Source organism: Chiloscyllium punctatum, chromosome 33 (genome assembly GCF_047496795.1).
Source record: "Chiloscyllium punctatum isolate Juve2018m chromosome 33, sChiPun1.3, whole genome shotgun sequence".
In the NCBI taxonomy this organism is placed as follows: domain Eukaryota; kingdom Metazoa; phylum Chordata; class Chondrichthyes; order Orectolobiformes; family Hemiscylliidae; genus Chiloscyllium; species Chiloscyllium punctatum.
In genome coordinates this window covers 20800986-20945164 of record NC_092771.1, presented here as the reverse complement: position 1 = coordinate 20945164, position 144179 = coordinate 20800986, and the positions used below count along the sequence as shown (strand labels likewise).

The 144179-nt window shown below is 48.3% G+C and overlaps 1 protein-coding gene across 1 annotated transcript; it reads left to right on the top strand.

The window, feature by feature from the left end:
• The first annotated feature begins 43028 nt into the window (after window positions 1-43028).
• On the top strand, window positions 43029-111846 carry LOC140458473 (ras-related protein Rab-8B). Its single transcript, XM_072553100.1, has 8 exons — window positions 43029-43209; window positions 92915-92975; window positions 99715-99775; window positions 99995-100072; window positions 102978-103067; window positions 103192-103257; window positions 106080-106130; window positions 108984-111846. The coding sequence occupies exons 1-8, from the start codon at window positions 43086-43088 to the stop codon at window positions 109077-109079; spliced, it is 627 nt and encodes a 208-aa protein (XP_072409201.1). The 5' UTR covers window positions 43029-43085; the 3' UTR covers window positions 109080-111846.
• Window positions 111847-144179: the final 32333 nt, after the last annotated feature.

Below are 144179 nucleotides of genomic sequence, written 5' to 3'. Positions count from 1 at the left end.
CGGCCTCAGTGTGGGCTCAAACTCCCGGCCTCAGTGCAGACTCAAATGTCCGGCCGCAGTGTGGACTCAAACTACCGGCCTCAGTGTGGACGCAGACTCATTGCCTCAGTGTGGACTCAGACTCACGGCCTCAGTGTGAACTCAAACTCCTGGCCTCAGTGTGAACTCAAACTCCTGTCCTCAGTGTGGACTCAAACTCCCAGCCTCAGTGTGGACTCGGACTCCCGGCCTCAGTGTGGACTCGGACCCCCGGCCTCAGTGTGGACTCAAACTCCCGGCCTCGGTGTGGACTCAAACTCCTGGCCTCAGAGTGGACTCCAGCCCCCGGCCTCAGAGTGGACTGAAACCCTTGGACTCAGCATGGACTCAAACCCCTGGCCTCAGTGTGGACTCGAACTCCCAGCCTCAGTGTGGACTCGGACTCCCGGCCTCAGTGCAGACTTAAACTCTGGGCCTCAGGGTAGATTCAAACTTCCGGCCTCAGTGTGGACTCAAACTCCAGGCCTCAGTGTGGACTCGGACTCCCGGCTTCAGTGTGGACTCAGACTCACGGCCTCAGTGTGGACTCAGCCTCCCGGCCTCAGTGTGGACTTAAACTCCAAGCCTCAGTGCCGACTCAAAATCCCGGCCTCAGTGTGGACTCAGACTCCCGGCCTCAGTGTGGACTCGGACTCCCGGCCTCAGTGTGAACTCAAACTCCAGGCCTCAGTGTGAACTCAAACTCCCGGCCTCAGTGTGGACTCAAACTCCCAGCCTCAGTGTGGGCTTAAACTCCCAGCCTCAGTGTGGACTCAAACTCCCAGCCTCAGTGTGGACTCAAACTCCCAGCCTCAGTGTGGACGCAGACTCATGGCCTCAGTGTGGACTCAAACCCCCCAGCCTCAGTGTGGACTTAAACTCCCAGCCTCAGTGTGGACTCAAACTCCCAGCCTTAGTGTGGACTTAAACTCCCAGCCTCAGTGCGGACTCAAACTCCGGGCCTCAGTGTGGACTCAAACTCCCAGCCTCAGTATGGACTAGGACTCCCAGCCTCAGTGTGGAGTTAATCTCCCGGCCTCAGTGTGGACTTAAACCTCCAGCCTCAGTGTGGACTTAAACCTCCGGCCTCAGTGTGGACTCGGACTCCCGGCCTCAGTGTGGACTTAAACTCCCAGGCTCAGTGCAGACTTAAACTCTGGGCCTCAGGGTAGATTCAAACTTCCGGCCTCAGTGTGGACTCAAACTCCAGGCCTCAGTGTGGACTCGGACTCCCAGCTTCAGTGTGGACGCAGACTCATGGCCTCAGTGTGGACTCAGCCTCCCGGCCTCAGTGTGGACTCGGACTCCCGGCCTCAGTGTGGACGCAGACTCACGGCCTCAGTGTGGACTCAAACTCCCAGCCTCAGTGCGGACTCAAACTCCCTGCCTCAGTGAGGACTCGGACTCCCGGCCTCAGTGTGGACGCAGACTCCTGGCCTCAGTGTGAACTCAAACTCCTGGGCCTCAGTGTGGACTCGGACTCCCGGCCTCAGTGTGGACTCGAACTCCTAACCTCAGTGGGGACTCAAACTCCCAGCCTCAGTGTGGACTCAAACTCCCAGCCTCCGTGTGGACTCAAACTCTTAGCCGCAGTTTGGACTTGGACTCCCGGCCTCAGTGTGGACTTAAACTCCCAGCCTCAGTGTGGACTCAAACTCCCGGCCTCAGTGTGGACGCAGACTCATGGCCTCAGTGTGGACTCCAGCCCCCGGCTTCAGAGTGGACTGAAACCCCCAGACTCAGCATGGACTCAAACCCCTGGCCTCAGTGTGGACTCGAACTCCCGGCCTCAGTGTGGACTCGGACTCCCGGCCTCAGTGCAGACTTAAACTCTGGGCCTCAGGGTAGATTCAAACTTCCGGCCTCAGTGTGGACTCAAACTCCAGGCCTCAGTGTGGACTCGGACTCCCGGCTTCAGTGTGGACTCAGACTCATGGCCTCAGTGTGGACTCGGCCTCCCGGCCTCAGTGTGAACTCAAACTCCCGGCCTCAGTGTGGACTCGAACCCCCGCCCTCAGTGTAAACTTGGACTCCTGGCCTCAGTGTGGACTCAAACTCCCAGCCTCAGTGTGGGCTTAAACTCCCAGCCTCAGTGTGGACACAAACTCCCAGCCTCAGTGTGGACTCGGACTCCCGGCCTCAGTGTGGACTTGGTCTCCCGGCCTCAGTGTGGACTCGGACTCCCGGCCTCAGTGTGGACGCAGACTCACGGCCTCAGTGTGAACTCAAACTCCAGGCCTCAGTGTGAACTCAAACTCCCAGCCTCAGTGCGGACTCAAAATCTGGGCCTCAGTGAGGACTCGAACTCCTAACCTCAGTGGGGACTCAAACTCCCAGCCTCAGTGTGGACTCAAACTCCCAGCCTCCGTGTGGACTCAAACTCTTAGCCGCAGTTTGGACTTGGACTCCCAGCCTCAGTGTGGACGTAAACTCCCAGCCTCAGTGTGGACTCAAACTCCCGGCCTCAGTGTAGACGCAGACTCATGGCCTCAGTGTGGACTCAGACTCACGGCCTCAGTGTGAACTCAAACTCCTGGCCTCAGTGTGAACTCAAACTCCTGTCCTCAGTGTGGACTCCAGCCCCCGGCCTCAGAGTGGACTGAAACCCCCAGACTCAGCATGGACTCAAACCCTGGCCTCAGTGTGGACTCGAACTCCCAGCCTCAGTGCGGACTCAAACTCCCGGCCTCAGTGTGGACGCAGACTCATGGCCTCAGTGTGGACTCAGACTCACGGCCTCAGTGTGAACTCAAACTCCTGGCCTCAGTGTGAACTCAAACTCCTGTCCTCAGTGTGGACTCAAACTCCCAGCCTCAGTGTGGACTCGTACTCCCGGCCTCAGTGTGGACCCGGACCCCCGGCCTCAGTGTGAACTCAAACTCCCGGCATCGGAGTGGACTCAAACTCCTGGCCTCAGAGTGGACTCCAGCCCCCGGCCTCAGAGTGGACTGAAACCCCCAGACTCAGCATGGACTCAAACCCCTGGCCTCAGTGTGGACTCGAACTCCCGGCCTCAGTGTGGACTCGGACTCCCGGCCTCAGTGCAGACTTAAACTCTGGGCCTCAGGGTAGATTCAAACTTCCGGCCTCAGTGTGGACTCAAACTCCAGGCCTCAGTGTGGACTCGGACTCCCGGCTTCAGTGTGGACTCAGACTCACGGCCTCAGTGTGGACTTAAACTCCAAGCCTCAGTGCGGACTCAAACTCCAGGCCTCAGTGTGGACTTAAACTCCCGGCCTCAGTGTGGACTCAAACTCCAGGCCTCAGTGTGAACTCAAACTCTCGGCCTCAGTGTGAACTCAAACTCCCAGCCTCAGTGTGGGCTTAAACTCCCAGCCTCAGTGTGGACACAAACTCCCAGCCTCAGTGTGGACTCGGACTCCCGGCCTCAGTGTGGACTTGGTCTCCCGGCCTCAGTGTGGACTCGGACTCCCGGCCTCAGTGTGGACGCAGACTCACGGCCTCAGTGTGAACTCAAACTCCAGGCCTCAGTGTGAACTCAAACTCCCAGCCTCAGTGCGGACTCAAAATCTGGGCCTCAGTGAGGACTCGGACTCCCGGCCTCAGTGTGGACGCAGACTCATGGCCTCAGTGTGCACTCGGACTCCCGGTCTCAGTGTGGACTCAAACTCCTGGCCTCAGTGTGGAGTCGGACTCCCGGCCTCAGTGTGGACTCGAACTCCTAACCTCAGTGGGGACTCAAACTCCCAGCCTCAGTGTGGACTCAAACTCCCAGCCTCCGTGTGGACTCAAACTCTTAGCCGCAGTTTGGACTTGGACTCCCGGCCTCAGTGTGGACGTAAACTCCCAGCCTCAGTGTGGACTCAAACTCCCGGCCTCAGTGTAGACGCAGACTCATGGCCTCAGTGTGGACTCAGACTCACGGCCTCAGTGTGAACTCAAACTCCTGGCCTCAGTGTGAACTCAAACTCCTGTCCTCAGTGTGGACTCCAGCCCCCGGCCTCAGAGTGGACTGAAACCCCCAGACTCAGCATGGACTCAAACCCTGGCCTCAGTGTGGACTCGAACTCCCAGCCTCAGTGTGGACTCGGACTCCCGGCCTCAGTGCAGACTTAAACTCTGGGCCTCAGGGTAGATTCAAACTTCCGGCGTCAGTGTGGACTTGGACTCCCGGCCTCAGTGTGGACTTAAACTCCCAGCCTCAGTGTGGACTTAAACTCCCGGCCTCAGTGTGGACTCAAACTCCAGGCCTCAGTGTGAACTCAAACTCCCGGCCTCAGTGTGAACTCAAACTCCCAGCCTCAGTGTGGGCTTAAACTCCCAGCCTCAGTGTGCACTCGGACTCCCGGCCTCAGTGTGAACTCAAACTCCTGGCCTCAGTGTGAACTCAAACTCCTGGCCTCAGTGTGCACTCGGACCCCCGGCCTCAGTATGGACTCAGACTCATGGCCTCAGTGTGGACTCGGCCTCCCGGCCTCAGTGTGAACTCAAACTCCCGGCCTCAGTGTGGACGCAGACTCATGGCCTCAGTGTGCACTCGGACTCCCGGTCTCAGTGTGGACTCAAAATCCTGGCCTCAGTGTGGAGTCGGACTCCCGGCCTCAGTGTGGACTCGAACTCCTAACCTCAGTGGGGACTCAAACTCCCAGCCTCAGTGTGGACTCAAACTCCCAGCCTCCGTGTGGACTCAAACTCTTAGCCGCAGTTTGGACTTGGACTCCCGGCCTCAGTGTGGACGTAAACTCCCAGCCTCAGTGTGGACTCAAACTCCCGGCCTCAGTGTAGACGCAGACTCATGGCCTCAGTGTGGACTCAGACTCACGGCCTCAGTGTGAACTCAAACTCCTGGCCTCAGTGTGAACTCAAACTCCTGTCCTCAGTGTGGACTCCAGCCCCCGGCCTCAGAGTGGACTGAAACCCCCAGACTCAGCATGGACTCAAACCCTGGCCTCAGTGTGGACTCGAACTCCCAGCCTCAGTGTGGACTCGGACTCCCGGCCTCAGTGCAGACTTAAACTCTGGGCCTCAGGGTAGATTCAAACTTCCGGCGTCAGTGTGGACTTGGACTCCCGGCCTCAGTGTGGACTTAAACTCCCAGCCTCAGTGTGGACTTAAACTCCCGGCCTCAGTGTGGACTCAAACTCCAGGCCTCAGTGTGAACTCAAACTCCCGGCCTCAGTGTGAACTCAAACTCCCAGCCTCAGTGTGGGCTTAAACTCCCAGCCTCAGTGTGCACTCGGACTCCCGGCCTCAGTGTGAACTCAAACTCCTGGCCTCAGTGTGAACTCAAACTCCTGGCCTCAGTGTGCACTCGGACCCCCGGCCTCAGTATGGACTCAGACTCATGGCCTCAGTGTGGACTCGGCCTCCCGGCCTCAGTGTGAACTCAAACTCCCGGCCTCAGTGTGGACTCGAACCCCCGGCCTCAGTGTAAACTTGGACTCCTGGCCTCAGTGTGGACTCGGACTCCCGGCCTCAGTGTGGACTTAAACTCCCAGCCTCAGTGTGGACTCAAACTCCCAGCCTTAGTGTGGACTTAAACTCCCAGCCTCAGTGTGAACTCAAACTCCCGGCCTCAGTGTGGGCTCAAACTCCCGGCCTCAGTGCGGACTCAAATGTCCGGCCGCAGTGTGGACTCAAACTACCGGCCTCAGTGTGGACGCAGACTCATGGCCTCAGTGTGGACTCAGACTCACGGCCTCAGTGTGAACTCAAACTCCTGGCCTCAGTGTGAACTCAAACTCCTGTCCTCAGTGTGGACTCAAACTCCCAGCCTCAGTGTGGACTCAAACTCCCAGCCTCAGTGTGGACTCGGACTCCCGGCCTCAGTGTGGACTCGGACCCCCGGCCTCAGTGTGGACTCAAACTCCCGGCCTCGGTGTGGACTCAAACTCCTGGCCTCAGAGTGGACTCCAGCCCCCGTCCTCAGAGTGGACTGAAACCCTCGGACTCAGCATGGACTCAAACCCCTGGCCTCAGTGTGGACTCGAACTCCCAGCCTCAGTGTGGACTCGGACTCCCGGCCTCAGTGCAGACTTAAACTCTGGGCCTCAGGGTAGATTCAAACTTCCGGCCTCAGTGTGGACTCAAACTCCAGGCCTCAGTGTGGACTCGGACTCCCGGCTTCAGTGTGGACTCAGACTCACGGCCTCAGTGTGGACTCAGCCTCCCGGCCTCAGTGTGGACTTAAACTCCAAGCCTCAGTGCCGACTCAAAATCCCGGCCTCAGTGTGGACTTGGACTCCCAGCCTCAGTGTGGACTCAAACTCCCGGCCTCAGTGTGGACTCGGACTCCCGGCCTCAGTGTGAACTCAAACTCCAGGCCTCAGTGTGAACTCAAACTCCCGGCCTCAGTGTGGACTCAAACTCCCAGCCTCAGTGTGGGCTTAAACTCCCAGCCTCAGTGTGGACTCAAACTCCCAGCCTCAGTGTGGACTCAAACTCCCAGCCTCAGTGTGGACGCAGACTCATGGCCTCAGTGTGGACTCAAACCCCCCAGCCTCAGTGTGGACTCAAACTCCCAGCCTTAGTGTGGACTTAAACTCCCAGCCTCAGTGCGGACTCAAACTCCGGGCCTCAGTGTGGACTCAAACTCCCAGCCTCAGTATGGACTAGGACTCCCAGCCTCAGTGTGGAGTTAATCTCCCGGCCTCAGTGTGGACTTAAACCTCCAGCCTCAGTGTGGACTTAAACCTCCGGCCTCAGTGTGGACTCGGACTCCCGGCCTCAGTGTGGACTTAAACTCCCAGGCTCAGTGCAGACTTAAACTCTGGGCCTCAGGGTAGATTCAAACTTCCGGCCTCAGTGTGGACTCAAACTCCAGGCCTCAGTGTGGACTCGGACTCCCAGCTTCAGTGTGGACGCAGACTCATGGCCTCAGTGTGGACTCAGCCTCCCGGCCTCAGTGTGGACTCGGACTCCCGGCCTCAGTGTGGACGCAGACTCACGGCCTCAGTGTGGACTCAAACTCCCAGCCTCAGTGCGGACTCAAACTCCCTGCCTCAGTGAGGACTCGGACTCCCGGCCTCAGTGTGGACGCAGACTCCTGGCCTCAGTGTGAACTCAAACTCCTGGCCTCAGTGTGGACTCGGACTCCCGGCCTCAGTGTGGACTCGGACTCCCGGCCTCAGTGTGGACTCGAACTCCTAACCTCAGTGGGGACTCAAACTCCCAGCCTCAGTGTGGACTCAAACTCCCAGCCTCCGTGTGGACTCAAACTCTTAGCCGCAGTTTGGACTTGGACTCCCGGCCTCAGTGTGGACTTAAACTCCCAGCCTCAGTGTGGACTCAAACTCCCGGCCTCAGTGTGGACGCAGACTCATGGCCTCAGTGTGAACTCAAACTCCTGTCCTCAGTGTGGACTCCAGCCCCCGGCCTCAGAGTGGACTGAAACCCCCAGACTCAGCATGGACTCAAACCCCTGGCCTCAGTGTGGACTCAAACTCCCAGCCTCAGTGTGGACTCAAACTCCCAGCCTCAGTGTGGACGCAGACTCATGGCCTCAGTGTGGACTCAAACCCCCCAGCCTCAGTGTGGACTTAAACTCCCAGCCTCAGTGTGGACTCAAACTCCCAGCCTTAGTGTGGACTTAAACTCCCAGCCTCAGTGCGGACTCAAACTCCGGGCCTCAGTGTGGACTCAAACTCCCAGCCTCAGTATGGACTAGGACTCCCAGCCTCAGTGTGGAGTTAATCTCCCGGCCTCAGTGTGGACTTAAACCTCCAGCCTCAGTGTGGACTTAAACCTCCGGCCTCAGTGTGGACTCGGACTCCCGGCCTCAGTGTGGACTTAAACTCCCAGGCTCAGTGCAGACTTAAACTCTGGGCCTCAGGGTAGATTCAAACTTCCGGCCTCAGTGTGGACTCAAACTCCAGGCCTCAGTGTGGACTCGGACTCCCAGCTTCAGTGTGGACGCAGACTCATGGCCTCAGTGTGGACTCAGCCTCCCGGCCTCAGTGTGGACTCGGACTCCCGGCCTCAGTGTGGACGCAGACTCACGGCCTCAGTGTGGACTCAAACTCCCAGCCTCAGTGCGGACTCAAACTCCCTGCCTCAGTGAGGACTCGGACTCCCGGCCTCAGTGTGGACGCAGACTCCTGGCCTCAGTGTGAACTCAAACTCCTGGGCCTCAGTGTGGACTCGGACTCCCGGCCTCAGTGTGGACTCGAACTCCTAACCTCAGTGGGGACTCAAACTCCCAGCCTCAGTGTGGACTCAAACTCCCAGCCTCCGTGTGGACTCAAACTCTTAGCCGCAGTTTGGACTTGGACTCCCGGCCTCAGTGTGGACTTAAACTCCCAGCCTCAGTGTGGACTCAAACTCCCGGCCTCAGTGTGGACGCAGACTCATGGCCTCAGTGTGGACTCCAGCCCCCGGCTTCAGAGTGGACTGAAACCCCCAGACTCAGCATGGACTCAAACCCCTGGCCTCAGTGTGGACTCGAACTCCCGGCCTCAGTGTGGACTCGGACTCCCGGCCTCAGTGCAGACTTAAACTCTGGGCCTCAGGGTAGATTCAAACTTCCGGCCTCAGTGTGGACTCAAACTCCAGGCCTCAGTGTGGACTCGGACTCCCGGCTTCAGTGTGGACTCAGACTCATGGCCTCAGTGTGGACTCGGCCTCCCGGCCTCAGTGTGAACTCAAACTCCCGGCCTCAGTGTGGACTCGAACCCCCGCCCTCAGTGTAAACTTGGACTCCTGGCCTCAGTGTGGACTCAAACTCCCAGCCTCAGTGTGGGCTTAAACTCCCAGCCTCAGTGTGGACACAAACTCCCAGCCTCAGTGTGGACTCGGACTCCCGGCCTCAGTGTGGACTTGGTCTCCCGGCCTCAGTGTGGACTCGGACTCCCGGCCTCAGTGTGGACGCAGACTCACGGCCTCAGTGTGAACTCAAACTCCAGGCCTCAGTGTGAACTCAAACTCCCAGCCTCAGTGCGGACTCAAAATCTGGGCCTCAGTGAGGACTCGAACTCCTAACCTCAGTGGGGACTCAAACTCCCAGCCTCAGTGTGGACTCAAACTCCCAGCCTCCGTGTGGACTCAAACTCTTAGCCGCAGTTTGGACTTGGACTCCCAGCCTCAGTGTGGACGTAAACTCCCAGCCTCAGTGTGGACTCAAACTCCCGGCCTCAGTGTAGACGCAGACTCATGGCCTCAGTGTGGACTCAGACTCACGGCCTCAGTGTGAACTCAAACTCCTGGCCTCAGTGTGAACTCAAACTCCTGTCCTCAGTGTGGACTCCAGCCCCCGGCCTCAGAGTGGACTGAAACCCCCAGACTCAGCATGGACTCAAACCCTGGCCTCAGTGTGGACTCGAACTCCCAGCCTCAGTGTGGACTCGGACTCCCGGCCTCAGTGCAGACTTAAACTCTGGGCCTCAGGGTAGATTCAAACTTCCGGCGTCAGTGTGGACTTGGACTCCCGGCCTCAGTGTGGACTTAAACTCCCAGCCTCAGTGTGGACTTAAACTCCCGGCCTCAGTGTGGACTCAAACTCCAGGCCTCAGTGTGAACTCAAACTCCCGGCCTCAGTGTGAACTCAAACTCCCAGCCTCAGTGTGGGCTTAAACTCCCAGCCTCAGTGTGCACTCGGACTCCCGGCCTCAGTGTGAACTCAAACTCCTGGCCTCAGTGTGAACTCAAACTCCTGGCCTCAGTGTGCACTCGGACCCCCGGCCTCAGTATGGACTCAGACTCATGGCCTCAGTGTGGACTCGGCCTCCCGGCCTCAGTGTGAACTCAAACTCCCGGCCTCAGTGTGGACTCGAACCCCCGGCCTCAGTGTAAACTTGGACTCCTGGCCTCAGTGTGGACTCGGACTCCCGGCCTCAGTGTGGACTTAAACTCCCAGCCTCAGTGTGGACTCAAACTCCCAGCCTTAGTGTGGACTTAAACTCCCAGCCTCAGTGTGAACTCAAACTCCCGGCCTCAGTGTGGGCTCAAACTCCCGGCCTCAGTGCGGACTCAAATGTCCGGCCGCAGTGTGGACTCAAACTACCGGCCTCAGTGTGGACGCAGACTCATGGCCTCAGTGTGGACTCAGACTCACGGCCTCAGTGTGAACTCAAACTCCTGGCCTCAGTGTGAACTCAAACTCCTGTCCTCAGTGTGGACTCAAACTCCCAGCCTCAGTGTGGACTCAAACTCCCAGCCTCAGTGTGGACTCGGACTCCCGGCCTCAGTGTGGACTCGGACCCCCGGCCTCAGTGTGGACTCAAACTCCCGGCCTCGGTGTGGACTCAAACTCCTGGCCTCAGAGTGGACTCCAGCCCCCGGCCTCAGAGTGGACTGAAACCCTCGGACTCAGCATGGACTCAAACCCCTGGCCTCAGTGTGGACTCGAACTCCCAGCCTCAGTGTGGACTCGGACTCCCGGCCTCAGTGCAGACTTAAACTCTGGGCCTCAGGGTAGATTCAAACTTCCGGCCTCAGTGTGGACTCAAACTCCAGGCCTCAGTGTGGACTCGGACTCCCGGCTTCAGTGTGGACTCAGACTCACGGCCTCAGTGTGGACTCAGCCTCCCGGCCTCAGTGTGGACTTAAACTCCAAGCCTCAGTGCCGACTCAAAATCCCGGCCTCAGTGTGGACTTGGACTCCCAGCCTCAGTGTGGACTCAAACTCCCGGCCTCAGTGTGGACTCGGACTCCCGGCCTCAGTGTGAACTCAAACTCCAGGCCTCAGTGTGAACTCAAACTCCCGGCCTCAGTGTGGACTCAAACTCCCAGCCTCAGTGTGGGCTTAAACTCCCAGCCTCAGTGTGGACTCAAACTCCCAGCCTCAGTGTGGACTCAAACTCCCAGCCTCAGTGTGGACGCAGACTCATGGCCTCAGTGTGGACTCAAACCCCCCAGCCTCAGTGTGGACTCAAACTCCCAGCCTTAGTGTGGACTTAAACTCCCAGCCTCAGTGCGGACTCAAACTCCGGGCCTCAGTGTGGACTCAAACTCCCAGCCTCAGTATGGACTAGGACTCCCAGCCTCAGTGTGGAGTTAATCTCCCGGCCTCAGTGTGGACTTAAACCTCCAGCCTCAGTGTGGACTTAAACCTCCGGCCTCAGTGTGGACTCGGACTCCCGGCCTCAGTGTGGACTTAAACTCCCAGGCTCAGTGCAGACTTAAACTCTGGGCCTCAGGGTAGATTCAAACTTCCGGCCTCAGTGTGGACTCAAACTCCAGGCCTCAGTGTGGACTCGGACTCCCAGCTTCAGTGTGGACGCAGACTCATGGCCTCAGTGTGGACTCAGCCTCCGGGCCTCAGTGTGGACTCGGACTCCCGGCCTCAGTGTGGACGCAGACTCACGGCCTCAGTGTGGACTCAAACTCCCAGCCTCAGTGCGGACTCAAACTCCCTGCCTCAGTGAGGACTCGGACTCCCGGCCTCAGTGTGGACGCAGACTCCTGGCCTCAGTGTGAACTCAAACTCCTGGCCTCAGTGTGGACTCGGACTCCCGGCCTCAGTGTGGACTCGGACTCCCGGCCTCAGTGTGGACTCGAACTCCTAACCTCAGTGGGGACTCAAACTCCCAGCCTCAGTGTGGACTCAAACTCCCAGCCTCCGTGTGGACTCAAACTCTTAGCCGCAGTTTGGACTTGGACTCCCGGCCTCAGTGTGGACTTAAACTCCCAGCCTCAGTGTGGACTCAAACTCCCGGCCTCAGTGTGGACGCAGACTCATGGCCTCAGTGTGAACTCAAACTCCTGTCCTCAGTGTGGACTCCAGCCCCCGGCCTCAGAGTGGACTGAAACCCCCAGACTCAGCATGGACTCAAACCCCTGGCCTCAGTGTGGACTCAAACTCCCAGCCTCAGTGTGGACTCAAACTCCCAGCCTCAGTGTGGACGCAGACTCATGGCCTCAGTGTGGACTCAAACCCCCCAGCCTCAGTGTGGACTTAAACTCCCAGCCTCAGTGTGGACTCAAACTCCCAGCCTTAGTGTGGACTTAAACTCCCAGCCTCAGTGCGGACTCAAACTCCGGGCCTCAGTGTGGACTCAAACTCCCAGCCTCAGTATGGACTAGGACTCCCAGCCTCAGTGTGGAGTTAATCTCCCGGCCTCAGTGTGGACTTAAACCTCCAGCCTCAGTGTGGACTTAAACCTCCGGCCTCAGTGTGGACTCGGACTCCCGGCCTCAGTGTGGACTTAAACTCCCAGGCTCAGTGCAGACTTAAACTCTGGGCCTCAGGGTAGATTCAAACTTCCGGCCTCAGTGTGGACTCAAACTCCAGGCCTCAGTGTGGACTCGGACTCCCAGCTTCAGTGTGGACGCAGACTCATGGCCTCAGTGTGGACTCAGCCTCCCGGCCTCAGTGTGGACTCGGACTCCCGGCCTCAGTGTGGACGCAGACTCACGGCCTCAGTGTGGACTCAAACTCCCAGCCTCAGTGCGGACTCAAACTCCCTGCCTCAGTGAGGACTCGGACTCCCGGCCTCAGTGTGGACGCAGACTCCTGGCCTCAGTGTGAACTCAAACTCCTGGGCCTCAGTGTGGACTCGGACTCCCGGCCTCAGTGTGGACTCGAACTCCTAACCTCAGTGGGGACTCAAACTCCCAGCCTCAGTGTGGACTCAAACTCCCAGCCTCCGTGTGGACTCAAACTCTTAGCCGCAGTTTGGACTTGGACTCCCGGCCTCAGTGTGGACTTAAACTCCCAGCCTCAGTGTGGACTCAAACTCCCGGCCTCAGTGTGGACGCAGACTCATGGCCTCAGTGTGGACTCCAGCCCCCGGCTTCAGAGTGGACTGAAACCCCCAGACTCAGCATGGACTCAAACCCCTGGCCTCAGTGTGGACTCGAACTCCCGGCCTCAGTGTGGACTCGGACTCCCGGCCTCAGTGCAGACTGAAACTCTGGGCCTCAGGGTAGATTCAAACTTCCGGCCTCAGTGTGGACTCAAACTCCAGGCCTCAGTGTGGACTCGGACTCCCGGCTTCAGTGTGGACTCAGACTCATGGCCTCAGTGTGGACTCGGCCTCCCGGCCTCAGTGTGAACTCAAACTCCCGGCCTCAGTGTGGACTCGAACCCCCGCCCTCAGTGTAAACTTGGACTCCTGGCCTCAGTGTGGACTCGGACTCCCGGCCTCAGTGTGGACTCGAACTCCTAACCTCAGTGGGGACTCGAACTCCCAGTCTCAGTGTGGGCTCAAACTCCCGGCCTCAGTGCGGACTCAAACTCCCGGCCTCAGTGTGGACGCAGACTCATGGCCTCAGTGTGGACTCAGACTCACGGCCTCAGTGTGAACTCAAACTCCTGGCCTCAGTGTGAACTCAAACTCCTGTCCTCAGTGTGGACTCGTACTCCCGGCCTCAGTGTGGACCCGGACCCCCGGCCTCAGTGTGAACTCAAACTCCCGGCATCGGAGTGGACTCAAACTCCTGGCCTCAGAGTGGACTCCAGCCCCCGGCCTCAGAGTGGACTGAAACCCCCAGACTCAGCATGGACTCAAACCCCTGGCCTCAGTGTGGACTCGAACCCCCGGCCTCAGTGTGGACTCGGACTCCCGGCCTCAGTGCAGACTTAAACTCTGGGCCTCAGGGTAGATTCAAACTTCCGGCCTCAGTGTGGACTCAAACTCCAGGCCTCAGTGTGGACTCGGACTCCCGGCTTCAGTGTGGACTCAGACTCACGGCCTCAGTGTGGACTTAAACTCCAAGCCTCAGTGCGGACTCAAACTCCCGGCCTCAGTGTGGACTTAAACTCCCGGCCTCAGTGTGGACTCAAACTCCAGGCCTCAGTGTGAACTCAAACTCTCGGCCTCAGTGTGAACTCAAACTCCCAGCCTCAGTGTGGGCTTAAACTCCCAGCCTCAGTGTGGACACAAACTCCCAGCCTCAGTGTGGACTCGGACTCCCGGCCTCAGTGTGGACTTGGTCTCCCGGCCTCAGTGTGGACTCGGACTCCCGGCCTCAGTGTGGACGCAGACTCACGGCCTCAGTGTGAACTCAAACTCCAGGCCTCAGTGTGAACTCAAACTCCCAGCCTCAGTGCGGACTCAAAATCTGGGCCTCAGTGAGGACTCGGACTCCCGGCCTCAGTGTGGACGCAGACTCATGGCCTCAGTGTGCACTCGGACTCCCGGTCTCAGTGTGGACTCAAACTCCTGGCCTCAGTGTGGAGTCGGACTCCCGGCCTCAGTGTGGACTCGAACTCCTAACCTCAGTGGGGACTCAAACTCCCAGCCTCAGTGTGGACTCAAACTCCCAGCCTCCGTGTGGACTCAAACTCTTAGCCGCAGTTTGGACTTGGACTCCCGGCCTCAGTGTGGACGTAAACTCCCAGCCTCAGTGTGGACTCAAACTCCCGGCCTCAGTGTAGACGCAGACTCATGGCCTCAGTGTGGACTCAGACTCATGGCCTCAGTGTGAACTCAAACTCCTGTCCTCAGTGTGGACTCCAGCCCCCGGCCTCAGAGTGGACTGAAACCCCCAGACTCAGCATGGACTCAAACCCTGGCCTCAGTGTGGACTCGAACTCCCAGCCTCAGTGTGGACTCGGACTCCCGGCCTCAGTGCAGACTTAAACTCTGGGCCTCAGGGTAGATTCAAACTTCCGGCGTCAGTGTGGACTTGGACTCCCGGCCTCAGTGTGGACTTAAACTCCCAGCCTCAGTGTGGACTTAAACTCCCGGCCTCAGTGTGGACTCAAACTCCAGGCCTCAGTGTGAACTCAAACTCCCGGCCTCAGTGTGAACTCAAACTCCCAGCCTCAGTGTGGGCTTAAACTCCCAGCCTCAGTGTGCACTCGGACTCCCGGCCTCAGTGTGAACTCAAACTCCTGGCCTCAGTGTGAACTCAAACTCCTGGCCTCAGTGTGCACTCGGACCCCCGGCCTCAGTATGGACTCAGACTCATGGCCTCAGTGTGGACTCGGCCTCCCGGCCTCAGTGTGAACTCAAACTCCCGGCCTCAGTGTGGACGCAGACTCATGGCCTCAGTGTGCACTCGGACTCCCGGTCTCAGTGTGGACTCAAACTCCTGGCCTCAGTGTGGAGTCGGACTCCCGGCCTCAGTGTGGACTCGAACTCCCAGCCTTAGTGTGGACTTAAACTCCCAGCCTCAGTGTGAACTCAAACTCCCGACCTCAGTGTGGGCTCAAACTCCCGGCCTCAGTGCGGACTCAAATGTCCGGCCGCAGTGTGGACTCAAACTCCTGTCCTCAGTGTGAACTCAAGCTCCCAGCCTCAGTGTGGACTCGGACTCCCGGCCTCAGTGTGGACTCGGACCCCCGGCCTCAGTGTGGACTCAAACTCCCGGCCTCGGTGTGGACTCAAACTCCTGGCCTCAGAGTGGACTCCAGCCCCCGGCCTCAGAGTGGACTGAAACCCTCGGACTCAGCATGGACTCAAACCCCTGGCCTCAGTGTGGACTCGAACTCCCAGCCTCAGTGTGGACTCGGACTCCCGGCCTCAGTGCAGACTTAAACTCTGGGCCTCAGGGTAGATTCAAACTTCCGGCCTCAGTGTGGACTCAAACTCCAGGCCTCAGTGTGGACTCGGACTCCCGGCTTCAGTGTGGACTCAGACTCACGGCCTCAGTGTGGACTCAGCCTCCCGGCCTCAGTGTGGACTTAAACTCCAAGCCTCAGTGCCGACTCAAAATCCCGGCCTCAGTGTGGACTTGGACTCCCAGCCTCAGTGTGGACTCAAACTCCCGGCCTCAGTGTGGACTCGGACTCCCGGCCTCAGTGTGAACTCAAACTCCAGGCCTCAGTGTGAACTCAAACTCCCGGCCTCAGTGTGGACTCAAACTCCCAGCCTCAGTGTGGGCTTAAACTCCCAGCCTCAGTGTGGACTCAAACTCCCAGCCTCAGTGTGGACTCAAACTCCCAGCCTCAGTGTGGACGCAGACTCATGGCCTCAGTGTGGACTCAAACCCCCCAGCCTCAGTGTGGACTCAAACTCCCAGCCTTAGTGTGGACTTAAACTCCCAGCCTCAGTGCGGACTCAAACTCCGGGCCTCAGTGTGGACTCAAACTCCCAGCCTCAGTATGGACTAGGACTCCCAGCCTCAGTGTGGAGTTAATCTCCCGGCCTCAGTGTGGACTTAAACCTCCAGCCTCAGTGTGGACTTAAACCTCCGGCCTCAGTGTGGACTCGGACTCCCGGCCTCAGTGTGGACTTAAACTCCCAGGCTCAGTGCAGACTTAAACTCTGGGCCTCAGGGTAGATTCAAACTTCCGGCCTCAGTGTGGACTCAAACTCCAGGCCTCAGTGTGGACTCGGACTCCCAGCTTCAGTGTGGACGCAGACTCATGGCCTCAGTGTGGACTCAGCCTCCCGGCCTCAGTGTGGACTCGGACTCCCGGCCTCAGTGTGGACGCAGACTCACGGCCTCAGTGTGGACTCAAACTCCCAGCCTCAGTGCGGACTCAAACTCCCTGCCTCAGTGAGGACTCGGACTCCCGGCCTCAGTGTGGACGCAGACTCCTGGCCTCAGTGTGAACTCAAACTCCTGGCCTCAGTGTGGACTCGGACTCCCGGCCTCAGTGTGGACTCGGACTCCCGGCCTCAGTGTGGACTCGAACTCCTAACCTCAGTGGGGACTCAAACTCCCAGCCTCAGTGTGGACTCAAACTCCCAGCCTCCGTGTGGACTCAAACTCTTAGCCGCAGTTTGGACTTGGACTCCCGGCCTCAGTGTGGACTTAAACTCCCAGCCTCAGTGTGGACTCAAACTCCCGGCCTCAGTGTGGACGCAGACTCATGGCCTCAGTGTGAACTCAAACTCCTGTCCTCAGTGTGGACTCCAGCCCCCGGCCTCAGAGTGGACTGAAACCCCCAGACTCAGCATGGACTCAAACCCCTGGCCTCAGTGTGGACTCGAACTCCCAGCCTCAGTGTGGACTCGGACTCCCGGCCTCAGTGCAGACTTAAACTCTGGGCCTCAGGGTAGATTCAAACTTCCGGCGTCAGTGTGGACTTGGACTCCCGGCCTCAGTGTGGACTTAAACTCCCAGCCTTAGTGTGGACTTAAACTCCCAGCCTCAGTGTGCACTCGGACTCCCGGCCTCAGTGTGAACTCAAACTCCTGGCCTCAGTGTGAACTCAAACTCCTGGCCTCAGTGTGCACTCGGACCCCCGGCCTCAGTATGGACTCAGACTCATGGCCTCAGTGTGGACTCGGCCTCCCGGCCTCAGTGTGGACTCGGTCTCCCGGCCTCAGTGTGGACGCAGACTCCCGGCCTCAGTGTGGGCTTAAACTCCCAGCCTCAGTGTGGACTCAAACTCTGGGCCTCAGTGAGGACTTGGACTCCCGGCCTCAGTGTGGACTCAGACTCATGGCCTCAGTGTGGACTCGGCCTCCCGGCCTCAGTGTGAACTCAAACTCCCGGCCTCAGTGTGGACTCGAACCCCCGCCCTCAGTGTAAACTTGGACTCCTGGCCTCAGTGTGGACTCGGACTCCCGGCCTCAGTGTGGACTCGAACTCCTAACCTCAGTGGGGACTCGAACTCCCAGTCTCAGTGTGGGCTCAAACTCCCGGCCTCAGTGCGGACTCAAACTCCCGGCCTCAGTGTGGACGCAGACTCATGGCCTCAGTGTGGACTCAGACTCACGGCCTCAGTGTGAACTCAAACTCCTGGCCTCAGTGTGAACTCAAACTCCTGTCCTCAGTGTGGACTCAAACTCCCAGCCTCAGTGTGGACTCGTACTCCCGGCCTCAGTGTGGACCCGGACCCCCGGCCTCAGTGTGAACTCAAACTCCCGGCATCGGAGTGGACTCAAACTCCTGGCCTCAGAGTGGACTCCAGCCCCCGGCCTCAGAGTGGACTGAAACCCCCAGACTCAGCATGGACTCAAACCCCTGGCCTCAGTGTGGACTCGAACTCCCGGCCTCAGTGTGGACTCGGACTCCCGGCCTCAGTGCAGACTTAAACTCTGGGCCTCAGGGTAGATTCAAACTTCCGGCCTCAGTGTGGACTCAAACTCCAGGCCTCAGTGTGGACTCGGACTCCCGGCTTCAGTGTGGACTCAGACTCACGGCCTCAGTGTGGACTTAAACTCCAAGCCTCAGTGCGGACTCAAACTCCCGGCCTCAGTGTGGACTTAAACTCCCGGCCTCAGTGTGGACTCAAACTCCAGGCCTCAGTGTGAACTCAAACTCTCGGCCTCAGTGTGAACTCAAACTCCCAGCCTCAGTGTGGGCTTAAACTCCCAGCCTCAGTGTGGACACAAACTCCCAGCCTCAGTGTGGACTCGGACTCCCGGCCTCAGTGTGGACTTGGTCTCCCGGCCTCAGTGTGGACTCGGACTCCCGGCCTCAGTGTGGACGCAGACTCACGGCCTCAGTGTGAACTCAAACTCCAGGCCTCAGTGTGAACTCAAACTCCCAGCCTCAGTGCGGACTCAAAATCTGGGCCTCAGTGAGGACTCGGACTCCCGGCCTCAGTGTGGACGCAGACTCATGGCCTCAGTGTGCACTCGGACTCCCGGTCTCAGTGTGGACTCAAACTCCTGGCCTCAGTGTGGAGTCGGACTCCCGGCCTCAGTGTGGACTCGAACTCCTAACCTCAGTGGGGACTCAAACTCCCAGCCTCAGTGTGGACTCAAACTCCCAGCCTCCGTGTGGACTCAAACTCTTAGCCGCAGTTTGGACTTGGACTCCCGGCCTCAGTGTGGACGTAAACTCCCAGCCTCAGTGTGGACTCAAACTCCCGGCCTCAGTGTAGACGCAGACTCATGGCCTCAGTGTGGACTCAGACTCACGGCCTCAGTGTGAACTCAAACTCCTGGCCTCAGTGTGAACTCAAACTCCTGTCCTCAGTGTGGACTCCAGCCCCCGGCCTCAGAGTGGACTGAAACCCCCAGACTCAGCATGGACTCAAACCCTGGCCTCAGTGTGGACTCGAACTCCCAGCCTCAGTGTGGACTCGGACTCCCGGCCTCAGTGCAGACTTAAACTCTGGGCCTCAGGGTAGATTCAAACTTCCGGCGTCAGTGTGGACTTGGACTCCCGGCCTCAGTGTGGACTTAAACTCCCAGCCTCAGTGTGGACTTAAACTCCCGGCCTCAGTGTGGACTCAAACTCCAGGCCTCAGTGTGAACTCAAACTCCCGGCCTCAGTGTGAACTCAAACTCCCAGCCTCAGTGTGGGCTTAAACTCCCAGCCTCAGTGTGCACTCGGACTCCCGGCCTCAGTGTGAACTCAAACTCCTGGCCTCAGTGTGAACTCAAACTCCTGGCCTCAGTGTGCACTCGGACCCCCGGCCTCAGTATGGACTCAGACTCATGGCCTCAGTGTGGACTCGGCCTCCCGGCCTCAGTGTGAACTCAAACTCCCGGCCTCAGTGTGGACTCGAACCCCCGGCCTCAGTGTAAACTTGGACTCCTGGCCTCAGTGTGGACTCGGACTCCCGGCCTCAGTGTGGACTTAAACTCCCAGCCTCAGTGTGGACTCAAACTCCCAGCCTTAGTGTGGACTTAAACTCCCAGCCTCAGTGTGAACTCAAACTCCCGGCCTCAGTGTGGGCTCAAACTCCCGGCCTCAGTGCGGACTCAAATGTCCGGCCGCAGTGTGGACTCAAACTACCGGCCTCAGTGTGGACGCAGACTCATGGCCTCAGTGTGGACTCAGACTCACGGCCTCAGTGTGAACTCAAACTCCTGGCCTCAGTGTGAACTCAAACTCCTGTCCTCAGTGTGGACTCAAACTCCCAGCCTCAGTGTGGACTCGGACTCCCGGCCTCAGTGTGGACTCGGACCCCCGGCCTCAGTGTGGACTCAAACTCCCGGCCTCGGTGTGGACTCAAACTCCTGGCCTCAGAGTGGACTCCAGCCCCCGGCCTCAGAGTGGACTGAAACCCTCGGACTCAGCATGGACTCAAACCCCTGGCCTCAGTGTGGACTCGAACTCCCAGCCTCAGTGTGGACTCAGACTCCCGGCCTCAGTGCAGACTTAAACTCTGGGCCTCAGGGTAGATTCAAACTTCCGGCCTCAGTGTGGACTCAAACTCCAGGCCTCAGTGTGGACTCGGACTCCCGGCTTCAGTGTGGACTCAGACTCACGGCCTCAGTGTGGACTTAAACTCCAAGCCTCAGTGCCGACTCAAAATCCCGGCCTCAGTGTGGACTTGGACTCCCAGCCTCAGTGTGGACTCAAACTCCCGGCCTCAGTGTGGACTCGGACTCCCGGCCTCAGTGTGAACTCAAACTCCAGGCCTCAGTGTGAACTCAAACTCCCGGCCTCAGTGTGGACTCAAACTCCCAGCCTCAGTGTGGGCTTAAACTCCCAGCCTCAGTGTGGACTCAAACTCCCAGCCTCAGTGTGGACTCAAACTCCCAGCCTCAGTGTGGACGCAGACTCATGGCCTCAGTGTGGACTCAAACCCCCCAGCCTCAGTGTGGACTCAAACTCCCAGCCTTAGTGTGGACTTAAACTCCCAGCCTCAGTGCGGACTCAAACTCCGGGCCTCAGTGTGGACTCAAACTCCCAGCCTCAGTATGGACTAGGACTCCCAGCCTCAGTGTGGAGTTAATCTCCCGGCCTCAGTGTGGACTTAAACCTCCAGCCTCAGTGTGGACTTAAACCTCCGGCCTCAGTGTGGACTCGGACTCCCGGCCTCAGTGTGGACTTAAACTCCCAGGCTCAGTGCAGACTTAAACTCTGGGCCTCAGGGTAGATTCAAACTTCCGGCCTCAGTGTGGACTCAAACTCCAGGCCTCAGTGTGGACTCGGACTCCCAGCTTCAGTGTGGACGCAGACTCATGGCCTCAGTGTGGACTCAGCCTCCCGGCCTCAGTGTGGACTCGGACTCCCGGCCTCAGTGTGGACGCAGACTCACGGCCTCAGTGTGGACTCAAACTCCCAGCCTCAGTGCGGACTCAAACTCCCTGCCTCAGTGAGGACTCGGACTCCCGGCCTCAGTGTGGACGCAGACTCCTGGCCTCAGTGTGAACTCAAACTCCTGGCCTCAGTGTGGACTCGGACTCCCGGCCTCAGTGTGGACTCGGACTCCCGGCCTCAGTGTGGACTCGAACTCCTAACCTCAGTGGGGACTCAGACTCACGGCCTCAGTGTGGACTTAAACTCCAAGCCTCAGTGCGGACTCAAACTCCCGGCCTCAGTGTGGACTTAAACTCCCGGCCTCAGTGTGGACTCAAACTCCAGGCCTCAGTGTGAACTCAAACTCCCGGCCTCAGTGTGAACTCAAACTCCCAGCCTCAGTGTGGGCTTAAACTCCCAGCCTCAGTGTGGACACAAACTCCCAGCCTCAGTGTGGACTCGGACTCCCGGCCTCAGTGTGGACTTGGTCTCCCGGCCTCAGTGTGGACTCGGACTCCCGGCCTCAGTGTGGACGCAGACTCACGGCCTCAGTGTGAACTCAAACTCCAGGCCTCAGTGTGAACTCAAACTCCCAGCCTCAGTGCGGACTCAAAATCTGGGCCTCAGTGAGGACTCGGACTCCCGGCCTCAGTGTGGACGCAGACCCATGGCCTCAGTGTGAACTCAAACTCCTGGCCTCAGTGTGCACTCGGACTCCCGGTCTCAGTGTGGACTCAAAGTCCTGGCCTCAGTGTGGAGTCGGACTCCCGGCCTCAGTGTGGACTCGAACTCCTAACCTCAGTGGGGACTCAAACTCCCAGCCTCCGTGTGGACTCAAACTCTTAGCCGCAGTTTGGACTTGGACTCCCGGCCTCAGTGTGGACGTAAACTCCCAGCCTCAGTGTGGACTCAAACTCCCGGCCTCAGTGTAGACGCAGACTCATGGCCTCAGTGTGGACTCAGACTCACGGCCTCAGTGTGAACTCAAACTCCTGGCCTCAGTGTGAACTCAAACTCCTGTCCTCAGTGTGGACTCCAGCCCCCGGCCTCAGAGTGGACTGAAACCCCCAGACTCAGCATGGACTCAAACCCCTGGCCTCAGTGTGAACTCGGACTCCCGGTCTCAGTGTGGACTCAGACTCATGGCCTCAGTGTGGACTCAGACTCATGGCCTCAGTGTGGACTCGGCCTCCCGGCCTCAGTGTGAACTCAAACCCCTGGCCTCAGTGTGCACTCGGCCTCCCGGCCTCAGTGTAAACTTGGACTCCTGGCCTCAGTGGGGACTCAAACTCCCAGCCTCAGTGTGGACTCAAACTCCCAGCCTCAGTGTGGGCTCAAACTCCCGGCCTCAGTGCGGACTCAAACGTCCGGCCTCAGTGTGGACGCAGACTCATGGCCTCAGAGTGGACTCAGACTCACGGCTTCAGTGTGAACTCAAACTCACGGCTTCAGTGTGAACTCAAACTCCTGTCCTCAGTGTGGACTCAAACTCCCAGCCTCAGTGTGGACTCGGCCTCCCGGCCTCAGTGTGAACTCAAACTCCCGGCCTCGGTGTGGACTCAAACTCCTGGCCTCAGAGTGGACTCCAGCCCCCGGCCTCAGAGTGGACTGAAACCCCCAGACTCAGCATGGACTCAAATCCCTGGCCTCACTGTGGACTCGAACTCCCAGCCTCAGTGTGGACTCGGACTCCCGGCCTCAGTGCAGACTTAAACTCTGGGCCTCAGGGTAGATTCAAACTTCCGGCCTCCGTGTGGACTCAAACTCCAGGCCTCAGTGTGGACTCGGACTCCCGGCTTCAGTGTGGACTCAGACTCACGGCCTCAGTGTGGACTCAGACTCACGGCCTCAGTGTGGACTTGGACTCCCGGCCTCAGTGTGGACTTGGACTCCCGGCCTCAGTGTGGACTTAAACTCCCGGCCTCAGTGTGGACTCAGACTCCCGGCCTCAGTGTGGACTCGGACTCCCGACCTCAGTGTGGACTCGGACACCCGGCCTCAGTGTGGACTCGGTCTCCCGGCCTCAGTGTGGACGCAGACTCCCGGCCTCAGTGTGGGCTTAAACTCCCAGCCTCAGTGTGGACTCAAACTCTGGGCCTCAGTGAGGACTTGGACTCCCGGCCTCAGTGTGGACTCAGACTCATGGCCTCAGTGTGGACTCGGCCTCCCGGCCTCAGTGTGAACTCAAACTCCCGGCCTCAGTGTGGACTCGAACCCCCGCCCTCAGTGTAAACTTGGACTCCTGGCCTCAGTGTGGACTCGGACTCCCGGCCTCAGTGTGGACTCGAACTCCTAACCTCAGTGGGGACTCGAACTCCCAGTCTCAGTGTGGGCTCAAACTCCCGGCCTCAGTGCGGACTCAAACTCCCGGCCTCAGTGTGGACGCAGACTCATGGCCTCAGTGTGGACTCAGACTCACGGCCTCAGTGTGAACTCAAACTCCTGGCCTCAGTGTGAACTCAAACTCCTGTCCTCAGTGTGGACTCAAACTCCCAGCCTCAGTGTGGACTCGTACTCCCGGCCTCAGTGTGGACCCGGACCCCCGGCCTCAGTGTGAACTCAAACTCCCGGCATCGGAGTGGACTCAAACTCCTGGCCTCAGAGTGGACTCCAGCCCCCGGCCTCAGAGTGGACTGAAACCCCCAGACTCAGCATGGACTCAAACCCCTGGCCTCAGTGTGGACTCGAACTCCCGGCCTCAGTGTGGACTCGGACTCCCGGCCTCAGTGCAGACTTAAACTCTGGGCCTCAGGGTAGATTCAAACTTCCGGCCTCAGTGTGGACTCAAACTCCAGGCCTCAGTGTGGACTCGGACTCCCGGCTTCAGTGTGGACTCAGACTCACGGCCTCAGTGTGGACTTAAACTCCAAGCCTCAGTGTGGACTCAAACTCCCGGCCTCAGTGTGAACTCAAACTCCCAGCCTCAGTGTGGGCTTAAACTCCCAGCCTCAGTGTGGACACAAACTCCCAGCCTCAGTGTGGACTCGGACTCCCGGCCTCAGTGTGGACTTGGTCTCCCGGCCTCAGTGTGGACTCGGACTCCCGGCCTCAGTGTGGACGCAGACTCACGGCCTCAGTGTGAACTCAAACTCCAGGCCTCAGTGTGAACTCAAACTCCCAGCCTCAGTGCGGACTCAAAATCTGGGCCTCAGTGAGGACTCGGACTCCCGGCCTCAGTGTGGACGCAGACTCATGGCCTCAGTGTGCACTCGGACTCCCGGTCTCAGTGTGGACTCAAACTCCTGGCCTCAGTGTGGAGTCGGACTCCCGGCCTCAGTGTGGACTCGAACTCCTAACCTCAGTGGGGACTCAAACTCCCAGCCTCAGTGTGGACTCAAACTCCCAGCCTCCGTGTGGACTCAAACTCTTAGCCGCAGTTTGGACTTGGACTCCCGGCCTCAGTGTGGACGTAAACTCCCAGCCTCAGTGTGGACTCAAACTCCCGGCCTCAGTGTAGACGCAGACTCATGGCCTCAGTGTGGACTCAGACTCACGGCCTCAGTGTGAACTCAAACTCCTGGCCTCAGTGTGAACTCAAACTCCTGTCCTCAGTGTGGACTCCAGCCCCCGGCCTCAGAGTGGACTGAAACCCCCAGACTCAGCATGGACTCAAACCCTGGCCTCAGTGTGGACTCGAACTCCCAGCCTCAGTGTGGACTCGGACTCCCGGCCTCAGTGCAGACTTAAACTCTGGGCCTCAGGGTAGATTCAAACTTCCGGCGTCAGTGTGGACTTGGACTCCCGGCCTCAGTGTGGACTTAAACTCCCAGCCTCAGTGTGGACTTAAACTCCCGGCCTCAGTGTGGACTCAAACTCCAGGCCTCAGTGTGAACTCAAACTCCCGGCCTCAGTGTGAACTCAAACTCCCAGCCTCAGTGTGGGCTTAAACTCCCAGCCTCAGTGTGCACTCGGACTCCCGGCCTCAGTGTGAACTCAAACTCCTGGCCTCAGTGTGAACTCAAACTCCTGGCCTCAGTGTGCACTCGGACCCCCGGCCTCAGTATGGACTCAGACTCATGGCCTCAGTGTGGACTCGGCCTCCCGGCCTCAGTGTGAACTCAAACTCCCGGCCTCAGTGTGGACTCGAACCCCCGGCCTCAGTGTAAACTTGGACTCCTGGCCTCAGTGTGGACTCGGACTCCCGGCCTCAGTGTGGACTCAAACTCCCAGCCTTAGTGTGGACTTAAACTCCCAGCCTCAGTGTGAACTCAAACTCCCGGCCTCAGTGTGGGCTCAAACTCCCGGCCTCAGTGCGGACTCAAATGTCCGGCCGCAGTGTGGACTCAAACTACCGGCCTCAGTGTGGACGCAGACTCATGGCCTCAGTGTGGACTCAGACTCATGGCCTCAGTGTGGACTCAGACTCACGGCCTCAGTGTGAACTCAAACTCCTGGCCTCAGTGTGAACTCAAACTCCTGTCCTCAGTGTGGACTCAAACTCCCAGCCTCAGTGTGGACTCGGACTCCCGGCCTCAGTGTGGACTCGGACCCCCGGCCTCAGTGTGGACTCAAACTCCCGGCCTCGGTGTGGACTCAAACTCCTGGCCTCAGAGTGGACTCCAGCCCCCGGCCTCAGAGTGGACTGAAACCCTCGGACTCAGCATGGACTCAAACCCCTGGCCTCAGTGTGGACTCGAACTCCCAGCCTCAGTGTGGACTCGGACTCCCGGCCTCAGTGCAGACTTAAACTCTGGGCCTCAGGGTAGATTCAAACTTCCGGCCTCAGTGTGGACTCAAACTCCAGGCCTCAGTGTGGACTTGGACTCCCAGCCTCAGTGTGGACTCAAACTCCCGGCCTCAGTGTGGACTCGGACTCCCGGCCTCAGTGTGAACTCAAACTCCAGGCCTCAGTGTGAACTCAAACTCCCGGCCTCAGTGTGGACTCAAACTCCCAGCCTCAGTGTGGGCTTAAACTCCCAGCCTCAGTGTGGACTCAAACTCCCAGCCTCAGTGTGGACTCAAACTCCCAGCCTCAGTGTGGACGCAGACTCATGGCCTCAGTGTGGACTCAAACCCCCCAGCCTCAGTGTGGACTCAAACTCCCAGCCTTAGTGTGGACTTAAACTCCCAGCCTCAGTGCGGACTCAAACTCCGGGCCTCAGTGTGGACTCAAACTCCCAGCCTCAGTATGGACTAGGACTCCCAGCCTCAGTGTGGAGTTAATCTCCCGGCCTCAGTGTGGACTTAAACCTCCAGCCTCAGTGTGGACTTAAACCTCCGGCCTCAGTGTGGACTCGGACTCCCGGCCTCAGTGTGGACTTAAACTCCCAGGCTCAGTGCAGACTTAAACTCTGGGCCTCAGGGTAGATTCAAACTTCCGGCCTCAGTGTGGACTCAAACTCCCTGCCTCAGTGAGGACTCGGACTCCCGGCCTCAGTGTGGACGCAGACTCCTGGCCTCAGTGTGAACTCAAACTCCTGGCCTCAGTGTGGACTCGGACTCCCGGCCTCAGTGTGGACTCGGACTCCCGGCCTCAGTGTGGACTCGAACTCCTAACCTCAGTGGGGACTCAAACTCCCAGCCTCAGTGTGGACTCAAACTCCCAGCCTCAGTGTGAACTCAAACTCCTGTCCTCAGTGTGGACTCCAGCCCCCGGCCTCAGAGTGGACTGAAACCCCCAGACTCAGCATGGACTCAAACCCCTGGCCTCAGTGTGGACTCAAACTCCAGGCCTCAGTGTGGACTCGGACTCCCGGCTTCAGTGTGGACTCAGACTCACGGCCTCAGTGTGGACTTAAACTCCAAGCCTCAGTGCGGACTCAAACTCCCAGCCTCAGTGTGGGCTTAAACTCCCAGCCTCAGTGTGGACACAAACTCCCAGCCTCAGTGTGGACTCGGACTCCCGGCCTCAGTGTGGACTTGGTCTCCCGGCCTCAGTGTGGACTCGGACTCCCGGCCTCAGTGTGGACGCAGACTCACGGCCTCAGTGTGAACTCAACCTCCAGGCCTCAGTGTGAACTCAAACTCCCAGCCTCAGTGCGGACTCAAAATCTGGGCCTCAGTGAGGACTCGGACTCCCGGCCTCAGTGTGGACGCAGACCCATGGCCTCAGTGTGAACTCAAACTCCTGGCCTCAGTGTGCACTCGGACTCCCGGTCTCAGTGTGGACTCAAACTCCTGGCCTCAGTGTGGAGTCGGACTCCCGGCCTCAGTGTGGACTCGAACTCCTAACCTCAGTGGGGACTCAAACTCCCAGCCTCCGTGTGGACTCAAACTCTTAGCCGCAGTTTGGACTTGGACTCCCGGCCTCAGTGTGGACGTAAACTCCCAGCCTCAGTGTGGACTCAAACTCCCGGCCTCAGTGTAGACGCAGACTCATGGCCTCAGTGTGGACTCAGACTCACGGCCTCAGTGTGAACTCAAACTCCTGGCCTCAGTGTGAACTCAAACTCCTGTCCTCAGTGTGGACTCCAGCCCCCGGCCTCAGAGTGGACTGAAACCCCCAGACTCAGCATGGACTCAAACCCCTGGCCTCAGTGTGAACTCGGACTCCCGGTCTCAGTGTGGACTCAGACTCATGGCCTCAGTGTGGACTCAGACTCATGGCCTCAGTGTGGACTCGGCCTCCCGGCCTCAGTGTGAACTCAAACCCCTGGCCTCAGTGTGCACTCGGCCTCCCGGCCTCAGTGTAAACTTGGACTCCTGGCCTCAGTGGGGACTCAAACTCCCAGCCTCAGTGTGGACTCAAACTCCCAGCCTCAGTGTGGGCTCAAACTCCCGGCCTCAGTGCGGACTCAAACGTCCGGCCTCAGTGTGGACGCAGACTCATGGCCTCAGAGTGGACTCAGACTCACGGCTTCAGTGTGAACTCAAACTCACGGCTTCAGTGTGAACTCAAACTCCTGTCCTCAGTGTGGACTCAAACTCCCAGCCTCAGTGTGGACTCGGCCTCCCGGCCTCAGTGTGAACTCAAACTCCCGGCCTCGGTGTGGACTCAAACTCCTGGCCTCAGAGTGGACTCCAGCCCCCGGCCTCAGAGTGGACTGAAACCCCCAGACTCAGCATGGACTCAAATCCCTGGCCTCACTGTGGACTCGAACTCCCAGCCTCAGTGTGGACTCGGACTCCCGGCCTCAGTGCAGACTTAAACTCTGGGCCTCAGGGTAGATTCAAACTTCCGGCCTCAGTGTGGACTCAAACTCCAGGCCTCAGTGTGGACTCGGACTCCCGGCTTCAGTGTGGACTCAGACTCACGGCCTCAGTGTGGACTCAGACTCACGGCCTCAGTGTGGACTTGGACTCCCGGCCTCAGTGTGGACTTGGACTCCCGGCCTCAGTGTGGACTTAAACTCCCGGCCTCAGTGTGGACTCAGACTCCCGGCCTCAGTGTGGACTCGGACTCCCGACCTCAGTGTGGACTCGGACACCCGGCCTCAGTGTGGACTCGGTCTCCCGGCCTCAGTGTGGACGCAGACTCCCGGCCTCAGTGTGGGCTTAAACTCCCAGCCTCAGTGTGGACTCAAACTCTGGGCCTCAGTGAGGACTTGGACTCCCGGCCTCAGTGTGGACTCAGACTCATGGCCTCAGTGTGGACTCGGCCTCCCGGCCTCAGTGTGAACTCAAACTCCCGGCCTCAGTGTGGACTCGAACCCCCGCCCTCAGTGTAAACTTGGACTCCTGGCCTCAGTGTGGACTCGGACTCCCGGCCTCAGTGTGGACTCGAACTCCTAACCTCAGTGGGGACTCGAACTCCCAGTCTCAGTGTGGGCTCAAACTCCCGGCCTCAGTGCGGACTCAAACTCCCGGCCTCAGTGTGGACGCAGACTCATGGCCTCAGTGTGGACTCAGACTCACGGCCTCAGTGTGAACTCAAACTCCTGGCCTCAGTGTGAACTCAAACTCCTGTCCTCAGTGTGGACTCAAACTCCCAGCCTCAGTGTGGACTCGTACTCCCGGCCTCAGTGTGGACCCGGACCCCCGGCCTCAGTGTGAACTCAAACTCCCGGCATCGGAGTGGACTCAAACTCCTGGCCTCAGAGTGGACTCCAGCCCCCGGCCTCAGAGTGGACTGAAACCCCCAGACTCAGCATGGACTCAAACCCCTGGCCTCAGTGTGGACTCGAACTCCCGGCCTCAGTGTGGACTCGGACTCCCGGCCTCAGTGCAGACTTAAACTCTGGGCCTCAGGGTAGATTCAAACTTCCGGCCTCAGTGTGGACTCAAACTCCAGGCCTCAGTGTGGACTCGGACTCCCGGCTTCAGTGTGGACTCAGACTCACGGCCTCAGTGTGGACTTAAACTCCAAGCCTCAGTGTGGACTCAAACTCCCGGCCTCAGTGTGAACTCAAACTCCCAGCCTCAGTGTGGGCTTAAACTCCCAGCCTCAGTGTGGACACAAACTCCCAGCCTCAGTGTGGACTCGGACTCCCGGCCTCAGTGTGGACTTGGTCTCCCGGCCTCAGTGTGGACTCGGACTCCCGGCCTCAGTGTGGACGCAGACTCACGGCCTCAGTGTGAACTCAAACTCCAGGCCTCAGTGTGAACTCAAACTCCCAGCCTCAGTGCGGACTCAAAATCTGGGCCTCAGTGAGGACTCGGACTCCCGGCCTCAGTGTGGACGCAGACTCATGGCCTCAGTGTGCACTCGGACTCCCGGTCTCAGTGTGGACTCAAACTCCTGGCCTCAGTGTGGAGTCGGACTCCCGGCCTCAGTGTGGACTCGAACTCCTAACCTCAGTGGGGACTCAAACTCCCAGCCTCAGTGTGGACTCAAACTCCCAGCCTCCGTGTGGACTCAAACTCTTAGCCGCAGTTTGGACTTGGACTCCCGGCCTCAGTGTGGACGTAAACTCCCAGCCTCAGTGTGGACTCAAACTCCCGGCCTCAGTGTAGACGCAGACTCATGGCCTCAGTGTGGACTCAGACTCACGGCCTCAGTGTGAACTCAAACTCCTGGCCTCAGTGTGAACTCAAACTCCTGTCCTCAGTGTGGACTCCAGCCCCCGGCCTCAGAGTGGACTGAAACCCCCAGACTCAGCATGGACTCAAACCCTGGCCTCAGTGTGGACTCGAACTCCCAGCCTCAGTGTGGACTCGGACTCCCGGCCTCAGTGCAGACTTAAACTCTGGGCCTCAGGGTAGATTCAAACTTCCGGCGTCAGTGTGGACTTGGACTCCCGGCCTCAGTGTGGACTTAAACTCCCAGCCTCAGTGTGGACTTAAACTCCCGGCCTCAGTGTGGACTCAAACTCCAGGCCTCAGTGTGAACTCAAACTCCCAGCCTCAGTGTGGGCTTAAACTCCCAGCCTCAGTGTGCACTCGGACTCCCGGCCTCAGTGTGAACTCAAACTCCTGGCCTCAGTGTGAACTCAAACTCCTGGCCTCAGTGTGCACTCGGACCCCCGGCCTCAGTATGGACTCAGACTCATGGCCTCAGTGTGGACTCGGCCTCCCGGCCTCAGTGTGAACTCAAACTCCCGGCCTCAGTGTGGACTCGAACCCCCGGCCTCAGTGTAAACTTGGACTCCTGGCCTCAGTGTGGACTCGGACTCCTGGCCTCAGTGTGGACTTAAACTCCCAGCCTCAGTGTGGACTCAAACTCCCAGCCTTAGTGTGGACTTAAACTCCCAGCCTCAGTGTGAACTCAAACTCCCGGCCTCAGTGTGGGCTCAAACTCCCGGCCTCAATGCGGACTCAAATGTCCGGCCGCAGTGTGGACTCAAACTACCGGCCTCAGTGTGGACGCAGACTCATGGCCTCAGTGTGGACTCAGACTCATGGCCTCAGTGTGGACTCAGACTCACGGCCTCAGTGTGAACTCGGACCCCCGGCCTCAGTGTGGACTCAAACTCCCAGCCTCGGTGTGGACTCAAACTCCTGGCCTCAGAGTGGACTCCAGCCCCCGGCCTCAGAGTGGACTGAAACCCTCGGACTCAGCATGGACTCAAACCCCTGGCCTCAGTGTGGACTCGAACTCCCAGCCTCAGTGTGGACTCGGACTCCCGGCCTCAGTGCAGACTTAAACTCTGGGCCTCAGGGTAGATTCAAACTTCCGGCCTCAGTGTGGACTCAAACTCCAGGCCTCAGTGTGGACTCGGACTCCCGGCTTCAGTGTGGACTCAGACTCACGGCCTCAGTGTGGACTTAAACTCCAAGCCTCAGTGCCGACTCAAAATCCCGGCCTCAGTGTGGACTTGGACTCCCAGCCTCAGTGTGGACTCAAACTCCCGGCCTCAGTGTGGACTCGGACTCCCGGCCTCAGTGTGAACTCAAACTCCAGGCCTCAGTGTGAACTCAAACTCCCGGCCTCAGTGTGGACTCAAACTCCCAGCCTCAGTGTGGGCTTAAACTCCCAGCCTCAGTGTGGACTCAAACTCCCAGCCTCAGTGTGGACTCAAACTCCCAGCCTCAGTGTGGACGCAGACTCATGGCCTCAGTGTGGACTCAAACCCCCCAGCCTCAGTGTGGACTCAAACTCCCAGCCTTAGTGTGGACTTAAACTCCCAGCCGCAGTGCGGACTCAAACTCCGGGCCTCAGTATGGACTAGGACTCCCAGCCTCAGTGTGGACTTAATCTCCCGGCCTCAGTGTGGACTCGGACTCCCGGCCTCAGTGTGGACTTAAACTCCCAGGCTCAGTGCAGACTTAAACTCTGGGCCTCAGGGTAGATTCAAACTTCCGGCCTCAGTGTGGACTCAAACTCCAGGCCTCAGTGTGGACTCGGACTCCCAGCTTCAGTGTGGACGCAGACTCATGGCCTCAGTGTGGACTCAGCCTCCCGGCCTCAGTGTGGACTCGGACTCCCGGCCTCAGTGTGGACGCAGACTCACGGCCTCAGTGTGGACTCAAACTCCCAGCCTCAGTGCGGACTCAAACTCCCTGCCTCAGTGAGGACTCGGACTCCCGGCCTCAGTGTGGACGCAGACTCCTGGCCTCAGTGTGAACTCAAACTCCTGGCCTCAGTGTGGACTCGGACTCCCGGCCTCAGTGTGGACTCGGACTCCCGGCCTCAGTGTGGACTCGAACTCCTAACCTCAGTGGGGACTCAAACTCCCAGCCTCAGTGTGGACTCAAACTCCCAGCCTCAGTGTGAACTCAAACTCCTGTCCTCAGTGTGGACTCCAGCCCCCGGCCTCAGAGTGGACTGAAACCCCCAGACTCAGCATGGACTCAAACCCCTGGCCTCAGTGTGGACTCGAACTCCCAGCCTCAGTGTGGACTCGGACTCCCGGCCTCAGTGCAGACTTAAACTCTGGGCCTCAGGGTAGATTCAAACTTCCGGCCTCAGTGTGGACTCAAACTCCAGGCCTCAGTGTGGACTCGGACTCCCGGCTTCAGTGTGGACTCAGACTCACGGCCTCAGTGTGGACTTAAACTCCAAGCCTCAGTGCGGACTCAAACTCCCGGCCTCAGTGTGGACTTAAACTCCCGGCCTCAGTGTGGACTCAAACTCCAGGCCTCAGTGTGAACTCAAACTCCCGGCCTCAGTGTGAACTCAAACTCCCAGCCTCAGTGTGGGCTTAAACTCCCAGCCTCAGTGTGGACACAAACTCCCAGCCTCAGTGTGGACTCGGACTCCCGGCCTCAGTGTGGACTTGGTCTCCCGGCCTCAGTGTGGACTCGGACTCCCGGCCTCAGTGTGGACGCAGACTCACGGCCTCAGTGTGAACTCAAACTCCAGGCCTCAGTGTGAACTCAAACTCCCAGCCTCAGTGCGGACTCAAAATCTGGGCCTCAGTGAGGACTCGGACTCCCGGCCTCAGTGTGGACGCAGACTCATGGCCTCAGTGTGAACTCAAACTCCTGGCCTCAGTGTGCACTCGGACTCCCGGTCTCAGTGTGGACTCAAACTCCTGGCCTCAGTGTGGAGTCGGACTCCCGGCCTCAGTGTGGACTCGAACTCCTAACCTCAGTGGGGACTCAAACTCCCAGCCTCCGTGTGGACTCAAACTCTTAGCCGCAGTTTGGACTTGGACTCCCGGCCTCAGTGTGGACGTAAACTCCCAGCCTCAGTGTGGACTCAAACTCCCGGCCTCAGTGTAGACGCAGACTCATGGCCTCAGTGTGGACTCAGACTCACGGCCTCAGTGTGAACTCAAACTCCTGGCCTCAGTGTGAACTCAAACTCCTGTCCTCAGTGTGGACTCCAGCCCCCGGCCTCAGAGTGGACTGAAACCCCCAGACTCAGCATGGACTCAAACCCCTGGCCTCAGTGTGAACTCGGACTCCCGGTCTCAGTGTGGACTCAGACTCATGGCCTCACTGTGGACTCAGACTCATGGCCTCAGTGTGGACTCGGCCTCCCGGCCTCAGTGTGAACTCAAACCCCTGGCCTCAGTGTGCACTCGGCCTCCCGGCCTCAGTGTAAACTTGGACTCCTGGCCTCAGTGGGGACTCAAACTCCCAGCCTCGGTGTGGACTCAAACTCCCAGCCTCAGTGTGGGCTCAAACTCCCGGCCTCAGTGCGGACTCAAACGTCCGGCCTCAGTGTGGACGCAGACTCATGGCCTCAGAGTGGACTCAGACTCACGGCTTCAGTGTGAACTCAAACTCACGGCTTCAGTGTGAACTCAAACTCCTGTCCTCAGTGTGGACTCAAACTCCCAGCCTCAGTGTGGACTCGGAACCCCGGCCTCAGTGTGAACTCAAACTCCCGGCCTCGGTGTGGACTCAAACTCCTGGCCTCAGAGTGGACTCCAGCCCCCGGCCTCAGAGTGGACTGAAACCCCCAGACTCAGCATGGACTCAAATCCCTGGCCTCACTGTGGACTCGAACTCCCAGCCTCAGTGTGGACTCGGACTCCCGGCCTCAGTGCAGACTTAAACTCTGGGCCTCAGGGTAGATTCAAACTTCCGGCCTCAGTGTGGACTCAAACTCCAGGCCTCAGTGTGGACTCGGACTCCCGGCTTCAGTGTGGACTCAGACTCACGGCCTCAGTGTGGACTCAGCCTCCCGGCCTCAGTGTGGACTTAAACTCCAAGCCTCAGTGCGGACTCAAACTCCCGGCCTCAGTGTGGACTTGGACTCCCGGCCTCAGTGTGGACTTAAACTCCCGGCCTCAGTGTGGACTCAGACTCCCGGCCTCAGTGTGGACTCGGACTCCCGGCCTCAGTGTGGACTCGGACACCCAGCCTCAGTGTGGACTCGGTCTCCCGGCCTCAGTGTGGGCTTAAACTCCCAGCCTCAGTGTGGACTCAAACTCTGGGCCTCAGTGAGGACTTGGACTCCCGGCCTCAGTGTGGACTCAGACTCATGGCCTCAGTGTGGACTCGGCCTCCCGGCCTCAGTGTGAACTCAAACTCCCGGCCTCAGTGTGGACTCGAACCCCCGCCCTCAGTGTAAACTTGGACTCCTGGCCTCAGTGTGGACTCGGACTCCCGGCCTCAGTGTGGACTCGAACTCCTAACCTCAGTGGGGACTCGAACTCCCAGTCTCAGTGTGGGCTCAAACTCCCGGCCTCAGTGCGGACTCAAACTCCCGGCCTCAGTGTGGACGCAGACTCATGGCCTCAGTGTGGACTCAGACTCACGGCCTCAGTGTGAACTCAAACTCCTGGCCTCAGTGTGAACTCAAACTCCTGTCCTCAGTGTGGACTCAAACTCCCAGCCTCAGTGTGGACTCGTACTCCCGGCCTCAGTGTGGACCCGGACCCCCGGCCTCAGTGTGAACTCAAACTCCCGGCATCGGAGTGGACTCAAACTCCTGGCCTCAGAGTGGACTCCAGCCCCCGGCCTCAGAGTGGACTGAAACCCCCAGACTCAGCATGGACTCAAACCCCTGGCCTCAGTGTGGACTCGAACTCCCAGCCTCAGTGTGGACTCGGACTCCCGGCCTCAGTGCAGACTTAAACTCTGGGCCTCAGGGTAGATTCAAACTTCCGGCCTCAGTGTGGACTCAAACTCCAGGCCTCAGTGTGGACTCGGACTCCCGGCTTCAGTGTGGACTCAGACTCACGGCCTCAGTGTGAACTCAGACTCCCAGCCTCAGTGTGGACTTAAACTCCAAGCCTCAGTGTAAACTCGGACTCCCGGCCTCAGTGTGGACTCGAACTCCCAGCCTCAGGGTGGACTCAAACTCCGGGCCTCAGTGTGGACTTGGACTCCTGGCCTCAGTGTGGACTTGGACTCCTGGCCTCAGTGTGGACTCACACTCCCGGCCGCAGTATGGACTCAGACACCCGGCCGCAGTATGGACTCGGACCCCCGGCCTCAGCGTGAACTCAAACTCCCAGCCTCAAGTGTGGATTCAAACTCCCGGCCTCAGTGTGGACTCGGACTCCCGGCCTCAGTGTGAAGTCAAACTCCCAGCCTCAGTGTGGACTGAAACTCCTGGCCTCAGGGTAGACTCAAACTTCCGGCCTCAGTGTGGACTCGAACTCTCGGCCTTAGTGTGGACTCACATTCCTGGCCTCAGTGTAAACTCAAACTCCTGGCCTCAGTGTGGAATCGGACTCCCGGCCTCAGTGTGAACTCAAACTCCCAGCCTCAGCGTGGACTCAAACTCCCGGCTTCAGGGTGGAGTAAAACTCCCAGCCTCAGTGTGGACTCAAACTCTGGGCCTCAGGGTAGACTCGAACTTCCGGCCTCAGTGTGGCCTCGAACTCCCAGCCTGAGTGTGGACTTGGACTCCTGGCCTCAGTGTGGATTCAGACTCCCGGCCGCAGTATGGACTCGGACTCCCGGCCGCAGTATGGACTCGGACTCCCGGCCTGAGTGTGGTCTTGGACTCCTGGCCTCAGTGTGGATTCAGACTCCCGGCCGCAGTATGGACTCGGACTCCCGGCCGCAGTATGGACTCGGACTCCCGGCCTCAGTGTGGACTCAGACTCATGGCGTCAGTGTGAACTCAAACTCCCAGCCTCAGTGTGGACTCAAACTCCCGGCCTCAGGGTAGACTCAAACTTCTGGCCTTAGTGTGAACTCAAACTCCCAGCCTCAGTGTGGACTCAAACTCCCGGCCTCAAGGTAGACTCAAACTTCCGGCCTCAGTGTGGACTCGGACTCCCGGCCTCAGTGTGGACTCAGACTCCCGGCCTCAGTGTGGACTCAAACTCCGGGCCTCAGGGTAGACTCAAACTTCCGGCCTCAGTGTGGACTCGTACCCCCGGCCTCAGTGTGGACTCAAACTCCTGGCCTCAGTGTGGACTCAAATTCCCCGCCTCAGTGTGCACTCAAACTCCTGGCCTCAGTGTGGACTCAAACTCCCGGCCTCAGTGTGGACTCAAACTCCCGGGCTCAGTGAGGACTCAAACTCCCGGCCTCAGTGTGGGACTCAAACTCCTGTCCTCAGTGTGCACTCGGACTCCCAGCCTCAGTGTGGACTCAAACTCCGGGCCTCAGGGTAGATTCAAACTTCCGGCCTCAGTGTGGACTCAAACTCCAGGCCTCAGTGTGGACTCGGACTCCCGGCCTCAGTGTGGACTCCAGCCCCCGGCTTCAGAGTGGACTGAAACCCCCAGACTCAGCATGGACTCAAACCCCTGGCCTCAGTGTGAACTCAAACTCCCGGCCTCAGTGTGGACTCGGACTTACGGCCTCAGTGTGAACTCAAACTCCCGGCCTCAGAGTGGACTCAAACCCCTGGCATCTGGATAGACTCAAACTCCCGGCCTCAGGGTGGGCTCAAACTCCAGGCCTCAGTGTGGACACGAACTCCTGGCCTCAGTGTGGACTCGGACTCCTGACCTCAGTATGGACTCGGACTCCCGGCCTCAGCGTGAACACTAACTCCTGATCTCAGGGTGGACGTTAACTCTCGGCCTCAGAGTGGATTCAAACTCCAGGCCTCAGGGTGGACTCGAACTCAAGGCCTCAGTGTGTACTCGGACTCCCAGCCTCAGTGTGGACATAATCTCCCGGCCTCAGTGTGGACTCAAACTCCCGGCCTCAGTGTGGACTCGGACTCCCGGCCTCAGTGTGGACTTAAACTCCCAGCCTCAGTGCGGACTCAAACTCTGGGCCTCAGTGAGGACTCGGACTCCCGGTCTCAGTGTGGACTCAGACTCATGGCCTCAGTGTGGACTCAGACTCATGGCCTCAGTGTGGACTCGGCCTCCCGGCCTCAGTGTGAACTCAAACCCCTGGCCTCAGTGTGAACTCAAACTCCTGGCCTCAGTGTGCACTCGGACCCCCGGCCTCAGTGTGGACTCAGACTCATGGCCTCAGTGTGGACTCGGCCTCCCGGCCTCAGTGTGGACTTAAACTCCCAGCCTCAGTGTGGACTCAAAATCCCAGCCTCAGTGTGGGCTCAAACTCCCGGCCTCAGTGCGGACTCAAACGTCTGGCCTCAGTGTGGACTCAAACTCCCGGCCTCAGTGTGGACGCAGACTCATGTCCTCAGTGTGGACTTGGACCCCCAGCCTCAGTGTGAACTCAAACTCCTGTCCTCAGTGTGGACTCAAACTCCTGGCCTCAGAGTGGACTCCAGCCCCCGGCCTCAGAGTGGACTGAAACCCCCAGACTCAGCATGGACTCAAACCCCTGGCGTCAGTGTGGACTCGAACTCCCAGCCTCAGTGTGGACTCGGACTCCCGGCCTCAGTGCAGACTTAAACTCTGGGCCTCAGGGTAGATTCAAACTTCCGGCTTCAGTGTGGACCCGGACTCCAGGCCTCAGTGTGGACTCAAACTCCCAGCCTCAGTGTGGGCTCAAACTCCCGGCCTCAGTGTGGGCTCAAACTCCCGGCCTCAGTGTGGACTCGGACTCCCGGCCTCAGTTTGGACGCAGACTCACGGCCTCAGTGTGGGCTTAAACTCCTGTCCTCAGTGTGGACTCAAACTCCTGGCCTCAGAGTGGACTCCAGCCCCCGGCGTCAGAGTGGACTGAAACCCCCAGACTCAGCATGGACTCAAACCCCTGGCCTCAGTGTGGACTCGAACTCCCAGCCTCAGTGTGGACTCGGACTCCCGGCCTCAGTGCAGACTTAAACTCTGGGCCTCAGGGTAGATTCAAACTTCCGGCTTCAGTGTGGACTCAAACTCCAGGCCTCAGTGTGGACTCGGACTCCCGGCTTCAGTGTGGACTCAGACTCACGGCCTCAGTGTGGACTTGGTCTCCCGGCCTCAGTGTGGACTCGGACTCCCGGCCTCAGTTTGGACGCAGACTCACGGCCTCAGTGTGGGCTTAAACTCCCAGCCTCAGTGCGGACTCAAACTCTGGGCCTCAGTGAGGGCTCGGATTCCCGGCCTCAGTGTGGACGCAGACTCATGGCCTCAGTGTGGACTCAGACTCATGGCCTCAGTGTGGACTTGGCCTCCCGGCCTCAGTGTGAACTCAAACTCCCGGCCTCAGTGTGGACTCGAACCCCCGGCCTCAGTGTAAACTTGGACTCCTGGCCTCAGTGTGGACTCGGACTCCCGGCCTCAGTGTGGACTCGAACTCCTAACCTCAGTGGGGACTCAAACTCCCAACCTCAGTGTGGACTCAAACTCCCAGCCTCCGTGTGGACTCAAACTCTTAGCATCAGTGTGGACTTGGACTCCCGGCCTCAGTGTGGACTTGGACTCCCGGCCTCAGTGTGGACTTGGACTCCCGGCCTCAGTGTGGACTTGGACTCCCAGCCTCAGTGTGGACTTGGACTCCCAGCCTCAGTGTGGGCTCAAACTCCCGGCCTCAGTGTGGACGCAGACTCATGGCCTCAGTGTGGACGCAGACTCATGGCCTCAGTGTGGACTCAGACTCATGGCCTCAGTGTGGACTCAGACTCACGGCCTCAGTGTGAACTCAAACTCCTGGCCTCAGTGTGAACTCAAACTCCTGTCCTCAGTGTGGACTCAAACTCCCAGCCTCAGTGTGGACTCGTACTCCCGGCCTCAGTGTGGACTCGGACCCCAGGCCTCAGTGTGAACTCAAACTCCCGGCCTCGGTGTGGACTCACACTCCTAGCCTCAGAGTGGACTCCAGCCCCCGGCCTCAGAGTGGACTGAAACCCCCAGACTCAGCATGGACTCAAACCCCTGGCCTCAGTGTGGACTCGAACTCCCAGCCTCAGTGTCCTCGAACTCCGTGCCTCAGGTAGACTCAAACATTCGGCCTCAGTGTGGACTCAAACTCCGTGCCTCAGGTAGACTCAAACATCCGGCCTCAGTGTGGACTCAAACTCCCAGCCTCAGTGTGGACTCGGACTTATGGCCTCAGTGTGGACTCAAACTCCCAGCCTCAGCGTGAACTCAAACTCCCAGCCTCAAATGTGGATTCAAACTCCCGGCCTCAGTGTGGACTCAAACTCCCAGCCTCAGTGTGGGCTCAAACTCCCAGCCTCAGTGTGGACCCGGACTCCCAGCCTCAGTGTGGACCCGGACTCCCAGCCTCAGTGTGGACTCAAACTCCCAGCCTCAGTGTGGGCTCAAACTCCCGGCCTCAGTGTGGGCTCAAACTCCCGGCCTCAGTGTGGACTCAAACTCCCGGCCTCAGTGTGGACTCAAACTCCCGGCCTCAGTGTGGACTCAAACTCCCAGCCTCAGGGTAGACTCAAACTTCCGGCCTCAGTGTGGACGCGGACTCCCGGCCTCAGTGTGGACACAAACACCTGTCCTCAGTGTGGACTCAAACCCCCGGCCTCAGAGTGGACTGAAACCCCCAGACTCAGCATGGACTCAAACTCCTGGCCTCCGCGTGGACTCGAACTCCTGGCCTCAGTTTGGACTCGAACTCCCGGCCTCAGTCTGTACCCGAACCCCCAGCCTCAGCGTGGACTCAAACTCTCGGCCTCAGCGTGACTCAAACTCTCGGCTTCAGCGTGGACTCAAACTCTCGGCCTCAACGTTGACCCGAACCCCCGGCCTCAGCGTGGACTCAAACTCTCGGCCTCAACGTTGACCCGAACCCCCGGCCTCAGCGTGGACTCAAACTCCCTGGCTCAGTGTGGACTCAAACCCCCAGACTCAGCATGGACTCAAACTCCCTGCCTCAGTGTGGACTCAAACCCCCAGACTCAGCATGCACTCAAACTCCTGGCCTCAGTGTGGACTCGAAATCCCGGCCTCAGTGTAAACTTGGACTCTTGGCCTCACTGTGAACTCGGACTCCCGGCAGGCCGTATGGACTCGGACTCATGGCCTCAGTGTGGACTCGGACTCCCGGCCTCAGTGTGTACCCGAACCCCCGGCCTCAGCGTGGACTCGAACTCTCTGCCTCACAGTTGACACGAACTTCTGGCCTCAGAGTGGACTTGAACTCCTGGCCTCGAGGTGAATCCCAGTGTGGTCTGGATTGGAAGGACTGTTATTCTGAACTGTTATTTTTCTATGTTTTCAATTTTTTGCTGGACTTTTTATTTCTTTATTTTCTAATTTTATCCTTAAGAATTCATATTTAAGGATCTGTCAAGATTAGAGTGGTGCTGGAAAAGCACAGCAGGTCAGACAGCATCTGAGGAGCAGGAAAATCGACGTTTCGGGCAAAAGCCCTTCATCAGGAAGAGTTAATTTAAAAATCTGTACCCAGGTACTTGGTACCTAAGATGACGCCGTAAGCTTACTGTACCCATGTGAGTACATGTGACAATAAAGCTAATTCATATTCTACATCTAATTGTAAAGTAATCAAAAGCTTGGTTGAAGAGATAGCTTTTAAAGAGGGTTTTCTCTGTTTTTGGAGGATAAAGAGAGATGGAGAGGTTTAGGGATGGAAATCTGAAGCTTAAAAAGACTAGTATGCTAAAAACTTAATAACTAAAATGGATCAAAGGAAATTGATACATGAGAAACTAGAGTTGGAGTAATGCAAACATCCAGTTTCTCTCTCTCTTTCTCTCTCTCTCACTCTCACTCACTCACATGCATGTACTGTCTCTATTCACTTACTCACTCACACGTCCACTGTCTCAGTCAGTCACTCACTACCTCGCAGAAATTGACATCAATCAATAAACCAAAGGGGACTTGGGGGAAGTAATGGGTTAAAGAAGAATGTGACACTCTGCAATTGTACAGAACAACAATCACCTTAGAACATAGAACATGGAATATTACCGTGCAGTACAGGCCCTTTGGCCCTTAATATTGCACTAGTCTGTGAAATCAATGTGAAGCCCATCTAACCTACACTGTTCCATTATTATCCATATGTTTATCTAATGACCCTCTATATCTATTTAAAATGGCAGTGCTTACAGGACTCAGTTCACTATCTATATTTGCTTTCCAAGTATCCAAAACGTGAGGACAAGTAGAGGATTAAAACATTTCGTTCTATTTAGTTGAGCAGGAGTCAAGAATACAATTTTAACTCATTCTTTCCAGCATCTCAAAGTGCACCTCACCTCCCCCCATTGACTTTAGTTTAGATTAGATTAGATTAGATTACTTACAGTGTGGAAACAGGCCCTTCGGCCCAACAAGTCCACACCGCACCCGCCGAAGCGCAACCCACCCATACCCCTACATTTACCCCTTACCTAACACTACGGGCAATTTAGCATGGCCAATTCACCTGACCTGCACATCTTTGGACTGTGGGAGGAAACCGGAGCACCCGGAGGAAACCCACGCAGACACGGGGAGAATGTGCATACTCCACACAGTCAGTCGCCTGAGGCAGGAATTGAACCCAGGTCTCTGGCGCTGTGAGGCAGCAGTGCTAACCTTTAGTATCACCTAAATCTCAAGTCTGGTCAAACTTGGAACCCTGTCCTTCTTGCTAGGTTATTTTCATTTCTCACAATGCCAAACTTCCATTTAGCAGATGCTTTAAAAGTTTATGTTAGTTAACATAGATATATATTTTAGATCCAGTAGTTCATCCATGGTAGTATTTTATCTGAACTGAAAACAGAATGTTAAATGTTAAATTGAGAACACCCCCCATTTTTATGAACTCTGTGGAATTTAAGCCCAGATACAATTGTATATTAATTATATTTAATGGTGTGCTTATGGAAGATCTATACTCGAGTCCACTTTAATTGAATGCAGACCAGAAGTAAGACTGTTGGGATGGGAGGTGTAAACTTGTAACGTGTATTCTTTCACATAAATGGAAAATTATGTTCTGGTCTATTCATCCCCATGTGGTTTTCTGGAACAAAACATGATCCATACAATCTGTCCTGCAGCCCTGACTTCTGGCTGAGACAGTAGATTTCTGGAAAATCAGCCTGCAAAGAAAATAGTGCCGCGGGGGAAAACAAGCATATGTTTGCTCAGGGTTCAGTTCTTGGCAGTAACATAATACTATGGACTAGTGGCAAAGATTTGGGTGGGACCAGTAAAAAAAATGGAAGTGTGAAAATTGGTGAACTGATTCTGTAAGAGTCCAATTTTGTTGGTGATGATCATACCAAAGGAATTAAGCTGGAGTGAGGCTGATATGTTAGAAAGATTACTTGATGATCAAATCCTACAAGTTTTGGGAGGTGAACTGTACTTGGGCAGCCCAGGGTTGTGAAGGATTGTTGTAAGAATCCACTTGGTACACTAATGCCCTTTAGGAAAGGAAATTCGCCCTCTTTGACTGGTAGACAAGCAGGAGGCAGGAAGAACACAAGCCAGGGAGCATCAGGAGGTGGAGAAATTAACATTTCAGGTGTAAGCCTTCTTTAAAGTCCTGAAGAAGGGTTGCACCCGAAAAGTTGACTTCTCCACCTCCTGTTGCTGCCTGACTTGTTATGTTCTTCTAACCTCTTGCTTGTCTACCTTGGATGTTGCACTTTTTTTGTCACTTTACTTGCTCTGGCCTACATGCGACTCCAGACACAGCAATGTGGCTAAATCTTTAATACCCTCTGAAGTGGCTTGGCAAGCCACTCAGTTCAAGAGCACTTAGGGATGGGCAACAAATGCTAACTTTTCCAGTGATGCCCACATCCCATGACAAAATAAAACTCAAAACGGAAACTTGCTGGAGAAATTTAACAGGTCCGGTAGCATGTAGAGTCATAGAGATGTACAGCTTGGAAACAGAAAGCAGAGTTAACGTTTCCAGTCCAGTCTGAAGAAAAGGTTACTGGACTCAAAACTTTAACTCTATCCCTCTCCACAGATGCTGCCAGATCAGCTGAATTTCTCCAACAATTTTCTGTTTTTGTTTCAGAGATTTCCAGCATCTGCAGTTCTTTATTTTGTAAAAAAATACTTGGAGACTACACTGTGCTGGGGCAACAGACAAAAAAAATCAACGAGATTCACGTCCATGTTGCAGATCTTAATGTAATTGTCCCACTTTAAGAACAATACGTCTTGAGAGACCCTCTCCTCCTGGAGAGGTAGGAGAGAATGAAGCTCAGGAAGAAAGGAAGAGAACGAACTACAATTCCCAGTTATCATTGCGGTGTGTACGTCATACGTACGTGCGTCAGAAGTAGGCCAACCAGCAGTAGGGCGTGCCGATGACGTTGAACCCCGCCCCTAGGTTTCTGCGCACGCGCACGGTACTGGGTTTGCTCCCTCGGCCGCAGTCAGCTCCAGCCCGCCATGGCCAAGACTTACGATTACCTCTTCAAGCTGCTGCTGATCGGCGACAGCGGCGTCGGTAAAACCTGCCTCCTCTTCCGCTTCTCGGAGGACGCCTTTAACACGACCTTCATCTCTACCATAGGTGAGTGAGGCAGTGAGGGAGGGGGAGAGCCGATCGGGACCTGCCGTTGTTTGAGGGGCGCCCCTTTCCGCCCCTCCCCCCAACACTCCCCTCCTCCCCCCAACACTCCCCTCCTCCCCCCAACACTCCCCTCCTCCCCCCAACACTCCCCTCCTCCCCCCAACACTCCCCTCCTCCCCCCAACACTCCCCTCCTCCCCCCAACACTCCCCCCCCCCCCCCAACACTCCCCTCCTCCCCCCCAACACTCCCCCCCCCCCCCCCAACACTCTCCCCCCCCCCCCCCCCAACACTCCCCCCCCCCCCCCCCAACACTCCCCCCCCCCCCCAACACTCCCCCCCCCCCCCCCCCCCAACACTCCCCCCCCCCAACACTCCCCTCCTCCCCCCAACACTCCCCTCCTCCCCCAACACTCCCCTCCCCCCTCCCCCCTCGCCCCCAACACTCCCCCTCCCCCCCAACACTCCCCCTCCCCCCCAACACTCCCCCTCGCCCCCAACACTCCCCCTCCCCCCCAACACTCCCCCTCCCCCCCAACACTCCCCCTCCCCCCCAACACTCCCCCTCCCCCCCAACACTCCCCCTCCCCCCCAACACTCCCCCTCCCCCCCAACACTCCCCCTCCCCCCCAACACTCCCCCTCCCCCCCAACACTCCCCCTCCCCCCCAACGCTCCCCCTCCCCCCCAACGCTCCCCCTCCCCCCCAACGCTCCCCCTCCCCCCCAACGCTCCCCCTCCCCCCCAACGCTCCCCCTCCCCCCCAACGCTCCCCCTCCCCCCCAACGCTCCCCCTCCCCCCCAACGCTCCCCCTCCCCCCCAACGCTCCCCCTCCCCCCCAACGCTCCCCCTCCCCCCCAACGCTCCCCCTCCCCCCCAACGCTCCCCCTCCCCCCAACGCTCCCCCTCCCCCAACGCTCCCCCTCCCCCCAACGCTCCCCCTCCCCCCAACGCTCCCCCTCCCCCCAAACCTCCCCACACGCCCCGCCTCCCCTCCCTCCCCCCCCAGCACTCCCCTCCCCCCCCAGCACTCCCCTCCCCCCCCAGCACTCCCCTCCCCCCCCAGCACTCCCCTCCCCCCCCAGCACTCCCCTCCCCCCCCAGCACTCCCCTCCCCCCCCAGCACTCCCCTCCCCCCCAGCACTCCCCTCCCCCCCCAGCACTCCCCTCCCCCCCCCAGCACTCCCCTCCCCCCCCCAGCACTCCCCTCCCCCCCCAGCACTCCCCTCCCCCCCCAGCACTCCCCTCCCCCCCCAGCACTCCCCTCCCCCCCCAGCACTCCCCTCCCCCCCCAGCACTCCCCTCCCCCCCCAGCACTCCCCTCCCCCCCCAGCACTCCCCTCCCCCCCAACACTCCCCTCCCCCCCCAACACTCCCCTCCCCCCCCAGCACTCCCCTCCCCCCCAACACTCCCCTCCCCCCCCAACACTCCCCTCCCCCCCCAACACTCCCCTCCCCCCCCAACACTCCCCTCCCCCCAACACTCCCCACACGCCCCGCCTCCCCCCAACACTCCCCACACGCCCCGCCTCCCCCCAACACGCCCCGCCCCCCCCCAACACGCCCCGCCCCCCCCCAACACTCCCCTCCCCCCCAACACTCCCCTCCCCCCCAACACTCCCCTCCCCCCCAACACTCCCCTCCCCCCCCAACACTCCCCTCCCCCCCCAACACTCCCCTCCCCCCCAACACTCCCCTCCCCCCCCAACACTCCCCTCCCCCCCAACACTCCCTCCCCCCCAACACTCCCCTCCCCCCCCAACACTCCCCTCCCCCCCCAACACTCCCCTCCCCCCCCAACACTCCCCTCCCCCCCCAACACTCCCCACACGCCCCGCCTCCCCCCAACACTCCCCTCCCCCCCCCAACACTCCCCTCCCCCCCCAACACTCCCCTCCCCCCCCAACACTCCCCTCCCCCCCCAACACTCCCCTCCCCCCCCAACACTCCCCCCCCCCAACACTCCCCACCCCCCCCCCCAACACTCCCCACCCCCCCCCCCCAACACTCCCCACCCCCCCCCCCAACACTCCCCACCCCCCCCCCAACACTCCCCACCCCCCCAACACTCCCCACCCCCCAACATTCCCCACACGCCCCGCCTCCCCCCAACACTCCCCACACGCCCCGCCTCCCCCCAACACTCCCCTCCCCCCAACACTCCCCCTCCCCCCAACACTCCCCCTCCCCCCAACACTCCCCCTCCCCCCAACACTCCCCCTCCCCCCAACACTCCCCCTCCCCCCAACACTCCCCCTCCCCCCAACACTCCCCCTCCCCCCAACACTCCCCCTCCCCCCAACACTCCCCCTCCCCCCAACACTCCCCACACGCCCCGCCTCCCCCCAACACTCCCCCTCCCCCCAACGCTCCCCCTCCCCCCAACGCTCCCCCTCCCCCCAACGCTCCCCCTCCCCCCAACGCTCCCCCTCCCCCCAACGCTCCCCCTCCCCCCAACGCTCCCCCTCCCCCCAAACCTCCCCACACGCCCCGCCTCCCCTCCCCCCCCCCCCAGCACTCCCCTCCCCTCCCCCCCCAGCACTCCCCTCCCCCCCCAGCACTCCCCTCCCCCCCCAGCACTCCCCTCCCCCCCAGCACTCCCCTCCCCCCCCAGCACTCCCCTCCCCCCCAGCACTCCCCTCCCCCCCCAGCACTCCCCTCCCCCCCCAGCACTCCCCTCCCCCCCCAGCACTCCCCTCCCCCCCCAACACTCCCCTCCCCCCCCAACACTCCCCTCCCCCCCCAACACTCCCCTCCCCCCCCAACACTCCCCTCCCCCCCCAACACTCCCCTCCCCCCCCCACACTCCCCCCCCACACTCCCCCCCCACACTCCCCCCCACACTCCCCCCCACGCACCCCCCGCTCCACCCCCCGCTCCACCCCCCGCTCCACCCCCCGCTCCACCCCCCGCTCCACCCCCCGCTCCACCCCCCGCTCCACCCCCCGCTCCACCCCCCGCTCCACCCCCCGCTCCACCCCCCGCTCCACCCCCCGCTCCACCCCCCGCTCCACCCCCCGCTCCACCCCCCGCTCCACCCCCCGCTCCACCCCCCGCTCCACCCCCCGCTCCACCCCCCGCTCCACCCCCCGCTCCACCCCCCGCTCCACCCCCCGCTCCACCCCCCGCTCCCCCCCCGCACCCCCCCCCGCTCCCCCCTGCTTCCCCACCCCCCCACTCCCCACCCCCCCACTCCCCCCCCCACTCCCTCCCCACCCCACTCCCTCCCCCCCCCACTCCAACCTGCACTCCTCCCCCCCCACTCCCTCCCCCCCCACTCCCTCCCCCCCCACTCCCTCCCCCCCACTCCCTCCCCCCCCACTCCCTCCCCCCCCACTCCCCCCCCCCCCATTCCCTCCCCCCCCACTCCCTCCCCCCCCCACTCCCTCCCCCCCCCACTCCCTCCCCCCCCCACTCCCTCCCCCCCCACTCCCTCCCCCCCCACTCCCTCCCCCCCCCACTCCCTCCCCCCCCCACTCCCTCCCCCCCCCACTCCCTCCCCCCCCCACTCCCTCCCCCCCCCACTCCCTCCACTCCCCCCCCTCCACTCCCCCCCCTCCACTCCCCCCCCCTCCACTCCCCCCCCCTCCACTCCCCCCCCCTCCACTCCCCCCCCCTCCACTCCCCCCCCCCTCCACTCCCCCCCCCTCCACTCCCCCCCCCTCCACTCCCCCCCCCTCCACTCCCCCCCCTCCACTCCCCCCCCTCCACTCCCCCCCCTCCACTCCCCCCCCTCCACTCCCCCCCTCCACTCCCCCCCTCCACTCCCCCCCTCCACTCCCCCCCATCCCACTCCCCCACCCCCCCCACTCCCCCCCCACCCCCCCACTCCCCCCCCCCCCCCTCCCCTCCCCTCCCCCCTCCCCTCCCCCCCACCCACTCCCCCCCACTCCCCCCCCACCCCCCCCCCCCCACCCCCCCCCCACCCCCCCCCCCACCCCCCCCCCCCACCCCCCCCCCACCCCCCCCCCACCCCCCCCTCTCCCCCCCTCTCCCCCCCTCTCCCCCCCTCTCCCCCCCTCTCCCCCACTCTCCCCACCCACACCCCCCCTCTCCCCCACTCTCCCCACCCACACCCCCCCTCTCCCCCACTCTCCCACCCACACCCCCCCTCTCCCCCACTCTCCCCCACTCCCCCACTCCCCCCACCCACACCCCCCCAACCCACACCCCCCCACCCACACCCCCCCACCCCACCCCCCCCAACACTCCCCTCCCCCCCCCAACACTCCCCTCCCCCCCCCAACACTCCCCTCCCCCCCCAACACTCCCCTCCCCCCCCAACACTCCCCTCCCCCCCCCTCTCCCCCTCCTCCCCCTCCTCCCCCCCTCCCCCCCTCCCCCCCCCTCCCCCCCTCCCCCCCTCCCCCCCCCTCCCCCCCTCCCCCCCCCCTCCCCCCCCCTCCCCCCCTCCCCCCCCCTCCCCCCCCCTCCCCCCCTCACCCCCTCCCCCCCCCCTCCCCCCCCCCCCTTCCTTCCCCCTCCCCCCTCCCCCCCTTCCTTCCCCCTCCCCCCCTTCCTTCCCCCTCCCCCCCTTCCCTCCCCCTCCCCCCCTTCCCTCCCCCTCCCCCCTTCCCTCCCCCTCCCCCCCTTCCCTCCCCCTCCCCCCCTTCCCTCCCCCTCCCCCCCTTCCTTCCCCCTCCCCCCCTTCCTTCCCCCTCCCCCCCTTCCCTCCCCCTCCCCCCCTTCCCTCCCCCTCCCCCCTTCCTTCCCCTCCCCCCTTCCTTCCCCTCCCCTCCTCCCCCCTCCTCCCCCCCCTTTCACTTTTGACTTTCTCAGGGGAGATAATTGTGTTTCATCTTGAGAGATCTCTTGCTTAGAATGAGAGTGTGAGCGTTGTAGCAGATGATTGCAGTGAAATAATTACACACTTATTTCATACCTTGACTCCTTGATCGGTGAAAAATGTTTGAGAGTTTGTCACGATGGGGCTCTAGTTGTAGCTGTGGTGAGTGTTTTAAGGTGATGGATTTAAAATGCTAATACAAGATGAACATATGTTACTGAATTAGATTGCCTACTGCTTCTCCTGCAGTTTATTGTTACACCATTTAATATTTATTAGGAATACCAAATAAACTAACATCAGCTGTGAATTTTATAGCTAGGTATGATGTACATTAGCTGCACATTTCAGATCGTTTTTCAGGTATGTTGGAGTCTACCATACTCATGCATTGTGGTTACAGCTTGTACAGATACTAAAGTTGCAATTGAATTTGACTTGAATTAGACAGGATGTGAACTAATGTTGCATCAAGTTGACTTCTAAAATGGTTTTTTAAACAAACTGCAGGTGCATTTTCGAAACAACAGACATCCCCCTCTCCACCCCTCTCTACCTTACCATGTGCTTTCAGAACTTCCATGTGAGCAGAGAAATGAGTTGCCGGTCATATTCGCTGTCAGCATTGAGATCTGCATCATACCTATTTGCATAAATGAAGTGGAAATGGAGTTGAGAATCTGCCATTTTGTCATTTAAAATAAAATACAGTCAGTATCTTGTGATGCAGATTGGAGCTTCGTTGTAATTTCGGGGGACTAGACGCTAGTCATTAATATGAAGGAGACCGAGATGTAAACAGTGCCCATGTTAAAATCTTAAATTTTTGCCTTTATTTCCATGTGCAGTAATTAATTTTATACTCATAGTAACACAACAAAACATGTTGTGAAAATCAGAAAAGTTGAGTTGGTTGTACTGTCAAATTTGATGCAGTATGGTTGACCTGGCCGGATATGTTATTACTCTCACCAATGTGCTGCTCCTGTGTACTGTGTACTGATTCGGCATGCACACTAAATGTGAACACTAAATTTGTTTTTGATGTATATATGGCAGTATTTTCCACACAGTTTATCTCAGGTTTGAAAATGGTCATGATTATTCAGGGAGAACTGAGCACTTACGGAAACGGCTATTATGACTTTTTCAAAGCTGAATGGTGGCCTTTGCTGTCTCAGGTCTCTTGACCCCACTTGGGACACTGACCCCTTATTGAGAATATGTGGTAAAGTTGTCTGATTGTTTCCATTTAAAGTCTTTGTTTAGATGTCATCTCAATTCAAGTACTTTTTCTGGCAAGTTTGTTCATGGTGCTGTTGGTCACAATTTGTATATCAGTGAGGTTTGGTATTGGAGTAGATCACTTTTGCCAATAAACACAACTGTGTGATATGTTTCATGGGCAATGCTGTTCATTCAACGTTGCAAGTTGTCCCAACCCTGCTGCTGAATCATGGATTTCCCTATTGCTTCATGGTGATCTTACATAAAGCTCAACATGTTTTTTATTACTGTTTATGTTAGGCTGGGCAGAGTTTGTAATTATGTTCGTAATTAAATATTTCTCCAAGTTCAAGTAGAAATTTTGGCTTCTCCATTTCATGTCACTGAGATTTTAATGAGGTCATTGCTAACTGTAACTGCAATTGTAATAACAAACCAGTCTATACCTAATTTGTTCCTTTGACAGAAGAATAGCAGTTCACTCAGTTTGGGGAAAATAAGGGAAAGTTCCAAAAATTGACTTGTTCAACTGGTTGTATAACATAACCTTGATTAAAATGAGAGGACGACTAGCTGATCTTATGAGCTACTGATTTACAGAATAAGATGAAATTATGAAACAACTATTTAGTCAGAAGAGGCTTTCCATAGTCTGTTAGTTGGAGCATTTCAGAATGTAGAATGTTTTAGTGTCTTAATATATCTTTGAGGCATAGCAGAAAGTTCAGTTTTAAGTTTCTTGAAGTATGTGGCACAGCCTGTAGATTTCAACCTGTTCAATTCACTATTTGGACAAAAGTAAATTGGTAGATTTCTTTCATCGAAACATTAAAAAGTAGGAACTGGAGTAGGCTGTTCAGCTCATTGAGTTTAGATCAGAGTGGTGCTGGAAAAGCACAGGAGGTCAGGCAGCATCCGAGGAGCAGGAAAATCGACGTTTCGGGCCCTCTATTCCCGATGAAGGGCTTTTGCCCGAAACATTGATTTTCCTGCTCCTCGGATGCTGCCTGACCTCCTGTGCTTTTCCAGCACCACTCTGATCTAAACTCTGGTTTCCAGCATATGTAGTCCTCACTTTTGCCTTGTTTAGCTCATTGAACCTACTCTGCCAGTCCTTTATCTCAAAGCTATACTCTCGCACTTTCCCCATACCCCTTGACAACTCAAAGTTCTAAAAATCTATTTCTTTCCAAAGTATATCAATGACTTGGCACCGTATTCCTTCTGTGGTCAGGAATTCCACAGGTTCACCGTCTACCGAATGAAATAGTTTCGCCTCATCTGAGTCTAGAATAGCTAAAGTGTAAATATAATTTCTGCATCTAGTCTGTCCAGCTCTGTCAGAATTTTGTATCTTTCAATGAAATCCCCTCTCGCTCTTCTAAGCTTCAGTGCTCAGTCAACCCAATCTCTCCTCATAAGACAAAACTGCCATCCATGAATCAGTCTGGTGAACCTTTGTTGCTCACCCTCTATGGTAAGTAGTCTTTTAATAAGTGAAGAGATCAAAACTGCACTCAATACTTCAAGTCTTTTACAGCTGCAGTAAGGCTTCCTTGATCCTGCACTCAAATCATCTTGCAATGAAGACCAACATATCATTTGTCTTCCTAAATATTTCTCAACCAAGTAAGATATCTTTTTGAAAATGCAGGTTTTGTCACTTGGGCTTCATTTCTTTCCTGTTTTAATCTGTTTCTTGCATGTACTATTGTATTACAAGTATAAGTTTTAAATTGGTAAACATATATGGCCCAACAGAATGTCTTTTGCTTTTAGCTTCTGTGAGCATGGAAGGGTAACTGAGTGGTGATAGAACTTTAAGTGTTTACAAGCTGCTTTGGAGACTGAGTTTGCTTGCATGTCAACATTGTTTTGTCGACTTTTTTTATACTCTGGAGTAGTAGGGAAAAGTTTCACATTAAACCTTCCAACCCAGTGACTGTCACTCAGCTGATGAAATCTACCAGAGTTTTTCTTTGAGCTACCTAACCTAATTGTGCTCCTCAGTTGCTTAACATGCTTTTAATATCCTTTTCTTCTAAGCAGCTGGCTAATTCTCTCTTAAAGGATGTATAGATTCTAATTCAGCAATGTTTCATGACAAAAGATTGTGCACAGAAGGTTTTATTTTAGTGTTTTTCTAGCTATTAAAGGAATGGCTTTTTTCCTTTCAGTTAATTGTCCCTTACCCTTTACTGTGATAGGGTTGTACGTGTACTAAATACTCTCTGGAATTATAACCAAGTGGATGTTTTCATGTTAACCTTGACTGCACTGACAGATTATTTGAACAAGGGGATATCACAACTGAGCTTGATCTAATTTTTAATTAATCGTCAACTTGACGTTTTCAACAGGGCCGATATTAAGGAGAAGGTTTGGAAGTACAGGGCATTCTCTCTCCAGAAGCAGTGAGTTAATTTCTTCTATCACAGCAGCCAGCCTGACAGGGATCAGTTAACTCAGCACAAACTGAACATAAAGCCAATGGACTTTATAGGAATGCTAGATTTTTTAAAAAATGCTTCGTACCCTCAAGATACTGTGAAGTACTGTACTGTATAGCAAATTAAATGATTTGGAATTGCAGTGTTTGTAATATAAGAAATGTGGCAGCTAATTTTTAGACAGAAAACTCCCACAAACAGCTGTGTAGTAATCACCAAATCTTTCTTTAAGTAATGTTTTGCCTAGGACCTCAAAGAGAGCTTTCATGTTTTTCTTCAAAATAGTGACTTGGGATCTTTTATATCTGCCTGGGATGGCAAACAGAGCCTTGCCTTTAATGTTTAAGTTAACCATGAACCAGTGTCTTAATGTTGACTTTTTTTTGTGCTCATATCCTGGTATGGGACTTGAATTCAGATTCTGTGGCTCAGGTGAGTATGTGAAGGGCTTTTGCCCGAAATGTCGATTTTGAAGCTCCTTAGATGCTGCCTGAACTGCTGTGCTCTTCCAGCACCACCAATCCAGGTGAGTATGTTACCAACTGAGCCCTAAGGCTGACATACTAACTCAGTAGCGTGGGTGGTTGTTCATTATTTAAACTCATTCACATTGAAATTCTTGTTACGCTGACTGAGTTATTCAGCTGGCTACTTTTAATTGTAAAAGATTTAAAATTAAAAGTGGCAGCACAGTGGCTCAGTGGTTAGTACTGCAGCCTCACAGCACCAGGGTCCCAGGTTCGATTCCAGCCTCAGGCGAATGTCTGTGTGGAGTTTGCACATTCTCCCCGTGTCTGCGTGGGTTTCCTCCGGGTGCTCCGGTTTCCTTCCACAGTCACAAAGATGTGCGGGTCAGGTGAATTGGCCATGCTAAATTGCCCATAGTGTTAGGTGCATAGTCAGAGGGGAAATGGGTCTGGGTGGGTTACTCTTCAGAGGGTCGGTGTGGACTTGTTGGGCCGAAGGGCCTGTTTCCACGCTGTAGGGAACCTAATCTAATCTAATTTAGTTACTATAAATTCTGAATACTTAGTTTTTAGACTTGGAGGTGATATTCTGTAAGACCTTCAGTCCCTCCCTTGTGAACCATCAATCAATTGTAGTATAATTAGCCAAACAAAATCTGGGCTTCCTTGAGAATGTTGGACATTATTTAATAAGGGTGATTCTGCCCTGAGAGTTAAGATATCCCTATCTCAAACAATCAGTCACCGTAATCAATTACAATAATTGTTGAAGTTATTAGCATTTGAAGTAGAGTCCAGTTTGTCTGAAACTACAAGAGGAAGAGGAAGCTGAACTGAGAGGTTGTCCACTTTGAGATTTTTTTTCAGTTGATGAATGATGTCTGCACATGATTTGAGGTCCTTGTATATTTCTTGCTGTTTTAAAAGCATCTGGCCTGTTCTGGCCAGCAGCACTAATTGTTTATTTGCTATATAAGATAGTCAATACATGTCGATGTCCAGTCTCTGCCCTTCGTCTTCACTGCTTGTTAGACATGCTACTGAGTAATTTTACATAGGTTGACGTTGTCTTGAGGCCGTTTAAGGGACATGTTGTTAGGTCTTGTGCTTGACTATTTGTTTAAATCAAGTCATGTTGGACAACTTTGTGACTCCAGTGCAACTTGATGTTTGTGTGTTGTGCACTAGAGCTGTTTTGAACTGCCAAGTTTTTGGGGCAAAGCATTTTGTACCAAGTTCAGCCTAATGAAGGAATGCGGCAGTTGTTGACACAAGTGGCTATTCTCCTTGGGGTCTCTTGGCTTCACTGAGAAGATAATTAAATCCAGTTGTATGCAAACATGATGAGTGTTCATGTGACAGATTAGACTTTTTAAATCCATTTGTTTTATATCAAGCTAATAGTGAAAGGATTCTTGTCCAAGAAAGATATGTTTACAGGATCAATGCTAACATTCAGAAAAGAATTGGAATTTAAAAAAAAAATTGCAGCATTGGTAGAGGAGAAAGCATGAGCAGGATTCATTGTTGCAGGTTCAATTGGGAGAACTAACCTCTGTTGTTCTGTTCTGTAATTCTAAAAATGTTCAGTTAGACAGAGTCCAGGTATACGTTTATTTAGTTAGTTTTATTCCAGCTCCTGAATCACAAACTCAATGATTACTTGTTCCTCATGGGAGTATTTTTAATCAGCCCCTTCAGATATATTGTGATGCATCTCCAGGACAGGTGGCATTTCAACCCAGACCTTCTGGCCCATAGTATGTGGCACCACCACTGAGTCACAGGAGCCCTCGTTGCTCATATTATGTAAATGTGTCTGTGTGTAATTTATATATATGCACCCAGTCAAGTGCTACCTCAATTATAAATAACATATAATTCTATTTGGTCTTGGGCATCCCTATTAGGTAGCATTTATGCTTTATGAAGAATTTGGCATGTAATATAAAGTTCGAGTACTTTACTTTGTATTTTGTATAGGTGTGTATTTTAAGATAGTTTTGTCTGTTCCGATGTGTTCAGTTGTAGATTGGTCTATTGCAAACGTACAATACTGCAGTTGTTCGCGATCTGAAATAGGAACAGAAAACATTCAATGCACAGGAAGCCAGGTGGCATCTGTGGAAAGGGAAATGTTACAGGTTGCATCAGAATTGGAAAAGAAATTGCAGACTGAACAGGTTTTCAGCCAGTACAGAGATTGGGGGAGAAGGGAGGGAGTTTTTAAAAAAAACAAAAGGGAAGGAATGAGATAGGATAAAAGCATTAACTGACAAAAGTGAAAGGCTGAAGAGTCATGAGGGCAACTAAGGATGCGCAAGACATGTCCAAATCAGTGTAAGTCCAATACACAGCTCACAGTTGCTGTCCAGAAAAAAACAAGCAGAATTTACAATCTGAAATTGTTAAATTCAGTGTTCAGTACAAGAGGGTCAAAGGTGCCTAAATGATCATGAAATGCTATTTCTTGAGCTTAGTTTCCTTTGAGTCATTCGCAAAAGCGTTTACATTAGGTGTGTGACACAGAATGAACGTAACAAACAGCTGGAAGTTGGTGGTCTTGCTTTGTGTGTAAAGTGGCTAGTCGATTTACATTTGTTTTCCCTTATGTAGAGGATTCAACACTCTGAACAACGAATACAATATGTACTCGCATTGGAGTAGTTCACAGAAGTTCACTAAATTTGTCCCTGGGATTGGAGGGGTTGTCTTGTCATGACAGACACTGTAAATTGGGCCTATATGCTCTTGAGTTTAGAAGAATGAGAGATTATCTCATTTAAACATATAACTTATTGATGGAGCTGAGACACTCTTTCCCCGGCTGCTAAATCTAAAACACAGAAGCATGGTCTCTGAATAAGGGGTTGATTGTTTAGGACTGTGATGAGGAGAAATTACTTCCCCTAAAAGGCGTAAATCTCTGCAATTGTTTACCTCTAAAGTTTGTGGATGTTTGATCCTTGAATAGATTTAAGGCTGAGAGATTTATTTTTGTTCTATCAGGGAATCAAAAGACATGAGGAGCAGATGAGAATTTGGAATTGAAGCCCAAGACCTGCTATGATCATACTAAATGGCCCAATGGATTGAATGGTCTGCTGCTGTGTATTGTCTTATTATTGAACAAACTTGCTCAATTTGAATGACTTGAGGCCCTGGATTGGCAAGTGGAAAATATTGAGGTGTTGAAGTGAAAGATTTGTCTGTTGGGCATTATTGTTGTGTAGTTTATTTCACTTTCTTTTTCTCTTCTCTAGTGCTTCTTGAGAGATTGTGATCTAATTGTTTTTCCTAGTTATTGCTGTTGCCACATTGCTGGCTACTAATATTTATACATGTGAAAGCTCCTCTTTCTTTCCACTTCCTAAATCCCTCCCGATATTGTAGACAAGGTCAGAAATATATCTACCAGAAACCTGTGGGCCCTTTTCTTCCACGCACTTTCTTACAGTGCTATTTGTGTTTGTTTGCTGAAGTTCAGCTGAGAAGCCTATGTCCTGATGTCTGAAAGAACAGAGGCCTACTGTGAGTAAACTATCCTCTTCAGTTGGTACTCCCAGAGGATTGATGCTGCGGAGGACTGGAGTGAAGCTGGTAGGCAGCAGTGACAAATTTAATTGGATGAAAGAATATTGTAATGTTCACACTGCCTTGAATCAACATTGTAAAAATGAATTTTTAGGTACTGAGAATGTTTTCCCATATATCTTCAAAATTACGATAATTTTGCCTTGTTTCATTTCATTTTACAAATGCAAGTGATACATCCAGAACAGGAAGTGTAGATATATATATGGACGGATGTCATGAATGTTCTGCATAAAACCCAAGATTTAATAACCACAAGATTGAATGGGGGAAACAGTAACCACCACCTGACTCCCCAAAGCCTGTCCACAATTTGCATAAAGTCAGGATTGTGATGGAATACTTAGCTGGATGAGTGCAGCTCCAAATAACTAAGCTTGACCCCATTTAGTGCAAAGTCACCTCTTTGATTGGCATTCCATCCAAAAAGCATTTTCTCCCTTTACACCATGAATCAACAGCAGTCTGTACCCATCTGCAAGATGCCCTGCAGAAATTCACCAAGCCTCCTTAGACAAGACCCTCCAAATCCACTACCAACTGGGAGAACAAGGGCAGCAAACACGTGAAAGCACGACAGCCTGCATGTCTCCTTTCAAGCCACTCACCATCCTGACTTGGGAAAACTTCACTTTTATTTTTACTGTGACTGGTCAAAGTTCTGGAAACTGCCACCTCTTCTCTCTTCTCCCCCCCCCCCAAAAAAAAGCACTGTGGGTCTACCTACAGCAATTGGACTGCTGTTTCCATAACTGCAGCTGACTGCCATATTCCCAAGCAGAGCTAGTGCTGAGCAATAAATGTTAGCCCCACCAACACTGCTAACATCCCACAAGAGCACAGAGCGATGTAATTCAGCCTGCCATGTGGTCTGTTATCCTTCCTACCAAATGGAGCTGCTCATCTGGTGTCTCTCCTCCCTTTACCTCATAGCCCTGCTGATCTTTTTCTTTTCATGTAATGATCACACTCCTTTTGGTGAGCCTCTATAGATTCGGCCCCAGGGGACTGTCATGCAGCGCACTCCAAATGCTAATCACTCTGTGCCTGAAAACATTTTCCCGTGTGTTACCATTGCTTTTGCCAGCCCACTTGAGTTCTGTGATTTTCTATTGATCCACCAACAGGAACGTTACCTCCCAGTTTATATCCTGAGCTTTACTAATGTTAAGTACTTATTCAAATCTTTTCTCAATGTTGGGTTCCCTCAAGGAGAATAGTCTCAAATTGTAATCTTTTTATGTAACTGAAGATCCTTGTCCCTTGAACCATTCTCCTGATTCCTTTCTGGACTCCTCCTAATATCTTTGCACCCTTCCTAAAATGTAATATTGACCTGAATGCAGCACTCCAGTTGAGGCCAAACTTATATTTTATATAAGATTGGCATAACTTTCTTGCCAATAGACTTCCTGCCCTTCCTGACAAAGAACAGGATGTGTTTTATGTATTGAATAGGTCCTGTCGCCTTCAGTAATTTATGCACCCAGATTCCTCTGTTACTATATCCCTCTTTAAATTGCACTGCTTGTTTTATAAGTTCGCATTCACCAAAATGAATCACTTAATACTTTTCTGCATTAAATTTCATCTGCCAACTGTCTGCTAATTCCACCAACTTGTGAAGTTCTCCAGTATTCTTCTCTAAGTTTGCAATACCTCCAAGTTTTGTATCTGCAAATTTGAAATTGTCCTATAAACCAAGATTTAGATCATGGGCCCCAACTCTGATTCCTGAGGATCTCCACTGTGAATCTTTCTCTAGTGTGAAAAGTATCTACCTGTACAAATTACTTTGTCTCCTGTCACTCAGCTAATTTTGTATCCAAGTTGTTCCTGTCCCTTTTTATTCCATGGATTCTGACTTTTTTTCTCAAGTCTGTTGTACGACACCTTCTGTCTTTTGGAAGAACAAGTACGCCTCATCAGCCCTTATTTATTTCATCAAAAGTGGCTCCAGTCAGTTGAATTGATTTGTCCTTGTCAAAGCTCTGGTGGTTTTCCTTAATTCATGCATATTTGCCCAGCTAGCTTTACACACTATATCTGTATATTGATGTGAGTTGCCAGTTGTTGCTTGTGAATTGGGACTCCTGCATTAATCAGTCTGAATATATTGTAACTACTCAAGTGTTGATAAATAAGTCTGAGACATTTCTATGTTAATATTTTAATTAAAACCTCTTTTTACCTGCATCTTTTGTTCTCTGGAGTTCTCTGATCTACAAGGGAATCAGAGTAAGTGTGTTTGGCAGGAAAGTGGAGCTAAGGCCATAATCGGACCAGTTCACGTCTTGAAGGGAAGTAGCTGAATTCTGCTCCTCTGTCTTGTTGTTCCATCTCGTGTGCAGTAAAAATCCAGTGGCACTCTTTATGAAGAACGGGAGAGTTTCTGTGGTGTCCTTGCCCATATTTGTTCATTAGACTTATCAAGGCTAAGGTTCTTAGCTGACATAAATTTATAGATGTTTGGTTTGATTTGGTTCAATCAGTTGGATGGATTGCAGCTCCTTTTCAATTTTTGATCAGCTGGTTCTAAACATTTCTCTTGCCAGAATATTATTTCTGTTATTGATAATTTACCCATACTTTTTCATATTACTGAGTTATCTTAGATTTTTCCATTTCCTAGATTTTAGCCCCAAAGGTTATCCTGCCAATGTCAGCTCATGCCTGGTAGCTCTCTTGCCTCTGAGTCAGAAGAGTTTTGGTTCAAATCTTGAGCAGTGAGGGAATGCTTCTCGTCAGAATATGCTGTCTTTAAGCTGAAGTGTTGAAAGGAAATGAAGCATGAAAGTACAACTAAAAAGGGCAATGCTGAGATTGCATCTAGATTATTGTCTACAGTTTTTGGTGGCTTTTGTTTTAAGGAGTTTCAAATGCGACATTTCCTGTCTCAAACAGATTAGGAATTTCATCTTGAGTGGTTGTTAATCTTTGAAATTTCTTCTCCACAGAACAGGGCTATTGAATATATTAAAGGCTGAGTTACAGATTTTTGATCTACAAGGGAATTAAAGTAAGGAAAGTGGAGTTAAGGCCATAATGAGACCAGTTCATATCTTGAAGGACAAGTAGCTGACTTCTGCTCCTAACTTTTATGTTGTCCTAGTGCTCGGGCCTCTAGTATCATAAAAGGCCTGTGGCACCGTTATAAAGAATGGGACTCTGACAGTTGACATACAAAATTTTAAAAATATATATCTGATTGAACTTTGGATATTAGAAACAGAATCACAGATATGTCTTTTTCTGAAGTTATGATACCCCTAACTCTAATTGTCTGTATTTGGATGCAAATTCAAGTTTTTTTTTTAACCTGTAACCTTTACTGGGCAAATGTACACTAGTAAGAAGAGTTGCCTTAAGCCAATTTATGCTTGTAACCTTTTATAAAGCTGTGTGGCATATTTCCTGTTGGAGTTTAGACTATTAAATCATGGCAGTTCCAGTGAGCCAGTTACAGGATTTTGTTTAATCTGTGGGCTTACTTCATACCATACACTGTTTTTGTCAGTGAAAGCTTGCTTGCAGAAGTGGTCTCTCATGATAATTTAAGTGAGAAATATGAATTTTCTTTAAAAAGACCACGAAATTATATATTTCATTTGAAAGATGTGGAATCCTTTTTTAAAACAATCGTTTTTGGAAAAATGAAAACTTTATGGAATGGACATCTGTTGAAGTAAATTAGATCAATGTGGAATACGTAGTTTGTTTGGTACATAGTGAGTGTAAATCAAGCAATTTAGACACATTCCAAAATGGTGGAAAGTGTTTTCTTCATAGTTGCATTTAGGACTTTTGTTATTCAGCCAAAGATAATGGGTTTAACAGTAGATATATTCAGTTTTTGTGATTTTGGGGAAATTTCTTGCCTTGCATTGTTTGTACTAATGCACTTTTAAGTATTAATTGTGATGTGAATTCTTCTTCTTTGGAATCAGGAATATTTTTTTAAAATTTGGCAAAGTTGAGTTTGTCAATAACAAAATGCTATGCAGAATTCCAAAAATCCAAAGTGAAAGCAAAATGCTGAAACTCGCAGTTCTGATGTCAGGTCATTGACCTGGAATGTTGATTCTGTTTCTCTGTCTCGGAATGCAGCCAGATTTGTCCAGTGTTCCCAACATTTTCTGTTTTGATTTACTTTGTCAATAGTTAGAATTCTTGTAAAGAATTTTTGAGATCTTGATCGCTGCTGTTGGGTTAATCTCTGTTTAATAGTTCAGGGAGTTTCTTTGGGTTTATTGATTTGGTCTAGATAATTGATGTAAAGAAAAATTCGGGGCTATAGAGGGAGGGGTGAGCATGCGAATAGTTTTGGGTTGCAATCAGTCCTTGTTTAAGGTGAAGTTTAATATTGGTTAGTTAATGGGACCAGTAATTTTGTTGTGACACAAGATTCATTTTAACACTATTTCTTGTGTGACTTGATTGGTGCCTCCCTCATTCCTGGCCTCCGAAATGCTGTCTCGCCCCACTCTGGTTCACTGTGTAACTGCTTTCTTCTGAACTTGATTTTCCATTCAAGATCCAGACATGATGCAAAGCTGGAGCTCTGACATCATGAAAATGTGCGTTCTGGTAGTTCAGCTATACAGGTGCTTTTTGCAATCCATGTGTTTTCTTTGAATGAATTTCAAAGCTGCTTCTGCCTTGCTGCTCTTCACTCAAGTTCTAACTCGCAATGAGTTTGAAAGAGATGGAAGAAGTGAGTGCAAGCATTTAGAAAATGTATCCAGTGTAATATTCCAATGGGAGCCGGTGTTTCAGTTAGTCATGACTTTCTGGAACACCCCACAACTTGTAACAGTGACAAAGTGAGGGGGGAACCCATGGCTGAATGACCTTGTATGCAAGTTTAAGGATTTTTATATTTGTAACTATGTATCTGTTGTGCCTCCAGTGTTAGTGTCGTGGGTGCAAAATTTGTCATACTAAAGTTGCCTTAAATGGTGTGCATAGAGTTGGATTGTTCAACGCAAGGTTTTTTACTAAAATGAGAGAGTTAGTTTGACCTTTTTTAAGAGATGGATCAAGGAATATTCACATTGCTTCAAGTCTGGAAGAACATGCCTTAACAATGGTGCCCTGCTAGCATTCTGATTTAAACTGCTTCTCCACTGGTAAACTTAAGCAATAATGTTAACTGAATAAGACATTAGTCGGTCTTTGCAGATAAAACCACAACTTGTACTCCAGGGTTAGCTAGTGGAAGGAGAGGAGAGACTAGAAATGAGGAGCCCATATTCAATCCAATAATCAGCTCAATCAGTATGCAGAGATAGAAGGGAAATTTCCCACCATATAGCAGGTTAGATCATATGGAGCTGCAGTACAGTATTGTGGACCTGTTTGTGTCTGTGTTGCGCTCTGTGTAAAGAGGTAAATTCATGGATGGTGTTAACAAATGGGGTTACAGTTGAATTCAAGGACAATGTGTGCTTATGCTGTCTCTACTTGTAAACCTTTACAAGGATAGCATGTGAAGCTATTTAATTAGATGCTTATTTTAGCCTTTCAATGCATCAAATAGACAGTTCAAATCTCAGTCCTTTTTTTTGCCAAGGAAGTGAATAGAATGAGACTACAGTTATGCTGAGACTTTTTTTTCCCCTTAGTGACATTAGTGTTCTCTAGACAAACAAAACATGACTCCACTGATGATTCATTTGAGAGGGAGTTCTAAAGCTGGGGTTTCAGAATTAATTCATGCTAGAGTATAAGACCATAAGACATAGGAGTGGAAGTAAGGCCATTCAGCCCATCGAGTCCACTCCACCATTCAATCATGGCTGATGGGCATTTCAACTCCACTTACTCGCATTCTCCCCGTAGCCCTTAATTCCTTTGTATGTTTCCTCATTGAGTATTATCATACAAAATCATTGCTAACTGGTCACTGGAAGCAGGGTTCATAACATGTGACCTGTTATACATCCACATTTCACTCTTTAGAGAGAGGCGGCTGGTAGTCGTTTAACCTAAGAGCCACCCTGCCTCAGGTGAGGAGAGAGGTTGAGAAGGAGTCATTTGTGGTAACCTCAAGCTAGTGTGGTAATTGAACCCATTCTGTCGGCATCACTTGGCATCACAAACCAGCCATTCAGCCAACTGTGCTAAAGTGTAAAGCTGGGCAAAATTCATAAAAACTACCGTCTTGTCTCTTGCTAGTCCTTAGAATAGTTAAACCACAGAAGGAGGCTATTTAGTCCATCATGTGTGTCCTGGCATTCAGAACAATTTAGCAAGATCCATTTCTTTGCCCTTTATTCCTGAACATTCATCTCTTTATGAAACACCATTTGAGATTCATAATTGAATTGCCTCCATCACACACTCAAGCAGTTTGTTTCAATCCTAGTCATCTATTGTGTAAAATACTTTTCCTTCTATTGCATTTTGTCAGTTGCTTTAAATCCATATGCTCTGTTTCATGGCTCTTGCATTGGTGAAAGTAGTTTCTTGTATTCTGCTGTTTTGACCTCAAGGTTTTAAAAACCTCAATTAATTCTCTTCCCAACCTTTTTTAAGGAAAACATCCCCAGCTTCTCCATTCTATTTATTTAACTGAAGTCCTTCTAATTTAATATTCAACACCCTTTCTAAAGGCTTTCCTGAAGAACCCAGAATTGAATACTGCGCCAGTTGAGGGCAAGTGGGTGTTCAGCGTAACTTCCTTGCTTTTGTAATCTTTGTTATAAAGCCAAAGATTCTGTCAGCACTTTTGATCATTTTCTCAACCTGTCCTGCCACCATCAACAATTGATGCCGATACATCCACAGGGCCCTCTGCTCCTTCTCCCTCTTTGGAAATGTGAATTTTATTTATATTGCTAGCCCTTATTCTTGTCACCTGCATAATTTCATTTCTCACTTCTCATTAAATTCCACATGCCACTTGTCTGCTCCTTCAGCAATCACAACTTGCGTCCATTCTGGTTGCTCCTGTGTTTTGTCATTTACAGATTCTGAAGTTGAGCCTTGTATGCATTCAGGTCTTTTTTAAAATTCATTCACAAAAGATAAAGCTGGTTTGTTGGCTAAGCTGACATTTGTTGCCCATCCCTCGTTGCCCTGGAGAAGGGATGATGTGCTGACTTGTTGAACCACTGCATATTGTAAATGGTATACATTGCAGCCACTGTGTCAGTAATGGATGGGGTACCAATCAAATGGGCTGCTTAATCCTCGATGGCGTCAAACTTTGAGTGTTGTTTGATCTGCTTGTGTCCTGTCAATTTGCAGTTATTCCACTGTGCTCTTGACTTGTGCTTTGTTAGGCAGTCAGAATGTGAATTATTTGGCTGTAAAGTTGTCAGCCTCTCACCTATTCCTGTAACTGTACTGTATTTGTATATAGGGAAATAATTAGATTCTCTCTCATTGGAGATGACCATTGCTTGACACTTAGGTGATGTGAATGATGTTTGCTGGTTAATTGCCACTAACTCTGAGAATGTGTATATGGTATGAGCAGGTAGAGGAAGAGTTAAGTTCTGAGTTTTGTGAAACGAGGTTCAGCTGAACATGACTCCGATTAGATAAGACCTTGCAGTTAACAATGGGGTGCTGGAGGCAAGAGTAATGGATTAATAAGGTGGAAAAGCATTCATTATGTAGAACCATTTAACAATATAGGAAGCGTTCAGCATGTAAGGTCAATTAACAAGGTGAAAAATATTCATTATGTGAAGCCAGTTAAGGATAAGAACATTCATTGTGTAACAGCAGATGGCTTAATCTTTACTGTTGATGCTTGCTGATTGTAACGGTCACCCAATCAATATATATGTTGCCTTATCTGAATGTTCCTCCCTGTAAAATTACTATATAATTCATCAAGAAACTGTTGTTCGAGAAAAGACCGAGAACTCATGTCTCTGTGCACATGGGCGATAGTTCTCTCTCCCTCCAGGGCCTGGAATAAAGGCAAAGGAGGTAAAACTGCCCTGTGTCTCTGAGCATTTTGCTTTGACTGAGGGGGAACAGGACAACAATATTGGTGTAGTTGGCAGGATCCAAACGAATACTTACGATTGGTGTCAGCGGCCATCCGGAACATTGGCGTCTCAAGATGGGTGGGCCCACAAGGTATGATTCCTTGGTCCCTCTCGATATTCTTGTGTGCTAGCGACAGTCCCCTCGCTTGATTGCACTCTATTCTACGGATTCCTCGAACAGTGGTTAGTTCAGTTGAGAAACACAGTTTCGCAAGCACGCCGGCGAACAAAGGGTCTGCGCTGTATTAAAGGTTGGTGGGTGTAATTGAAGTTTGAGTCCTCTGCATGGTATTGTGGTTCGTGTCCCTTCGGGCCGCATAATTAAGGTTCAAGTCCCTGGGAGGGTTTAATTGAGGGTCGAGTCCTCTGTGCTGTATTGGGGTTCAAGTCCCTTGGGTGGGTTAATTAGAGGTTCGAGCCCTCTGCACTGTGCTGAGGTTTGAGCTCTCTCTGTGTTTAAGCAAGGTTCTAGCTCTCTGTTTTTAAGTGGGGTTTGAATTCTGTGTTTAATTGAAATTAGTTCTCTGGGTTTAAGTGGGTTTCGAGTGTTCTGTATTTGGTTGGGGTTTGAGCCCCCCATGAGGAGTAAAGTGAGAAAGGGATTAAAGTCACCTAGTGGTGAAACTTGAAGCTCTGCAAGTTTTTGTTCTGGGGGAAGAGAGTAGCTTGGACTGCACCATCATATGGTCCACTGCGAGGACACACTCTTTTTGTCAGTGCGCTTTCAGTGAGAGAATGCAAAAAAACAAGAAACACTGAAACTAAGGTTGTACTAATACTTGGGTGAGAAAGGAAAATTTCAATGTAAGTTGTGCCATTTGATTTTAGGACTATTGATTGTTGTTTATAATTGGCTAACTTGTTTAGGCAGTACAATTTAGAAGTTTATGGATTGTGTAAAACTTGATAATGTCATAAATAATGAACTGCAGAACAGACTTCAAGGATTCAAAGAATGTTGAAATGGGCAAACACAACTTAGTGTAGTGAAATGTTTGACTGTCTTATACTGATAACCACCTTGGCAAGGAAGGGATGAGAGAGGAAATGCAAAGATACTTTCAGTAGCTAACATCGTCTCTAGAGTTTTTCCATTCACAGATAAAGCTCACCTTCAGACCACATCCCACCCCTCCACAACCTGATCCAATGGATTCAATCAGCTCCCCAGTCATGAGCATGAAAAGTGAAGAAGCTAACAACAGTGAAGTTAAAAATCTCAACACCAGGTTATAGTCCAACAGGTCCAACAATAACAACAGTGAAGAGGAGGTCGGTATGCTTTTTGTCTGTGGCCTTCCTACGGATATTAAACCACGTGAGCTTTACCTTCTGTTTCGATCATTTAAGGGATACGACAGTTCACTGATCAAGCTAACATCAAAACAGCCATTGGCTTTGTTACCTTTAACAACATAACAAGAGCAGAACCAGCAAAGAATACTGTGTTTACCTAGCCTACTGCTGCTAGTGCAGCTGCTGCACACTCCGGAAGGATGGAAGTCTCGTCAGTTTTGTTATGCATTTAACTGCCCTTATCCAAGGAATACAATTTTTATGTGGAGTGATGCACAAGGACAGACTAAATTTTGTTTTCAGGTTGGACTTTACTGAAGGAGATTTTGGAGAACTGGCTTGTTCCCACTCGACTTGGAGGGGATGGAGTGGTCACTAAGGATAGTAGATTTAAGAACTTTGCTCGTGAATTTTTCTACAAGGGAGGATTCTTCACAATCTATTTACTCTAACAGACAAGTAATTTTGTTTTGTTATAATCATTATATGCTGTATGTCAATAACTTGCTTAAATACTGGCTGTTTGAGTCTTATGAAATCTGGTTGTGCCATCTAGGTGGTTATCATGAAATTATAAAAGGAGGGAATGAGAATGTGTATAGGGTATGAGCAGATAGGGAAAGAGTTAAGTTCTGAGTTTTGTGAAACAAGAGGTTCAGCTGAACAGAGATCAGATACGAACTTGCAGTTAACCATGGGGTGCTGGAGGCAAGGGTAATGGGTTAAAAAGGTGGAAAAGCATTCATTATCTAGAGTCATTTAACAATATTGGAAGCGTTCAGTATATAAGCTTGATTAACAAGGTGAAAAGTATTATTCTGTTAAGGTTAAGAACATTCATTGTGTAACAGCAGATGGCTTAATCTTTACTGTTGATGCTTGCTGATTGTAACGGTCACCCCACCAATATAGATGTTGCCATGTCTGGATGCTCCTCCCTGTAAATGATGATATAATTCATTAAGAAACTGCTGTCCGAGAGAGAAGACCGAGAACTCATGTCTCTGTCCACATGGGTGATAGATCTGTCTCCCTCCAGGACCCGAAATAAAGATGAAGGAGGTAAAACTATACTGTGTCTCTGAGCATTTTGCTTCGACTGAGGGGGGAATGGGGATGACACCTCTCCCAAGCATGAATGTTGTCCAGGCTTGCTCTATCTAGACAAGGACTGCTTCGGTATTTGAGTCAGAAACTGTACTGAACAATGGGCAATCATCAAGGAACATCCTTGCTTCTGATATTATTGTAGGTAGAGGGTCATTGATGAAGCAGCTGAAGATGCTGAGGCCTAGGGCTCTACTCCTGAGGAAGTCCTGTATCAGCATCTTGGGGCTGAGATGATTAGCTTCTGAGAACCCCGATCTCCTTCCTTTGTATGAGGGAACATTGAGGGAAAGAAAATTTTTAAGCTATTCCAACACTCAAATCTTCAGGAGGATGTTTGTCTTGTTTGACCGTTGTTCAGCACTGATCGCATCTGTGTTTATAAGTGTGAAGGGATACTCTCCACCTGCTGCATTGACAACAGTTCTAACAGTATTTAAGAAGCTTGATAGCATTCAGGACAAAGCAGTCCATTAGACTGCCACATCAAGCATCTGCTCCACTACCCATGCATAGCAGCAGCAATGAGTGTCATGTGCAAAATGCACTGCAAAAGCAATTTGTTGAGCCTTCTTTACAGCAGCTTCCAAACCCATGACTTGTTCTGTTTCAAAGAAAAAAAGAAGGCAGCTTTTCCAGTCCTTCCTTATAGCTAGACTTCTCCATTCTTGTCAACATGTTCAGACATTTCCAGTGCAGTACCTGTTCCAGTGCCTTAACATCCTACTGTAATATGAGAAACAGAACTCTTGGTGGTTACTCAGACCAATAAGGATACTTACTGTAGAGACCTGATGCAGGAGCCTTTGTGTGAAGTTTTTTATTTGGAGAAGTTTGTGTCGCAGCTATCCTATGTGGGTGCCTGGCAGGAGATGGCATGTCGACATGGCCTACCGGATCTGAGGTGACTGAATCTGGTTCCTGCTGTGTTTTTATCTGCTTTCTGAGGTCTTGAGAATTGGAAATTCTTTAGCTTGATCTGCCATTAAGAGCTTGGATTCTTCTGGTTTTCTCTTGTGTTTATTCTACAGCTATCTCCCAGGGCTGTTCATCAGCAATGACCATCTAGGTGCATTAGACTCCATGTTAGAGAGAGATGACTTTGTCGTTTTATCTTGAGGGTCACCACGCCTCAGGTGAGGTTGAGAAGGTGGGACCTTCATGGTGACCTCACCTGCATAGAAATTGAACCTGTGCAGTTAACGTCACCCTCCATTGCAAACCAGTCGTCCACCAACTGAACTAACCAATCCACCTGCTTTAGCAACAGCCTAACTAATGTCTTATTGTTTCAGTGTAACCTCCCTGTTCTTATTCCGTCCTGTGATCAATCCTTTTTCATCTCAACCATTGTGATTTTAGTCAGTGCTGGATAAAATATACTTTGTAACAGATGATACAACATACATTTACAAGCTTATATATTGGGCTTACTGAATCTCTTCCTTTTCCAATGTTTCTTTCACTTTGGCCTGCAGTCAGCCTCCCTATGGGTTTTCAAAGTTTTCTTTGTTTGATTTACCTCCCACCACAGTTCCAAGCGACATCTTGGCATGTTCACAGTAGTAAGAATGCAGTGCAAGTTTAGGTTTAGCTTAGGCTCAAGACTAAACTGTGTGAGAGAATAGTTGAGCTTTCTAATGGGATCCGGCAGCGGAAGTAGTTATTCAAAGTTTTGAGTTTTGTTCAGGATTATAACCTTTGTGTAGTTTTATCGGTGCATCTATTTATATGCAGCTTCTTGCAATATTTATGTAAAGTGACCAATTATTTACTTCAGTGGCAAGCAATGGTTTGATGTTGATAAAAGGAAATATGTTCAGTAAAAGGAGGATGTGTCCATTTCCACACTTGAGAAAACGTCAAGCAATCCCAAAGTGTTCTGTTTAATTTTGAGAACTGTGTTGACTGTGACTACTGTAACGTGTATGTTTGGTTCAATTGCACAGTTTTCTGGATAAACAAGTTTAAGTGACTGTTAAGTCCAGGCAAATTGTAAAAGATTTTAGATTGATACAAAAAAACCTATTTATTTAAGAAAATCTAATGTTTGGGGAGCTAACGTAAATTCCCAAACCTTGAGTGTACTACTTTCAGCTTGTGACAGTAGAATTATGTTAAAGGACATCAGTATCGCTGTCACAAGAGTTACTGCAGAAAGTTATCTTGATCCAGACAAGATTGGCAGATATGAATTTACACTGAAAGACAAAATCAGCATTAATACAACATGTGATCTACACATGCTTAAAAATAGCCATTCTTTAAATGAATAGTTCCAGGTAAAGGGAAGAGATAAAAGAAATCTTGTCTTCAACTTTTCTGTTTCTTCCACACCTCAGTTGAAAACACAAACTTTCAGAGGCTCAATAAGGAGCAGTATGTCTTCTGGTTCTTTGTAAACTTTGATAATGAGTGCCATAGGAAGCTTTCCAACACAGGACAATATTACCCTTCCTTCCTTCCTTGACGTATGTCCACACATTTTCCAACAGCACTTGCCGGATGGCAGTCTGGATCGAGATTAATCTACAATTTATATAATCTGTGGTTTGTATGGCTCAACATTACAATGGATGTTTAATTCAACTGCTTGGGAGCTTGATCATATAATTAGAGCATTCATAAACCTATGGTTTACAAACAACCAAAAGATCGTAAATGAGAGTGAATTAATTGTTAGCTTTGTACTGTTGGTAAACCAGTTTGACTGTGGAACATTCTTTTTTTCTCCCTCAAGAAAGCATTTGATCCTTCAGGGGAATTAATGTGGAGTTGTAAAGCCTTGCGTTGTCTCGGAGACACACTCCTGCCTGTGTCTTCTGTGTGTGTGTGTCTTCTCTCTCTTGTGCTGTCCGTCCACGCCAAACCCCTCTCTCTCTCTCTCTCTCTCTCTCTCTCTCTCTCTCTCTATTGTATACACAGCCTACTCCATTTACCAAGTTTGAGTAGTGCATATAAATGAGCAAATATGCATGCTGGAGTTGCTGTTAGTTTGACTAACTTGTTAGTTTTGTTGGAATGCTGTTTGATGATATGCATTGAAGTAAAAGCTCTTTCTTCCCCTGACCCTAAAGGGGAAGATGTGCTGCATTATGTGGTATGGGGAGCAAGTGACAGTGATAATGTCACAGGACTCCTAACCCAGGGGCTTTGGTTCTGGTCCCCCATGGCAGTTGGTGGACTTTGAATTTAATTTACAAATCTGAAATTAAAACCACATCTCAGTGGTGATCATGAAATTATCATCACAAAAACAGAAATTGCTTGGGACAACTCAGCAGGTCTGGCAGCAGCTGTAGCAAGAAAGCAGAGTTAACGTTTGGAGTCCAGTGATGACTCTCCAGTTTAGGTCAGGAGTTGTGATCCCAGTGGAACCCAAACTGACCATTGGTAGGAAAGCTGTTGTTGTGCAAATGATGCTTAGTAGTGCTGTTGACTTCCATCATTTTACTAATGAGTGAAAGGAGGCTGATTTAGGAAGTAAGTGACAATTGGATTTTTTACTGCTTTCTGTGGACAGGACATAACCTGGCAGTTTGCCAAGTAGATGCTGTGCAGGGACTGCTCATCGAGGGGTTGGGCAAATTCTGGAGTATAGGTCTTTAGTGCCAGTGTTGTGATGATTAGATTAGATTAGATTCCCTACAGTGTGAAAACAGGCCTTTCGGCCTAACAAGTCCACACCAACCCACCGAAGAGTAACCCAACCAGACCCATTTCCCTCTGACTAATGCACCTAACACTACGGGCAATTTAGCATGGCCAATTTACCTGACCTGCACATCTTTGGATTGATGTTACGACTTGTCACCTTTGCAGTGTCCAGTGCTTCAGGACTTGCTGATATCATGTGGAGAGAGTTTAATTGAAGACTGGCATCTCTGTTGCTGGGGATCTGAGAAAGCTCCCAAGATGGTTCATCCACCAAGCATTTCTGGCTGAAGATGGTTGCAGATATTTCAGCCTTGTGTTCAGCGCTGAAATACTGGTCTTCTCCATTGTTGAAGACAGATATATTCATGGAACCTCCACCTAGAATTAATTTAAGTTCCATGCAATCCATAAGTAACTCTGAATTAATATGCTTCAAGTCAGGAAGGGTGAGACAGACTGGACCTGGAACCAGTGGAGACCAGTAAAAACGCTGTATGAATGGGACTTTATGCAAGTTCAAATGCAGCCAATAGTATTTTGGATGTGCTTCTCTTTATGGAAAGTGGGACATTAGAGACTGATTATTCCAATGTCCTCCCAACAATCAAGATAACAAAAACTGAAACTGGATTTAAGATTTAAGCTTTATTGTCATGTATGCTCAAGTACAGAAGTATAGGAATACAGTGAAAAGTGTATAGTGCTGCCTTACATGGTGCCATTTTAGGTATGAAGGTATCTAGGTACAAAACTTATGTGCAAGTAATAACATAGAGAAAGTAAAGTAATTACTGTTCTTAGTTAAAGTAGAAAAATAAAGATATTTAACTTTTAACTTCTTCGTATTAAGTGGAAAAATAAAGTAATAAAGGTAAAAGTTCAACAAAGTGTGCTGAAATTGGGGTTTCAGCATCTGTCAATTGATATGGTCATGGTCTGACAGTTTTAGAGGAGGAAGTTGATGTCTTTGAGATCATGTTGATCTGTGGTTAAAAGCTTACCTCAGTGTCAAATGGGACACCAAGTTTGCAAGCAATTTGGTTCATCCTCAAACAATCGCTAGAGAGGGGAACAGTGTTTGATGATGGCTTCAGTCTTTCTAAAAAGTGGAGAAAATTTCAGATCATTCAGTACTGAAACCTGGCATTGGATGTGCTGGAGAGAACTGATGGTATTTCAGTACCATCTGGTACTGTGAAATATTGTTTGGAAGTAAATTAAAGTGGTGGGGGGGGAAAGAGAGAGAGAGAGAGAGAAACATGGTTTTAAGGACCTCCTTGATTGTTTTAATTGTAATTGGTTAGTTTTTATTGCTGTGTTCAAGAAATTACTGCAGTAATTTAGCTTCTGATTTCATAGAGTCTAACAGCACAGAGGCAGATCCTTTGGTCCAAACTGGTCCATGTCAACCAAAATGTCCATCCACACTTAGCCCTATTTCCCTGCACTTAGCCCATATCCTCCGAAACCTTTCTGTCCATGTATTTATCCAAATGCCTTTTAAATGTTGTTAATGTACTCACCTCAACCACTTCTGTTGGCAGTTCATTCCGTATACGTACCACCCTCTGTGTTTTTAAAAAAAAGTTGCCCCATAGGTTTGCTATTCCAGTAAGTTTTAAACAAATATATTAAATTCTTCAGGTTTTTCAAAACTGATACATTTTAATTAAAAAGTTACAGTGAGTGGCAGAATCAGGCATGGTATGTGATTAATAAGGTCAGTTTGGGATGATAGCATGAGAAAACCTGCTCACCCTCTCAGAATCCCTCCATAAAACTTGATGAAAATTACACTTTGCCAAAACGTGGTAAGATTCAGCCCAGAATTATGGATTTATATTTATACAGTGAATCTATTATCCATTTAGCTTCACACAGAATCATTTCCAAAACTGAATTGTTACCTTTAAGCTTTGTCAAAGCAGGTGAAGTTACATTCAACCCCTTTTCTATCATGTTTTACATGCAATTAACAAATGGCTTTGGTGGGTGGTCATGAGAATTTGACATTTTGCTATGGGACAAAATATTGTGTGGTGATGCCAGTTATGTAGATTTAATGACTAATGTAATTGAATATAAATATTTCAATTCAGTTTTCTGCCTCTGAACACCAAAGCATTCGTTCTCACATTGTGTAATATTCCTCTGTAACCTTATTTGATTAAAACTAGGAAAGAGGTTAGCAAGCTGGCCCTCCAAAGATAGTAATCGCCAGTAGTGTTTGTGTTACTGTCGAATTAGGATAAAGGAGACACATTGGTAGCTGGAGAAATGGCATAAGAAGGTAACCCTTGAATCTGGAAATGTTCGGACTGGTTCCGGAGGAGGCGTACGTGCTGCCCAGATTACAACTCAATAGCCAGACCAATATCTTCACATATGGTTTGCTGGTGTTTGTGGGAGGATTTAGACTAACCTGATATTTAGGGTGTAGGTTTGCTCGCTGAGCTGTCGGTTTGATATCCAGACGTTTCATTACCTGGCTAGGTAACATCATCAGTGGCGACCTCCAAGTGAAGCGAAGCTGTTGTCTCCTGCTTTCTGTTTATATCTTTCTCCTGGATGGGGTTCCTGGGGTTTGTGGTGATGTCATTTCCTGTTCGTTTTCTGAGGGGTTGAGAGATGGCATCTAGATCTATGTGTTTGTTTATGGCGTTGTGGTTGGAGTGCCAGGCCTCTAGGAATTCTCTGGCATGTCTTTGCTTAGCCTGTCCCAGACATGCCAGAGAATTCCTAGAGGCCTGGCACTGCAACCACAACGCCATAAACAAACACATAGATCTAGATGCCATCTATCAACCCCTCAGAAAATGATCAGGAAATGACATCACCACGAACCCCATCCAGGAGAAAGACATAAATGGAAAGCAGGAGACAACAGCTTTGCTTCACTTGGAGGTCGCCACTGATGATGTTACCTAGCCAGGTAATGAAACGTCTGGATATCAAACCTACAGCTCAGTGACCAAACCTACACCCTAAACCTCAACCTGAGCGACAAACCTTGCACTAACCTGATAATTGGGGAGGAGCAAGGGTGTAGCACAAGGACGGATAAACGCGTTGCGGGAAGAACTGGGAGAAGGGGAATAAGAATAGTAAGGTATTTGGGCTGGCAGTGAAGGCAAGGCAGTAAAATCTATATTAGGTTTATAGTAGGTATATATTAATGTTTGATGAATAAAGTCAGCAAGGTGGAGGGGCAAATAGCTGTGTGGAAATGTGTTAACATATGCCTCAACAAAGTGCAGAATGCTGTATTAAAGGATTAATTATGGAGTGCAAGCTTTTTAAAAAACAAATAACGTTTAAGGTTTTTACTCTCCATATTAATTTAAACATATCCAAGTGACTGGTGAATTGTCCCATTGTCCGATATGGGACTGGAGGAACAAAGTCAAAGAAGCAATAAAAATGACGGGAATAATTGAAGCCTGTGAAACAAAAGGGAAGGTGATAGTACGGACACGAAGTGACAAGAAGCTGTGCCATGGAGAGAGAGTGATTTTTTTTGACTGGAAGCAGGTATATAGTGGGGGTTTCCAAGAGTCAGCATGAGGACCAATGCCTATATGGATTGCAGACTCTGATGTGCAGTGTGCATTTTAAAATTTGTAGATTGCACAAAATCTCAAGTATTGTGATTATATACAAACTTCGGGAGGACATGAGGTACTGGGATGATCAGCCACCTGGCAGATGAAAAGGTGAAATTCATTTTGATAGGAAGAATGAAGGGAGCCAGTATTAAGTCAAGGGTCAAGATTAGAGTGGTGCGGGAAAGCACAGCAGGTCAGGCAGCATCCGAGGAGCAGGAAAATCGACGTTTCGGGCAAAAGTCCTTCTTCAGGAATGATCATTCCTGATGAAGGGCTTTTGCCCGAAATGTCTGACTATCTATTCCTTCGATGCTGCCTGACCTGCTGTGCTTTTCCAGCACCACTCTAGTCTTGATTCTAATCTCCAGTACCCACTTCCACCTTTAAATGAAGGGTGCAGTACTAAGCTGGATGCTGAATAGAGACCCTTGGGCAGGAGCTGGGAGAGAAATCATGCACCTTGTTGCTGCCTGTCAGGGTCCTACCATGTCCAGAACAGAAATAATAATTATTAATAACTATACTTTATTCCCAGAAATATCTTTATATACATAGTCACTAGAGCAGATTGAGTCTGCACACACTTTGCATGTGGAGAACAAACAAACCCAAAGCCTGCCTTTCTTATACAAGACTATATTTACATACATTTGAGGGGCCGGGAGGGACCGATAACTGAATGGGCCCCCATTGGACTTTGTCAGACAGACCTGAGATGGTAGGTGTCCCCCCCCCCCCCACTGAACCTTGGCTCCAAATGCCCCAAGATTTACTGTGTCCTTCAGTACATAATCATGGACCAGGGAATGTGCCAGTCTGCAACACTTAGTCAAGATCAACTCCTTGCTCTGGAAGCCCAACAAGTTTTGGGCAGAGCAAAGTGTCTTTCACCAAGTTGGTGATCCTCCGGGCGCAGTTGATGTTTGTCTCTGCGTGTGTCCTGGGGAACAGAGCACGGAGTCCTATAATATAAAGCTGCTCAGGACAAACCTTGACAAAAACCACTGCGTCTGTCTTCAGATCTCCTTTGCAAAGGCACACTCCAGGAGGAGATGTGTGAGAGTTTGTTTCCATCCCCAGCTGCTTTGAGAGCAGCATACAGAGGCACTGAGTGTCCAGATGGGCATGAAGGATCTTGCAGGTAGTGTCCTCCTTGTCACCAACCAAGTGATGTCTTGGTGCTTGTTGGAAAGCTCTGGTGATGAGACCACTATCCTGTCTCCAGCAGAGCAGATCCCTGTCACACTGGGTTCCAGTTATTGGGTCTTGATGTACCTCCTGTTCTAAGCCCTGCCTGTCAGTATACATGTACAAAATATTGAAGGTGACAGGGCAGGTTAGTAGTCAGTAAAGTTTGAGATTGTAAATTGGAGCAGAGAGTACAAAAGCAAGGCGGTTCTGATGAATGTTTATAAAGCTTTGATTCAGGCTCAGTTGAAATAATGTCCAATTTCTTAAGAGAAGATTGGAATTCCAAAGATTTATGAGTGGTTTTAGGAATGAGGGACAGCTGAGGGGGCAGATTGGGGAAGCTACTGGTGTTCTCTTTAGAGAAGCAAGGAACTTTGACAAACATGCTGAAAATCATGAGTTGTGGACAGAATGGGTTAGGCAAGACCATTCCATTGACAGAATGGTCAGAACTGGCACTGTCAATTTCAGGTGACAGGCAAAAGAGGCACTGGTGACATGGGGGAGAAGTCCAGTTAGTGATAGGTACTGGAATGCAATGCCTAAGAGTCTGATGGAAGCAGATTCAACTGGTTTTTCAAAAGCCGGCTAAGTAGACATCTGAAGAAAGTGATTTGCTGGACTATGTGGAAGGGGAATGGAACGAGACTAGCTGAGATGCAGTTGTACTAATGTGGCAGGCCAGATGAACTGCTGTGCTTGTCACCATTCTGCGATTCTGAATTCTTGTAAAATTGAACCAGCCATCAGAATGTTTGCTGTCTGTTGTAACACTAAAAGAGAAGTGCGATTACTTTTGTGGATAGGTTTATTCACATTAAAGTGATGGGAGATATTAAAATGTGGGCACAGGGAGTGAGCAAAACTAATTTTTCAGCCTCAAATTAGATTTTATTGGTTCACAAGTGTAGGCAGCATAGTTAGGCAGAATTAGTTGCGTCTACAGTTGCTGTTGGCAATACTATACGTTGTATCAATGAACATTAGTGTGGAACATGCATTGTACTTTCTATTGGCAAATTTGTCCTTGTTTGAAAACGTTTTGGGTTTTACTTCTTCTCAGCTTTTCCCTATCTTACGGTGCAATTCACAGACTGTCCAGCATGTTATCCAAGTAGATGTTATTTATGGAGGACCCTTGTCCTGCTGCAGAGTGGAGGACATCACTATGAGCCTGATCCTGCCCTCACCTGGCTCTTGTGTAGCTGGAAGTTTTTTTATAATGCTGACGAGTATGAATCAGGGTAATTTGACTCTGTTCGCAGTATGAGAGAAAGTGAGGACTGCAGATGCTGGACAGCCAGAGTTGAAAAGTGTGGCGCTGGGAAAGCACAGCAGGTCAGGCACCTTCAGAGGAGCAGGAGAGTTGATGTTTCGGGCATATGCCCTTTATCAGGAATGTGTTCAGTCTACCTTCTCCACTCCTACTTTGCTGATGTGGTTTGACAAACAAATAGTTTCTGAGCCTGAGCCATCCACAGACAGTGTGCAAGCAGTACCATATGTAGTTGATAGTTTAAATTGTCTTACTTAGAATATGCTCTGCTAAATGCCCTGCACAGTAGTCCCCCCCGATATCCACAGGGGCTACATTCCAAGACCTACCGTGGATAGGGGTGAACCCTTTTAATTTAAATGGCAGCCCCCCGGTCCCTAATTCTGGAAGGTTCCTTATACACAGAAACCTCGATTATCCAAATGATGGGGGCGGGTGATATTTTGTTCGATTAATTGAATTCTAGATAATCAAATGCTGGATAACAGAGGATAGCCAAGCATCAGGACCTTACAATTTTGCCGGGTGATCTGATATTTGGATAATCAAATGCCGGATAAGTGTAAGTGTATAGGTCCTGCTCTGATATCCAAATGAACAAATTACATATGTTCTGCTCTGATTTGCCTTTCTAAAATGCAGCACCTTGCACTTATCTAAATTAAATTCCCATCTGCCACTCTTTCAGCCCACCAGTCCATCCGATCAAGGTCCTGTTGTACTCAGAGGTAACTTTCTTGGTTGTCCACTACGCCACCAATTTTGGTGTCACAGAGAACATAGAACATAGAACATAGAACAGTACAGCACAGAACAGGCCCTTCAGCCCACGATGATGCAAACTTGCTAACCATATCTCCAATGTTCACATCCAAATCATTTATATAAATGTCAAAAAGCAGTGGACCCAGCACCAATCCTTGTAACAGGTTGTTAATTGGGCTTTTACATGTCTGTTTAAACTTCTGAAATGGCACCAGTAAGTACACATGTAGCCAGAAGAGAAAAATAATATTTACTTGCAGGAGATGTGGTTTATGGGGCTGCTGTTTGGAAAGCATGACCATGAGCTCTGTCACAGACTCTGGTTGTTGAAATATTTAATAGTAAGACCTGACAGTTGCTACTTTACTATGTTAAAATGCCAGTATCATTGTTTAATTTTTGCACTGTGGGCATTGCTGACTAGGCCAGCTTTTATTGCCCTTCCCTAATTGACCTTGAATGATGAAGGCTTGTGAGCTGCTGCCTTGAGCTGCTCATGTCTGGAGGATACACGTGTCCTCCACAGTTATTAGGAAGAAAGCTAAGACATTAGCACGTTTTGGCAGACCTTGACTCTATGGAGGGTAAAACGTTGGGAGATTGGCTAGGTATTTATGAGAATAGAGAAGTATTGGATTTTCAAAGTAGTTGGAAGAAACTCATGACACGTTGGTGGTTAGGCCTAACTCACTTTGATAGCAATGATTCTCTAACATGTTATAAGCTTAATACATACACATTATCCATAAGGGCTTCCAACTATTGTACTTTCCTCATACCTTTTATATGTAGTGCACTCTGATCATCTTAGAAAACAATTTTTACGCAGAGTGCTTAATTGACTAATTCATATCTCATCTGTATTAGTAGCCTCTCTGTGTTCAAAGCATTGTGGTGTTGAATCAGCTCTATTTACTATGCAGGGCGAATTCTACAGTGCCAAAAATCAACTGTAACAACCTTGTCGTCAAGGTCTCTGTAATTCCAATTTGAAAGCAGCACATTATGAATTGTATACAATCGAAAGTTGTCTGTTCATTTCACTAAGCAGGAACTGTACTGCTGCCTCTACACACAGGCCAAATATACAGCCTGCTGCTGTGATTGAAAAAATGCCATGGCATCACTGAAGCAAGGCAACGCAGATTACCTTAGTTCATCATCAGAATTATCCTGTGCCCTTTCTTTTGCTGCATAAGATTGTTAGGGGATTTGTCTCTACTATTTGGGGAAGTATAATTTGATTAGAGATAGTCAGCATGGTTTTCTGAGGGGCAAGACATACCTCACAAGCCTTATTGAATCTTTGAGGATGTGACAAAACACATTGATGAAGGTAGAGCAGCGAATGTGGTGTACATGGACTTTCCAAAGTGTTTGATAAGGCTTCCTGTGATAGGCTCATTCAGAAAGTAAGGAAGCATGGGATACAGGAAAATTTGGCTGTGTGGATACAGAATTGGCTGGCTCATAGAAGACAAAGGGTGGTAGTAGATGGAAAATATTCAGCCTGGAATTTGGTGACCAGTGGTGTTCCACAGAGATCTATTCTTAGATCTCTGCTCTTGTGATTTTTATAAATGACTTGGACGAGAAAGTGAAAGGGTGGATTAAGTAAGTTTGCTGATGACACGAAGGTTGGAGGAGTTGTGGATAGTGTGGAAGGCTGTTCTCGGTTGCAGCAGGACATTGACAGGATGCAGAGCTGGGCTGAGAAGTGGCAAGTAGAGTTCAACCTGGAAAAATGTGAAGTGATTAATTTTGGAAGTTTGAATTTGAATGCAGATTACAGGGTTAAAGAGAGGATTCTTGGCAACATGGAGGAGCAGAGGGATCTTGGGGTCTATGTCCATAGATCCCTCAAAGTTGCCACTCATGTTGATAGGGTTGTTAAGAAGGCATATGGTGTGTTGGCTTTCATTATCGGGGGATTGAGTTTAAGACTCGTGAGGTTATGCTGCAGTTCTATAAAGTCATCGTTAGACCACCCTTGGAATATTGTGTTCAGTTTTGGTGACTTCATTATAGGAATGATGTAGAAGCTTCAGAGAGGGTGCAGAGATTTACTGGGAAGCTACCTGGACTGGAAGGAATGTTTTATGAAGAAAGCTGAAGTGTTTCGTGGCTAGTTGGTGTTCATGGATGCGGATCATTAGCTGTCTTGTTTGTCCGATGTAGTATTTTGTGCAGTCCTTGCATGGGATTTTGTACACTACATTGGTTTCGCTCATGCTGGGTATCGGGTCTTCGTCCTGGTGAGTTGTCTGAGAGTGGCTGTTGGTTTGTGTGCTGTTATGAGTCCTAGTGGTCGCAGTAGTCTGGCTTTCAGTTCAGAAATGTTTTTGATGTATGGTAGTGTGGCTAGTCCTTTGGGCTGTGGCATGTCCTCATTCTGTTGTCTTTCCCTTAGGCATCTGTTGATAAAATTGCGTGGGTATCAGTTTTTGGCGAATACATTGTTAGATGTTCTTCTTCCTTTTTTTTGCAGATATGGTGTACTGCAGTGGCCCTTTTGAACAGTGTCTTGGTGCAACTTCTTTTGTGTGTGTTGGGGTGGTTGCTTTCGTAGTTTAGGACTTGGTCTGTGTGTGTGTGGCTTTCCTGTATACCTTTGTATACAAATTCCCGGCTTGGCGAACAGAACCACAACAATGAACACCCGAGCTACAAATCTTCTCCCAAACTTTGTTTTTGAATTTGCTTTGTTACAAGTTTCTCAGTGTTGTCCTTGTATGCCTTATGAAGTTGATTCATCCGCAGGGAATCTAGAGACAGGCTGGAAAATTGAATTAAGACCGCAAACTGATTTGAATAGTGGAGCAGGCTGGAAGAGTGGAATGTCCTACACCTGCTATGATCTTATAAGAGCTAAGAGTCAGTCTGTCTTCACAATTGCTTTGAGTTACATTTCATGTTTTTCTTCTGCTTTTTCCCTTTTGAATTGAATTTATTGTCACGTGTACCGAGGTACAGTGAAAAGCTTTGTCTTGAGAGCAATACAGGCAGATCACATAGTTCAATAGAATAGATAAGTAAATAATCGGTAAACAGTGGCAAAAACCAAAACACAGGTACAGGCAAATGGTAAGAGTTTGAGAGCCCATTCAGTATTCTAACAACAGTAGGGTAGAAACTGTTGTGAAACCGGCTGGTGCATGTGTTCAGGCTTCTGTACCTTCTCCCCGATGGTAGAGGTTGTAGAAAAGCATTGCCAGGGTGGGATGGATCTTTGAGAATGCTGGTGGCCTTTCCTTGACAGTGGGCCTGGTAGATGGATTCTGCAGATGGGAGGTTGGCCTTTGTGATTGTCCGGGCTGAGTTCACCACTCTCTGTAACTGTCTCCGATCTTGAATGGTGCAGTTGCCATACCAGATAGTGATACATCCAGACAGAATGCTCTTGATGGCACACTTATACAAGTTGGCAAAGGCATTTGTGTCGTGCCAAATTTCCTCAGCTGCCTGAGGAAGAAGAGACATTGTTGGGCCTTTGTAACTAGTGCATCCACATGAGTCCAAGAAAGCTTGTTGTGGATGACCACTCACAGGAGCTTGACACTCTCTACTCGTTCCACCTCTACTGTTACTATGTAGGGGGGCATGAGTAACATCCTGCCGAATGTCAGTAATGAGTTCCTTTGTTTTGCTGGCATTGAGAGCTAGGTTGTTCTCAGTGTGTCATTTTTCCAGGTCTTCCACCTCCCATCTGTAGTCTGTTTCATCGCCATCTGAAATTCAACCGACTATGGTGGTGTCATCAGCGAACCTGTAAATGGCATTAGTCTGGTATTTGGTGACGCACTCATAGGTATACGATGAGTACAGTAGGGGGCTGAGTACGCACCCTTGGGGGGGCTCCAGTGTTGAGTGTAGTGAGGGTGAAATATTATCCCCAGTCTTCACTGATTGTGGCCTGTGGGTCAGGAAACTGAGGATCCAGTTGCAGAGAGTGGGGTTTAGTCCAAGGTCACTAAGTTCAGTAATCACTCTCGAGGGGATAATAGTGTTGAAGGCTGAACTGTAGTCAATGAGTAGGATTCTTACGTAGCAGTTCTTGGTATCAAGATGTTCTAGGGAGGAGTGAAGGGCAAGTGATACGGCATCTGACATGGATCGGTTGGTCCGACAGGCAAATTGAAGTAGGTCAGGAGTAGTGGGGAGGTTGGAGTTGATTAATGCCATGACCAGCCTTTCAAAGCACTTCATGACCATTGAAGTTAGGCTCACTGGGTGGTAGTCATTGAGACATGCTGCATGAGCCACCTTAGGCACAGGGAGGATGTTGTTCCTCTCGAAACAGGCAGGGACAGTGGCCTGCTGCAGGGAGAGGTTGGAGATGTCCAAGAAGACCTCTGCCAGTTGATCTGTGCATGCTCTGAGTGCACAGCCTGGCACTCCGTCTGGTCCCATCACTTTCCTTGGATTCACACAAAGGAAAACTGATCTGACCTCTGATGCAGTGACTGTTGGGATAGGTTCGTCAGGACTTGTCAGAATAGGTGTTACCTCTCCGCCAAAATTCTGCTTAGAGCGAGCATAGAAGCCTCTCTTTTTGATTTGTATGTGTCTGCAAAGTTCTCAGAGAGGGATAGGAGGATTGGCATAGGTGATACCAGCAGAGCCAGCCAGAATTCCAAAACTCAAGTTAGATCCTAAAAGAAAACCTAAAGGAGAGGAATATGACTGCCACAGATTTTAGCCACCTGAAAGATACAACTTGTATCAAGGCATCAGCGACGTACTAGCTTAATTTCGGAAATCAGGTCTCGATTATTCACAGTGAACAAACCTCGCTTTAAAATTGCTGTTGGAAAGTTTTCACAATTTTATCTGCAAAATCTTTCAGTAACAAGCTTTTGTCTAAAAATAGACTGAATTACTCACAGTAATGTGGGATGGGCTTTTGAGAGATTTGCAGAGGGTAAGAGTTGGAAATATAATACAGCTATAAGCTGCATTTACAGGAAGTGGTGAGATGCATTTATGTCCTGAGTCAAATTGACATTCTACCACTTCCTGCACCTCTGCTGTCATATTATATCCTGTCAGCCAATTTAGCTTTGTCCTCTGTAAATTAATATTTCATCCAAGTTACGTTAACCAGGTCGACTACTTGCCAGATTTTGCTATCTGTCCAAAGTTAGACCACAGTGAGTGTCAGCTTCAGGAAAAGTCATAAATTCACACTAAGCAGATTAAGCGTTCAGTAATAACATTTTACTTTGTGAATGGATGTCATTACTCCTGGGCATTTTTTAAGATTAGATTCCCTACAGTGTGGAAACAGGCCCTTCGGCCCAACCAGTCCACACTGAACCTCCGAAGAGTAACCCACCCAGACCCATTTCCCTCTGACTAATTGACCTAGCACTATGGGGCAATTTAGCATGGCCAGTTCACCTGAACTGCACATCTTTGGAATGTGGGAGGAAACCAGAGGACCTGGAGGAAATCCTGGGAGAATGTGCAAACTCCACACAGACAGTCACCCAAGGCTGGAATCGAACATGGGACCCTGGTGCTATGAGGCAGCAGTGCTAACCACTGAGCCACTCATGTTCATTTCAAAAGTCCCATCCAAATAAAGTCATCAAACATATTTCACTGAAATGTGTATTGAATACTGAATCAGAATTGATCACCAGATATATACATGTAAATTCTAATCTGGCAGTCATGAAGCTATAACGTTTTGATTGGAGCAGCATCAAATAAGTTAAATCATGTTTCTCACTCCTGTTTTATCGTGTGCTGGTGTGGTTCATTGAGAGCCTAGGGCTAGATTCTAATGACTTGAGTTGATAACCCTTAGATGGCTGAAATACAGGGTACTTTGTGTCAAATGCTAATGACCTGAAGTGCAATTTGTGTCAAAGTTATCCACTGTTCCTGCTGGTAGAATAGCAAAAGCAGTAGAACAATGCCGATGATTGACTGATCTGTGGTGGTCCATACAGGGTAGCAGAACCTTTGTCAGGGTTCACGAGAAAAATAATGCTGAAATCCATCTGAAAAGAGATGGTTCTAAGGAACCCAGCTTCTTCTACCTTGTGGTTATGTAACTCCGAAGATCGGTGGGAGCAGAATGGTGTTCTTTGTGAAGTAACTTGGAAAGACTGTGGCTAAAGCTGTGACAAAGTTAAGTTTTGTTGATCAGAGGGAAGATGAAGTTGATATACCAAGTGCAAAGTTCTGGCATGATGCAGAAAATGAATATTACAAAAGAGTGGCTTGTCCATCACTCTGAAAGCCAAGGATAACATTGGAATGGTTCAATACCTAAGCATTCTCTCAGCCAGCACAAGGATGAGAATGTTAAAAATCACATGACACCAGGTCATAGTCGAATAGGTTTATTAGGAGGTGCTTCCAAATAAACCTGTTGGACTGTAACCTAGTGTTGTGTGATTTTTAACTTAGCCACCCCAGTCCAACAACAGCCCCTCCACATCAAGGATGAGAATGGCTGCCTTCAACTTTCACATGGTGCTAACTGCCAGGTTTTGCAAGATCACTCTCCAGGTTAATGCATAGTGAATGATGAACAAATGGAATAAAGACTTATTTTAGAGTCATAGTGTAATAGAGATGTACAGCACGGAGACAGACCCTTTGGTCCAACCTGTCCATGCCGACCAGATATCCCAACCCAATCTAGTCCCACCTGCCAGCACCTGGCCCATATCGCTCCAAACCCTTCCTATTCATATACCCATCCAAATGCCACTTAAATGTTGCAATTGTACTAGCCTCTACCACATCCTCTGGCAGCTCATTCCATACACTTGTTTTACTGTATTTTTAAAATTCAGTATTTGAATATGAAAAGCAGCAAGTCATATAATGAATGCCCCAATGTAGTATTTTGAATAATGTAGACCACGTTTATAGGCTCATTGGGATTCATAGAAGAGCAGTCATGTGCCAAACTTTTGACTCATTGAGATATTGCACTTTACTAATTTCGTCACTTCTTGCCAGGAATTTCAAATGTGGTTAGTAGTACTAGTTGTAATTAACATGTTTGATCCTAGCTATTGCAACCTGCACAGATGGTTTTTCGAATTTGATTGTTCAAGTTTAGAGCAAAAGTTGAGATTTTCCTGTTTTGCTTTGTGGCCATCCATTAAAGTGTAAGTATAGTAAACAGTTCAGCTGCTTCTATAACTGGGCCCAAACATCTCCGTACAGCAAAAGCAGATTACGTTGTTGGCACAACAGTCAATAAAATAGTTCTGAAGTACTTCCAGAATACATTCTCCTATTCCTTCCATTTTGTGTTCTGATTGCAAATGTAATATTACAGTGAGTAGAATTGGAATTTCAGCAGACTGAGGACAGTGGACTGTGATTTATTGGTATAAGTACAGCACAAGTGTCCCTGCATTTGGAGGGGGGAGGAGGAGGAAAGAGCTTCTTCAGTTAGGCTTGGAAATGACCTCTGGGTTTACATTAGGTTGTGCGGAGCCATTTGTAGGTAAATAGGAAGGAGATTATTCTTTGTTCTTCATTGGAGTATCTAGCAGAACCTGGCTTCGTCTGTTTGATGGCTGCCAACATTTGGCAATGTTTCCCTGTTCTCCTGATTTGCAGTTTTTTATTTGGAAGTATTTATCCAGTATTTCTAAGTGTAGAGGTAGCTAAAATACGACTGTAGAATTGTTGTTTGGGAGCTCTGCATATTATTTGTACGTCCTTTCTCGTTGCTAGTGGGTAAGGCTCATATTATTGAATTATTCCATTAAGTTATCAGAGTAGTTCAGAACAATGGTGTATACAATAGAAACATATCAATCAATGTGGCAAGCACCTGAGTTTGGGGTTTGGAAAATGTGCTAAGTAGAGCAGAGGAAGAGTTGGGTTATGGTTGCCTGGTCATCTTAATCTTTGGTGACATTTCCATGAAATGGAATTGCATATAGTGGGCCTGACTATAATTTGTTAGAATTAGTAATACTCTGGAGGAAGTCTGTCAATGTCCAAGCTGGCTGTACTTAAGAATGGCAATCAGATCCTCACTTCAGTTTTCTCTCAGCCCAGAAATTGCTTGTTTGTCTGTAGGTTGTTAGTAAAATCTATCAAAACTCCTCCACCTAACTTTCTCATTTCTGAGGAAAGCGACCTCAGCGCCTCCAGTCCCACTATGCATTTGAAGTCCCTCATCTCTGAATCCATTTTTTCAAATCTTACAATTGTAGAATTTTACAGTACAGAAGTAGACCATTTGACCTATTGTATCTGTACTGACTTTCAAAAAAGCCAACCAAATTGTCCTGTTCTCCAGCCCTATCGCTGTAGCCCTTTTAAATTTATAACTTTCAAATATGTATCCAGCTCTCTTTTGAAATCTCATAAGGAATCACTGTCCACAACTCTCCCAGGCAGTGCATTGCAAACCATAACAACTCTGAGTAAAAATGGTTCTCCTCATCTCACTCCTAGCTCGCACTCGCTGTCTCTCTCTCTCTCTCTCTGACAGTCTGAAGCCTGATATCTCTAACCTTTCCTTGTATCAAAAATCCCTGATTCATGGTATCATTCTATTAAATCTCTTTTGAACTCTATCCAGGGCTTTAATATCCCTCCTTAAATAAGAGACCCAGAACTGAACACATTACTCCAAATGTAGTCTGACCAATGATTTGTAGAAGTGTAGCATCATTTCCTTGCTTTTATACTGTAGGCCTCTATTTATAAACCCAAGAATCCCATGAGGCTTTATTAACAACTGTTTCAACTTGCCTGGCCATCTTCAGAGCATCGTGCATGCGGATGTAGGTTTGCCCGCTGAGCTGGAAGGTTTGTGCATGTAAATCCTGTGCTCCTTTACTCCCCCCAAAGGTGTACCACTTGAGCATGTATTGTTTCCGTGTACCTTCTACCAAAATGCATTGTCTTACATTTCTTTGCATTGAAATTCATCTACCAGTTGCCTGTTAACTTAGCCAACTTGACAATGTTCTCTTTCAACACTCTTTCGAAATTATTTAGTGGCAGGTGATCCACAGACCTGGGCTCATAATGCTGCAAATAAGAGTTTGGTTTTGCCATTGTGGAAACTGGATTGAGTGCAGATAAAATACTTTTCATGGCTTAAACCAATGGAAAAAGATATTCTATCTTAGCCAGGTAAGGAAGAATCTCCTTGGATATTTTACTTAGGCTTCACTTAAAGATGTGGGTGATGTTTAATGTGAGACAAACCGTTTTCAGTTTCTTAACTTTGAGTCGGTTAGTAATCATAGGGGTCTAATTTCAGAGAATCTAAGGGTGATATGGCACAGAAGGTGGCCTTTTGGTCCATTGTGTCTGCCAGCTCTTTGAAAGAGATAGCTTCTGCCTGTTTTCCTCCAAGTGATCATTTTTGAATGTCTATCTTGAACCTTTCCCTTTCAGGCACTGCATGCACTTGCTGCAGTTATATCTTTTCAAAACAAAAAGCTTTCTTCATCTTGCCTCTGATTCCTTTCCCAATTACTTTAACTGCATATTCTATAGTGTAATGATAATTCGCCATAGGAAGCCATTCTTCCTTACAGCCAGTCCCTGGCTTCATTTGTGGAGCCCACTCGCAAGTTGGAACACAATGAAAGACTTTCTTTTTAATTCACTCATGGGATGTGGGTGTCTTCTCTGGATGTCAACAACATCACTGTAGATCTGGAGTCACATGTAGGCCAGACCAGGTAAGGATGGCAGATCTCCTTCTCTCAGGACATTATTGAACTGGATGGGTTTTTCCAATAATCGGCAACAGTTTCATGGTCATCATTATACCCTTAACTCCAGACTCGCTATTGAATTCATATTCTACTATCTGCCATGGCGGTATTTGATCCCAGGTCCCCAGACCATTAGCTGGGTTTCTGGATTAATACTACTGGGGCATTGTCTCCCCAAAAGCATGTAAAGCAACTGTTTGGAAGTATAGGAAATGTTCGTATGTCAAGTCTTTAAAATAGCATCTCTGTATGGTGCAGCATTCATAAGTTCAAAAATCAGGGGCCACGTAGTTAGTCTATCACAATCCTTGTTCCTTATTCTACTTGGATGCAAGGAGAGCTCCCTGGGCTTTTCTCTTTTTTAAAAAATATTAGTTCAAGGGACATGAAGGGCACTGGCTAGGTCAGCATTTGTTCCATCCATTCACTTGAAGTCCCTTGTTCCTGATATCATTTCAGTCTGTCTTCTCCAAACCCTCTGGAAGACTTTGACATTTTAAGACCCAAAGTCTAGTGTGCGGAACTAGCCACGATATTTAAACTGAGTTGTAACCAATGATTTTAGTTTGAAAATCTTATCTTTGGTTTCCTTGCGTTGCCAAATACCAGACTAATGCCATTTACAATGTTGCTGATGACACCACCATAGTCCGCCGAATCACAGATGGTGACGAAATAGACTACATACGGGAGGTGGAAGACCTGGAAAAATGGCGCACTAAGAACAACCTAGCTCTCAATGCTGGCAAAGCCAAGGAACTCATTGACATTCAGTGGGATGTTACTCATGCTCCCCTACACATTAACAGCACAGAGGTGGAACAAGTGGAGAGTGTCATTCTCCTGAGAGTGGTCATCAACAACCAGCTTTCTTGGACTCTTCATGTGGACGCACTGGTCACAAAGGCCCAACAGTGTCTCCTCTTCCTCAAGCAGCTAAGGAAGTTTGGCATGACGGCAAATTCCCTTGCCAACTTTTATAGATGCGTCATGAAGAGCATTCTGTCTGGATGTATGACTACCTGGTATGGCAACTGTATCATTCAAGATCGGAGACGGTTACAGAGAGTGGTGAACTCAGCCCAGACAATCACAAAGGTCAGCCTCCCATCTCTAGCTTCCATCTACCAAGTTCGCTGTCAAGGAAAGGTCACCAGCATTCTCATAGATCCATCTCACCCTGACAGTGTTTTTCTACAACCTCTACCATCGTGGAGAAGGTACAGAAGCCTGAACACATGCACCAGCCGGTTTCGAAACAATTTCTACCCTACCATTGTTAGAATACTGAATGGGCTCACAAACTCTTACCATTCACCTGTACCTGTGTTTTTGTTTTTGCCACTGTTTATCTATTATTTATTATCTATGCTATTTTACTCTGTGATCTGCCTGTATTGCTCACAAGACAAAACTTTTCGCTGTCCCTCAGTACACGTGACAATAAATTCAATTCAATTCAATACTGCGTTAGAACAGTAGCTCATCTCAAAAAGAATTAATTGGTGATGGAATATTTTGGAGCATCCTGTAGTGACAAAACTCACTGTATAAATGCATTGCTCTAAGGCATCAAAGTATTGAGCAAATGGATTTTCCTTACTTGAGAAGGCTTACCCCATCTTAAACTTTGTTCTTCATTTCACAATAAATTGTGACACGATTTGATGCGTTCCTATTACCAAAGTAATTTCTATGACAACTCTTCCCTGTGGTTCAAACAAAAGCCAAAAAGATGATGAATTGTGTTTTGTGCTGCACGTATGGAAGTAGGATGTTTCACAATGGGGGAAGAAACGTCCCACTGAAGCAGCAGGAAGGTGGGTTGGGACCCCTCTGAGGGAAATGATGTGGCACGCTTGCAATGACATACTACAGCTGATCATTTTGGGTTGTGAAAGTGTTGAGAATTGAGAACACAGTGGCTTCTCATAGCAAAACAGCTGACTGTCATGAGTTTTCTGGGGACTTGTTCTAACAGTTTCTTTGTAAGCATTCGTAACAGAAATAGTTTTCTGCATCTTGTCCTTTGTGCAGTTCCAGTCAGATCTGTAAATCATTGTACTCGACCTTTGTGACTTGCACTGGTTTTGGTAATCAGCAGTGTGGGAATGCTGTGAAATAGCTTGTCAACAATATAAAGAATGTCTGCAGTGTAAGGAGAATGGCCATTATCTTGAAATATATTCAATGGCAACAGAACAGATTTTTAACTTGATGTGGGTGACTTCATTGAATTACTGCTGTGTAATGTCAAATACTAATCATTTCATAATTTGTGTGGTGCAGTGTTAAAGTCTATGCATGATTTCATTATTTAAGATCTTTCTACCAGTCAGAAGCTCCTAATTTTGAGCTTTCCTTTAAACAGTCTGAAAATATAACATATTAGGTGAAAGGGAAGACCAGAGGCTGCAATGCATACTTGCATTGCCTTTTCATCTCCAGTACCTTGAGACCAGCTGAAACTAGTGGGATAAAAGCCTCTTGTTTTTAACTTTGGCAAAAAAGTACTGAGATGAGCTGCAATTGCAAGTTCTGGTCAGCTGACATTGTGGGCTGGACCAAGACAGAAGGTTTGAACTTTGAGATGTGTTAAGACTATGTATAGTAGTTGCATAGCAAAATGATGTAGTCTACTTGGGCTAAAGAAAATTGCCTCACTATGCTACAGGGCACCCCATGCACAGACCAGCAGTGTTCAGTAGTTCTTGCTTTGACATTTCTTTCTTTCTGCCTATGGTAGCCATGCCTTTACCCTCCCATGTCTTGAACTCTGGAATTCCCAACTTAAAACTCTGCACCTCACTACCTCTACCTTCCTTTCGTACACTTCTTTGACATTAGGGTTGTTCCCAAATGGTCTATACGCGTGTGGGATTCCTGGACCTGAAATGGTTGTTATATGCATGACATTGACAGAACTGGGATGCTCAAACCATACGCAGTCGCTGTTGCTGTTGAATTTATCCTAATCAGCAAATGAAACAGTACAGAATGTATATTTATTGCTGAGCCACTTCTATTGAAAACAGTTCAAGTCATGTTTAAAAAAAGGAATTATTGTGTCTCCCCATTTCATGCTCAAAACTGAAAAGGGCAAAAGTTATGATCAGCAAAGCAGAAGAGATTAACATGCATCTTAATATTTCAGAAAAATACAAATGCAAATAGCAGTCATGAGTGGAATAATATAGTTCATCAATTGTCTCTTCTATCTGTAATTAGCACGTGTATTGTCTGTTGCTCCCATTTAACTCATTTATTGTCACTGACATTTATCTTTGAGAGTCAGTGGAACAGTATGAGGCCAGTGGTAATGTAAAGCACCATATTTTGGCCCTCTGATACTCCCACATAAATCTATTCTTATCAGTTTGTACAACCTCAGCTCTCTTGTCAAACACAAACCTGTTTTATTGCATAACTGATCTTAAGTTCCTCAACTCTCCGTTGTTCCTATTTCCCCAGCCAACCCCCTTCCCAAAATAAAAGTTGAAAATACTTGAATGTTTAGTAAGTCTGGGATTATTTAATAATATTTGAGTTTCAAACTTCCCCTGTCTGAGTTGTCTACACACCTTGCACTTCTCTGATATCTATGATGCTTTTGCTTATTGCTTGAATTGAGGTGATTACTTTCTTTCCCTTCTACTAGTTATTGTGAAATGCTGCCACAAGCGTGCATGCACAAGCACAACGTTACAATGTACTGTCACTGCTCAGCGGTTGGGGTAGGGATAGTAGCTGCCTATCACAAAGATGGCACTGCCAGTGTAGTTGTAGTGATTGCACAAACTGGACAGACTTGAGGCATTGCACATTTGAGGGCTTGTGGCTAATTGAATGTTCCCTTCCTTCAGAGTAACCCTTGTACTTGTAGTGATAAATAAAGTGGAGGAATGTGCTGGTTTTCCTTTGCAGGAGCAGGATACACTTAGAGTAGTGAATTGCACAGTGCTGTTCCCATAGGGGCTAATTTAAAGATGAAACGCTGCTCCTGCTGTGCTTGAACCCACAGATGAATGATCACACTATTCAACTGGCAGCCTACAATCCCGGGTCTCAGCGGCACAATTGTCTGTTAGGCGGCTGTATGCTGGTGAGCGCGGAAGTGGGCTTGTGTCTGCATATGAGTGGACGATAATGTTGGCTGCCCAAGCACAGACACGTTCTCGCTAAGGGATACCTGTTGCTGGTGAATGAGGTCACATGATCCAATTGTTCATGGAGAGGTGACCATTTTGATCATCTTTTGCATTCCTGCCAATTACTCTTCCCCATCACCGTATTTCAATTCTGCTATAGTTGAGACCAGTTAATTCTGGATGGAGGAGGGATAAGACTGGGATTTTCCTGCCTGTGTTCTTTTTTCTTTATTCAATGACAGGATGAGGGCGTCTCTGGCTATGCCAACATTCATTGCCCATCCCTAATTGCCCAGAGGGCAGTTGAGAATCAACCACATTGCTGTGGGTCTGGAGTCACATATAGGCCAGACCAGGTAAGGATGGCAGACTTCCTTTCCTAAATGATGTTAGTGAACCAATTGGTTTTTCTGACAATTGGCAATTGATTTATAGTAGTCGTTAGACTCTTAATTCCAGATATTTATTGAATTCAAATTCCACCATCTGCCATGGTGGGATTTGAACCTTGGTCCCCAGAACATTATCTGGGTATCTGGATCGTCCCTGCCACACATCTTTACAGTTTGGTATTCCCTGATGAATATGAACAAAGCTTCAAAAGACATTGCTGATCAGAGCAAGAGAAAGTGTCATTTGAAAGGTCACAAATCTGAAAAGACCTGAATTTCTGTCAAGTACCTGTAATAATCTTGAGGTCAAACAGTAGCAGTCTGAGTAATCTGACGGGACAGTTGTGTTTGCACAACTGAAGTGGTGGAGAAGTAGAATTGGATGTTATCTGTGTGTAAAGAAAATCTGATTCCATGTTAGTGGAGGATGTCACTGTGGCTATCACTAACTCAGACAGGTATGTTTTCATGCTTTCTGGAAACACTTCTTTTTCCTTATGTTGAAAACTGTTCAGAAAGTATGGCAATTCTTGCACCCAACCTCAGTCAACATATAATTAAAGGATTAGCTGTTGAGTCAAACAGACTGATTACTTGGTAGCTGCCAAATCCTGGGACTCAGCAATGATTGTAGCTTGTCACGAGGACCCTTCATTAAAGTTGTGTAACTGTAAGTGGTAAAGATATCCACATATGTGCCTGGATCAAAGACTACAAATCAAATTTATAAACTGTTGAATTGAACTTGCTATTAGTCAAAGCCAATATATTTATATCTAAATCTTGACCACCTCAGATACAGAGTCACAAAGCAAGGAAACAGACCCTTTGGTTCAACCTGTCCATACCAAATATAATGCCAAACTAAACTAGTCCCACCTGCTTCTCCTGTCCTATATCCCTCCAAACCTTTCCTATTCATGTATTTAGCTAAATGACTTCTAAATGTTGCAACTGGGCCCACATTCACCACTTCCCCTGGAAGTTCATTCCATGCGCAAACCGCGCTCATGTCCTTTTTTAAAAATCTCTCTCCTATCACTTAAAAATGTATTCCCCAGTCTTGAAATCCCCCATCCTAGGGAAATAGCACCTATCATTAACCCTGCTTATACATATTATGTACGTACATCGAATAGTGTAGGTTAGATGGGCTTCTGATTGGTATGACAGGTCGGCTCAACATCGAGGGCCGAAGGGCGCTGTAATGTTCTATGTTCCAAAGGACTTTACTGCCAATTAAGCACTTAGATCATTATTGTAATTTGAGGCAAAATTGCTGATTAACTTGCATAGTGAGTTCTCACATGCCACATTGGAACAATGGATCAAACCATCTTCAGTGTTGATTTGAATGATAAATGTTGACCAGGTCGCCAAATAAGAGCTCCCCTTCTGCCAATAAGGACAGATATGACAGCAAGGCTATCTTCCAGTTTGTGTGCAAGCTACTACCACTCTTAGATGGATTGATACATGGTCTAGTTGGAGCAAGAAACAGGAAGTATGTGAAAGGGAATCCTTCCCTTAAATGTTCATAGTGTAGTACAGTGCCTGAGCTATGCGTGCTCATGTAGTGAAGGGACGAGTAGTCTGCCAGTAATCGTATTTGACTGCTTGTGAAGTTTGAAAGCTATTGACTGTTTGTTATTACCTTACATTTCAGCCACCTTCAATTTCAGGTAACAGTTTCATAATCTCCAAGATATTCTGTGCTTTATGCAGACTCTGATTAACAGAGCACTTTGTGATGTAAGCAATCATTACAATTTTGAATGCTTAATTATTGCTGGTTATTGACAGTAGAGCAATTGGGTTTTCACTTAAATCTCCATGCTGTTTCTCTTGATATGTGTTACAGCAAGTTGCCAGGTTGTCTTTGTTAAAGTTTACACATGGAGCAATTCTAGTTCAACAGGGAAGAGGAGTGGAAATGGACTTTAAAAACCTATACCGGAGGCTCCTTTTGTTGAAGGGAATTTTACATGCCCAATTAATTTGATATTTTCTTTTAAAGGAATTGATTTCAAAATACGAACAGTAGAGCTAGATGGGAAGAAAATCAAGTTACAGATATGGTGAGTACTAGTAATTTGCATTACGTTAAATTTATCTGTTCAGAATCATGAATTAAAAACAACTAAAACATCGAAATTGCTCAGGTAATTTTAGTAAACGTGATTCTTCACTTCAGCTGTAGAGAATTAAAGACAATTTTTGGTTTAAAAAAAACAAAAGTATTGTAAATAAAATATTTAAAGATATCACTGAACAGAAGGCTTGAAGCATTGGCTGTAGTTGAGCTGCTTAGTGTCTGCAGAAGCTATCTGCACAAAGCTATTATACTGGATCTATGATGTGGAGGTTTCTGTGTTGGACTGGGTCAGAAGTCACATGATACCAGGTTACCGTACAAAAGGTTTTTGAGTGCTGCTGCTTTGTCAAGTGAAGTGACACTGAGTCTAGCCTAAGATGACAGCCCTTACATGAAAGCTCATTGAGATAGGAGTCCCATCACAGATTCAGATCTGAGGGGAATTGTTGCCAACATAAGGTTTTTGTGTTGCAGTAGTGCACTGAGATGCTACAGTGTTATAATGCCACTTGACAGAATTGTACATAAATATTGAATGTTCTTGTTTGAATTCCCATGGGAAATGCTTACATTGCAAAATATAGCCTTTGATAGATCAAAACTCCTGCTGCCAATCAGAAAGGTGTCAGGAGCAGCTGTACATGCAGCCTCACTGTGGGTCAGGATGCACATGCACACCTGTACCAGACTTGTTGACAGTTGGCAGCAGGAGTCACAATGAATTGGAAAAGGTTCATTGAATGGGGACCCAATTGGTTGGCATCCATCGCCACCAACCTCTGCTGGCCAGATCTGTTCACTTGAGCAACTTTACATTTAACTCCATTTGCTCCCTCCCTCACCAAATCAAAATGGATTCTGTGGGTACTCAGATGGCTTCCAGTTATACCTCGCTTAGTGTAACATGTGGAATGTTTCTTGTTCAGTCCTTGATGGCTAACTCAGGCTTTCCAGCCTTTCCCACTCTGCTGAACAGACCAGCAGTGACCTTTTATCTTTGTGTGATCTCTTTGTCCCTCTGCCTCTGTCTCAAGGTCAAAAATTCTCTTCAGTCCAATAAGCTACTGTGACCACTGTTTTCAGATGTGAACTGTAGCATGTGCATTCCAATAGCCTCCCAGCCCCCATGGTAACCAATCTGCACAGGCTTATAGTTGGTCATACTCATAGTAGATCATATAATTCTTCATTCTTCCATTGTACCTTTGATTCAGGAAATTCTCCAAAATGCAGTCATCATATGAAACCTTGCATTTGTAACACCACCTCCTAAAGGATAAGAATTATTACTGTCTTAATGCAACATTATAAACAGTTTATCAACCAACTTATTACATATAACACCAGTAAAATTTTCTTGTCATATTTGAGCATGACACATTTGTCTTTGCTTAACACAACGCTTGATCTAGTGACAGTAAAAATATAAAATTCAGTTTTTAGGAATTTTTCAGGATTAGAGTTCATTTAATACACGTGTTGTCACAGTCTAACAGGCTGTCTACATTCAGCACAATTGCCCTTGCCCTGTTTCCTGACATGGATAGTCTGAGTGTCATTAATTCTGTTTAATTGTCGCTTTAACACTTGGCAATTCTGCTTTGTTGGTGACAGTTGTTCATAAGATAACTTCATCATGGTTTATTATAGTGCAGATGGCTTTGATTCACCTCCCTCAACCTTTCTTTGTGGGCTTATGTAAGAGGCTTACATGCCTTTATAAAGCAAATCTGAAAAATCCCTCCATCTTGAAGCAGTTAATAGTTAATGACCAAAAGAACTTCGGTGGTTTTTAGATTGTGCTGAACTACCTGATCATAGAAAGCTGCCAGGATTGGTAATCAATTTCTAATCCAGCAATCAGGTTTTTCGTAAAACTTGTTAATATAAGCCAAGGATAATATCTGCCTTCTCTGCTAGCATCTCATAGTTGACCGCAGTGGCTTTTATATGTCCTCATCATGTCTCAGAGAAACAAAAAGTGACTTTAACTGTTTGAGATTATTTGTTAGAGCAACCATTTTCAATGCAGGAAGATCTCAGCAAGGCTGAGAGTCCAGCTCATTCTTGAGCAGGATTGTTCCACCTGACAGGTGGTATGTTGTCAGGCTTTTTGCTTATCAAGTGCATTGAGTTGTTTTGGATGTCACATTGAGTGAATTAACCCTGAGATGAATGAAGATTTTCTCCAGAAATGAGTTATCTACTCGACACATCTTACTGAGGATGATTGTGAATGATTCAGTATTGTCTTTAAATGCACTCTTGCTGAACTTCACCATCAGTGAGGATCATGATGATATGAAGCCTTTTCCTCCTGTTAGTAGTTTAGTTTCATTGTCTATGCCCATTGACACTGAATGTCATAGTGATGCAAAGTTTTATCTGATCTGGTTGCAGGAGGAATAACTTTGTAATATGTTACTTCCACTGTCTATCACGTATGTAATCTTGTGTAGTAGCTTCAGGTTGACATCTCAATTTTAGCTATGTCTTGTAGGTATGCTTTCCTGCATGCCAAGATTAGTTCCTTGGCTTGTGGTAGATTGAGAAATACGCCAGTCATGAGGTTACAGATTGTGGTGCAGTGCAATTTGTCGATGGCTTAAAATGCCTCATGGGTGTCTAGTTTTTAGCAGGGCTAGATTTGAGCTGATTTGTTTTAAATCTATTCTATTTAACATAGTGGTACTTGAACCAGAGAGTAAGGTCTTGGGTTGCTGGGTCACAATGACCCTGCACTCCTATTTACTGATTATCTGCAAGTTCTTCAAAACACTGCAGAAGTGCCTGCAGCACTGTCTTTGCAAGATCCTCCAAATCTGGTGAAGACTGAGGCAGTCCGAGTGTGGCATCTTTTTCCTGTCAACCTGCCCAGCGTTGAGGTGGTAATTACACAAACCCAGCTGAAATGCCTTTGTGTCCAACTGGACAGGAGAAGGAACAAGTAATCATTGATGAAAGGCTGCCAATGGAGAAGGGAATGTTATTTCCATGATGAGTAAATCAATTAGGATAAAATGGAATAGAATTTTCTATTATGTTGGGTTTTGTACAACCTATGACTGTCCAACTTTGTAATTATATTATTCAGGGATGGGTCAGTAGTGGTGATAATAAGCCACCATTGGTGATGGCTGTAGTTACAAGTTGTTACAGTGCAAAAGGAGGCCTATGACTTGTTGTGTTTGTGTCACCTCTCCAACCAAGCATCTCACTTAATGCTATCAGGTCCTCCTCTCAGTCATCTCTTCTTCAAGGAAATCAGTATGACCTGTAACATCTGAAATGATAGGAGAAAGTGAGGACTGCAGATACTGAAGACTAGAGTTGAAAAGTGTGGTGCTGGAAAAACACAACAGGCCAGGCAGCATCCGAGGAGCAGGAGAATTGACATTTGTGGCATAAGCCCTTCTTCAGGGAATGCTATTCCTGAAGAAGGGCTTATGCCACAAGCATCGCTTCTCCTGCTCCTCGGATGCTGCCTGGCGTGCTGTGTTTTTCCAGCACCACACTTTTCACATCTGAAATGATGCCTTATATACCAAGGTCTAGATCACTAACATAAACTGGGAAATGCAAGATTCCCAACACTGACCCCTGAGGAACTACAAACCCACTACAAAGCATCCTGCAGCATGGAAAACCTCTATCAACTAATACTCCCTATTGCTATTAGTCAGCTAATTTTGTATCCATGTTGCAACTGTCCATTTTATTCAATGAGCTATAATTTTGCACAAAATCTTTCATGCAGCTCTTTGTAAAGTGTCTTCTGGAAATCTATGTATCCCATATCAGCGCACTGCCCTGATCAACCTTCTATATCTCTCTTCAGACGAGCTTAATAGTGTGTTAAACATAATTTTCCTTCCATCCTGGCTCTCCTTAACCTCAATTTGCCCAAATGAATGAATACTTTTGTTTTGAATTATTGTTTCTGGAAATGTACCAACTACTAAAGTTTAAATTGATTGATCTGTAGTTGTTTCATTTATCCTTGCACCATTTTTTGAACAAGGGGATAATGCTTACAGTTCTCCAGGTTGAGGAAGACTGAAAAATGATTGTCGCCCTTCTGCTTTTTCCATTCTCACTTCCCTTAGTAACTTTGGATGCACTCACCATCCTGACTTGGAAACATGTCCCAGTGACACCAAAGGAACAGTGACGAACTCCTAGAATTCTCTCCTTAACAGCATCATGAATATACCTCCAGCACACATTGCAGTGATTCAGGAGGGCTGCTCAGCATCTTCTCAAGGGCAATGATAGATGGTCAATAAATGCTAGCCCAGCCAGTGACATTCACGTCCCACAAGTGAACGTATTAAAGCAAAAACTCATCTGTCCCAGTGCTTTGTCAGCTTTAAGTGCAGGCAGCCTTTCCAAAATCACCAAAGTCTCAATTTTAAACTCTTTTTCAGTAACTGAATTTCCTCTTGTTTCAGTGTGCTCTGTTAGCACCATCATCCTTGATAATAACAGATGTTAACTATTTTAAGGTAATCAGGCAGAGGCAGCCTGGTTTTTTTCATCGAGAAATCATATTTAACTAATTTATTGGAGTTATTTGAAGAAGTAACTTGTGCTATAGGTAAAGGTAACCAGTGTATGTATTGTGTTTGGTTTCTCAGGCATTTAGTAAGGTGTCACATCAAAGGTTATTACGGAAAGTAGAAGCTTAGGCTGTAAGACGTAATATACTGGCACAGATAGAAGATTGGCTAACAGGAAGCAGAGAGTAGGAATAAATGGCCTTTTTTAGGCGGGCATGATTGATATGCCACAGGAGCTGGTGGGTGGGGGGGCCCTCAAATCTTTGCAATTTATATAAATGATTTCAATGGCAGCTAAATTTGCTGATGACAAAGATAGCTCGGAAAGTGAGTTGTGAAGAGGACGTGAGCTTAGGCTGAGGGTGATCTCAGAGAGGTTTATAAAATCAGGACAGACATGGATAGGGTAAATGGGCAAGGTTTTTTCCCTGGGGTGAGGGAGTCCATAACTAGAGGGCGTAGGCTTAAGGTGAGAGGGAAAAGATTTAAAAAGGACCTGAGGGGCAACTTTTTCACTCAGAGGGTGGTGTGTGTCTAGAATGAGCTGCTAGAGGAAGTGGTGGAGGCTGGTACAAATACAACATTTAAAAGGCGTCTGGATGGGTATATGAATAGGAAGGGTTTAGAGGGATATGGACCACATGCTGGCAAATGGCACTAGATTAATTTAGGATATCTAGTCTGCATGGATGAGTTGGACCAAAGGGTCTTTTTCCATGCTGTATGAGTCTATGACTATATCATTCTGAGAGTGTGACACTATCTTGTTGCTTGACTTGTGTTTTCCAGATGTTAGCAGGGTTGACTGGGTAGAGTGCAAATTTGTTGCGTCTGGTGCCTTGACCAATGCCAGGTGTTTAATACTGTTTTATTTTTAGACTCATTTCTGTTCTAACTTGATACAACTGAGTGGGTTGCTCAACCAGTTGAGTGAGCTGTTAGGAGTCGATCACATTTCTGTAGATTTGGCATCCTGTATAGGACAGATTAGGTAAAATGGCAGATTATCAAGTCATAGAGATGTACAGCATGGAAACAGACCCTTCAGTCCAACTCATTACTTTTCCTAAAAGATAACTGGGCATCCTTATATACTTTTATGCTGATCCTGATAATTTTGTAGTCATCATAAGCGAGACTGCGGTTTATTCCTGTGTTATTTAAATTGCCTTGGACTTGGAACTCTTGATTCATGATCATTAGTTCTGGCCTCTGGCGTAGTCCATTAACGCAATCAGTCCCATAATTGGAGTTTTGATCAACCTGTATGTTCACACAATGCTTATAAATATTGACACTGGAATGTTGTACAAAGTGGGCATATCAGTAGTAATCAGCTCACTAATTGATCAAACGTTCCCAGCATTCTGAATGACTAAACTGGGTTGTATCTATCTTCAGCTGTAATCAACACTTCATTATTATTGGAATTTCTAGTTAGTGGTTGTAGGACCAGTTTGAGACAATCAAATGATACCGTTAGCATGTGAGACATATATGGTGCCAGTGTGAAAAATTGGACTGACTGTGCTGACCCTGAAAAATAAAGAATCCGAACAACCTAAGAGTTACATTAGAGCCTTGACCATCTCTCTTGATTGAAAAAGATTCAGTGGCGGATGAGGAATGCCTGGGGGGATGCTTTATTGATCATTGGGCGCTCGGTTGCACAGCTAATTTTGCTGTGGCACTCCCTACCCTGCTGCTGTCAACTAAATGAACCAATTCATTAATGCCTCGCCCAGGTCCAGCCTCTAGACCCACCATTGACCCAAACTCACCTGCAAATGTTCCCCTGACATTACCCAAGCCCCTTCCTAAGTCTCTGGCTGCCAGAGTTCAGAGCTGGGTGTGCAGTTATCTGTAATAATGCTGCTGGCAGACACAAGCTGCAATCAGTGCTTCAGGCAGCTGCTTCTTCAAACATGCTACTGTGACACTGCAACTCCAGCTAAATGCAAAGTGGGGTCCCAGAGTCAGAAACAGGAAAGAGAGCTCCCAGATTGGCTTCACTTGCTTTAACTGAGAATCCTGACTTCCTCGCTGCATTCCTAATAGTAACTGCATAATAAACCACCTGTTGGAATCATAAGAAATTGAAGTTCCATTGTTTCTATAAGTGTTAATAACGCTACTCTTATTTTATCTACTTTCTCTTTTAAGGGACACAGCAGGTCAAGAAAGATTCCGTACAATCACAACAGCATATTACAGAGGAGCTATGGTAAGCATATATAGCCTGCTCCTATAAGGCAGACTGAGTTCAAGCTTTTTGTCACCTGTTTGAATTGATCCTCATGTACCTCAGTGTTGTACTTTGCTTTGTAACATCTTACTCTATTGAAAACACTGTTGGAATACCATATTTTGATTTAGATGGAAGAAACAAGGTGGAAATATACCCCGTATAATCTGAACCCTTTGGTTTGTCATGTGTTTCCAGGGAATAATGTTGGTGTATGACATCACAAATGAAAAGTCATTTGACAACATAAAGAACTGGATAAGGAACATTGAAGAGGTGAGGTTGCTTTGTTGAAGACATTAAGATTTGTCTGCATCAACCAGCTCATGCACAATGTTGGTTTCCACAGGTCAATTAATACTGTGATAACATGTTATAATTTGCAGCCGTTGATTCATTTTTAATGGGTACTGTCGATGAATTGGGGAACATTCATTTAGGGGAAATGGACTGATTAGCATCATGAGGACTATAAGGTATTAATTCCTAGGCATTAATTGAACATCATGCAAGGTGCACAATATCAGATCTTTCATGTAAACACATTGTTTCAGTTTGAGATTCAATGGCCTAAAATGGACAAGCAAATTTTTCACTTTCTTGCATTATAGGGGCACATATAAAAATTTCCTTTTGAGTTTGTAGTGCTAAAGTGCAGAGTGGCAGGGGCTTTATTTAATCTTTGGTCATACGTTTTAAGGGGAAATAAATTAAGTTGTGCAATATTGCCTCCAAAACACTGGTTTAAAAACCTCATTAATCCGTGTAATACATACTGGTCAAGATACTCTAAAGCCACCATGTGATTAAACTTGAGTTTGTGTCAATTTTATTGATGCTAGGTCAAAGGTCATTTTACTAGGTCGGTAAGCTACATGTTTGTGCCTGCTTTGTGGCACAAGCCAATTCAGAGTATGTACAGGAACTTTCAGACACAAATCTGTAATGTTCCATTGCAGTGGTAAGCACTGCTGCCTCTCAGCTCCAGGAACTTCGGTTCAATTCCTACCTCGGGTGACTGTCAGAGTTTGCACATTCTCCCTGGGCCTCTGAGTTTCCTATGGATGCTCGGTTTCCTCCCACAACCTAAAGATGTACAGGTTGGGTGGATTGGCTGTGCTAAACTGTCCATAGTGTCCAGGGATGTGCAGGTTAGGTGGATTAGCCATGGGACATGCAGAATGACAGGGATAGGGTAGGGTGGTGGGTCTGGGTGAGATGGCTGGAGGGACGGTGTGGACTTGATGAGCTGAATGGCTTGCTTCCACACTGTAGGGATTCAATGTTTCTATAACCATAGAATTTGATTTATTCAATCGTGTCCCTGGTTAGAATACTGAAGGCTAAAGTTGGACGTTGGTGAGAACTGCTTTGATTCACTTTGAACCTTAATTTAAACTAATTGTGATTTGGTAATCATTTTTTTTGACCTCACCTTTTGAACTAATATTTCTCTTGTAGGAATAGTAGTTCGTTTAGCATTTTCATCTTATTGTCTTACTTTACATATCATCAAATTTTAGGACAGTGAGCTATTTTTAAATTATATTTTAATTTAAATGGATGCATCACATATTAAAATCCACTTGTTGGAGAAGGGGTGGTTCAAATGCTGCTGCCCAAGTTGCCTTTTCCTACTACTTTTGTGTATTGATTGCTTATTTGCAACCGTGAGCCATTTTAGGTATATTGATGGCCTTGTATTGCTCAGCTCTCTGTACTCAAAGTGGGGGGGGAAGAAAAAGGAATAGTACACCACTGAGTATTTTGAAGTTGTTGGGAATGCTCAATAGGTCTTGCAGCATCAAAGAAGAGAAATCAAAGTTGATGTTTCTGGTCCGGTGACCCTTCCCAAGACCCTTTCCTGAGGAGGGGTAACCGCTCCCAAAACGCTAACTTTGATTTCTCTCCACAGGTGCTGTCAGACCTGCTGAGCTCTTCCAGCAACTTTTTTCTGATTTACAGCATCCGCAGTTCTTTCGGTTTTTATTGAGTCTTGTGAACCTGTTTCTCAATCACTTCAGTTCATTTTCTTCAGCTTACAAATTTAGATCCTATTTACATAAAGCATCATGCATTTCTGTTTTCCCAATATTTTTGATCTGAATTTGGTAGGAGTGTGAACTAAAGATCCAGTGGCTACAGAGAAGGAATCCAAGGGCATTGTTGAGTATCTCACTGAAGCAAGCAGAAATTGTATTCCATACTGTGATGATACAGACTAGATCTTAGGACTTCTGCCAAGGTACAGGTTTCTGCAAGCTACAGAATGGTCGCAGTTGGAATAGCGTATGCAATTCTGGCCAGTGTAGTAAACAAAGAATTGAAGGGAAGTTCAGAAATAAACACTGAAACAGATCCCCAGGTAATGGAGTATTGAAGAACTTGTGATAGATTGCTGAAAAGTCATTTCTTTACCAGAGTAAGCATGCACAATATTCAAAATGCTAAAGTGAATAAATTGAATTTTTGGCTAGCATTGGAATACTCCTGACTGGCTTACTAAGTTTTGGTTTCTTCTCTAACCTGTGAAATTCAAAGTTTAATAGGAAATGTATCCCTCATAGTTAACATTTCTACTACCTAATCAAGCCACAAATTTCATAAATGAACATCCTTTAATGTTACACATTGATGGAGCTTTATAGATTATGTAACCAGTTTGAGTTTATGATGGCATGTGCTGTAGTATGGACAGTGATTCCTGGTTAAGTTTGCTACTAAGCAATTGTCCAATTTAAGGTTAACTTTTTTTATTTAATACTCGAACTTAGTGATATTGAGAAAATAATGCCATTAAACCTTTTAGATAAAAAAATTAAAAACACTACATTATTCATTGGAGAAAGCAAGAATTATTTTTTTGTCACTGCCTTGGTGTTAGAACAGTCTGTACATCGATGAAACATCGTTCTGTTTGATGATAGTTAAAGCCATTTTCTCATTTGCTTTGGGTTTTGTGCAAGAAACGCAGCAGATACCAACTGAGATGGGATGTGAACTCTGCTGTTTTGAAACTGCATGTGTATTCTGAAATAGAAAGCTGTACGTTGTGATGTGAATTACCAAATGTAGCCTCTTTATATACTTTGTTGGAATTCCTATAGATGAGTGGATTTTAAAGTTGATCTAGATGAATTTTAACTTCAGATTGAAAAGCGATCTCTTTATACCTCCTCAGCATGCATCTTCAGATGTGGAAAGGATGATCCTGGGCAACAAGTGTGATATGAATGAGAAGCGACAGGTGTCAAAAGAGCGAGGAGAGAAGGTAAGGCTGTCAGAAATTTCTGGAAGAAATTGGTCAACCAATTTAACGGCTGAGTACTAAGGCTCAAGTGTAAATTGCCCTTATTACAATTTGAAGCTTATAATCCTTATCATTGTTTTTCCAGTTAGCAATAGATTATGGGATTAAATTCCTGGAGACCAGTGCGAAATCCAGCATAAATGTTGAAGAGGTAAGCAGTCTGAAAATGTTAGCGTGCTAATCTCACTGACAAATTTACACACTCAACTTGTTTCCCATCCTTAATTGTGCTGGAGAAGATAATAACGAGCTGCCTCTTGAACCTCTGCAGTCCAGCAGTATGTCTGTAGTGCTGTTAGGAACAATTCCAGGATTTTGACTACTGGCAGTGAAGGCGCAGCAATCTATTTCCAAGTCAGGATGGTTTGAGAGTTTTTACCTTCTCCAAATCTGACCACCTAACCTCCCCCTTCTCCACTTGTGATCACCTACCTATCAACCTTAGGCTTGGTTACCACATCTTCCTATGTCTTTTCCAGTGGATGCTGACTCTCTGTTCTCAAGGGCGAGTTGGAGACGGACAGTACGTTTGTCAGTGATACAAAGAACGGAAAAAAAAAACTTCATTATCTCCTTCATGTCCCCATCTGCCACTGCTTATTCAACTTTAAATGTGAATAAGCAGAAACTTTCTCCAGATCATTTCTGACATGGAAGCTGCTCTCCTTGATCTCAGTTTGCTGGCTGCCTCCCTCAACTGTCTTATTCCCTTGCTCCCACCTCGACCTCAGACCACAGCTCTGGATTCTTTCCAGTCCTTTCCTGACCCACACTAGATATAGCATGTAATCCCATCTCCTCAGTTGCTGCATATCTTGCATTTATGCCTTTTTTTTAAACCTCCTCTGAGCACCACAACACTCCCCTCCCCCACTCCACTCCACCCCTCACAAAGAAAACTATTTACTCAGCTCTCTCTGATTTGTCCCATTTATTGAAGATCTCTCTACCTAATTCTGCCTTTTCCCACTTCTCAGCAGATTATTTTTCCCAGTTTTCAACTAAATTAGATTAGATTCCTTACCCTTCTGCCCAACAAGTCCACACTGACCCTCCAAAGAGTAACCCACCCGGACCCATTCCCCTACATTTACCCCGACTAATGCACCTAACATGATGGGCAACTTAGTGTGGCCAACCCACCTAACCTGCACATCTTTGGATTGTGGGAGGAAACCGGAGCACCCGGAGGAAACCCACGCAGACACTGGGAGAATGTGGCGGCACGGTGGTTAGCACTGCTGCCTCACAGCACCAGAGACCTGGGTTCAATTCCTGCATTGGGCAACTGTCTGCGTGGGTTTCTCCCACAGTCCAAAGATGTGCAGGTCAGGTGAATTGGCCATGCTAAATTGCCCATAGTGTTAGGTATAGGGGAATGGGTCTGGGTAGGTTGTTCTTCGGAGGGTCGGTGTGGACTTGTTGGGCCGAAGGGCCTGTTTCCACTCTGTAAGTAATCTAATAATCTAATCATGTGCAAACTTCACGCAGACAGTCGTCCGTGGTTGGAATCGAACTCTGGTTCCTGGCGCTGTGAGGCAGCAGTTTTAACCATTGTGCCACCATGCTGCCCTGAACCTCCCGTAGACTACTGATCAAGTATATTTCATCTCTCAGGTTCAGCACTGGGAAGAGTGGAAGTGGGAACAAAAGATTTAGAAGAGGCAAAGTGGTCAAAGATGTCAAACCCAACAGTAAAGTTGAGTTGGGATGGTGCCCTTACCTAAGCTGAAACCATGTTCCCACCTCCAGCTGTGACCTATTCTGCTCCAGTATCCTGTCCCTCTACAATTTCCTTTGTTTGCTCCTCTTTGCCCCTCTGACTGCCAGGCTTTGTATCTGCTCTGCCTTGAAACCGCCTCCAAGAATTCTTCCCAACAAAGTAAATGTGTTAACCATTTAATTCTGTTCACAAGTTTAGTGTTTCTTAATATTGTACTAACTGTAGAGTTAGGTGATTAAGTGGTCATATCCACAAATAGGGTAAACTTAGTGTGTCAGTTACTCCTTGCAATATTAAACACCGTATTTGCCAAGGCTAAAGATGTAGCATTCTCCCAGTTCAGTTTTAACCACAGAATAATGGTACCTAAATAGAATGAGCTGCCAGAAGGAGTGGTTGAGGTGGGTACATTAACAACATTTTAAAAGGCATGGATAGGAAAGGTTTAGAAGGGCAAATGGAGTTAATATGGATGGCGTTTTGGTCGGCATGGACCAGTTTGGGCCAAAGGGCCTGTCTCTGCTGTCGGACTCTATGACGCTGATAAGTGACTTCTACTTTGCAGGAGCCAGCCAATTGCATTGATTTTAACGGGGGTGTAGATTCTAACTACTGGTCTTAGTTTTAAACTTTAAAACAAAAAATTACAACCAGAGGATTTAATGATCTGCTGAAATTAAAAGTGCATCTATGGAACTCTCTCAATTTTATTCCAAAATTACAAACCTTAAGGTAGACTTGAGTTATTTCAATTGGTAACATCAAAAGTGGAATTCTAGAAAAAACTATGATTAGTAGTTCCAAGATCACAGTCTCTTTCAACTATGAGACATGAATTACAAATGGCAATAGTTCCAGATGTGCCTGCAAATTGTTAGCATGTTCTAAACACTTCAGTCTTCCATGTTGAAACTTCTTATTGGTAGAAGGAAGAAATTCAGCTGGTAAGCTGCTGTTATTGGTGTGAGGACCAGCTTGTTGGCCGCAGCCTGTTGGAGCTGAACATTCCTCACAGGTTATCATGGGTAGGTGTGAACATAGGACTGTGGCTGCAGTCAGATCAGACATTGCCGTATAACTGAGCAAGCAGAAAGGCTCACTCCTCCTACTTCGTGTTCCTACATCGATTCGAAGACTTGTATGAAATCACGGACTAAACTGAAACGATCAATTTTGTCATTTCCTGAATGACAGGTATATTGAAAAACAGTTACCCATGTGTCAATGATTTCTTCATCTTTACCTTGCAGGCGTTTATTACACTTGCACGAGATATCATGACGAAACTCAACAGGAAAATGGTATGTGGATATTTTCAAAACAGTAGGGTTCTGTTTTTGAATTAGGCATCCAGATGCAGTTTGAAATGTTCCGAATTGCCTGTGCTCATGTTGAGTGCTTATAAGGATCTGACATTTCACTTGCACTTCCCAGCGCACTTTTGTGGTTGCTCTCTCACCACCACTTTTCCTAAATGTGCTGCATGTCTTCACATGTGGGAATGTCTCCAGACTTTTCTCTGGGTTCCTTCAGAGCTGGAAAGTGAGTAGTGGCTGGTGTTTCTGTAAGTCCCATTTTCAGTACTACAATGTGACAAACATGGGCAGTGACTGAGTCTTCTCGTGTGTGTACTTAGTGTCCCATGATGAACTTCCAAACCATCAGCATTGCCCTTTCTGTGCAAGTGCGAATTTTGTTGGTTTTCTCTTTTTTTTTGTTTTTTTGTGAGCTGCTTAATTTTCCATTGTCATGACATCTTCGATGAGAGCAATGAATGAATTTACTGAGACCTGATTATTCATTGGCTTCAATTTGCCCTGCCAAAATTGAAAGTATAGTGGACAGTGAAGAAGGTTCCCTCAGATTACAACAGGATCTAGACCAGAAGGGCCAATGGGCTAAGGAGTGGCACATGGAGTTTAATTTAGATAAATGTGAGGTGCTGCATTTTGGGAAAGCAAATCTTAGCAGGACTTATACACTTAATGGTAAGGGGTTGTCAGGAGTGTTGCTGAACAAAGAGACCTTGGAGTGCAGGTTCATAGCTCCTTGAAAGTAGAGTCGCAGGTAGATAGGATAGTGAAGAAGGCGTTTGGTATGCTTTCCTTCATTGGTCAGAGTATTGAGTACAGGAGTTGGGAGGTCGTGTTATGGCTGTACAGGACATTGGTTAGGCCACTTTTGGAATATTGCGTACAATTCTGGTCTCCCTCCAATTAGAAACTTGAAAGGGTTCAGAAAAGATTTATAAGGATGTTGCTTGGGTTGGAGGATTTGAGCTACAGAGAGGGGTTGAACAGGCCCAGGCTGTATTCCCTGGAGAGTTGGAGGCTGAGGGGTGACCATACAGAGGTTTATAAAATTATGAGGAGCATGGATAGGATGAATAGGCAAAGTCTTTTCCCTGCGGTGGGAAAGTCCAGAACGAGAGGGCATATAGAGCATAGAACACTACAGTACAGAACAGGCCCTTCGGCTCTCGATGTTGCACTGACCTGTGAACTCATCTAAGCTCATCCTCCTACACTATCCCATCATCATCCATGTGTTTATCCAAGGAATGTTTCAATGACCCTAATGTGGCTGTGGTAACTACGTTGGCAGGCAGGGCATTCCACGCCCCCTACCACTCTGAGCAAAGAACCTGCCTCTGACATCTGTCTTAAAATCTATCATCCCTCAATTTGCAGCTATGCTCCCTCGTACAAGCTGACGTCATCGTCCTAGCAAAAAGACTCTCTGTCCACCTTATCTAATCCTCTGATCATCTTGTATATCTCTATTAAATCCCTTCTAAGCCCTTTTTCCTCCAATGAGAACAGATCAAAGTCCATCAGCCTTTTCTCATAAGACCTTTGCTCCAGACCAGGCAACATCTTGGTAAATCTCCTCTGCACCTTTTCCAATGCTTCCACATCCTTCCTGTAATGGGGTGACCAGAACTGTGTGCAGTATTCCAAGTGAGGCTGCACTAGCGTTTTGTATAGTTGCAGCATGACATCATGGCTCCGGAATTCAATCCCTTTACCAGTTAAACCTAATACACCGTATGCTTTCTTATCAACACCATCAACCTGGGTGGCAACTTCCAGGGATCTATGTACGTGGACACCAAGATCCCTCTGCGCATCCACACTACCAAGAATCTTTCCATTGGCCCAGTATTCTGCTTTCCTGTTGTTCTTCCCTAAGTGAATCACCTCACATTTATCTGCATTGAACTCCATTTGCCACCTTTCAGCCCAGTAGGTCTAGGGTGAGGGGGGGATTGATATAAAAGAGACCTACGGGCAACTTCTTCATGCAGAGGGTGGTACGTGTATGGAATGGGCTGCTAGAGGAACTGGTGGACGCTGGTACAATTGCAAGATTTAAAAGGCATCTGGATGGGTATATGAATAGGAAGGGTTTGGAGGGATTTGGGCCAGATGCTGGCAGGTGGGACTAAATTGGGTTGGGATATCTGGTCGGCATGGACGAGTTGGACTGAAGGGTCTGTTTCCATGTTGTACATCTCTATCACCCAGAGACTCTAGTTATGATTAGTTTTGCTTACCTGTCACGCTGATGAATAAATGGGCATTGAAACTCAGCAGTGCATGATCAGTAATCTAAATAATTCAACTTTCACACATTCTTGTATAACAAGAGTTTCAGGGTGTTGTGGCACCAGTGGTAGCGTCGCTACCTCTGGGCCAGAAGGCCCAGGCACAAGTCCCACCTGCTCCAGAGATATGTCTATTAATATATCTATAAGACCAAAGTGCAGGCACTTAGAAGTATAAAATGTGATAAGATTCCCTACAGTGTGGAAACAGGCCCTTCAGCCCAACAAATCCACATTCCTCTGGAGAGTATCCCACCCAGACCCATTTCCCTCTAATATGATGGGAGAAGGTGAGAACTGCAGATGCTGGAGATCAGAGTCCAGAAGTGTGGTGCTGGAAAAGCACAACTGGTCAGGCAGCATCCAAGGACCAGGAAAGTCAATATTTTGAGCCTAAGCTTTTCACCAGATGATGGCAGGAATCTATTGAGATTGTTCTTAGAATGATGAGCACTGTTTATTGATGGGTCTTATGGCTCTGCATATCAACAGCTTGTACTTTGTCTGTTTATAACATCTCATTACCTACACATTTCTCTATTTCCAGAATGAAAACAGTCCTCCAGGAAGCAGTGGGCAAGTTAAAATCACTGCAAAGAACCAGTCAAAGAGAAGCAGCTTCTTCCGATGTACATTGCTTTGATGGACTTATTACTGACAGACTGCAGCAACCTTTTTTGCTTCTCTGAAAGCACAGTGTTGATCAACCTCTGAAATAAATTCCACCTTCTGCTGCCAAGAGCTCGCTGTTTTGCAGATGACCTGTTGGTCTTGCTGAGTGGGCTGTGCAGGTACACACTCGAGTGTCTCTCTTCGACCGCCCCCTCCCTCCCTCCCTCCCTCCCCACCCCTCCCCACACATTGGCTCATGTTTTTCGTCGCAATGATGAGAATGGTAATTGCAGGATTGGAGACGTGAGAATATTCTGTGTAGACTTTAACCTGAACTGCCTATTGCAAAAGCTGTTGCCAGTGTCTAGAACCATCCACAAATTATCTACGCCAAAAACTATCCTGTTCCAAAAAGCTTTTACTGGTTGGTCATATGCTGTTCTGATTTTCTAGAACCAGAAGTATTTCCATTGTTGATCTCTTCTCCCACTTTACCCCTCTCCAGCCCCGTCCATTACCCAAAATAAAAATTTGTATCGTCTCTTTTTTTTCATTTTGAGTAGCAGAGTTTGGTATAACTTCATAAACGTTAGCAGAAAATTACTGTTAAATGTGGCAGCACATGTGGTCCTGGGCTGGTGGAACCTCTATAGTTAGTATTTGTTTCTCAAGTGCCCTGAAGTAAAACCTAGTGAGTTGATTTTTTTCAGTGAAACTTCCCCTTTTATGATTGGTTGTGCCATCCATCCGAGAATGAATGAACAGCTCCCAGCCAATAAGCAGAAGTGCTACAGTGGGGCCCCATGCCTTTCAGCCAATGTGGGGGATGTTAGCCAACCCACCACCTGTTTTATGGTCTGTATTCTCTCTGCCATCTGCCTCTCCCTGTGAGCACCCCTCCACCTTAGCTGAAGTATATGTGTGATAAGGTGGTGCGAAGCAGGTTAGGATTTGGTGTGCTGCTCCTTGTGGTTAACTAGCCTGGTTGGTTGTTTAGGGCTCTCACATCTGCATGGCCACTACAGTCATATAACACAGGATGTTGATATTGTAGCACTGAGTTCAGAGGCAGAGCAATGGAAAAACTGGCGTAACTCACAAGGGAATATCCCTTCAAACTTCACGAAAGTAAATTTGAATGAAACGTATGATTGGTTTCAAATATTGACTGAATGTAAATTTTCACTGGCTCTGCCAGGCTGTGCTTTGATTCCTGTCTGCCCCACTCCCTCTTTGGAACTACAATCAAATGACGGCACTGTCTCTGCCCCTCCATATCCCTCTGCAGCACTTTCAAAGCCCAACCTACCCACTGATGCCCATACATACTTCATTGACAGCCCCTCTGTTTTTTGCACTTTTACTATTAACTGCCTCCTGCTACTGGACACAGACTGCCTCTGGCTCCCTTCTGATGTGAACAAACTATGCGCTCAGAAAAAAGTGACTTTCTCTCTCAGCACCAAGATCTGTGTGCACTAACTGCTGAAGCATTAGAGTGATCACTCTTCCTTTCAAACCATAGCTTTTATGCATTGTGTGGTAGCAGAGTGTCTGTGACATGCATTTTACATCTGACAAACTTCAGTAGCATGCTTTGGATCATCTACAGTTTCAAAGTGTGTTTAACAACATTGAACTAATTCCTTTATTTAATTGTTTTACATAAACTGGCTACAGACAAGAATACATGTCAACTTTCAGTTGCATCTCAGGTGTCTTCGAAGTTGTAACTTCATTTGACTTGTCCGTGACTATTTACTTGCAATTGCCTTGCTTTAAGAATGTGTACACTTGTATATGCCCAACTCTGAGTACAACTTTCTCCAGCCTGTGATGACTAAATCAGATGTGCTTCTTAACCCAGCAGTACGCTGGAGTATATGCTCTGATGTATAAAATGTTTGCTATTTTCTTAAATGTAGCTACGCTAGATTGTAAATACATCGCGGAAGGCCGTAGGAAGTTCACTTTCCGCATGGCAAGAGTGAGGTTTCTAAAAGAAACGTTTTGCATTGGTACTAAATGCTTTCTTATTGTGAACTTAATTCACAACACTGTTACAGTAAGACTGCAAAACTGGGGGTTGGCTTGCAGTACAGATACTAATTATTGTGAAGAAAGACTATTTCCTGTGGATTTTACTGAATAATTTTATTTCATAAAATGATCATTGTGTATGGTTTACAAGAGACTCAACTATAGATGAAAATGCATACATGCAGCAGTATTACTGTTTCCAGGGCTGCACTTTATTATTAATTCTTAATAAATTACTTCAGTGTTTATTTTTAATCTAGGTCCTGTGGAATGCAGTGTGGCATAAGTGAGTTTATGGTAACTCAGCACATAAGTCTGTGTCCATGATGGTATCATGTTACATAAAACCTGTCCACTTCACTTCTAGACAGAAATAACAATAGCATTTTTCTACGGCCTTACCAATAGATTGTTGAAGACACTTAACAGGGACCATTGTTATTTTAGTCCATTGTTTTACATAAGCTAAATTACATGCACTCCCTCTTTCTTTTGCCCCATTATAAAAAGAAGCCGCTTTAGAAATTTTTATTTTTTTTAAAACTATGAGCATCTGTAAGCATATTTGCAAGTCCCTGCCAGTATTGAAAGATCTTGCATCTAAATGAATGGGATGGGTTCCTATGACAAGTGTTTTAACATTTGAATTGGATTAATTCATGTGTACTGATGTTCTGTTAAGTAAACTTGATGGGTTTTATTATTCTGTGTGGACTTTTTTATAATGAGTCTGAAATAAAGATTAAATGGCAAAACGAGCACCGTGGTCTTCAGTTGACAGTAATGTTATGTTTCGAATGTTGCGTTCAGGGAGAATAGCTTCAGTAAATTCCCCTGGTTCGCATTGCCTGATCTCTTAAATTCACTTATACTGCAAATCATTACCCGCATTAATTCACTTGTGGGTCAAAAATGATTGATTGTCTGTGACTTTCAGGAGAAAGTTGGATGAAAACTTCAAGAAGATGTCAAAAAATGGAAAAGCACCTGAACAGATGTTTGATACAGGAAGGAAGATGTCCACAGCATACTTAAACTGTGTTCCACGTACTAGCAACTGCGGTCTGGGTGTGTGTCATCTGCTTTGTTGTTGGTTGAAGTACTGCACATCGGTGTACTTTTTTTAGAATTATCACATTCTGCTGGAGTCCCTTTTAAGGCGAGTGTGATATGTCAGAGATGCCAGTTCAAATTCCAGCAGAACAGCGGGCGGGGTTTAAATAAGTTGACAAAGTCTGGAATATATCCATGGCCTCACTTGTTCCCAGATGCCTTTGGTGATGGAGCACACCATGCCCACCAAATATCTCGATGCCTTTAAAGAGAGGTGGATTCCACAGGGGATAAGCGTGCTTTATCTCCCCTTCCAGCTCCACTTTGATCTCCTCTCGCCTCACCCCCCACTCACCTTTGGTAGTCTGCATTGTCCTTAACGATCTTTGAGTATAAATTAGTCAATTGGAAAACATGGGCTTTTTACTGGTGGTGGTTAATAGTGGGGGGAAGAAATGCCACGGAGGATTTGGTAATGATGAATAAAACAGCGTTCAGCTGTGTGTAAGAACACTTAGTGATGTGGAAGGAAAAAAGTTCTGAAATGTAAAGCTAGTCTCCATAATGGTGACCATGAGATTGTCTTCCGTTGTTATAACAGTCCCTCTGGTTCACTAATGCCTTTCTTTGGGATGGAGGCCTGGTATTGCCTACTTATGACTTCAGAATCACAGCAACCGCATCAAGTGATGGACTCTTCTATTGAGGCTAAAGAAAGTGAAAGTTTCACCCTTAGCCCAACTGTCACTGTGAGAAAGGAACTGGGAGAGTGGAATGGGATCTTTACCAGGATGTGAGGAAGTACAGTCAAGATAGATGTGTGAGTCAGTTGGCCTGTACGCTATCCTGTATTTGGATAGCGTATCAATGGGAAAGGAGACATCAAAGGAGGAAGAGTTGACAATGTTCTCTGCTTCTCAGTTTCACAAAATTGATCGTAGAATCATAGAGTGGAAGCAGGCCATTCAGCCCATGAAGTCCACACTGAACCCCTGAAGAGCAGCCCACTACCCTATCCCTGTTACTCTGTATTTCCCAATCCACGCTAACCTGCACATCTTTGGTCTATGGGAGGAAACTGGAGCACCCGGAGGAAACCCACACAGACACTAGGAGAATATGCAAACTCCACACAGACAGAGGCCTGGGGGTGGAATTGAACTGGTGCTGTGAGACAGCACTGCTACCTACTGAACCAGCGCACTGCCATCTGCTGTTTTTCAATTTGAGGGAACGGCCCACCACAGCATTGTCAAATCCTCAATGTATTGGAAAAAGAGTTGAGGGGGGCACAAGTCAGATTGGAACAAGAAATAGTTGACATGCTACAAAAAGACAGGTGTATTGAGCACTCACGCCAGTACTCTGAGCAGCGCCTTCTAGGAGGAAGTGCAGTATGTTAGAGGAGAATTGAGGCAAGACGTTCAGCCAGGTGGAAGAGGTCAGTGGTGGATGGCAATTGTTTGTTTCTTCAAGGAAGAAGCAGAGAACTCTCATGCCTTCAGGTTCACAGTGTGATCCATGCGACACTCAGATGTCCATGGCAAAGAGAAGACCAGAAAATTAGTAATCTTTTGAAGTAACAGAGGTCAGCAGAAGTGCATGGATGTCGGTCGAGAGAGTTGAGCAAGAAGAAATCAAACTCTAAGCAAGAAGACATTAGTGCAGTGGGGCAGGAACAAACTGAAATGTGAGATCTACCAGAATAGTCCTGCTTTGGATCATAGGAAGGAGGCATAAAAAGTTTTGAATACGAAAAGCCATGGAGTGAAAATCACTAGAGAAGATTAGGTCACAACAGTCTGATGGTGGAGGTCATGATCCAGTGGGAGATCAAAAACTTAGAATTTAGGCCGTGCTCCCAGAACCCTCCCTCCGAAACCACAGTGGAGTTTCCCTTTTCCTCCACTTGCATCCCACCACCAGCCTTTATATTCGATGGAACATTTTTCTACCATTTTGTCTACCCCAAGCATGATGACTTCAAAATGTATCTCCCCCTATCCCCTCTGCTTTAAACATTCTCAATGGAGGCCGTCTCTGATCCCTTGGTCCATTCCTCAGTCAGCCTGAACTCTCCTGTCAGCACCTTTTGGTTCAGATCCTGGAGATTATAACACTTGCCCCTTTAACTACTGTCCCTTCGTTATCTAAGGTGTGCCGGCACTCACGCTGAAGCAGGATCTAAAAGCAGATTTAAGTAAATAATTTGCATCCGTCTTCACCAAGGAAGATGCCGCAGCATGGTTTGTGATGAGTAGAGAAGAAAATTTAGCCACTTGAAAGGTGTAAAGTTGATATAGAGGATGGTATTGGATAGAAGCGAATTACTGCGGATGCTGGAATCTGAAACCAAAAGAGAAAATGGAAAATCTCAGCAGGTCTGGCAGCATCTGAAAGGAGAGAAAAGAGCTGACGTTTTGAGTCTAACTGACCCTTTGTCAAAGCTAGCTTTGACAAAGGGTCAGTTAGACTCGAAACGTCAGCTCTTTTCTCTCCTTACAGATGCTGTCAGACCTGCTGAGATTTTCCAGCATTTTCTCTTGTGGTATTGGATAGGCTGTACCCAAAGGTTGGTAAGTCTTTTCGAGGTTCATCCAAGGGTGAAAACTGCAGAAGCACTGGCCAGAGTTTTCCAGTCTTCCTTACATTGGGTTGGGTGGGCAGAGGGGTGGTGCCGGAGGTCTGGAGAATTGCAGGTCACGGAATCCCTACAGTGTGGAAGTAGGCCTTTAGGCCCATCGGGTCAGCACCGACCCTCAGAGCATCCCACCCAGGCCAATCCACCAAACCTGTGTATTTTTGAACTGTGGGAGGTAACCAGCACATCTGGAGAAAACCCACGCAGACGCAGGGAGAATGTGCAAACTCCACACAGACAGTCGCCTGAGGCTGGAATTGAACCTGGGTCCCTGGTTCTGTGAGGTAGCAGTGCTTACCACTGAGCCACTGCCAACCCATGTTTATACACTGTTCAAAAGGATAAGCACAGAGACCATAGGCTAATCAGCTTAACTTTTAGGAGGCTTCTTGCAACAATAATTAGACACAGTCAGTAGTCACTTAAAAAAAACTTAAGGAAAGCCTGTGTAAATTTATTACAAATAGATTGTGCGTTTTAAAGACTTTAAAGAGGTGAAAGAAACAGTGGATGGTTTTGCAAAAGGTACCAACCAACTGATTTGTGAGTGAGATTGTAGCCGGGGGAATGATGGAGACAGTATCCATGTGGTTAGACATCATAGCAGGATTGGACCCAGTCAGCACAGACTTATGAAGCGGAAATTATGCTTGACAAATCTACTGGAACTCTGAGGATCCAACTAGTAGAGTTGATGTAGGAGAGCTAGCGGATATGGTTTATTTGGATTTTCAGACTACATCACCATCCCATATACACAGATTAGGTGAAGATTGAGGTGGATAGAAATCAGGTTGGCAGACGGGAAACCAAGTAGAATAAATGGGTCTTCTGAGTGGCAGCCAGTGACGAGGGGGTTAGTGGCAGGACCCCACCAATCACAATATAAATATGAATGATTTGGATAAGGAAGTGAAATAATATCTGTTTATAACTGATAACAGTTAGGTGGGAGGGTGAGCTGTGAGGAGGATGCAGAGATGCTTCAGTGTAGTTTAGACATGTTGAATAAGTGGGCAAACAAATGGCAAATGCAGGATAATGTGGATAAATGTAAAGTTATCCACCTTGGATTGTCTGAATTGAGAGGGGGAATGTGCAACAAAATGTGGGTGTCCCCTCAGACCAGTTGCTTAAGGTAGGCTTGTCGGTGAAGAAGGAACGATGGGTTGGCCTTCACAGCAAGAGAATTTGAGTACAAGAGCAGGGGTGTCATACTACAATTATACAGGACTTTGGTGAGACCACACCTGGAGTATTATGTGCAGTTTTGGTCTCCTTATCTGAGGAAGGATGTTTTGGAGATGGAGTACAGTGAAGATCAGTAAGGCCGATACCTGTGGTGATAGGACTAACGCCTGGGGAGTGGTCGCTTTGGCTAGGATTATATTTGCTGGAATTTAGAAGAATGGGAGTAGAGGAGAGAGGAATCTTGTAGAAACTTGTAAAATTCTAACAGGACTGGATGGGGTAGGTGAAGGAGGGATGCTCCTTATGGTGGGCAGTCGTAAACCAGGCGTCATAGTTTAAGGATATGACAAAGTTATTTAGGGCTGAGATTAGGAGAAATATCTTCACCCAGAGAATGGCGAGCCAATGAAATTCACTGCCACAGAAAGATGTCAAGGCCAAAGCATTTTATAATTTCAGGAAGGAGTTGGATATAGCACTTGGGCTAAATGGATCAAAGGATAATGGTGTGGATAGCAGGAACTGGGTACAGAGTTAGATGATCAGCAAGATCCTATTGAATGGCGGATATCACTCAAAGGGCTGAATGGCCTACACCACCTATTTTATGTTTTTATATGAAATTGTCAAGTGGTAGAAAATAGAATTGAGTAATAGCTGTCTTTCCCTCTGGGAAGGTTTGCGGTGGAGTTCCTCAGAGGTTAATGTTGCTTTTCTTGTTGATCTATGTTAGTGACCTGAAGGTGTATACAGCACAATGTCAAAATTTACCAATGATACAGAAGTTGGAAACGTGAGCAGTGAGGGCGATAGTGTAAATCTGCAAAAGGACACAGACAATGGGCATACAAGTGGAAGATGTATTTAATGCAGAGAAAAGTGAAACGATATAGTTTGGTAAGAAGAATACAGTGATAATATGAAGCAAAATCTCAAGCAGGTATTTGCAGCAAGGGCTGGATATATATCTGCCTGAACTATTGAAGGTGGCAGGACAGATAGAGAAAGCAGCTAGAAAAAGTGCACGGTATTAAAGATGTTATTAACGGGTAAAAAGTACAAAAAGGAAAGTTGAGGACTGCAGATGCTGGAGCTCAGAATCGAAATGTGTGGCGCTGGAAAGGCACAGCAGGTCAGGCAGCATCTGAGGAGCAGGAGAGTTGACGTTTTGGGCATCAGCTCTTCTTAGGGAAGAGCATCTCCTCGGATGCTGCCTGACCGACTGTGCTTTTCCAGCACCACACTTTTCGACTACAAAAGGACAAAAGGCCTCAGGCGACTGACTGTGTGGAGTTTGCACATTCTCCCCGTGTCTGCATGGGTTTCCTCCGGGTGCTCCAGTTTCCTCCCACAGTCTGAAGATGTGCAGGTCAGGTGAATTGGCCATGCTAACTTGTCTGTAGTGTTAGGTGAAGGGGTAAATGTAGGGGAATGGGTCTAGGTGGGTTGCTCTTAGGAGGGCCGAAGGGTCTGTATCCACACTAAGTAATCTAATCTAATCTTAAAAAAAAACCAAGGTTTTGGTAAATTTAGATAAACCAGTAATTGGGCCTCAACTGGAGGATCGAGTCAAGATCTGGGCACCACACTTTAGCAAAGAGGAGAAGGCAGAAAAGATTCACATGAATGCTTCAAGAGCTGAGGAACTTCCATTATTTGGACAGTTTGGAGAATTTGGAGGTTTTCTTGGAGAAGTGATGGTTACGAGGAGGTTGCGGAGGTGTTTAAAGTCATGAGGATCCAGGACAGAGCAGATTAGAGAAATGTTTCCCATTGTTGGATAGATTGAGAGCAAGAGGCAGAAGTGGGTACTGCAGATGCTGGAGATTAGAGTGATGCTGGAAAAGCATTTCCTGATGAAGGGCTTTTGCTCAATGTCGATTTTCCTGCTCCTCAGATGCTGCCTGACCTGCTGTGCTTTTCCAGCACCACTCTAATCTTGATAGAGTGTAGGTAATTGACAGCAGAAGCGACGAAGACTCTAGAACTTTTTCGATACAGTAAGATCTGGAATGTAGTGCCTCAGAATGTGGTGGGGGCAGGTTCAATGCAGAAATTCAAGAGGGCATTGGATTATTAATTGCAAAGACAGAATTGTTAAAACTTGTTCCTTATGACTTGTGGTTCTTTCTAGAGTCCTCCCTCTGGTACACGTCTGGTAGTCTCAAGTGAACAGAACACAATAACAATTTGCCATACACTAGTAAAAGTATACTGCTGTCTGAAAGCAAAACCAAAAGGAAAGATAGAAAATAAAAATGAAAACAGTGCCACAGGGAGAGAGGGTTGGGGGAGGGAAGGTGCTGGAACTGGCGAATATGTTTATTTGGCTCGGCTATGCAAGTTCCTCTGAGACCTCTAAATCTCCTAAACACGCGTTCCACGTAAAACGGCAACTTGCATGTGTCTCTTCCAAAGTAATCTATTTTATTCACTGCTGACAGTGTGGACATCTAGTTTACTACACTGGGGCCTGGAGCTTGCACCCTGTTTTACGAGGAACGTTTGGTCAGACTGAGCTTGTTTCCGCTGGGGTTTAGAAGATTGAGGGCTGACTTAATTCCACCCCCACCCTCCTCTAGCTTATCTCTCCATGCTTCAGGCTCACTGCCTTTATTCCTGATGAAGGGCTTTTGCCCGAAACGTTGATTTCGCTGCTCGTTGGATGCTGCCTGAACTGCTGTGCTCTTCCAGCACCACTAATCCAGTAATTAATCAAAGTATAGTCGAGAATGTGGTGCTGGAAGCACCACATCTGAGGATGCTGCCTGACCTGTACTTTTCCAACACCCCACACTCGACTCTAACCTGCAACCTCACTTTCACCTTAATCAAAGTATACAATATCATGAATGGTTTTGACAAGCTGAATGTAGAAAGGATGTTTCCTTTGGCTGAGTCCTGAAGCAGGGGAGATGCGGTATAAAAGTTAAGGGACTCCCTGTTAGGTAAGAAGTCAGAAGTGTTTTTCTCAGAGTTGTGCGACTGAGAATGTAGCGAAGGTGGAGGTAGATTCGGGTTAGTTAGGCAGTGAGATCGAAGATCGTCAGTGATCGGTGACTACATGGAATTCAAACACAAACCAATCAGCCTTGATCGTACTGAAAGGTGGAGCAAGGTTGGGGAGGGAGTGGGTGGTGGTAGTTGATCCGTTTTTGTTCCTAATTGTATCTTTGTAATGGGGCTTACTGAACAAAAGCAGATTTAAAAATCACACGACACCAGCTTTTATAGTCCAAAAGGTTTACTTGGAACATGTGGTTGTAGAACATGACCATATGACACAAAATTTATAGCAAAAAGGGTCTTGGAATTGTAATTGGTATCTAAAAAAATGGAAGTTAAAAATCACACACCAGGTTATTGTTCATAAACAAATTTAGACTTAGTTTTTGATTTAAATTAAGTCTAAATTTGTTTATGAACAATAACCTGGTGTTGTGTGATTTTTAACTTTGTCCACCCCAGTCCAACACAGCCTCCTCCATATCAAATGCCGATTGATCACCTTTTGGAACACCTCCACTTAGTCCACAAGCCTGATTTATTTCTCCAGCTGGTGTTCATGCTCGTTTCTGTATTTGAGTTTCACTGGAAGAGTGAACCAGATCAGCATAAGCTTGAAGATCTGCATCTCCTTTTACTGGAGTTGTGTTGGGAGTCACTTCATGGTGGGGTGGGTGGGTGGGGGGGTAGTGGCTGCCTGGAGTGGGACTCCTGATTGTGGTGAGCCTGGAGCAGGAAATCCAGGTGGCAAGTGAAGCGGTATGGTATGCCTGGAATGGGGACTTCAGGCAGCGGCAAGGTAGTGGCTTCAGTTGAGCCAAGGACTGCTGGTTACGGTGGGCCTAGAACAGGGACTTCAGGCATTGACCAAGCAGCAGCGGTGACCCATGGCTGTCAGTGAGGCAGTGGAGCAGGGGCATCCTGGTTGTGCGGTAAGTCTGGGTCCAATAGCACAGTGGCTCAGTGGTTAGCACTGCTGCCTCACAGCACCAGAGACCCGGGTTCGATTCCTGCCTCGGGTGACTGTCCGTCTGGAGTTTGCACATTCTCCCTTTGTGTGTGTTCCCTCCGGGTGCTCCAGTTTCCTCCCACAGTCCAAAGTTGTGCAGGTCAGCTGAACTGGCCATGCTAAATTATCCATAGTGTTAGGTGCATTAACAAGGGATAAATCCAGGGTAGGGAAATGAGTCTGGATGGGTTACTCTTCAGAAGGTCGGTGTGAACTTGGGCTGAAGGGCCTGTTTCCATACTGAAGGGAATCTAGTCTGGCCAGCATGGGACCCCAGCATCGATAGCACATCAGCGAGGTGGGCCCAGCAACGAAGAGCTGGCGTTTGAAGAACGGTAACTCCAACATTGGGTCTGGCAAGATGACAGTGCGAATGTTATTGGTCGGCTGGGTCAGGGCTGGGCATCGTGGTGGAGGTGGCAGAGTGAAGATGGACTTTCTTTAGTCTTTTTATTCTTGAAGTATTCGAGTGGTGACAGTTGAAGTGTTTCACTGTGTTTTACCATGATGTTTGTTGTCGAGCATACATGTCAATAAGTCAACATTCATTCATCTTTCAGTTATTTTCTAGTCTCAATAGATCACAATCTCTGAGTCCTTTTGTTTCCTGTTTTTTTTACACTAGTTTGCTTTCAGACAGCAGCACACCTGCACTAGTGTATTGTGAGTGGGGTTCTGTTCACCTGAGGCTATGACACATGTGTACCACCGGAGGCAGTATGCTGGAAAGAGCTGTCAATTGCAAGGATCAATTTTTAACAGCTTATCTGGTTCTTATTGTAAATGTCTTGGGTTAAAGCTATGAATTCTGGCCCAAGAGCAACTTCCCAATGGTGACAGCACGGTGAAATGTAAGAAACGTTGCTTTCAGGTAAGAAACCTTTAGGCTGCAGAAAGCATTTCAAATTGGGGTTTTGGCAACACACTAGCAAACACAAGGCACTCCACATCACATTTACCAAGGAGAAAGCTTGCACACTGTGGACACACTCAACTCTCACAAAAATAACCATCCAATTAAAAAAAAATCTCTAGTCATTACCCAGAAGTTGTGTATAACTGCATTGCAGATTGAGCAAGATAACAATCTCTGTCTACTGCTCCTTGATGTGCTCCCAGAACCATCGTGTGAATTTCCACATTGGCAAATGTAGCTGCGCTGTTTTGAAGTTACAATAGCAGGTACTGCACTCATAGATGGCAAAAATAAGTGACCTCACTACTTCATTAGGTGGTGAAGTGTTGGATAATGTTTCTGAGATTCTGGAGTCTGAGTAAAGTCACCAAAAGCATTTTTTTTTGCTGAATCAATATATTTCACAGCAAAATATGATGCACAAAACAACCAACATCTAATGTTAATTATTTCTTTTTTCTGCCTTCATATTTTATGTTTTGATTTACTTTTCTGTATATTGAGATGGTGCTGGAATGATAACACTAGACAATACTTTTCACTGTATTTTGTGACAAGATACACGTGACAATAAGTAGATCAAATACTAAGTGAGAACTGAATGAGACCATTAACCAAGATTGAGTAAACTAAATGTACCTTCAGTGATGAATATGTCTGAGATTCGAAGATTGTCTCACTAACTGTGCCACAGAGCACTGAAGAAAGACGAAGCTATCGCTCTGGATTGATGCTGCTGGAAATGACTTGCACGTTCCTGTGAATGCTTCACATGGGAGGCAATGACCTTCAAAGTAACCACAGAACCCTTACAGTACATGAAGAGGCCATTTCGAAGAGCATCGCACCCAGACTCCCAACCACAGCCCCATAGCCTAAAGTAATCCAAACAACGTAAATGTGCTCACCGTTATTACCAAGTAGAAGGCAATATGAACATTTCTTTTCCTGTTCCATTCTCGCTTAGTGTTTGATTCATTTATTGTCACATGTATCTTGTTACAAAATACAGTGAAAAGGGCAGCACGGTGGCTCAGTGGTTCACACTACTGCCTCACAACGCCAGGGACCAGGGTTCGATTCCACCCCTGAGTGACTGTGTGGAGTTTGCATATTCTCCCCATGTCTGTGTGGGTTTCCTCCCAAGTGCTCCAGTTTCTTCCCACAGTCCAAAGATGTGCAGGTTAGGTGGATTGGTCATGCTACATTGCCCCATAGTGTCCAGGGGTATGTAGGTTAGATGGATTAGCCATGGGGAATGCAAGGTTACAGGGATGGGGTGGTGGGGCTAGGTCTGCAAGGGATACTCTTAAGGGGGTTGATGTGAACTTGATGGGCCCAAAGGCCCACTCCCACACTGTAGGGATTCTATGATAACACTCATTCTGGAGTAAATGCTGAAATGTCCTGTAGGTTACTTCATTAAGGTTTTGAATCATCCACTTTAGTGACAGCACAAATGGATACATGGGAGCAGTGGGTGCATGGAAATCATAGAATCCCTATAGTGTGCAAACAGGCCCTTCAGCCTCTGAAAAGTATCCCACCCAAACCCATTCCCAGTTACTCTACTTTTACTGCTGACTAATGCACCTAACGTACACATCCCTGAGCAGTATGGAAAAATTGGCATGGTCAATTCACCTAACCTGCACACCTTTTCACCCAGAAGAATCCCACGCAGACACAGGGCAATTGTGCAAACTCCACACAGGCAGTCACCCGAGGCGGGAATCGAACCCGGGTCCCTGGTGCTGTGAGGCAGCAGGGCTAACCACTGTCACCCCAAAATACCATTGGAATCACTGATCTACAGAATAAGGGGAAAGAAAAGTTAAAAATCCCACAACACCCAAGTTATAGTCCAACAGGTTTATTCGGAAGCACTAGCTTTTGGAGCGCTGCTCCTTCAGCAGTTGGTTGTGGAGTATAAGATCATAAGACACAGAATTTATAGCAAACGTTTACAGTGTGGTGGGGGGGGGGTGGGGTGGTGGTGGGGTGGTGGGAGGGAGGTGGGGTGAGCGGGAGAGGGTCATAGAGTCATACAGATGTACAGCATGGAAACAGACCCTTCGGTCCAACTCGTCCATGCCGACCAGGTATCCCAACCCAATCTAGTCCCACCCGCCAGCACCTGGCCCATATCCCTCCAAATGCTTCCTAATCATATACCCATCCAGATGCCTTTTAAATGTTGTAATTGTACCAGCCTCCACTGCGTCCTCTGGCAGCTCGTTCCAGACACGCACCATGGTGTTATGAGTGTGTGTGAGTGTAAAGGGTTATAAATCTGAGACAGGATGCCTGAGTGTGGAAGTGTATATGTGAGCGTATGAGAGAGCTTGTCTTTGAGAGAGGGTCTGTGTGAGTGTGTGGCTCTGTAGGAGTGTGTGTGTCGGTGTGTAGTACAGAGGGGTCACCTGTAATGTGACATGAACCCAAGGTCTCGGTTGAGGCCCTCCCTATGGGTACCGAACTTGGCTATCAGCCTTTACTCGGCCACTTTTCACTGCTGCCTGTCTTGAAGTCTGACTTGGAGGATGGTCACCCGAAGGTCTGAGGTTGAATGTCCTGGACCGCTGAAGTGTTCTTCAACTGGGAGGGTACACTCCTGTCTGTTGATTGTTGTGCGGTGCCCATCATCTGTTGCTGTAGCCTCTGCTCAGACTCTCCAATATACCATTGCCTCAGGGTATCCTTGCCTGCAGCGTATGAGATAGACAACGTTGGCTGAGTCACATTAGGACCTGCCATGCACATTTTGGGAGGTGTCCCCACACATAATGATGGTATCCGTGTCGAAACCCTGACACATCTTGCAGCGTCTACTGTGACAGGGTTGCATGGAGTTGTCCTGAAAGCCGGGCAGCTTGCTGCGAACAATGATCTGTTTGAGGTTTGGCGGTTGTTTAAAGGCGAGGAGTGGGGAAGGTCTTAGCAAGGTGCTGATCCTCATTGATAATGTGCTGCAGGCTGCGAAGAATATGGTGCAGTTTTTCAGCTCCTGGGAAGTACTGGACAATGAAGGGTACCCTGTCGGTTGCAGCATGTGTCTGTCTCCTGAGAAGGTCATTACGGTTTCTCACTGACCTTAGGTTCGTGTCACAGCAGCAGCAGCATCGAAACAGATTGGGACTTATCCAGAAAATGGGTGTTTTCCCACATCAGGAAGGGTTTTCTGTTGGCAGTAAATAATATAGAGATCAACTCAAACACTTTGCTCGTGTTTGTCACTCACTGGCAACCCCAATCGATACTACCAGAGGAGTGCACCTAGACCAGAAAGAGGATGAGAGACTCGAACCAACGTCAGGGTAAATGACGCTGGATACACGTTGGTAATCACTCTCAAACGCAAGCACTCACGATTGCCAGTGACCATTGGCCACAAAGGAATAGATGTCAGTGTTGTGGGAGGCAAAATATCCAACAGCCCCCAGAACTTCCTCATTCCTTGCGAACCACAGAATACAGTAATTTCCCTTCCAACTCTGACAAGCCACTGAAAGTGTGTGGGGTTTTTTTTTGGAAAATCCACCAAACAAGTGCTGTTTTCTGTCACTTCTGGTGAATACCTGTTGCTTTCAAGCAGCTGCAGATTTTTTTTCCCTGTATCTACCCTCACAGAAGCAGTTCCATGAAAGCCCAACAACATCCTCGCTTTGCAGATATCTCTAATCGGCACGTTCAGAAATCCTTTGGTGCATCTCGGGAGAGTTGGAGCTGAGCCTGCTGGCTCAGAGGTTGGGACACTACCACATCATCATCAAAGAGAGTCAAGATTAGAGTGGTGCTGGAAAAGCGCAGCAGGTCAGGCAGCATCCGAGGTGCAGGAAAATCGACGTTTCGGGCAGGAGCCCTTCAGATGATACTGCCTCGGATGCTGCCTGACCTGCTGTGCTTTTCCAGCACCACTCTAATCTTGACTCTGATCTCCAGTATCTGCAGTACCCACTTTCACCTATCATCCTCAAATAGTCTGCTTTGCTGACATTGACAAGATCACCTGGTTGTAAAAATAGTCATGCTGAAAATGAACTTGAGACTGACATACGTGCCTAAAATGTTATTTAGTTATATGTCGGCATCACTGATGGGGCCAGCATTTATTGCCCATTCCTACTTACCTTGGAATGTTAAGTCAAAGTCTGCAGTCACTGGGGTATAGGGACATCGAGAGTGTTATTAGGGAGGGAGTTCTAGGATTTTGACGCAGTGACACTGAAGGAGCAGCGATATATTTCCAAGTGGGGACAGAGAGTGGCTGGGAGGGAAACCTGCAGGGGGTGGTGTTCCCACAATGGTGTCACGCTCATTGACTGTTGTTCAAGCTTTAAGTTGATCCAGGCAGAATCCTGTCACGCTGCGAACTTGTGCCTACTAGATAGTAGCTGAAAATGTGTTGCTGGAAAAGCGCAGCAGGTCAGGCAGCATCCAAGGAACAGGAGAATCGACGTTTCGGGCATCAGCCCTTCTTCAGGAATGAGGAAAGTGTGTCCAGCAGGCTAAGATAAAAGGTAGGGAAGATAGTAGACATGTTTGTTATGAAAACCTGCCATTTCCACAGGGCCCATTAGCGTCTGCTCCCTGTTCTCTGCCAGCCAGTCAATCCTCTACCCATGCTAATACATTACCCCTATGAACCCCTACTTTGGGCAAAAACCTTTGTGGGTGGTACCTTCTGGAAGTCCAAGTACATTACGTTTTTGGTTTCCCTTTACTCGATAGTGCATGTTACTCCAAAGGAATGAAATATTCTGGGGTATCTGACCTTTTCAACAAAACACAGGAAAGAAATGACGGTGGGGAATCATGGTTAGTTCAGGATGGAACAGGAACGATAGTAAGAAATGATTTAGGCTAAGAAGTTGTGGTTGGAGGTAAGAAATGGAGGGGTGAAGAAGATGTTGGTAGGAGTAGTGTATAGCACCACCGCCCCCCCCCCCACCCCCAATTCCCCAATATTAGTCGTATAGTAAAAAGAGAATAAATCAGGAGAGCATGTATAAAAGGCAATAATTAATCATGTGTGGCTTTAATCTTTGTGGGAAAGACTGACTGACGGGTGGCTATGAGCAAGAATTCACTTTTTTTTGTATTCGGGACGCAATATGTCATGGATCCAACTAGGAATCAGGTTATTTTGGATCTGATATAATGAGTAAGGTAGAGGCAGGTTTAATAAATGATGTCAGAGTAAAGGGTACCCATGGAAACAGGTGACCATAACATGGTAGCATTTAGTATTCAGTTTGAGAGTGAGGGGGTTAGGTCAGAAACTGTGCTAAACTTAAATTAGGCTAATTACAAAGGAATGAGGGCAGTTCACTGGCTGTAGTGAGCTGGGAGAGGTGTTTGGCAGCGAAGACAGTTGGGGAACAATGACAGCTTTTAAGAAAATGGTTCCTGGCTTACAACAAAAATATATCCCTGTGAGTATGATTCTCCGAAGGGAATAAGATGCCAATGTTAACCAGGGATGTTAAGTCTAACATCAAATTGAATGAGAAAAACATACAATATGATAAAGATTAGTTGCAAGCTAAAGGATTGGGGAAGGTTTTAAAAACCTACAGCAGGTGAGAAATAACAGGAGATGATAAGATTGACAGAGAGATCGATAGGTTCTTGATTGTCAAGGGGGGTCAAAGGTTACAGGGAGAATGGGGTTGGGAAACGTACCAGCCCTGATTGAGTGGCAAAGCAGACCTGATGGGCAGAATGGCCTAATTTCTGCTCCAATGTCTTATGGTCTTATAAGCTTTAAGGGTAAGCATGCAGGTAATAACAAGATGGACAACAAGAGCTTCTTTAAAAATGAAAAGGAAGAGAGAGACTAAATTTAAAATAGGTCTTTTGAGAATAATGTTGAGGAAATAATGATGGGGAGCCAGGAAGTGGCGGAGGAGTTGAGTCAGGACTTTGCATCAGTCCTCATTGAGGAGACGGTGATAGCATTCGAAAATTACTAAATAATCAAAGGGCGGAAAGAGAAAAACACAGTAACTATGACTAGAGGGAAAATAATAACTAGAACGACTGCAGATGGTGTAAATCAGAAACCTAAGCAGAAATTGCAGGAAGAACTCAGCAGGTTTGATAGCGTCACTGAAGGGCAATCAGAGTTAATGTTTCTGGTTGAGTGACTCTTCAAGAACTGACATAAGCTAGGAAAATGTTGGTTTATTTGTCGAAGATAGGGTGGGGGAGGGGATAAGGACTATACAGTAGGGGGGGGTGGGATAGAGCCCAACGATGGAAAAAACATTTGGACAGACAAAGGAGTGGACAACGATTTGGCTGGGAGGGTGAATAGCTCTTAATGGGGACTGTTCGTGGCTAACAATGGATTGCCTGTAGTAGCAGACTATATAACAACAAGGCCTGGTGTATGGAGGTTGGAGTAAGGACATGGGAGAGCTCAAGCCCTAAAGTTGTTGAACTTGACATGTAGTCCAGAAGGCTGCAGGGTTCCCGAGCGGAAAATGAGGTGCTGTTCTTCCAGGTTGTGCTGAGCTTCCCCGGAGCACTGAAGCAAGTCGAGAAAAAGTAAATGGGAAACTAATGGGACTAAAGCCTGATAAATCACCTGGACCTGAAAGGATACATTGTAGGATATTAAAAGAAATAGCTACTGGGCGTAATCTTCCAAAAATCCTTAGATTCTGGGAAAGTCTCAGAGGATTGGAAAGATATTACTGATGTAATATCTTTATTTTAATTAAGTTGCAGAGCAGGTAACTATAAGGTAGTTCGCTTAACATCTGTCAATGGGAAAGTGTCAATGACAAAGGATATAATAGAAGAGTATTTAGACATAATCGAGCTCTGTAACTGAGATTGATCTGTCAAACTTTACTCTGTATCTAACCTATGGAACAGTGTTGTTTGTTTTTTTGGTATTAAACACATTCTGGAAATATTTAATTGCGTGGCGTGATGCGGGTCTTGCCACTAATTTTTGCCATATTCTATGTTTTTCTCTTTCAATCCTGCCCTTGCCTCTGGTTTGTTTAAATGTAACAAGGTTGAGGCATCTTTACTTTGCATCTAGCCCAAGTTGTACATCTCCTGGGATTGTTTGATGACAGAGTGTGGAGGAGGTTTGTTTCTCTATCCTGCTGAGGTCAGTTGACCTAGTTAGCTGGACGGCTGGTTTACACCGCAGAGCGATGCTAACAGCATGGGTTCAATTCCCGCACCTGCTGAGGTTGTCACGAAGGACTCTCCTTCCCAACCTCTCCCCTCACCTGAGGCACGGTGACCCTCAGGTTAAACCACCACCAGTCGTCTCTCTGTAATGTGAGAGCAGCCCTCTGGTACGACGGTGATTTTATTGCTTTCACTGCCCTGGGACTGGGATAATGTAAATTTATGCGGAAGTGGGTACTGCAGATGCTGGAGATTAGTGTCAAGGTTAGATTGGTGCTGGAAAAGCACAGCAGGTCAGGCAGCATCCGAGGAGCAGGAAAATCGACGTTTCGGGCAAAAGCCCTTCATCAGGAATGGCTGCATCACACTGCAGTGCAAACCAGCCATCCAGCTAAATAATGTAAATTTACTCTAACGAACCTGAACCATACTGTGGAGAAAACTTCCTGGGCTGCTCTTTTCTAACTTCCTAGCTTGCCAGTTTCAACTCATTTTGCCAGTCTGTGGGTCGTGTTCTCAGTCTTGAATATATAGCCAGTGTGTGAATTTGCTAAGCAGCTTTCCCTCCCACGCCCCCCGCCCACACACACACACACACACACACACACACACACACAACAGGCTTATTTCTTCATTCATTGCAGCCTTGTAGGTCATCCTGGTACTGACACAAGGTAACTGGTGAATCATTTGGTTGGGTACATGAATGGGAAGGGTTTAGATGGATTTGGGCCCAATGCTGGTAGGAGCAGCAGTAGGCCATTCGACCCCTCGAGTCTGCTACACCACTTAATAAGACTACAAGTTGACTCTGACCCCTGGTTCTGGGCTCCCACACCATCAGGTACATCCTTTCTGCATCTAACCTGTCAAGTCCTGTTACAGTATTATAGATTTCTATGAGATCTCTCCTTCATACTTCTAAATACTAGTGAATACGGTCCTAATCGACTCCATCTCACCTCATTCCTGTCATCCCAGGCATCAATCTGGTAAACCTTCACTGCACTCCCTCTGTAGCAAGAACATCCTTCCCAGATAGGGAGACCAAAACTGCACACACAACTCCAGGTGTGGCCTCACCAATGCCTTGTATAATTGCAGCAAAAGATCTTGTTCCTGTACTCGAATCCTATCTCTATGATGGCCGACACACAGTCTGCCTTCTTTACTGCCTGCTGCACCCACATGCTTACTTTCAGTGACTGATGTACAAGGGCACCCATTGTCTCATTGAACATTCCCCCTCTCTCAATTTACAGCTGCGCAAATAATAGCCTACCTTCCCATTTTTGCTATCAAAATGGATAACCTCACATTTATCAACGTTATACCACACCTAACATGCATTTGGCCAGTCACTCAGCCTGTCTCAATCACACTGCAACGCCTCTGTATCCTCCACACAGCTCACCCTCCCCATCCAGCTTCGTGTCTTCTGAGGGATATTACATTTCCCAGCTTCTGAGGTGAATGCAATGTCTGCTTTAAATAAGTAACTACCTTGGTCATTTAGCACTGCCATCTAGTGGGCTTGCAGGCCACCTGTACATTTGCAAAGATTATGAAATAAATAACGTATTTTAAGGAGGTGTGTTTGACTGAAATTAACTCGCTTCTCCAAGAGAAACCCAGCAAAGCTGTGTGATTCTGAGAAAGCAAGTTTGGCATTTTATGCAATTTGTTGGATTTCATTATCCACGAATTCTGTGGGAATTATAAAAAAATTCTTTTTGGGGAAGTTCCGGCAGGATTGCCGCACAGATGTGAACAAATGTGCCGCACAGATGTGCCAGTAGCAGTAGTGGACTCTCCCTCTTTATGGGTATTTAAGCGGGCATTGGATAGGTATATGGAGGATAGTGGGTTAGTGTAGGTTAGGTGGGCTTTGATCGGCGCAACATCGAGGGCCGAAGGGCCTGTACTGCGCTGTAATGTTCTATGTTCTATGTTCTATGTTCTAAAAGTGTGGCTGTCTGCCTTACCTGAGAACAGGCACAGGTTGGAGAGGTCAGACCTCTTTCTGTGCAGGAACTTTTATTGACATGTATCGTTTGGATGATGCTAACTCCAATCCTAACAACAAGTAAAACTGGACTTCAGTTTCTCGGTTATAGAGTCATAGAGATGTACAGCATGGAAACAGACCGTTCAGTCCAACTTGTCCATGCTGACCAGATATCCTAGATTAATCTAGTCTCAATTGCCAGCTTGGCCCATATCCCTCTGAACCTTGCCTATTCATGTACCCATCCAGATACCCTCTAAATGCGGTAATTGTACCAGCCTCCACCACTTCCTCTGTCAGCTCATTCCATACACGTACCACCCTCTGCGTGAAAAAGTTGCCCCTCAGGTCCCTTCTTAACCTTTCCCCTCTCACCCCCCCCCCCCCCCCAAACCTATACCCTCTAGTTTTGAATTCCCCTATCCAGGAAAAAAGACCTTGTTTATTTACCCTATCCATGCCTTTCATGATTTTATAAATCTGTGAGGTCAGCCCTCAGCCTCTGACGCTCCAGGAATAACAGCCCCAGCCTGTTCAGCCTCTCCCTAAATCTCAAATACTCCACCCCTGACAACATCCTTGTAAATCTTTTCTGAACCCTTTCAAGTTTCACAACATCCTTCCTATAGCTTGGAGACCAAAATTTTGAATGCAGTAATCCAACAGTGGCCTAACCAATGTCCTGTACAGCTACAATACAACCTCCCAACTCCTGTACTCAATACTCTGACCAATAAAGGAAAGCATACCAAACGCCTTCTTCACTATCCTATCTACCTGCAACTCCACTTTCAAGGAACTATGAACCTGTACCCCAAGGTCTCTTTGTTCAGCAACACTCCCCAGGACCTTACCATTAAGTGTATAAGTCCTCCTCTGATTTGCCTTTCCAAAATGCAACACCTCACATTTATCTAAATTAAACTTCATCTGCCACTCCTCAGTCCATTGGCCCATCTGATCAAGATCCTGTTGTACTCTGAGGTCATCTTCTTCGCTACACCTCCAATTTTGGTGTCATCTGCAAACTTACTAACTATACCTGCTATGTTCACATCCACATAATTTATATAAATGACAAAAAGCAGTGGACCCAGCACCAATCCTTATGGCCTTCTACTGGTCACAGGCCTCCAGTCTGAAAAACAACTCTCCACCACCACCCTCTGTCTTCTACCTTCGAGCCAGTTCTGTATCCAAATGGCTAGTTCTCCCTGTATTCCATGAGACCTAACCTTGCTAACCAGTCTCCCATGGGGAACCTTGTGAAAAGTGTTGCTGAAATCCACATAAACAATGTCCACCACTCTGCCCTCATCAATCTGCTTTGTCACATCTTCAAAAAAGCGCAATCAAATTAGTGAGACATGATTTCCCATGTACAAAGCCACGTTGACTATCTGTAATCAGTCCTTGCCTTTCCAAACACGTCAATCCTGACCCTCCGAATCCCCTCCAACAATGTACCCACCACTTACACCTGGCTTACTGGCTTTTCCTTACCACCTTTCTTAAATAAGAACACCACATTAGCCATCCTCCAGTCTTCTGACATGGTTGTCGATGGTACAAATGTCTCAGCGAGGGGCCAATCATTCACTTCCCTGGCTTCACACACATTTCTGGGATAGACCTGATCAGGGTTCCAGAGTTTTATCCACCTTTATGCATTTTAAGTCATCCAGCACCATCTCCTCTGTAATATGGTCACTTTTCAGGATACCACGAATTATTTCTTCAAGTTCTTTAGCTTGCATATCTTTCACCATGGTAAAGAGTAACACAAAGTGCTTGTTCAGCGTCACACCCACCTCCTGTGGTTCCACACAAAGATGGCTTTGTTGGGTCTGTAAGGGCCCCTATTCTCTCCCAAGTTACTCTTTCGTTGTTGTGGTTCTGTTCACCGAGCTGGGAATTTGTGTTGCAGACGTTTCGTCCCCTGTCTCGGTGACACCCTCAGTGCTTGGGAGCCTCCTGTGAAGCGCTTCTGTGATCTTTCCTCTGGCATTTGTAGTGGTTTGTATCTGCCGCTTCTCTAGGAATTCCTGGAGAACAGAGAACAGCCAGGGAATTCCTAGAGGCGTGGCACTCATCCACAGATACAATCAATAAGCATATTGACCTGGACCCAATATACCGACTACTGCAGCGGACAGCTGGAACTGACAACCGGAAGCGGCAGATTCAAACCACTACAAATAGCGGAGGAAAGATCACAGAAGCGCTTCACAGGAGGCTCCCAAGCACTGAGGGTGTCACCTAGACAGGGGACGAAACGTCTGCAACACAAATTCCCAGCTCGGCGAACAGAACCACAACAACGAGCACCCGAGCTACAAATCTTCTCACAAACTTTGAATTACTGTTTCGACCTTAATGTATTTGTAAAATCTCTTCCGATTCTCCTTAATCTTATTTGCCAAAGTTGTTTCATGTCCCCTTCTTGCCCTCCTGATTTCCCTCGAGTATACTCCTTCTGCTCTTATTCTCTTTGAGGGATTTACTCGATCCCAGCTGTCTATATCTGCCTTTTTCTTGAGCAGAACCTTGATTTCTCTAGTCATCCAGCATTAATTCTTTTGTGTGTGTGTTCAGTTTGAAATTGGCTATAAATCCAATCTGTATTGTCCTGTCAATGGTTTTCTTTTATACCACTAATCGAACTACCACAATGAAAAAAGTGTCACTTCCAAGGGTGTGTTTTAGTTAGTCATGGGATATGGTCATGGCTGGCTGGGCCAGCATTTATTGCCTGTCCCTAGTTGCCCCTTGAGAAGGTGGGGGTGAGCTGCCTTCTTGAACCGCAGTAGTCCATTTGCTGTAGGTAGACCCACAATGACCTTAGGGAGGGAATTCCAGGACTTTGACCCAGTGACAGTGAAGGAACATCGATATATTTCCAAGTCAGGATGCTGAGTGGCTTGGAGGGCAACTTGCAGGGAATGGTTAGGGAAAGACGATTGGGCTGGGGGTAATCAGCTCTTGTGTGGTCACTCCCTCACTTCTTGTGTTTTAGACATTTTGTCGCATTTGGTCACCTTTTCCAGAGAGTGTTTTATTCGGGTGTTTGACCCAGATTTTATTGTCCATAGGATTATTTTGTCCTTGAGCACCAGCAGAGTGTGTATGACTATTCCTCTGGGGTAGGTTGTTCAGGCCTTAGGTATTTCTCACTGTTAATGGTTCATGTTCTGCCTTGGAGTCTGCCCTCAATCTTTCCTCACTTCCATTTATTCCTGTTTCGAGGGTTAGGGTGAGAGAACGTTTTAGGGTCAGTGTGGGACCTTCCCCCTGTTGTGTTTGCTCACTCGTTAATTCAGCCTTACTTCATTGGCATCTGCCATTTCCAATTATCTCAGGTTCTGTCTGTCTGGTTTTTCTGTGCCATTATCCACAATCTGTTGGCAATACCGTGAAAGATTCAGTCATGAGATGACTCCTTTCAAGAGAATGTGTCAGGTTAAAAGATTGGACGTGCCCCCTCCTAAAGAAATGCATGAATTTAGACCAAGATCATTACTGTTGGCTAGACTCAGGACCAAGCATTGATTAGATTCAAGTCCAGATTGAATTTAGATTTGGGTGTTTATATCTGCCTTAAATTCTTATGGATGTAATTGTGATTAGCCTATGGAGTTTACCATAAGACATAGGAATGGAAGTAAGGCCATTTGGCCCATCGAGTCCACTCCGCCATTCAATCATGGCTGATGGGCATTTCAACTCCACTTACCCACATTCTCCCCGTAGCCCTTAATTCCCCGAGACAACAAGAATCTATCAATCTCTGCCTTGAAGACATTTAGCGTCCCAGCCTCCACTGCACTCTGCGGCAATGAATTCCACAGGCCCACCACTCTCTGGCTGAAGAAATGTCTCCGCATTTCTGTTCTGAATTGACCCCCTCTAATTCTAAGGCTGTGTCCACGGGTCCTAGTCTCCTCACCTAACGGAAACAATTTCCTAGCGTCCACCCTTTCCAAGCCATGTATTATCTTGTACGTCTCTATTAAGTCTCCCCTTAATCTTCTAAACTCCAATGAATACAATCCCAGGATCCTCAGCCGTTCCTCATATGTTAGACCAACCATTCCAGGGATGTTGGGGTTCATGAGAAACTGCTAAATTTATCATGTTAGGGTTTGCCTTACTTTTAAACTCATACGAGGAACTACAAGGTTTGTCTTGTTTGCATTTGTGAGGACTTGGAATTCCTTGCAGTGCAGAAAGAGGCCATTTGGCCCCAGAAATCTGTGCCAATGACCCTCCACACAGCATCCCACCCAATCCCTGTAAACCCACATTTCCCACAGCTAACCCACCTAGCCTGCACACTATGGGCAACGCAGTATGGCCAATCCACCTAACCTGCTCATCTTTGGACTGTGGGAGGCAATCCACGCAGACACAGGGAGAATGTGCAAACTCCACACAGACAGTCGCCCAAGGCTGGGATCAAACCCAGGTCCCTGGGGTTGTGAGGCAGCAGTGCTAACCACAGAGCCACCATGCCATCACCTTCACCTTTTAGTTCCATGTTATTAAAGTTTTGTTCAGGCTTTTGTTAATGTTAGCACAAGAGTCTTATATGTGACATAAGCTTTGAGTTTGGGTGAACTTCACTCTTCTGTTAAAAACAAGTTGAAAGACTGTGGGATACTCAGCAGTAACCACAGAAAAGTCACATTTTGGGATCGTCAAAACCTCTCTCACCGCCATCTTGCCGTCCCCCTCATGTTTCTGTCCTTACCTTTCTACGGTGTTCCAATGACGCTCAATCCAAGCTGCAGGAGCAGCGCCTCATCTTTCCTTTTTGGCACTTTAGGATTCTACACAGAGTTCAATAACTTTATTGCAAGAACAGTGTTCTCCATCTAAATTGCCCGTAGTGTTAGGTAAGGGGTAGATGTAGATGTAGATGTCGGGGTATGGGTGGGTTACGCATTGGCGGGGCGGTATGGACTTGTTGGGCCGAAGGGCCTGTTTCCACACTGTAAGTAATCTAATCTAATCTAATCTAATCTAATCTAATCTTGGTTTGACCCACCACCCCCAACCACTTGTCGATGTGACTCAACAGAGCTGACCTAGTTTCTAATATTCCCAGATACCATTAACACCTATTCTGTATCTGTATCACTCCTCCACTACCATTAACGGTCCCTTTGTATTTTCCTCTCTGCACTGTCACTATCAGTTCCATTTCTCTCCCCACCGCACTTTGTTAACAGTTGTAAGAGTGATCATTTTACGGCTCTCTTTCAGTTGTGAGAAGAGTCATATCTGACTTATGGTGTTAACTCTGTTTCTCTCTCCACAGATGCTGCCAGACCTGCTGAGTTTCTCCAGCAATTTATGTTTTTATTTCAGATTTACAGCATCGTATTTTGCTTTTGATTGCTCTGATCAGTTTGTTTTTCTCTCCAGGTCACTGATTCACTCAGTTTTCTAGCTCTGAATGGAATCTTCAGCACCTTTTGCTGATAATACAAACTCGCTGGGGAGCTAAGGGGCAACCTTTTAACACAGAGGGTGGTGTGTGTATGGAATGAGCTGCCAGAGGAAGTGGTGGAGGCTGGTACAATTACAACATTTAAAAGGCATCTGGGGTGCAAGAGGGTTTACAGAGGAACCTCAATTATCCGAGTATCAATCAGCTGAATATTGGATTATTCGATAGAAACATTACATCAAAGACGTGTTTCCAACACTGATCATGTCTTTTGTTTACAGTGATTAAAAATGGACTTGGCTTACTGAAGTGCTGCCAAGAGCAGTCCTGGACATCGATGGGAGCCCAGGTACTGTCTCCAAATGACTGACCTCCAGCCCTCTCTCTCTCTCCCCACACTTTTCCTGGAGTCCTACACAGGGGTGTACCCTGAACCACGTTTCCCCAGATAACCTCTCCAACATTGTCGTGTACAGGGCAATGATGGAACCTGTCACAAGGGAGTGTGTGTGTGTGTTTGTGCACGCGCGGATGTGTGTGTGCGCGCGTGCGGGTGTGTGTGTGCGTGCGCGGATGTGTGTGTGTGTGTGTGCGCGTGGATGTGTGTGTGCGCGTGCGTGCGGGTGTGTGTGCGCGCGGGTGTGTGTGCGCGCGCGTGCGTGCGCGTGTATGTGTGTGTGTGTGCACTATTTGGAAATTCCCCCACCCACCTCCCCAAATACAGCAGCAGTCTTACTGTTGGTGTCCAGTCCCTTGGGGGGTGAGGGGGTGGCCAGGTCAGACTGGGGGCAGGGGCTTTTACAGGAGTTGAACGGTGGATGGGATGGGGGCAGACGCGGTGGTATTGGACAGGGTTGTGGGGTGGGTGCTTGCGTGCCATGTGCTGCTGCCTCGCCTCCTGAACGGGGAGCGGGCTTAACAGGAAACTCCCAGCCCCAGAGGAAAGAATCCATTAACCGAATAATCGATTATCCAACTGAAATAGTGTGCGCCCATCTCGTTCAGATAATCGAGGTTCCTCTGCCGAGAGAGATGGGCGAAGTGCTGGCAATTGAGAGTAGATTAATTTAGGATATCTGGTCGGCATGGATGAGTTGGGCCAACGGGTTTGTTTCCCACACTGTACATCTCTGTGACTCTGGTGTTCCCAGAAGATGCTAGAAATTATTACAAAGACAGGCTGATGACACACACTCAATTACTCGTTGACATAATTGTTATGGGCAGTTTGAAAAGAACATTTTAAAATGCATCATGTTTTCTTGGTAATACAACACTGCCATCTGGTGGGCTCAGTGCAGGCTATCCTTACATTTGCTGTGAAAACCATTTCAAAAAGAAAGATTAGATTAGCAAAATAAAGAAATAAAGTTAAAAGATAAGCATTCAGGTGTCTCCTGTATCCACGGGTGAAATGTTGCAAGACCTATCGCTGATGCCTGAAACCATGGATAGGAGTGAATCCTATCATTTAAATGGGACATGTACCTCCCAGCAGCCCCCAGAATTATTTCTGGAATGTTCCATGTAATATTTTCGGACCACGATAAACAGCAGATAACTGAAACCACAGAAACTGAATCCACAGATGCCAGGGTTCTACAGTACAGCCATTCTACAGTTTGCAGTTGATCCACACTGGGGGACTTCCACACATGGTCTCGCTCTCTACTCTCACACTGGGCCAAACCCAACTGGGCTGGCAAGCCACTGACCGCCATCTCTGACAGGCTGACCACACCCCAGTCCACCCACTGACTGCCATCTCTGACAGGCTGACCACACCCCAGTCCACCCACTGACCACCATCTCTGACAGGCTGACCACACCCCAGTCCACCCACTGACCGCCATCTCTGACAGGCTGACCACACCCCAGTCCACCCACTGACCACCATCTCTGACAGGCTGACCACACCCCAGTCCACCCACTGACCACCATCTCTGACAGGCTGACCACACCCCAGTCCACCCACTGACCGCCATCTCTGACAGGCTGACCACACCCCAGTCCACCCACTGACTGCCATCTCTGACAGGCTGACCACACCCCAGTCCACCCACTGACCACCATCTCTGACAGGCTGACCACACCCCAGTCCACCCACTGACCGCCATCTCTGACAGGCTGACCACACCCCAGTCCACCCACTGACCGCCATCTCTGACAGGCTGACCACACCCCAGTCCACCCACTGACCGCCATCTCTGACAGGCTGACCACACCCCAGTCCACCCACTGACCGCCATCTTTGACAGGCTGACCACACCCCAGTCCACCCACTGACCACCATCTTTGACAGGCTGACCACACCCCAGTCCACCCACTGACCACCATCTCTGACAGGCTGACCACACCCCAGTCCACCCACTGACTGCCATCTCTGACAAGCTGACCGCCCCCTGTGACAGGCTGACCACACCAGGCTCCAGTCCACCCACTGACCGCCATCTCTGACAGGCTGACCACACCAGGCTCCAGCCTATCCACTGACCACCATCTCTGACAGGCTGACCACACCGGGCCCCAGTCTATCCACTGACCGCCCCCTGTGACAGGCTGACCACACCGGGCCCCAGTCCACCCACTGACCACCATCTCTGACAGGCTGACCACACTGGGCCCCAGTCCACCCACTGACCGCCCCCTGTGACAGGCTGACCACACTGGGCCCCAGTCCACCCACTGACCACCCCCTGTGACAGGCTGACCACACTGGGCCTGAGACCATCGACCACCAGCTGACCCACTCTGGCATCCTGCTCTGCTCTGGGCCCTGTGACTGTTGGACTCAATCTTCACTCGCCTCCACCTATTGCTGTTAGGGCATGAGGGTTAGAGAAGGTTGTGGGGTCAGTGTCAGACCTTTCTCTTTTGTGTTCGCACCCTCATTAATTCAACCTGACCTCATTGGCAGCTGTCACTTGAAATCATCTCACACTTTGTTGTCAGCATCTTCCTGAGTTTTCCACTCCCCTTAGAAAGAAACAGCACTTTGTACTGTATGAGAAGACATTATTGATTGGTTGGCAAATGGACGCTAATTGGTAGGCGTGTTACTATGGAGACGGCATAATTGAGAGTCCGCCACCAAACTAAATTTAAATCTTGAAGGTTGATGTTGTTCGGTGAATGCATATCCAAGCATTCTCACTGAAGTCCTGAAATTATGAGGGGCATGGATAGGATAAACAGACAAGGTCTTTTCCCTGGAGTGGGGGAGTCCAGAACTAGAGGGCGTAGGTTTAGGGGGAGAGGGGCAAGATTTAAAAGGGACTTAAGAGGCAACGTTTTCACACAGAGGGTGGTACGTGTATGGAATGAGCTGCCAGAGGAAGTGGTGGAGGCTGGTACAATTACAGCATTTAAAAGGCATCTGGATGGGTATATGAATAGGAAGGGTTTAGAACGATATGGGCCAAGTGCTGGCAAATGGGGCTAGATTAATTTAGGGTATCTGGTTGGCATGGTTGAGTTGGACCGCGGGGTCCGTTTCTGTGGTGTACCTCTCTATGACTCTAAGTGACAGATGAAAATCTTTGGCTCATTATCTCTTTTTACAACAATATTTAAGTCGACAGTGAGTAGGTGACTGTCAGTCTAGGAATACTGCAGCGAGTAACTCACCCACTGACTCCCCAAAGCTTGTCCACCATCTACAAGGCACAAGTCTGGAGTGTGATGGAATACTCCCCACTTGCCCTGGATGATGGCAGCCCCAACAACACTCAAGAAACTCGACATCATCCAGGACAAAGCAGCCCTGCTCGATTAGCACCACATCCACCATCCAAACTTTCACTTCTCTCCAGTACCAATGCTTACTGGCAGTAGCAGTGTGTATTATCTACAAGATTCACTGCAGAAATTCACCAAACATCTTTCGACAGCACCTTCCACCCCCACGACCACTCCCACCTAGAAGGACAAGGGCAGCAGATTTATGGTAACATCACCACCTGAAGATTCTCTTCCACTTGTCAACCCTGACTTGGAAATATATCACTGTTCCTTCAATGTCGCTGGGACAAAATCCTGGAATTCCCTCTCCAATGACATTGTGGATCTAAGTACAGCATATGGACTGCAATGGTTCAAGAAGGCAGGTTTCCTTATAGATTAACGGGTTAATTGTCATGAGACTGGAACAGTGATATGGCAGTGACACCAATGGTCATGTGCAAGAGCCTGAAAGGGAGAATAGTCCATCAGTGTTCTCTATGACAATGACTCTACCAATCAAAGAGTCCACTTGCCAACCAATCAGCACCCTCTTCTTATCCAGCACATAATATTGCTCCTCTTTGCACTGACAGAGGAAATTAACTTGAAATGTAAAATGTACAATGGTGTAAATAAAGCAATTTTGAATAAACGCATGAAAGTTAGACCTTAGTCACTCAGTGGTAGAAGGAAACTTTCCCAGAACATGTTGTAAGTTAGAGGGAGAATGGAATAATATTTCAAAGTGGTATTGAAAAATCCAACAGAATGTTTCTGTCAGCTTTCTGTTACGTACAAACATTAGATTCACAGACACATCAGTGTCTGGGCTAGTATTAGATTGCAATTTAGTTGCAAAAGGTAACATGTCCCCCCACCCCCACCCCCACCCCCATGCCAAATGGTACTCTTGAAGTTCCCTGATTTGAGAGTTTGAATCCAAAAGAAAAATGGCGTCCCCAACTTCAAAAGGCTTTTGGCGAAGTTCCACATGTGAAGCTGTTAATTACGATCGGTGTTCTAGAGACTCGGGGTAAACCCTGAAACTGGATAAAGGTTGGGAAACAATCGTGCCTTTTAGAAAAGTAATTTTAGGTGGGTTGCTAGCCGTGAGCAGGCTACATGAGGCTCAATGCTCTAACTACTGATCTTTCTCATTTACATCAATAACCTGCAGAAAAACAATCAATGGAAAGTGGCTAGATGACGCCAGTCCAAGATCATCAATGAAATTAGACAATGTCTTAAAGTGAGATCCTTATACACTTGTAAAGGAACAGAAGTAGGCTTTATTGAGAATTGGGATGAAAGGACATCTTAATGAGAAGCCTACACACCCACCCCCCCTTTCTGTAAACTGACACCACTGGGCTCTAGCTCATTTTGCATATATTCCATAGCCATACTTAGAATAGAATTACAATTCCCTTTACCTGACAGCACGTTACAGGAAGGATTTTATTAAGCTGGAGAGGATTCGGTAAAGATTTACCGGGATGTTGCCAGGAACGCAGAGTGTGAGTTATAAGGAGAGGATGGAGAGGCTAGGGCTTCTTTCCCTGGGCTGTAGGATGTTGTGAGGTGACCTTTAGAGGTTTATAAAATCACGAGGGGTGTAGGTGAGGTGAATGGCAGGTGTCTTTTCCACAGGATAAAGGATTTCAAGACTTGAGAGTCTATTTTTCAGGTGAGAAGGAGAAAGATTTAAAAAAGACGTGAGGGACAACTTTTTTACACACAGGGTGGTTTGTGTGTGGAATGACCTTCCTGAGGAAGTGGGGGATGTGGGTACAGTTACCATGTTTAAAAGCCGTTTAGATAGGTACATGAGCAAGAAATGTTTGGAGGGATATGGGCCAACAGACCACACCTGGAGTGTTGGGGCACAATTTTGGTCCCTTTATTTGAGGAAAGATGTAGTGGCATCGGAGGCAATTCAGAGGAGGTTCATTAGATTGATCCCAGAGATGAGGGGTTCGTCATATGAAGAGAGATTGAGCAGTTTAAGGCCTAGACTCTGCAATTTAGAAGAATGAGGGGAGATCAAATGGAGGTATTCAAGACGATAAAAGGTGTGGATAAGATAGATGTGGAGCAGATGTTTCCTCTTGTGAGGCATTCTGGGACGAGAGGTCACGGTCTTAGGGTAAGGGTCAGCAAATGTAAAACAGAGTTGAGGATAAACTACATCCCCCCAAAGGGTTGTGAGGCTGGGGAATTTGCTACCCGAAAATGTGGTGGATGCTCAGACAGTGAGTAGATTTAAGGAGGAGTTGGACAGATTTTTAGTTGGTGATGGGTTGAAGGGAAATGGCGAGAAGGGGTGAGGAGCATATCAGCCCCGGTGGGGCAGACTCAGTGGACCGAATGGTCTAATTCTGCTCCTATATCTGATGAACTTATCAACAGAGCAGGCAGCTGGGACTAGTTTAGTTTGGGATTATGTTTGGCATGGACTGGTTGGACCGAAGGGCCTGTTTCCATGCTGTGTGTCTCTAACAATTGGAGGTTGTATGTGAGAATGCAGAACCAGGGTTAATTTTAAATAACATTAGCAAATATAGTAGCAACCTTTGTGAAGGGTATTGAAAGAGCCAAGGATGAAGTTGGAAGGAACGGAAGAATCCCAGTAACCAGGACAGTTCATATGTCCAGTCAGTGGGGTGGAACAATCGAAACCAGTCGGGATTTGGCCAACACCAGTAGCTCCATAAACAGAAACCTGAGGTGTATGATGATCAAGGTCGTGCTGTGGACAACGTTCACCCTGAGTCACAGAGTCACACAGCACGGAAACAGACCCTTTGGTCCAACCAGTCCATGCCAAACACAATCCCAAACTAAACTAGACCCACCTGCCTGCTCCTGGCCCATTTCCTTTCACACAGAGAGATATTTAACAATTGGAGCCGTGCAGAGAAAACCCAGGAGCTGAATGCACTGTTAGGGATCCGAGGCAGTGGACAAACCTGAGACAACACTAACAAGAGGTGAAGTGCTAACTTGGGTACGTTAGTGTTTGCTCATCAGCAGTCCATTGCAGGGAATAAATTGGCGTATAAAACTGATCTAATACACTCTGAGGATCAGCATGGGGATTGACGTTGAAGCCATGATGACCATAAGTAGGAGTAGAAGTAGGCCAGGCAGCCCATCAGTGGCACGTTGACCGAGGAGTTAGCACTGCTGCCTCACAGCGCCAGGGTCCTGGGTTCGATTCCAGCCATGGGTGACTGTCTGTTTGCATATTCTGTGTCTGCATGGGTTTCTTCCCACAATCCAAAGATGTGCAGGTTAGGGTGGATTGGCCATAGTGTCCAGGGATGTGCAGGTTAGGGTGGATTGGCCATAGTGTCCAGGGATGTGTAGGTTAGGGTGGATTGGCCATAGTGTCCAGGGATGTGCAGGTTAGGGTGGATTGGCCATAGTGTCCATGGATGTGTAGGTTAGGGTGGATTGGCCATAGTGTCCAGGGATGTGCAGGTTAGGGTGGATTGGCCATAGTGTCCAGGGATGTGTAGGTTAGGGTGGATTGGCCATAGTGTCCAGGGATGTGCAGGTTAGGGTGGATTGGCCATAGTGTCCAGGGATGTGCAGGTTAGGGTGGATTGGCCATAGTGTCCAGGGATGTGCAGGTTAGGGTGGATTGGCCATAGTGTCCAGGGATGTGTAGGTTAGGGTGGATGGCCATAGTGTCCAGGGATGTGCAGGTTAGGGTGGATTGGCCATAGTGTCCAGGGATGTGCAGGTTAGGGTGGATTGGCCATAGTGTCCAGGGATGTGCAGGTTAGGGTGGATTGGCCATAGTGTCCAGGGATGTGCAGGTTAGGGTGGATTGGCCATAGTGTCCAGGGATGTGTAGGTTAGGGTGGATTGGCCATAGTGTCCAGGGATGTGCAGGTTAGGGTGGATTGGCCATAGTGTCCAGGGATGTGCAGGTTAGGGTGGATTGGCCATAGTGTCCAGGGATGTGCAGGTTAGGGTGGATTGGCCATAGTGTCCAGGGATGTGCAGGTTAGGGTGGATTGGCCATAGTGTCCAGGGATGTGTAGGTTAGGGTGGATTGGCCATAGTGTCCATGGATGTGTAGGTTAGGGTCGATTGGCCATAGTGTCCATGGATGTGTAGGTTAGGTGTATTAGGAATAGGAAATGTGGAGTAATAGGGTAGGGGAATGGGTCTGGGTGGGATACTCTTTGGAGGGTTGGTGCGGTCTTGTTGGGCCAAATGGCCTGTTTCCACAATGTAGGGATTCTATGAGTGTGCTCCAGCATTCAATAAGACTCTGATCTGATAATCCTCAACTCTACTTTCCCGCCTTTTCCCCATAACCCTTTCTTCCTCTTACTGGTTAAAGATCTGTCTCAGCCTTGAATGCACTTAATGACCCAGTCTCAACAGCTCTCTGCAATACAGAATTCCACAGGTTCAGTTCCCTCAGAGAAGAAATGTTTCCTCATCTCAGTCTTATGCGTGTGACTAGGCGAAAGTGAGGACTGCAGATGCTGGAGATCAGAGTCAAGAGTGTGGTGTTGGAAAAGCACAGCAGGTCAGGCAGCATCCGAGGAGCACAGATACTGCCTGACCTGCTGTGCTTTTCCAGCACCACACTGTTGACTCTGATCTCCAGCATCTGCAGTCCTCACTGTCTCCTGGTTGATTTTAACCTGACAATGAAGGCTCTTCCAAGGATTTCTACCTTGAAGAAATTCTCCTCCTCTCTCTACAAGGGCAATAAGGACAGAACCACCCCCCCCACCCCCACCCCCACCCCACCCCCCAGTCCTCACCTTCCACCCACCAACCATTGCATCATCTTCCACCATTTCTGCCACCTACAAACGGGCACCACCACGAGAGATATAGTTCCCTCCCCAATCTGCCTTCCATAAGGAGCATTCCCTCTGCGACTCCCTTGTCAGGTCCACGGCCCCCAC

What these genes read in the sequence shown, in the direction of transcription:
- LOC140458473 (XM_072553100.1), top strand. Translation starts at nt 43,086, where the DNA reads ATGGCCAAGACTTACGATTACCTCTTCAAGCTGCTGCTGATCGGCGAC. An exon ending in GGATAAGGAACATTGAAGAG is followed by an intron (nt 100,073 to 102,977) that starts GTGAGGTTGCTT and finishes ATACCTCCTCAG; the next exon opens with CATGCATCTTCAGATGTGGA. An exon ending in CAAAAGAGCGAGGAGAGAAG is followed by an intron (nt 103,068 to 103,191) that starts GTAAGGCTGTCA and finishes TTGTTTTTCCAG; the next exon opens with TTAGCAATAGATTATGGGAT.